This window comes from Scomber scombrus, chromosome 7, assembly GCF_963691925.1.
Source record: "Scomber scombrus chromosome 7, fScoSco1.1, whole genome shotgun sequence".
Classification (NCBI taxonomy): Eukaryota; Metazoa; Chordata; class Actinopteri; order Scombriformes; family Scombridae; genus Scomber; species Scomber scombrus.
The window spans coordinates 12,180,940-12,325,118 of record NC_084976.1 but is presented as its reverse complement, the minus strand read 5'-3'; the positions used below and the strand labels follow the sequence as shown (position 1 = coordinate 12,325,118).

Below are 144,179 nucleotides of genomic sequence, written 5' to 3'. Positions count from 1 at the left end.
GGTGCTGTGTGCAGTTGAAGGTCCAATGGGACAGAAAGGAATGTACAGTTGGCTTTGGATATACAGTGGGGCCTCTGTGCTGCTCAACTCTCCCCAGCCCTGTAGTGTGCAGATGGAAATACCTATGTTTGTGTGTGTGTGTGTGTGTGTGTGTGTGTGTGTGTGTGTGTGTGTGTGTGTGTGTGTGTGTGTGTGTGTGTGTGTGTGTGTGTGTGTGTGTGTGTGTGTGTGTGTGTGTGTGTGTGAACTGTAGGTGCATGTATATGATTACTTGCATGCATACACAGGCAGACAAACCTTCTCTTTCATGTATACACACAAGCACACACATATGCTCCTGCATATGACCCTTAGTGACCTGTGAAGGGATTAAAGCACAGCATGGTTCTATGCTATGGCTGTCAACCTGTCCTCAGTCCCTAATATGCACACACACACACACACACACACACACACACACACACACACACACACACACACACACACACACACACACACACACACACACACACACACACACACACACACACACATACAGGTTTCATCCTGTCCTCCACCTCTGTAACCTCTTCCACAGCCTTGCAGATGTTTCCTGAGTACAACAACTATGGGAACTAAGGTTGCACCTTGTTTTCTGAATTTTAATGCCCAGTTCACTGCTAAAATGTACCTTAAAAGAAAAGAAAGTCTGCATCAAAACCTTGTAGGTCCTTTCCTCCTGTATTTAAACACATTTGCCGTCTGCACAAAGTTTATTCAGATTATGCTTGAATGATTACTGCAGCAAATCTGTTGTAATTCTGCATCACAGCAATAGCTCCATTCAGCTTCACACATGATGACGGTGCCACCTAGAGGTACATTTGCATGCTTTTGATATTGCATTCTATCATGCTGTGTTGTTTCCATAATAGTATTCAGCATCCAAGAATCAGACTTTGTTCAATTTATGGGATATATATATATATATATATATATATATATATATATATATATATATATATATGTACATAAACATGTTTAAGTGCTTAATAAAATGCTGCAACCTAATGGTAAATCTTTCTCCAACATTAGCACTTGAAATTCAAATTTATATGAAAGTGAAAGTGCATGAAAGCATGTTCTTATTAAACATGTCTTGTGATGATTTCTGCTGTTTTACTCAGTACCGTGAAAAACATACCACATACCGGGTTGACAAATTAAATGCTGTTGTCAGTTTTAATTTTAATTTTAATTTTAGTGAATGACTTTTAGTGAATGACTCTTGCTCTGTCTTTCTCTCAAATGTACGCATGCAGACGCGCACACACACACACACACACACCTTGTCTGCCTTCACTGTGTCTCTGGGCTCCAGAGATAGGATGACCCTCCTAGTGTGTAACAATGTGTGTTAGCACTAACAGCACCTCTGGGGTAATAGAAAAGTTGCTCTTGTGTGTCTGTGTATGTGATGTATAATGGAATATATTCATCTGTGTGTGTGTGTGTGTGTGTTTTCATGCATCTCTTGGGGTACCCCAGCTGAAGCCAGCTGTATATCACAGCGGTCTCCCATGTGTAACTTCAAAGTCGCAGCACGTTCGGTTCAGGCTATTTATGACACAGTCACAGGAAGGACACATGTGTTTATGCTGGGCTTTGTGTAACAAAACCTGGACATATATAGAAATACTGCTCACCTTCCTACTGTCTCTATGTTCTTCCTTCAAGGATATCATGTCAGTAAGTTTTCTCAGAAAGTTTCAGATCTAAGAGGACTGCAGAGAAATCTCTCCGGCCCTGGACAGGAGACGCATGCATGCTTGCCATGTGTCCTTCACACACACACAAAAAAAGGCATGCTTTGAAAAGTGTCTTGCCACAGAGAATATGACTCTTCATTGTGTTTTGATTCTGTTTTTCATTACTGCTTGAAAACTTTTGTGGACCGGCCTGACTTGGGAGAGGATGGGATGAACGAAAGAGAGGACACAGAAAACTGGGGGGATTTTGTAAATAAACATTTCAGTGATTCGCATCTCTACAGACTACATTTCCAAAAAAACACAGGAACCCTTTTTCTCTCCATACACAATAACAGGAGCTTTGGACCTCTGCTGCTTGTGTCTTCATCGTCCTGTGTTTTGTTTCCTTTGGTCATGCTGGGTTTATGTGAACTTAGCCCACTGTTTCTACCTTAGACCTTACATTCCTGTGACTGTACTGCAATTTCATGTTCAGAGCCAATAGCTAAGAAAAGAGTGTCACTCAGTGGCAAAAGGGGGGTGTGACGTGTCAAGACGAATTCAGCCTTTTTTTCTTTTCTTTTCTTTTTTTTAAGGATATAAGGTATGCGTGGAGTGATCAGGTTTGTGGCTGAACGAAGGCCTACACATTCAGGGTTTTCAATTAATGTATGTTCAAAATGTTAATTGATAATGTGATTGTGATGTGATTTCCTATAAAATACAATTAGCAATACAGTATGTGCTTATGCAACTAGAGCATGTTCACACACTGAAAGATGGTGGTCTTGGTAATATTTTTTACCCAGAAAATGTCAACAAAAAGAGAATGCATTTACTTTTTCAATACTTAATGAAAATCATGACCTTCCCATTGCTTAAACAAAGCTTTTTTAGTAGCCTAAACCTAAGTACATGTGGGAGTTGGATGCAATGTCTGAATGAAGCCCTTACTTGATTAAGTGTACATAATTTGAGCAGGCAGTAAAGGTATTGCCTTCAAAACATATGTGGCTATAGTATACACTTAAACAGCATTAAAAGCTCCTACAGACACCAGTGGAATGGGAGGAACAGGAGCTGGCTGACACTGAAGATTTTGCTATGCGAAAAAACAAAGAGTCACAGGTTAAAGTGGTCACAACAGTGAAAAAAGATTTATAAAACTATATTACTTCAATATAACTTATAAGAGAAAATGCCACAGGTTTTGTTTTTTTCTTCAAAAAGAGCCTTTTACATAAGCTGCAGCACATTTATTCTTCAAGCATTTGCAAACTCTACAGTCTTACACACTATTCTCAAGCTCTCACATTCTCTCCCCCTCCCTCCCTCTGTCTCTCCTTCTGTCTGTTCCTGTGTGACAGAGTCAGTAACACCACAGCAGGAGGTGAAAGAAGGAGAGCTGGAGGCAGGAAGAGAGAGGTGGAGGGAGGGAGAGGTGCAAAAGTGCAGCACAGAATCGCACTTGACAGTAGAAGAGAGCAATGCAAAAATGTGTGACACCGCAAAAGAGAAGAAGGGAAAGATATTTTTTCTGCATGTGTCTGTATATGTGTGACAGAATGTGAGTCTGTTCCAATAACTAGATGCATGTTTGTGAGTCATTGTGCGAACATGTGTGTCTGTGTTTATTTGTGTGTGTGTGTGTGTGTGTGTGTGTGTGTGTGTGTGTGTGTGTGTGTGTGTGTGTGTGTGTGTGTGTGTGTGTGTGTGTGTGTGTGTGTGTGTGTGTGTGTGTGTGTGTGTGTGTGTGCACACACTGAGTGGGGTGCCAGGCAGCAGCAGCTGGGTAGACCTTCCTCTGTTCTCCTGTCATCAATAAATGATCAGAGTGGGCCATCTGGAGAGAGGGAACCACCAACCACCAGGACCTGGCACTGAACGAAAGACAGAGAGAAAGACAGAGAACGTGAGGATAGATGGAGGGAGATGTAGTGTTGGAGGGACATGGGACAGAAGGAGAAATAGAAGGGTGAGGATGAGAGTTAATTCAAAAGGACGCAGCAGGGTGATTAAGAAGAAAGGTGAGTAAAGAAGAGGTGAATGTATGAGATGGGTGAAGAGGAGCGAAGAATGGAGGAAAGGGGAAAAGAGGACAAACCAAATATGGAGAATGGAGATTGGATGAAAACATACAGAGAGAAACTGATACAGTACAGAGATAAAACAAATAAGGAAAGAGGTTTGAGTAATGAAGGTGCACAATGGACATTACGGGAATGAAAATGAAGTGTTTTAGTGTTTGACTGAGGCCCCAAGAATAGCCATCACATACACTTTTGTATGAGTAATCACAATGCAATTGTATTTTGAGCCCCTTTTCCTCTCACTCTAACATTATGCTGATCTGCTGAAGCATTGTTCATTTTTAATCTTTCATTCTCTATTTGTACCTATGCATTGTCAGAAATTTAAAATCAAAGTTGCTTGCTGCACTGTGGACAAATATGCGACTAATGAAAAAATTGGGCTAATACTGGCTTTAATTATCACTTACCTATTTTATACTTACCTCACTTAAAATTGCTTGCAGTTGTGTTTTTCACTCAGCTAGCAGTGTCCAGTAAAGCTGTGAAAAATCAGTTTGAAACAAATAATTACTTAGTGACCAGAATGTAGAAATTAAAAATAACTACTTGAAAATACCTTTCATGAGTAAAACAACAACAACAACAACAAAAACAACATTACTACAACATGCTGAAATGACAACAACAATAAAAACAATACCCATGTTGTAAAAAAACAGAAGAATTTCCTTTTACATGCCCCGTAGTGTTTTCTGTAAGATGTACACAGTTTGTTTTTAGGTTTACTAGTGTAGTAGAGATACTTGCAGTTTGTCTAAAACTGTTTTTGTCCACCCAAGTAGTGGACAAACTACTACAGATGACACTTAATATCTGGGCAACAATACTCAAAAACTTGAGAAACCAAAATGCCATCTGTGGATGTGTGTTGAAAACTTGTTCTCAGGAAGGCTGAAATTGTCTGTATATGCAGCATGTCCCTGTTTATGTCGTTTTACAGTGATAAAGTGGCCCTCAAGTCAAAACTCTTTAGGACTGAAAATCCCACAAAGGGGCAACGAGAGCATCAAAGGATAAAGAGCAGGAGGCATAAGACTGAAAAAAGAGAGGAAGACAGGAAACACAGAGAAGAAAACAGGCAGAATAGGATGCTGTAAGATATCAGGAAGCACTTAGGGCAAACCTCCTGATGTTGAACCTATAGGCATACACACATGCTTACACTTACATACACACACAAGGACAATAGAGTTATTTTGATGTTTATCTTTTCTGATCTAAAATAGAACAAAATATTATACAGTCTGAAGTGTTTTCACTTAAATAACAATTAATCAGTGTGTTTGAATTCCTCTCTAGTGCTTTTTCTTTATTTCACTAATGAATGTAACTAGTTATTCTATTCATTAAATTGTACTTAACACGACTTCCACCAGTCATTTGTTCCTTGTTCAAAGCAAAGGGATATATATTTAGCAGGGGACAGTTTCTAGATTAATCCGGTTTCTCTGGCCTCATAATGGCTAAATATGTACAATTTAATTTTCACCAAACCAAAGGCCCTAATCAAATTTTATGGAGCAGCAGAGCATATGTTTGATTTTTAATGCCAACACATTTTTATTCAGTCTTGATATTATTCAATCTTAAATTTTCCATATTAACGTATTCCTACTCAGGTTCCTGGGAGGGCTGCTGGCTAGCCCAGTGTACACTGAGCAGGATGCAAAGAAACACATTCATATCAGTGAGTAATTTGAAATCTCCAGTTCACCTGACCTGCATCTTTTCGGTTGTGGGAGCACCTGAAGAAAACCAATGCAAGTGTTTCTGTCTGCCCAGTGTCATATCCTGTGAACCCTTTAGTGTTTTACAGATAATCTGGATCACCTCCAACTATCAGAAGATGATTTCTAGCACCTGTTGAAAACACTCTGGGCTGACTTCCTCTGTTTAACCGCAGCCAGCAGTCTAACTGCAGTCATTTCAGCCTGCACTTTCTTTTCTCTTCAACTTTTATTGTCAGAAATCTTGTTTTGCGAGTGCATGTTTATTTTCCAATGTTACTCTCCCAACAAACTTTTATACTTCTCTTTCACTGGAAATGAAGAATTGTCATATCCCAAAGAGTAATGACCCTGATAAGTCCTAAGAAATCAGAACAAACATATTCATTATTACAATGTCAGTTTAAAAAAGACACTCCATCCTGCAGAGTAACATTTCTTTTTGATAATGAGGCCTCTGGATATTATGTTAATATGTTAAAAAAAAGAAAGAAAAAAAAGCGTTTTTCTGTCCAGTTTATTAAGCCATTCCACTAATCTCCTAAGCAAGATCTGACACAGTGACAGTTCCTAAGCTACATACTTCTTTCTTTGCTGTGTGTGAATATGTGTGGCACACATAAATGTGTCCTTGAATTTGTTATGTGTCTGTGTGTGTGTGTGGTGCTTCAGAGGCACTTTCCCTTGAGAGAATTCATTATACATATATATAAAGTAATTGAACGTGGTTGTTTAGATTTAATAACCATAGTTAACTTACTTTTTTGTCCATGTATCTTTTTTTTCTTGGTAACTGGCTAGGTGAAGGGTTACAGGTTCTTATTGCAGTTGGGATGAACATACAATCTCCAATGTGCCTTTTTCACATAATGTCACAGTGGGAAAAGCAGATACAAATAAAAAAAATACTGATTGCTGAATTCCATTTACAACTGCTTTGGTTACAGGATCCTCGTATTGTGCATGCTGGCTCTGTCACACATGGCTTACTGGGACACTTAAATAGACCCTTTTCACAGCAGACATTTTGACAAGTCAGAGCAGGAAAATCACAGGCCCAATAAATAACATTAAAGAACCCATCCAGACATGTTTAAGACATACAAAAATACTCTGCTTTGAATAATTATTTGTGTCTGATGTTATTTTTTTTCACAAAAGAGGTTGAATTGCCTCGTTAAAATCCTTAAAATTACATTAACTCATTCTCCCTCACTGAAAAATCCAGAATCTATGAATATGCTTCTTTTTTTATTTTTAAGGTGAGCACAGAAAAACTTTGAGCCCTAAAGCTGCGTTCAGACCAAAAGCGTCTGACGCGAAAAAATCGATTGAATCGCTTCTATCGCACTGCTTGATTATAAATATACATTTTTGGATCATCGCTTCATTCGCGCTTGTGACGTCGGGAGAAACTCGCTGCTGATTGGATGTCGCGCGCAATGTCGCCTGAAAAGTTCAATTTTTACAACTTTATTCGCGCCGCTTCAGACGCTTGATTCATTCATTCATTCGCTTCAGACGCTTCATACGCGCCGCCTGATATGAAATCACATGTGATCGCGCCATTTACAATCATTTTCTATGTAGACTTACTGCTCAATTCGCGTCAGACGCTTTTGGTCTGAACGCAGCTTTAAGCAGATAAATGTGAAATAAGACTTCCAATGTCAAACACTAAACATTGTCACAACCAGAAATAATAGGACCCCAGAGCAGATCAGAGACGAGCAAACACACAGGAGGTAACTTAAAAGCAGGGTTTTAATGACAGGGTGAGTGGGGCAGTGAGGGAGCAGTGGCTGGGTCTGGGGTAGGGTTCCAGGAAAGGTTGGTGAGGTAAGGTCCACGATGGGAAGGCATTGCAAGGGGAGAGGGATCCAGGAGACAGAGGCAGGGCACCAGCAGGCAGGGAAGGCAAAGACTGTAGAGGGAACAGGAGAGAGCAGTTACAAAAGCAATAATCTTCACCAAGCAAAAGACACAAGAACACACTAGCGGTTCGGCCCAGCGTTACCACATGAGTAGCGGAACTATCTGGCAGGGGATGGAAGGGTGAACCAGGTCTTTATGCTGCAGCTGTTGATTGAGATGACTTTCAGGTGTGCCAAACCTCCACCACTGAACCCTGCCTCTGCCAATGGAAACACAGACAAACAGGGGAGGAGCACAAGGGGAGGAGACAAGACAGACCAACAAAGAAACTCAGGAGGTCACAGCTGGGGCTGTGACAAAACATATCATCATTTTGCACTTTGAACGGGAGGAGAAAGGCCACTTTCTTTACATGCAACTCAAAGTTCATGTGTTGGTCAAAGAGGACTCCTAGGTTTTTGGAGGCGTGCTAACATTTGCTGCTAAAGGACCAATACACTGTTGTATCACGAAATGCTATCAGGTCCTATAATAAGGACTTCTACTTTGTCAGGGTTAAATTGGAAGAAGTTAGGTCATCCAGTCCTCTTGTAAGGTAGAGTCATTCGGTTTGAAAGAGAGGTACAGCTGTATATCCGCAAAATAATGACAAGAAGTCAAAACTTACTAATTAGGAAACCAAGGGGAAGCATGAACAGGAAGATCAGAATAGGACCAAGTGTTAGTATTGGACCCCTTGTGTACACAACAGATCAGTGGAGCCGATGAGGGTACATAATCTTCAATAGCCACAGTAAGGAGGCAAACCAGTCGAGGCCATTGCTACCCATGGCTGAAGTCTACCAAGGGGAATAGAGTGGTTAACAAAGTAAAGGGCTTCAGTCAGGTCAAGCAGCAACAGAACAACTGAACACCCCCCAGCATCAGCATGCATTAGAATGTCATTTGAAACCCTAAGAAGAGCAGTTTCAGTACTGTGGCTCAAATGAAAACCGGGTTTGAACTTATCAAAGTTGTCATTAAAGGAGTATGTAGGAGTTGCTTACACTCTAACTACTAAATTACTTTTTCCAAGACTTTTGGAATGAAAGAAAGTTTTGATATAGGTACACGGTTATTTGTAAGTGATAAGTCAAGACTGGAGGGTTGTTTTTTTTTAAAGAGTGGCTGAATAATAGCATGCAGGCAGGCAACATTTTAGACCTTTGTTAGTGACCGTATCCACAAAGAATGATAAAAACATTTCAATTTTGTCATGTGAAAAGATGGGTACGAGGGGAGGGGAGGGTTTACCAATCTCTCAATCGTGCTAAACAAAGCTCTAGCATTTTTCTTGTCACAGTCACAGTCAGGTTGGAGAAAAAGGCAGTTCTCACCTGTTTGAGGGTAGTCCCTTCATATAAGTAAAGTCTACCTCCTGCTGAGTGTTACAGTCAATGAGATACAGTTCAGTTAAAGCCATGTTGTCTCCACAGTTCAGCCATGCCTCAGCTATAAACAATAAGTCAAAATTATAAGGCACACAGTCCCTTAGGATAAAACTAACTTGTTACACACTGACCTCATATTGAATAAAATCCATCTTGAACAGAGGTTTTGTGATGGTACTGCCCAGTGCTGCCAAAGCCATGGGTAGCATGTTCCTGTTGTCTACAGTACACCATCAGACTTGAGTGATTATCTTGCTGGATTGGATGAAATATGGAACTGATTGGCAACATTGGAAACCGTGGTTTGGCTGTACGGGGTAAAATATTTAAAAAAAAACATTATTTCCATTGGTTATTTGTATGGTATACTGGCATGCGTAGATGGAGTGGGGCTTGTAGAAAAACGCCCAGACCCTTTGGAGAACGTAGTGTATGAAGTGGAACCAAGGCAGTGACTAGGCCAAGCAATGCAAGGATACTAGGTGGGATGCCATTCAATGAAATGTTTTGACAGTTACCATAGGATTTACTCTACATTTGCATAAATGCTTCACTTAGTTTCCATGGCAACAGAACCACGTTTATCGGTAGCCTTACATTTTTGGGGTTCAATGTATGCTGGAGGAAAACACACTGCATCAAGTACTATAGATTTGCATCAGACTCACATATCTTTCTCACCCTACTATTTTTCTAGTTTCCGCGCTTAATAGTTTGTAGATCACGTGTTAGCAAAATGTAATATAGGGAACATATTGTATGTAATTTGGACACAGTATTTTTCTCAATTATGACTGTAGTCAAAACTATTAGTTCTCATAATTAGGCCTTATCAACCAATTTTAAGTCACAAAACACAATGACAATGCCACAAAACTACCCCACTTGACCATCCACTTGACACCATCTAATACAAGAAAACATTTTGAAACTAACCATAAATATGTTATTATACATTAAAGGGTCTATATTTAAAAATTTAAGCAATGTATATTTATTAATTGTTTGTTTATTGTTGCCAATGAATGAACGGGTTGTAACGGAACACATAGTGATTACTATGTGAAGCCATATTTTACGATGGATTTGATATTTTTGCACACTCCTGTGTGCCATGCTGCTCTCCTGCTAAAGTCAACAAGTGACTGGCATCTACCAAAACAAGAACACATTTCACAATACAAGTGCAGGGTGTTGCTCCCCAGCTAGTGTGTTGTGCCCTGACCACATTAAATTGCTTCCCGGCCATAGTTCGTTGCTACCCCGGCCACAGTGAATGGGGGCTGACAGACTGGGAGTGAGATGCTTACACATAGTGTAAAATACAATGGTAAAGATTTCTAACGTTTCATGAGAAGTGTAAGGGGGGAAAGACACAACACCTTCAATAGTCTCTCACTGCTGCTTGCCCTGCAAGTGAGCATGAGCAATGGGATGCTGACTGCAGCTAACTTAATTGCCACCGGTGTCACTAATAAGAGGGAATTTCTGATTCCTACATATAGAACCTTAAATACCACAATAAATATTTTTTTTAGTTGCCCATTACATTATTTTATCTCTTTTATTTTCATATCATTTTATTTAATTTCATATAAATGCACATGGTCAGGTAAATCATGTTACACTTTGCTATTGAAATATGGATATTTGCTCCTGACATTGTCATTTTAACATAATAATTTTACAGTGGGCTACCTCTTACCCTGAAGTGAAAACTGAAGTGAAAAACCTAAATTAGGAATTCATATAAAACATCCTCCAGCTATACTTACCAATGAACCACTCTCTCTGAATGTGTGTCTTCATGCTTGTGTGTGTACATGTATGCCTAAATGCAGCCCTAATTTGAATATGTACGGTCATTTCAGATTTAATTTGCCTTGCTGTGTGACTAATTTGTAATAAGTAGCATATGCCCTGGGCGATATACCCTAACATTCCTTAGGTTATAAATAAGCTTTTAGAATTATTTGAATATAAAAATGTATGCAATGATTAGCCATTTTAATTCAATTAACCTATTAGAGGTCAGTACAGAAAAGCCAATGATAGGTGAGCCACACAGCATGCAACAAGCAATTGCTGCAAGATCATGTGATTTAAGAGATAAAAAGCAGCATTCTTCTAAAGTCTGATGATCCTATTTTTTATTTTTAAAATATAATACAGAAACTGAAGGCTGGACATAGTGGCAGTAGCCACTAAAATATGTACAAACATACCAGCATTAGGTAGGGCCACCTTTCTCTTACAAAGCCAGGATTCTCTGAATTTAGACTACTTAAAATATCCCTTAGAGGTTTTAGTTCATACTTAGTTAAAAGAATCATGAAGTTGTCTCAGTTTAAAAAGAACAACATTAATTCTGCTAAACTTATGGCAAAGGTTAGGAAGAACAGACTCCAACCAATAGGAAAACTGTGAGTCTTTTAAATGTTTTGAAATGAAATATCAGCATCAGCCCAAAATGGACATTTCTTCTGATATGATCACCTCAGCCACCCGGTTGTGCCTCCTGTCCTAGACTGTTTCACCCTGACGGTCCCAGTACTTCCTCTATAGGCTCCACTTGCCTGACAGACTTGGTGGGTCCAACTAGAGTCAGCTGAGTCAAGTGGAGCCTGCAGACGATGATGATTGCACACATATTAGACTACTTGGCCAGGTTGGAAAAAAATGTCTGCATATGTTGGTGTTGGTATCGGCAATCAGCCAAAATGAAACATTTTTATACTATTATTACAATAATCAATCATCTAATTTTGCATGCACAGTATACAGATGCTACAATAGTTTGTACAATTGCAGACACATTAAACTCTTAAAGCGATGGTCCGGCGTAATTTTGACATAGCGTCATATGCACCATTACGTCTATCTAAACACCACCTCAGCCCTTTTTTTTCATTTGGTCGCAAATTAAGGGAGTTAGAGCCATCAGCAGAATGGCTTAGTACAGGCGCTAATGGACCCAAAAGTGTATCTCGTACATTACTCCACTAATAATGCCTGGATTGTTATGAAACCTCTACAGTACTACAAATAGGGTCTTTACTCATAAATCGATGCATTGGAAAGTTTTTAAGTACACCAAGAGTTTATTAAAATAACACTTACCTGATGGATTTTACTCTGCTGCTACTGCTAAAGCTGTAAACTCGCGCGATCACTGAAATCCTGTGTGGTCGCGCGAGATCCCGCACAGAGCACATCTATTGCCGGAAGAGACCAGTAGTAGTAGTGAAAGAGCAAGAAGCAGAGTACAGCAGAAGACATCAACGTGAGTAGAAGGATAGGACAACATGCCATACAGTCATATCTATATATATATATATATATAGATGTGCTCTGCAGCTGACTGAGATAGCCACAAGATAGCCACAAGACCCCATATTTTACATTGTCATTTGGGATGTACCCAGTAATTATTGATTGATTTATTATAGACTTCCTTGTCATTTCATGGTAGATCTGCACTACAATTAAAATAAAGCCAATTCAATGCACCACCCTATTTCACAGCAGTCTAATTGCGGCCATACAGATGTGTACATAAGTATAATGAATTTGAGTAATTTACTTTCATAAGTTAAGATCTTTCAACAGTGGAATAATTCTGTGTCTTTCTAGTACATATACATCCTCTTTCTCACCCTCTTTCTCTCTCTTTCACTCACAGATACAGACACACACACACAATAGTCTGTCACTCATGTACTAGCAATGACATGATGAATTGTCTTCATCTCTTAGTCTCCAGATTGGGTTATACAAAGACACCTCATTTCTATCCACTCGGGATGAGCTTCACATAATTTTATCCTCTGTGGCTACTTAACCTGTCATTGTTGCCTTGTACTGTGTGGGTGGAACAGTGTAATGCATTTTAGCCTTGTATTCAGCTACGAAGGCCCATCACAGAGAAGGTGTCTTGTAGAATTTCTTTAAACCCAATACTGGACACAGAGGTACATCTGGGGCACAATATCACAAAGTTTATTCAGTATGGTTAAGCTCTCTTTGAACTAGATTGAAATTTAAACTAACATAACATTACTAATTTAAGTCAACCTGTCTTGTTAAACTTATAATCAGTTTGTCCAAACTAGGGATTTGTCATGAAAAAGGTTTGTAAAAAGTAAACGATGACATGTAAATGTTAAAATGTATAAAGAGCACTGAATTCAATTTAAGATTAAATTAAATTATGGGAAATCTTGTCTTGGTTTGGAATTTTGTTGCTGTGTTGATGTTTTGTTCTACTGGGCACAGAAAAGAAAGATAATTAAAAGGGTAAGGAGTGGGGTGGGGTTATGCATGTCATGCATATTACATAATACTATTATATAACTACTAATGCTACTTGGATAATTCTATATTTACTTAACATACTGTGCTACTCAAACATTTCCATGTGCACCACTTGGATAATCCATTATCAGTGTAGTTTTTTATAATAGAAGTTTTGTGGTCTTTCTGCTGACTGATATTTGTATGGGAAGTTTACCCTGTGATTTATACATTTACAAGTTATGTCATGTAGCAATAACCAATATGTAAAGGAAAGCATAATATGTATTGTTCTCACTATACTCTGAGTTCAACATCTCCCTCACCATTCATCTCTCTTTGCATTCATCTCCCCATCCTCCTCTTCATTCTTTTTTTCATGAACACACTTGAGAAACACACCATATGCACAAGCAGAAGATGCTTCCATAGTGTATACAGTCATAAATCTCCCCACAGCAGGAGGGCCAACTGTACTGCATGCTTATTAGTGGGTGCATATCACCTCCATAATAAATTCATTAACTTAAACCCAGTGCCTCACAAACTATTTGTTAACTCTTGCAGCAGTGTCACTTATAATGTTTTGAGAAAGTCTTTGTACAATGCTGTGGTTTTTCATTTTCTTTTCAAGAGTGTTTTTTCCCCCCCTTCTGTCACCTTGCTGGTTGTGATCACTGATAGAAAGCGTCAGGTTTTTGGGTATTCACATGTGCTGGAGACCGCCTGCTGAGAGAGCTGCTGCTGACAGCTTCACACACACGCATGCACACACATTTGTCTTTATATCTTTATGAGGACACACGTTGACATGCATGCAGGCACACACACATACATACATAGAGGTGCACATCCACACATCTTAGAACACCTGTGATGTAACCTTTACTCCTCCTTGTCAAGGAAAAGCATTTTATATAAATGGTTATGCAGGGTAGTGAGGGTTGCAACCATCTCCTGTTTTAACTTCTCTTTCAACAGAAAACAAAATCCAGGACATTTAGAGCAAATCAGACTACTTCATTCAGCTTTAGATGTTTATTTCAGTCTTCTGTGCTTTTGGGGGTACTTTGTAGACTTTCAAAATGCAGTCTTAAATTAAATATGTTGAAACCAAAGTCTGATAATGTGCTTCCATTAAAAAAGGCTAAACTTGTCACAATACACTGATTAGCATATTATTTAAAACTGTAACCTAATTACTTCAGAAATCTTAGCCTCATAGGAGAGTATTTGCTTGAAATACAACCATAGAGGACACTCTGCGCGTGAGACTCTTTCTTCCTCTTACAGTCCTCTTGCAATATTTGCTTATTCTTCAAATAAACATTAATGAATAGAAAATAATAATAATTACATTCAAAGTCTCTGTTTATAGAAATAGATAGCAAGAGAAAAAAAATGAATGATTACAAACCAGGACTATTAGCCAGTAGTAGTTGTACAACAAATCAGCATGTCATTAATGATTTTGTAACAGTTTCTTTAACAGTTTATCCCATGAGGTTGTGCCATAGTTATCCATCAAGGCTATCATAAACTACTACATGTTGTGTGGTGTAAAACATGTTGTGGCAAGCTTACAATTGCTAACATTGCAGATCACTGCACTTTTTGGACACTTCTAACTATCTTCCATCATTGTGCACATGGCCTATGAGTGACATACACAATCAACAGCACCATCTTAGGAGGTTCACTCTTTGGGGCTGTTTTGATAAAAGGATTGTGGGAGCCAAACTACTCTATAATCTTTGAAAAAAAGAAGTTAGGTTGATGTCCACATCTCAGTTCAACACAGTATAGTCAATTAAAAAATGTAACCAATTTAACTCAGCCTCATTCAGTAGAGTATTAGAAATCCAACAATCAATCCAACCATTTACATTGTCTCCATTAGCCTTACCACTTCTCACTATTGCTGTCCTTATCCCTTAGCAATGCAGTACACACTGTAAATGTAAAGAAGTTTTGTTCATCCTCTTCCAAACAACTATCATAAGCCTACAGCTATAGAGAGTAACTGGCAATTGTGTTTTGTCTTTTTTTTCTCATGAAATGAAAAACTATTGTTGTAGTAAACATTTTTTCTCTCAAGCCATAGTTCTGCCATATTATTTCCAGCACACAATAATTACTGAAGAATTATAGCTCGTGATGTAAATGAGACAAAATAATAATAATAAATATAACATATCTGTTTTTTCTATGGGCTTATTTTTTAATAACTAATCCTTAATTGTGTACAGAACGTGTCTTTCATTTTCTTGATATTTAGCCAACCGTCTCAGGCTTGATGGTGCATGAAGACAAAGTAACAAGCACAATAATTTCCCCATTTTTTTCCTCCCCCTCCTACCCATCTCCCTCCTTTCTCTTTCTTTCTCATTCTTTATTTGCCTCGTACATTTTCACTGTTAAATGGAATTATGATCAAAGAGTTTGTGGCTGCATATTGTGTGTCCTAACGTTAGTCACACATCAGTGAGTTGAATTTTGATCTGCCTGGAGCACCGCAGACTAAAAAGCAAGGCAGACGGAGGGAGCAGGGAGGAAGCGGAGGAGGAGGAGGAGGAGGAGGAGGAGGAGGAGGAGGAGGAGGAAGGGGACAACGAAAGCGAAAATAGGAAACATGGCAAAGAGCGAAAACAATGTACTGGTGCCAGGATCTTTCTTTCTTTCTTTCTTTCTTTCTTTCTTTCTTTCTTTCTTTCTTTCTTTCTTTCTTTCTTTCTTTCTTTCTTTCTTTCTTTCTTTCTTTCTTTCTTTCTTTCTTTCTTTCTTTCTTTATTAATTTATTTATTTACTTGTATATCACTGCCTTTCTCTCTCTCTCTCTCTCTCTCTCTCTCTCTCTCTCTCTCTCTCTCTCTCTCTCTCTCTCTCTCTCTCTCTCTCTCTCTCTCTTTCCTGTCATCTTCTTTTCTCTCACTTTCCCTTGAAGCATTTCAGTTAGAGCCTTGGCTGCCACGAAGGGAATTGAGGATGTGTGTGGAGTAGTGGAGGGAGGACAGACAGAGAGAAAGTGTGATGAGAGAGAGAGAGAGAGAGAGAGAGAGAGAGAGAGAGAGAGAGAGAGAGAGAGAGAGAGAGAGAGTCACGGGTGAGTTGAATAATGAGGTAATGTAATAATGCTTGTCTTCTCTTTGTGATGACACCACAAATGCACAAATGTGCAAATTCCCGACTGTCACAAGTAAAAAAAAAAAAATACTATTTTGTCACCACTAAAAAAAATCATATATTTTTTTTTATAATGTATATGTATATGCAGCTTCACTTGAAGGTGCAGTCCGTAAAATTTAACATAACCTTTGGACTTACAGTGTCAGCAATTATAATTTGTGTTTTACTATATTGTTATTATCTGTTTATTCACAAGCCTCCACTATGGCAAATAAGGGGACTGTTACCTATTACACCTCTTCTCACTTTGTTTAAGCTAAGCAATCAATATAATGTACCATAAGCACCTGGTGTGTAAGATTTGTCTTTTTATCATTAAATTAGATATATTACATAGCTTCCCACACGAGTGATACAGAGATGATGAGAAACCAGCCTCTAAATGCAGACATGGGAAACTAAAGCAGTTGTTTTTTTCTGAATTTCTGTCTAGTGCACTCTATTGAAGGCATGAGATTTCTGTGAGGCACTGACGATATTCAAATCAACAGTGTCTATGTGTGTTTCATGAAGAAAAAAACAAAAAACACACCCCATGGCACAGTTGTCTGTAGGCCCAAGTTACACTTTTAGTTGAGTCACAAATGATCGTGTCACTGGCCCTTAGCCCTCTAGTCTAATTATTATTAGCCTTGCCTCTGGTTTCACATCGCTGCTGCTCAGCCTTCAGTTGTAGTGAAACAGGGGTTGGTATGATGTATCCATTAAACTCTCTACTGTTAGTATTACTACAGCATTGAATATGAAGTGTGTCTCCGTGCAGGCAACCTTTTGTGATTTGTTTCTGTTATCCTTATTCTTGACAAGTTGCCTTAGTCACTGACATAGCAGCTACTTGAAGTGCTCAGTTCCTCTCAAGCTTTTGTCTTTTGAGGCATTCAAGAGCTGATACATTACATCACCGAACCTAATGCTGTCAGAGAGCTACTGCTTAAAATGAAGGTTTGCGAAAAAAGAGTTCTTTGCAGTAACTGTGATGAGTAACAGTAGCTATCTTTTCATATCAGACTACTACAACCAATTTCAAAATGTACATATCATGCACAAATGTATGTATACATGCATATCCACCACTTCACCTCTGCTTAACTCCCCTGACATTCTTTAGTCCTGAGAGGTTTGACGTTGAACCCCTTGTGAACTCATTAGTGTGTAAATGTGTGTACAGTAGGCCTGTGTTTGTGCGTGCATGTATTTGCATGTGTGCATGTGCATACATGAATTTATTGCTGTCTACTGGCATTCCACAACTCTGCTGAGTGATGGAAATATATTTTAGGGATGGGGAAATGGTGTGCTGCATGTGCTTGTGTGTGTGTGTGTGTGTGTGTGTGTGTGTGTGTGTGTGTGTGTGTGTGTGTGTGTGTGTGTGTGTGTGTGTGTGTGTGTGTGTGTGTTGTCTCAGAGTAAATGTATTTTGCCATTACTAGTACATCTTACAAAGACCATGACCCTCCCCAGGACCACTCCTCCATCTCTCTTCTCCAGAGGGGCTGGAGGTCTTGGCCTTGGAAAGGATAATTGGGAGCCATAACGCAGGCTAGGAAAGACAGAAATGCCAAGGAAATCGTAGTTTACCACTGCTAACAGGGGCCACTTCAAACATTGACAGCAACCCCAAACTAAACAAAAGCAAAGCCATGGATGAAATCATTTCACTAAATCAATCAATCAATCAATCAATCAATCAATCAATCAATCAATCAATCAATCAGATAACTCAAAATGAAATAAAATAAACAAATAAATATTTTGAACATTATAGTCACTCTTTTTTCTCTTCTAGTCTGGGCAAAATTGCTTCCTTGAGAGTTCTTTCAGATTGTTTTATCCTCAGATTTGGACAGGTGGACAGGTAACAAGTATAGGCCTAAATGCATCTTCATCTGCAATCAGTCATTATTATGATCATCAAAAGTATGCTATTTTGACCACATTGGAAAACATTAACATTAGCTGATGTCCTTGGTATTTTTACTAACCTTTGAGAAGCACAACACATCCACAAGCTGGCACTTATCCACTGCCTCATTGAAGCAGTACTGACCGGGCCAACCTTCAGTGACACAACTACAGTGCAGCACACATGGGATCGTGAACGTCTGTCCTAGAAGAAGTGAGTTCAGGGGTCTTAACTTGGGGAAAATAATTGGGCAGTAGACAGACAAGACATAGTCAAGCCAGGCCAAATTTATCCAAGTTGTAGACAGACAGACATAAACTAGGCAGTTAGTAAGTCCAGTGAGGCCAGAGCAGCACTGACCAGGCCAACCAGTATGTTGACATGTTTTCACACCCAGAACACACCAGGGGATACTGTGTAAGGGCTCTGCTGTGAGATACAGATGTGAAACTGCTCCAAGGACAGCTGGCCTTTCTATCAAAGGACTTTGATTACTCTGTTTTGCAAAAAGAAAAATCCTGTACATCTAAAAAAAAAAAAGAAGAAGCTTTTAATGGATCAAAATAAAGAATAGTTTGAATGTTTGACTTAAACTAGTACTTAATATGACAGCTTGCAGCTCAGTTAAATAAAACATCAACATGTAAAAATAAAGGAAAGCCTCTGTGATCTTCTTTCTCATGGAGCAGCCTGAGGAAAATAACTGGATGTAAAATATATTTATATATCCTAAAATTGGAATGTTTAACACAGCCTTAAATTAAATGTTCAGGCAGGTAATGTTTTGCCAAGGCAGCCAGTCTTTATTCTGTGTCCTGTGCACCAAACTGATTTTTACTGCCCTTTTAGCACAGAGGAGAAATATATATATGAAAGTGCAACGTTACTTATTGCCCTTCTAAAAACATGTAGTATATTCATATACAGTAGAGGATTAATGAAAGCCAGAGTCTCCTTCTTTAGATTATGTGTCCCAAAGCCAGTGTGTAAGCATCCCAGCCAAACTCAGCCAAAAAAAAACAACTAACTGACCAAGCCATGCTGCCAGATGACATGCCCTCACCATGCCTTCACATCCAGAACACGCTGGGGATCTATGGGGACAGCTGGGGCAGACAAGGTGAGAGCCTCAGTTCTCAGTACTGAGAAAGATACAGTAATTGGTGAATAGACATAGACAGCTGCATCACCTGCTCAACACAGTTGCAATTGGGGTACTATTACTGTTAAATAAAGCCCTCACCATACATTTATAGTGCTGCATTGATCCTGCATTTAACGTTATAGACACACTGAGATTCCTGCACAGAAATATATAGTAACTAGAAGTCAATATAAGTTGACTAAAGTCAGATCATTTTAAATGTTGTGAGAAGATGTGTTTATTATCTTTTAGAATCTTTTTTGATTTGGACCTCCTGCAAGAACACTTGCATGTGGCTCTTCTTAATTATAAAAGCATGGGGATTTGGGCCAGGTTTGAGACAGTGCATGTGCACATAAGTGCGTACAGGAGTAAGTGTGCATGTGCTTGTGTGTCTGTTGGGTTAGTGTATGTGTGTTGTTGGCCCCAGGGAGCCAGGCTCAGACCAAATTACCTGTCAGGGGTTGACATCACCTACCCCCCAGCCAACCTTACACAGAGGACAACTGGGCCCTGCTCTAAGGCTCCTGTGGACTGTCAGCTCAACTAGCCCCCCCCCCCCCCCCCCCCCCCCCCTTCTGACTATCTGCTTTCTTTCTCTCTCTCTTTCTTTCTTGAAAGTCAGGACAGTCTCTGACAAAAAAGGTACCCAATGTCTCCCTCTGGTGCTAGTTACTATTGCAGCCTGCTGACACAATACCTTACACATATGCCTACACATACACATCACACAGGGAGGCTAGACACATATAAATGTGGAGGTCTCTCATATACACACACCTGAAGGCACATGTATCAGGGGTCTTTGTATCCTTGGGTCCTAAGGCCCCTAGCTGTCTCTCGTCATGCCACTATCAGCAGTTGGAAATGGATGCCCCCAACACAGGGATACTCATTTAGACACTGAGACACACCACAAATTGCCCCCAAACAACCCCCCACTCACCCATGTCATCCATAAGCATAATAGTACCCACACAGGATCATACACAGTTTCCCCAACACATTTCTCTCTGCCTCCTTCAGTCTGTGTGTGTTACTCTCTCACACACACCCTGTGACCCCCACGGTCACCAGAGAGTGAGAAAATGGAGCCTGAACCTACATGTCTGATTGGGCTGCACTTGTCAAAACAGCAGTAGTAGGCATCGAATGAAGCAGAATGTTCTTAAGACTGTTCTCTCAAGGTCGCTGATTTTTCAACTAGACGTCCTACAGGGGAAAGACTTGACTGACTACTGACTGCACATACAATATGTGATGTGTATAATGTATTTTTAACACTGCGGGTCAGTGCTAGATACAGTTACTGCTGCTTGTTGTGGGTGCAACAACGTTCTGCAGTAGATGCAACCACCTGCCATGGAAGTGTTTCATGTTTTCACCCTAAGAACTACAGAAACTAATTTGACTTACTACTTGTAAAATCAATTAGTGTATTAACGGTTGCAGTAACAGCACTGTAGTCATGATTAAGGTGGTTCTCAGCCACCTTAAAAATTAGTTGAGAACATTCAAACTCATATCCAGTGAACAGTGAAGAACCATTAAACAAAATACACCAAATATGGAGCTTTGCTTATTCCAAAAGATTAAGTTTAGACTATTTTGACACCTTTCTGTCTGAAGTGGTGTGTCATAAATGGGCAACAATACAGGGATAGGGTGTATTCAATTTTAGAACGCCACTCACCATATCCATCACATGGATTTCTCTTGTGAATTAATTAATTCATAGATCGCTTCTGTAGTTCCTTAAGAAAAGAAATATTTTGACTGTGTAAATAACATACAGACACAATGAATGTTGATGATCCTTCTGGCCTGTTGGTCTAAAGAAACACTCAAAATGTCCCAGTCTATATCACATCCTTCTTTATGTCTTTTTATATTTTCAGTCACTCTCTACTGTGAAATAAATGCAAAATATCTTCAAAATGAAAGTACGACATTGCATGTTTCAAATCAGGACAATGGTAGGGACTGGAAGTGCCTTTCAGTCAGTGAAAAGTAATGTGACAGTAAATACACCTACTGTAAAAAATATGATACCAGGATTCCTGCATTCGTAGTTATTTTATTTATGCTATGATATGAGACATTGACTTAGCTCCAAGGTGAGCAGATGTGCATTTTTAAATTGTAGAGCATGTGTGAACTGCTGAAATCCAGTTTGGTTCATTCCTTGCATATTACATACATAGACTAATATAGGCAGGATAAAGCATTTTTGGAAAGCTCAGTGCTTCTTGCTGTTGCCTCACAAAAAAAGTTTAAGTTGCAAGTTGCATTTTAACTGTCTGTTTGTGTGAATGTCTTTGTCTATCTTTATATGTTAGTCCTATAATACAAGCTGTCCATGGTATAAACCCAGTGCATGCTTTAATTGACTGAAGCTGTAGTTTACATGGGGTCAGAACAAGATGGGTGGATAGCTGTAAATTAGATGTGGTAACTGTACAGTCTGAGAAAAGAAAATGTATGAAGCCTACATGGGAGTGCATTATATGGTATTTTCTGATAATATAACTTTTTTTTGGTAACAACTTTTTAGATAAAGTCTCAAAAAGTTGCAACATATGAAACATGTTATACTGTATGAAACAGCCACACAAAGAGGGTGATACTTTTTCAAGGCAGTAGACCAAAGGATAACAAACACCTAAGCTTAATAGGGGATTTTTTGCAACACCACTGATATTGCCTGATAAATCAACTCCTGCATGCACACGGAAATGCATCATCTGATTTATCCAAGTACCGTGAAAGACTGGAATTGCTTTTTTCCTGTGTGTCAACACTCCCGCTCCATGCTGAAGGGCTTCTTTTAAGACCTACAAGCTTCAGCCAGTTTTTTTGATGTGTCAGGATTTCTATTCATTTGGAGTCCAGGCATGTAAAACCACCACAGGCTCACCCACATGTAAATGTTCTCAGTACAAGTCGACATAAACCCATTTCCAGCCAGGGACAGCTGGACTTAAAGTTATTTAGTGATGCTGTCAGGCGATTTATTCCTACTTGGTCCAATTTACATGGAGCTTTCTCCGTCTTGAGCTGCGCAGCTTCCTCGTTGAGATTGAATGTATGTGAGGAAGATCTGTCCTTTTAAGCAGACTGGAGTTGCAGCATTGAGTCTAAGATTGACTAGCTGTCACCAGATATTGACTTCCTCTCGCCTACTTAGTTCATAGCAATAAGCCAAGGGTAAATCCCAGGGTACCAAACAGTTCCTGCATGGACAAGAGACTGCAGTCCACTAATACGGTGTTTTGGTCTTATTTTTATCTTGTGATGTAAAATCCATGGTGCACTGAGTAACTGGGAAATATTATCCCAGTACTCATAATGCTCGTGACACCATCATTCATTGTTAAACTTCACAGGTATCTCCCAAGAATAAACAAACATGAAACAGAGACATAAAGAGGCTTTATGACCCAAAGCAGGTAATACATTAACAATTAAGGTTTAATTTAAATGCCATCAAGACAAACACATCTTACAAGTCCCTGAATTATGATGTTGTGGTACTCATCAGCTGATTAGTGATCATGATTGTTAGGATCCCAGTGGTTAATCGGCTCTCTAAAAGAATAATGAGAAGATGCTTGTAAGCAAGCCAAACACCTGCAAGGGCAGACGCTATGTGTGTGTGTGTGTGTGTGTGTGACGTGTGTATGATGTGTGTGTGGTTGGACATAGTCCAAGAGGAGTAATAATACCTGCTCTTGTTGTCACTATATAAGAGAATATGGCACAGACACTCCACTCATCATCCACAGCATATAATTACATATCTCTACCGCAGCCATTGTCTCTTTTTTCTAACACCACTATAAATTATCTCACTCTTTCTTTTCCTCTGTTTTTTAAGCTTTTCAGTTTCATTCTGCACTTTCTGTCTTTCTAAACTTTCTTCATTAAATCCTACAGAACAGATCATGGGTAAAGCAAGAGTGAGATTGCACATTGTATCTAACAGACACATTCTTGATCATTGTTTTCACAGGCAAACACACAAACATACTTGTTTATTAGGGAAAACTTAACTTAAGTGAATTAAATCCAACACCTCAACCAGTCTGGAAGTAAATATTTATGAAGCCTTTAATAATCATCATTTAGTTTGTGGTGCCATTATTAAAAGGTATAGAATCACAGAGAAATAGGGAGATAGATATAGTAGATAGCGAGAAATATTATAAGTGCTTTCACTGTTGTGGCAGCTCAGCAGGACAACTTTTTTTTCTCCATGCAAATTAGGGCACAGATAAACTAATTAATGTTACATACAGTAGTTTGATGTATGCAATGGAGGGTGGGGTTGATTCGTGTCTTTGTGGACAACTAAGTCATATCAAATTGGTATCTATTATATATACTCTAGGTCTTAGCTGAAGAGCCTCTGTCTATGGAGACCAGCAATTGCCTAGACCTAGAGTATATACATTGCCCTAGGAGAGACACACACACAACTGCTTCAGTTACAATTACATCTGGGCAACCAGGCATTCAGCAGATTTGACACAACACTGAGTCCATCTCTGTTTTTATTTATTCTTCTCAAATACATAAGAGGAGTTGTAAGGGAGCACTCAAACAAAAGGGAACATTAGTAAAAAAAATAAAATAAATAAAAGTGTGTGAAATTGATGACAAATTACAAAAGGTGTATATCTCTCTTCAGACTTAGATAGGTGGTTTGAAAGAATGGAAAATAATCCAGTATAATTGTCAGATAAATTGTCCAGTCTTTTACGTTTACTGATTATTTAAGTTATTTGCAAGAGTATGATTTAAAATAAATCTACAAAAAAAGAGTTACCAACAAAAAATGTAATTAAAGATAAATACATTTAGTCAAGTTTAGTCATATAAAATACCAACCTCCAATTTCCTATTTGCTTTGTTTTTCAGTGCTGGTCATTGGATTGGAGCATTGTTGGCACATAGTTTCCTAAGGAAAGTCCCTTTTCTGCATTGTTTCCCAGTGAATGTCATGCCAGATTAGGGGCAATGCAGAGGGACAGTGGTGGGTGAAGGGGTGCATTTGACGTGAATCATGGGTCGAGGCAGGCGGACCCCCTGCCGGGTGGCATTGGCTGTCGTAACCTTTAATTACAGCTACATTGACAGGGTTGCAGATAGTCCAGCTGAAGAGGGATTAAAGACACAGGATACTACACATACTCTGCAAATTTATCTCTGTACTTTTCCAAGCTTGTCTGTCTCTTTCTCTCGCCCTCTCCCTCAATCCCTTAGCCTGTATTTACTTTGTAGTGACTTTTGTTCTGTGATTGCCCCTTACTGAAGTGGTTTCAGGACAGCTTGATCATATGACATCCATAGTCTCACAGGTTTCATTTTTAAGTGATTGTATGATCTCTTTATGTTACACACCTTATTTCTAACAAATTTTACTGAATAAGGGCTTATAGCTTTAAGCAACCTCCATTTTTCATTAGCAATTGTATTTTCATGGAAACATGTTTTTCAGCATAAAACAGGCCAGAGCATAAAGTGGTGATATCAGAAGAAGTGTGACATTCACAGAGCGATTTAAAAAAATATGCCCTCTTTAAAATATGTCTCTTCTCTTCTATCTCATACAAAACATTTAGTCATGCCTAATGGTCCCAAAACAATAGTTCCACGTAATAAATTAAGGTTTTAAAAATCACATACGAGATGAAGAAACAAATACATAAAATGTATGGATGTATCTTTTTTTTAATTCTACTTTTCTTTGTCAAGTATTAATATAAAGCCTAGCATTCATACTCCTGAAAACCTCTCTTCACTCATTCATACAAACATAACTTGTGCATTTACTTTTGTGTGATGTTCTAAGAAAAAGCTCTTGGTAATTGATGTCATTACCATGCATCACCTGTCATTGCCTTCCTAAATGCACAAGGACAGAGGTATACCTAAATGGCAGTAGGGAACAGAAAGGTGGAACTAGACAATCAAGTGCACTTGGATAATGGTATGCATTTGTGCCTCTGAGTCACATACAGATGTGAATAAGGACACAGAGAGAATGAAGTAAAGATGGAAAAAACAGGAGAAAGAGAGACACAGGAGAGAAACAGAGAGGAAACGCTAATGAGAGAGTAGAGAGCAATCATTTCTTCAAGTGATTGCATTGACGAGGGATAATTTATTATGAATGTGTGCCTAGCTTCCTTTGACTTAGATGCATTAGCTTTGCCCTACAACTATTTCTCAATAGATTGCTGGAATCGCAATTTAGTCCCCCAGTATTATGCAAATGGAACTGTTGGCCACCTTCTAATTCATGGATTGCACTCAGTGGCTTCACGCCAAACCATTGTCCCATAATTAATGACTCATTCCCATTTCTTACCTCCAGTAAGGTTAGTGCTATTTACAGTTTAAACCTCTGAGGGGGAAAAAGAGCAAAGACAAACACAGTAGATTTACAAGTTCAATAATACATCCAAAACAAATTCAAACTTAAAAAAATAAATAAAAATGCTACTACTGTTGTTACTACTACTACTACTACTGTTACTACTACTACTGTAACCAATAATAATAATAATAATAATAATAATAATAATAATAATAATAAGAAGAAGAATGTCAATAATAAATTGAACATACCGTATAATGTATAGATTTTATAACAGTTAGCATGAGGAAAATGTTGTCTATAATATGTACATAATAAGCAAACTAATGCAATTAACACAGCATTAATTTAACACAAACAAATGAACTGATAGTTTATGAAATGATCCATCCAAGCAAATAGAATTAGACCATCTGTGGTTCATGTGTTTTTAAGGCTCAGGGGACAACTAAGAATTGCTATTGACATGTTACCATTATGGTAGCTACAGTATGTCTGTATTGCTTTGTTCTCCATATGTCAAAACCCTTTAACACATGCACAAACAGACATTACTCCAATTTTAAATGCGGAAAACATGAAGAATTTAGGGATTTGGTTTTATCAGTTATTCAACTTTATATAAACACAGATACAATCACACATGGAGTCCAGGTCTATGGAAAAATGTAGTAAGTAAAGTTCACGCCCACACACATTGGTTGGCATATTGGTAACGTCAATATGCCACAACAGGAGTGGCATGCTGATATAAATTGTCCCTTGATTTCTCTTTACGTTTCCCCTCCAAAAACATGCCTGCTATGCTAAAAGTACAGTATGTGCATGAGGGATGAGCCAACAGCCAGTGCTGTCTCACATATTTGCAGAATTCCACGGGATTAAACAGGATGGAGCCTACAGTAGGAAATGGTCCAAACAGAAATCAAATCTGCCCCTCCGAATAAATATCATCTTGCCATCGGGGGCACATCCCTCCAAGATAACCTGTCTGCTGAACACAGCTGCTTGACACACATACACACACACACACACACACACACACACACACACACACACACACACACACACACACACACACACACACACACACACACACACACACACACACACACACAACACACACACACACAAACACAAAAACAAAAGTTGTCATATGCTCTCACACATGTACACACACACACACGCACGCACGCACACACATACACACACACATATACACAAACATTTGGGCTGGGTGAAAGCCTTGGACATGACAGGAATGCAGACAGACAGCCATGTGTAAAAATGCCTATCCATCCATCCATTCACCCATCCACTTATCCAACCATCCATTTGTTCATCCGTCCATCTGTCTGCCAATTCGTTTATCAGTCCATCGATCCCCCCATCCATCTGTCTGCTCATCCATCCATCAAAGTTTGTTTTGAATTAAGGTCTGAGACAGCAGCTCCAACCTAGAGGTCAGGATGATGTTTAAGAGATGTGAAAAAAGGTACAGTATTTACAATTTACAAGTAAACTGTCAACAATTATGTTGTTGATGATCATTATAGGGAAATAAAGAATTACATATGCAGACACATTCACACTGTTACCGTTTGAAATGACAGACAGTTGCAGCTGAAGAAAGTTGAGCAATCACATTTATGACCAGAGGCCACCTTTAATATGATGGCAAAACATATTGTTTCATATTTATTTTTTCTAATAATTTGAAAAAAAATACAAATAAAATAAAAAAAACTATTTCCACTGAAGTTTCAGCACATGTCCAAGTGTGTGTGACAGCCAACAGCTAAAACAAAAAAAAACACAGTTATAGTGTTGTAATAGATGTACTGTGATTGGACATTACCATCTTGTTTATGCCACATGTTTACATAGCAAACACCCTGAGGATAGTGGCTCAGCCCCAGTAGTCTAGTCACAGGTAAACACCCAAGCATCATTAAGTTGGAGGATGCCTTGTATATCTACTGTCAATGTGACATTGATTTTGTCAATGAATATCTATAACTATGGAAGCCAAGAACCGCCATGCTTGCATTTCTTTTTTTTAATGCTGTTATCTTGAGATCAAAAGGTAATTGTTTCATTATGTCAAGTTAGCAAAGCTTCCTATGATGACAGGTTAATTTATCTTGTTAACCGAAGAAAAACAAAAGGCAGATTTCTCAAAATAATGAAATAATTTATCATTAGAAACTTATTTCTTTTCTCGCGATCACTGGATAATTATGGAGAACTCAAAAGGTGAGTGTCTGGATCATTTAATCACAGCTGATTTCAGCCTTCAAGATCACCATCATTACTGTCAGAGGGGATTCATAACTTACTGAGGACTATCTATTTTTAAAATGTGTTTAAAGTTCTATTTACAACCACAAAAAGCAAGAAATATAACGCTGACAGCAAGCATTTAAAATAGGTGCTGTAGTCCAAATTCAAAATATTGGAGAGAGTTGTCTCCCTCCATCTTTGCTCCCCAGACTCATGTAGGTTGTTAGGTCCAGTGGAATCTGCCTTAGTGGATACAATTTGTATGCTTGCTTCCATGGCTGCAGTATGCTGTGGTTGTGCATTATGTGGTGGTGGCACATTGGTGGCACGTAATGTGTTAAAAATGACGTGCCAGCACCATGATCAGGTTGAATAGTCAGTGGGTGGAATCACACAAGCCAAAACAAAAGCACACGCTCTTTACAGACTGTAGTATTATAGTCGCAAAGCCAGTATCTCAACTTAACATGTCTCCTTAATCTCTGAGAACATATCATGCTCCTTTTATGAGTTAGTTCAGTAAATATATTACATTTTGGTCCTTTAGGAGCATAACAAGTGTTGCCAACAACTACCATGGTAACCAAGAGTAACCATGATGGATTGTTATGTTATGTTATTGATTAAAGTTTTTGAATTTTAATAGCCTGTTTGAAACTAATTTTATTTTGACTCTGATGTCCCCTACTCAGTTTGTAGTGTGGTGACAATTTATAAGACTATTTATACTGAGATCAACTATGTATGTGGTTTACACATTTGTGTTTATATGTGCTTATGTGACATATTTGTACACTTGAACATCTTGTTTCCACACACATCACACACACAAGCACAGTAACTAGCTTGCCCACAACCAAGGTCAGAGGGCTGCAATATAGATAAGCATATTTGATCAAACTAGGAGAGGTTATGCAAATAGGATCCGTGCAATTAAACCAAATTCATGCATAATACATCAAGCCCCTGCACCGGTCTGTGCATGTGTGTGTGCATCTGTGAATATCTGCCTGCCTGTAGCTTTATATCCTTGGGACAAAAAGGGGTGTGGCAACTTTTCATTCCTCCAAGTGTGTTATTAACATGTTGGATAAATCATTTGCAAACCTGCCCTGAACAACATGCAGTGTGTTGGAGGCTTTGGATTCCAGCAGAGTCTATGCACTTCAGGAACCTAAATTCTTATGTAAACCAACAGAGCTGATGCGTCATGCTAATGAACACCAGAGGGGTGAGAGGCACAGATGATTTTGTTTTCAATTTTATATTATTTTCTGTAAGCAAGGAGTATTCACGCCCAACATCAGAATTGATCCTCTACAAATAATTCTTAATGCCTGAGATTTCCATTTACAGCAAAAAGGACATAGACCATTGCAGCACCACTTTATGTTGGGGCTGAGAAGATGGGATTATTCTCACATGAATACTTTATTGTTGCACTATTTTCATCAGTTTCTCCACTTCTCTTTTCATGTTTGGCTCAAATTCTTGATCATCATGTACTCTATACATTAGTTTTTGCAATTTTTTTTTTTTTCATGGATTTTGTAGTGTAAAAGTCAATTTGTCTATAAATCCCCCTGTCTAGATTGCGTCTAATACATCAATTTTTTGGCCCCTTTTAAAAAAAATGTCAAACAGCAACCATAGACCATGTCATAAATCAACCTAGAAGTGTGCATCTAAAAGGTGCCATCTAATCTTGTTTTATCACACTACACTGTCAACCCCTAAAGTGTTATAACAGAACCTCTTCTGCAACCTGAAAAAAGGTCAATTACATAAGTTGGTTTCTCCTGTGAAACATGAACTCCAAGTAGGTAAAGCTGAGATTTTGTATTTGGAATGATTTCAAAGTATACCAAATAACTAGATGTCTTCTTGATACTGGGGGTAATTGAGCATTGAGGTGGACATGACTGGCTCAGATGATTTGTGTGTGTGTGTCTGTATACACACACATAATGTCAGACTTTCATATTATGTGGCCAATGATTCAAATATTGAGGTAAAAACATGTAGAAGTAATCATTGTAAGCAAAAAGCTAATGCTTCAGAATGCTCTGAATGCTAGGTTCCCAATGTTTTTTTTCTACTTTTGAGACTAGATGATGTCAATCATGATCCATTTCTTTATAGTCATCTGGTCCAGGCACAGTGTGCATGGTGCAGAGAGATATTATAGGCATTTGGCAAGTGCAGCATAACTTTTTACTAGCTACCTTACCTCCGTAATAGCAGATGTTTTCCACTTCACTCTGCGATTCCCATACATCATTTATACCAGTATTTCACAAAATGAAGTTGGTAATAAGCATAACATTTACCAAACAGAGGTGTCCCCCTCTCTTTGGTGTAATATTTGTTGCTGTTGATATCCATGCTGATGTAAACATTTGGAGTAAAGCAGAAAAGAAATCCTGTCACTATAGTGTATCTACGTACCCTGCAGAGCCAGGAGAAGTCGGCAGTGATGCAGCTTGTAAACTAACCAATCAGAACAAAGTGGGCTCATTAGGAAGGGGGCCTTAAAGCAATGGTTCGGCGTAATTTCGACCTAGCGTCATATGCACCATGAGGTCTACTCATAAAGCTGTAAACATCTCGCACAATCACTGAAATCCCGTGTGGTCGTGCGAGACCCCGCACAGATCTCTAGATGTGCTGTGTGGGGTCTCGCCGCGACCACACAGGATTTCAGTGGTCGCGCGAGATTTCGACGATGTTAACAGCTTTAGCAGTAGCAGCAGAGTAAAAGCCATCAGGTAAGTGTTTATTTGAATAAACTCCTGGTGTAATTACAAACTTTCCAATGCACCGATTTATGAGTAAAGACCCTATTTGTACTACTGTAGAAGTCTGATAACAATCCAGGCATTATTAGTGGAGTAATTTACGAAATACACTGGTGGGTCCGTCAGCGCCTGTACTAAGCCATTCGGCTGATGGCTCTAACTCCACTATTTTGCTAGGTTGAAATTACGCCGAACCATCGCTTTAAAGAGACAGGACCTAGAACAGTCTATTTCAGATAGAGGCTGAAATATAGAGCTGGAAATGAGCATAATAGGTCTCCTTTAAATAATTATGCCAATGCAGTAAGGTCAGTATCCTATATTCTTTAAATGTAGTGATATATAAATGCCAGCATACCATGTAAAATAATTGACTCTGCCAATATAACGATACACATTGATTCAATAATTATAGGCTATCAACGTAGAAGTGTTATTTAAATATTGAATGTATTTATAACTATATCACTTACTATATTAATTCTTTCAATATAGCACTATTTTTGATTATTTCATAAACAAATAGTCTATAGCTCATCCAACAAACACTACTTATGGCTTAAAGCCCCTCTTCCCCTCTCACAGACACACATGCACTGTTCTACGATGTCTGAGTCCCAATTTGTCTTTTCAGAAAGATTTAAAATTTAATTCATCAGGTGAATTTAAAATAAAAAAACAGCCTATTTGATCAGACTGATTTTGGCTTTATTTACAACTTTACTGCTTACTGACTCTATGTATTGATATATAGGAAATCTTCCAAAAAGAATCTTCTACTTCACTTCTACTATCTATCTATTCTACAATAAATCTTTGCTTAATGTATGTGAAGTTAACCCAATGTGCTAACATGAGTCACTGTTGGCATAATAGATAGCCCACTAGATAACAACTGATAGTTAAGTTGATATAGTTACATTTTTTTAGTTTAGTTTAGCACACCTAGTACAGAGCAAAACTTTCAGACTATATTTTAGATTACGCAAATTTGCCCATCACTGTTGTTTAGAGGACACTACAAATAATGACCAATAAGATGATGTTCAAACTAAACTCAACAATATGCTGCAGTTTTACAGAAAAAAAAGTAAACAATGGACTGAATAAATACCATTAACAAGTTTCCTTTAATTACATTTCTGTAATTACTTTAACTGTAAAGATTTAAGTTAAAGGTACCATGTGTGTGACCGAAGACAGAGGCAGAGTTAATGCTGAGCTTTATTAGCACATAGAGCACAACTCACAACAACTATATGTTATACTATATTTGTTTAACATTTTTTTGATATAGCTGTTATTGAAATAAGTAAACATGAATTGCTTTATTTAAAAACAAACAAACAAAACAAACGCAGTTTGACCTTGCAGCCAGACCCTGGTGGGCAGGTGATGAATGGCAGGTCTGGCATGACAACAGTTATGTTCACCGATACATCCGATATTAGTCACCTCCATTGGAGTCATGGCAAAAGATCTTCCTCAGGGCATGTAATAACTGTTAAATGTTGTTAAACAACAGGTGACTGTTATAATGTTCATAACCCAAACACCTGACAAAAATGTCAGTTCTGCAAAACCCCAGATTACTCCCCGTTGCATTTTTTAATGTTGAATGCCAATGATTTTTTTTCCCAAACTACAGTATGGTTAAAGTTAAGGGAAGATCATGGCTATGGCAAATATACTACCATATGTTTAGGATATGTCAGGCCTGAGACATTGACATAAGGTTAGGGAAAGATTGTGTAACGTTTAATAAAAATGTGAATGCTATTGCAGGTCTTTCATCTAAATGAAAGTCTGATGCACCACATGCCCATCAACCACCCAGACAACCACCCTTACTGTACAGCTAACTACATACAGGAAAGATCATAGTACTTCATGCTTTGGTACTTAGCATTGACAGTGTACTTAAATTGCGTCCTGCAGACCATACAGTTTGGTCAAAATTCCTGGAGATACTGGGTTGATAAGACAAACAACACAATAACCTGATTCCACACACACACAAATACTAGTGTAGACTACCAGATTGCCTTAAGGAGCAAATAAAAAGGACAAAGAAGAAAACACAATTTAATTTGCAGTAGGCTCATGCCAACTCTAACAATGAACATGAGGTGGATGGATAAAACCTGTAACCTGCTGGGGTTAGATGTCACCTCCTCTAATGAGACATACTGTTTATAAAAACATAAAGAGGATAGTGTACCAGTTACATGTTTTTGTTTTGTGAGAAATTAGTCAAAAAACCAAAAGAAAAAAAACAAATAAACAACAGATGTAGATAATGGCATATTTTTTTCCAATACATAAAGGGACAGATGATTGAGGAACAGCTTTTTAATTGAATGTCCAGTTTAAATGTTTTATTCTTGGTTTTATTTCCTTTCAACTTTTGTTTACATAGACAAACATATGAAGCTGTCGTGCGTACTACTTTACCTTTGACCACGCCTGTGTGTTTTATCTGTGTAATTAAGATAGGAGTGTGTCTGTTGTGTACCTTTCTCACACGCGAACACATTCCAAACCAAACAGATGGGACAGACATATGATGCCTATTTCAGCAGAAATCTATCTACAAATCAATTATCATTGTTTAATGTGCATATACAGTAGTTTTAAAAATATTTGAGCATATATTCTACCTCGGATGAGTGCTCACAACAGGCCATATGCTGTGTTTAATCAACTGCAAATTCATTTCAATGCACCACATACATGCCAAGTAAAGAAGAAGAGAATAGTCATTTGTATCTTTTTTAGCTCTGTGTAGTTCTCTTCTGAACAGACCACACAGATAAAAGGATAAATCATATGCATTCAAGTAGTGGAGTGAGTCTGTAGCACTGTGTTGCTGAAAAACAAACAGCATGAGGTTTTATGCACAAATAAAGAACATTTTCTGATATTCATGAAAACAGCTCTGAGAAAGTAACCAACTGATATACTGTATTAAAATGCTCTTAAATAAAATGAGCCAACGCATTTTTTCTTGTTTATACATTACATTTCTACATAACACATAACAAAAACAGATTTACAGTGTGTACAGAAGATCTTTCAGCTGTATTCAGTATCTTTCTGGTTGGGACACTTGCTTACAGACCTCACCATTCCCTGACTGGCTGTCTATCTCACTGTAATTATGCTTATCCTCTTTTGGGGTGACCCCCACCCTCCCAGCCCCATTTGCCCTGAAATCTTTATGGATCCTGAGCCGGTTGTCATGGAAACAAGGAGTACGCCAGGCACATGGTCCCCCCTTTGAATACAATTAATATGCAGCCTGATTTATCCCTCTTTCTTAGGAGGGGGTGCAGGGAGGGGTAGATGGGAGTAGGGGGTGGGGGTGTCTGGTAATTGGGGTAAGAAAAAAAAGGAGGGGTAGGGGAAATGAAATTAGTAGTTTTTCAAATGCATTTACATTTTAGAATGTGGCGGTTTGTGGACAGCTAAAGAATGGGTGGATGGATGTACTGATGGGTAGGGATAAAAGAGGATAAAGAAGTGGAATGAGATGATTTTAAATCAATCCTTATCTCTCTGCAAAACAGTTCATTTTGGAATTGTGACAGTTGTGACACTGTAAAGATGGGCAGGTCGATGGATGAGTGTGAGGATGGTGAAAGGACAGACTGAACAAGGAATTATGTATAACTTTTTATGAATGTATGTATTTAAATCTGTGTCCATGGAAATAACTGGGCAGAATTTACATGATAGATGACAAAATACTAATAAAAAGTGATTTTTTCAAGAAGACAAAAAGAGAAAATGAGAGACAAGAGGCATATTTGCATATTTCAGGAAATTAAAATTTTAAATGTATTTTTATGAAGAATGTGTATGTATCTAATAAAACCTACAAGTGTCAATAGGGGTTCTCTTAACAGTTTTTGATATTTGTCATGTGATATCTCCAGTGTAGACATTATTAGGGCGCAGCATTAAGGTTAGTGAGTGTGGTGCCCACATCACATGCATTTTTTAACAGCTCTTCTACAAAATGAATGGTCACATTAAAACTTCCAAGACTGAATTGGTCATGTGTTTTTAGTACAGTGTATTCAGGAAGTATTTAGACCCCTTGAAATTGTATTGATACAGACTGGGAGGGAAAACATTTAAAACTTTCCTGAATACTTATTGTACTCTCTTTACTTATTATACTTTTCATATGCTTGTGTTATGTAGGATACAAAACAGTAGGAAACGTGAAGTTGGAATACTAAGAGTTGTTGAAGATGACGGAGGTCCCAAAAGTAATCTGATTATTTGTAATCTGATTACTCTGATTAACTTGATTACTGTCTCAAAAGTTATCTAATTACAAGTAATCTGATAATTTGTAATCTGATCACTCTCCCAAAAGTAAAGCTGTTATTTTGATTGGCTGAGTTGATATATTGCTTTGGTTGATTTATGATAACTAACCTGAACCACCATCTGTTTTTGCACTGTTATCATCATCATCAGCATCAGCATCATCACCACATACTTTTAACACCTTCAACTTTGTGAAAAAAAAAACAACAGACCAGGGTCACAATGTTCCCTCTGGAATGAGTTTGCTAATTAGCTTGAAACAGTACTGACAACATAGATCCTCTGTCTGCTATTTTTGTGTCTGGTGTCTGCCAGATAGCTTCTTGTAAACGTCTGCGACCATTTGACATCAGTACCCAGAATGCATTGCGACAATGGCAACCTACAAGTGAAAGGAATTTTCTTCAGTTTTATGAAAAATTAAGACACCGCAAATGTTGTCATATCACATTTGTATAGTTGATGACTATAACATATGTATGTCTGCTCAATTTCTGTTTCTGTCTTTTGTCAGCCTTCTTCTTTTATGTTCTGTCCATCAACTTATATGCACTGTATCTCCTCTTATATATCCATCAACTACAACAGCACACATTATCCTCCCTCATTAGACACAATGTGATAGTCCTTCAGCTGCAACAGGGGGCTTGATCGTACAAGGGGGCCACGGCATAGAGAGAGCATAGTGGGAGAAAGAGAAGAGCGGTAGATAAAGAAGAAAAGGGTAACATAAGGAGGGGTGAGAATGAACAGAAAGGAGAGATGGGAAGAGAGAGAGGAGGGAGTGGTGAGAGAAGGAGAGGAGAGAAAGACAGAGAAGCGAGCCAGAGCCAGGTGACAGCCACACAGAAGCAGTCGGGTGAAAAGAGCCAAATGCTGGAGCCAATTAATTCCCTCCACATGTTTTGAGACAAAAGCCTGTGCACTTGACCCTCCTGTGAGCTACAGGAAGAGAGGGATGGGTGTAGGCACTGGGGGAAGAGAGGGTGACATACTGTATAAGGAATAAGAGGATCAAGAGAAAGATGGAAGAGGGAGACAAATAGGCGAGAGAGTGAAAAAGAGGCAGTATGGGGAGGAGATGGGGATGAGAGAATAAAAAAACACATGAAGATAGATACAGACAGAGGATAGGGAGAGGGTGAAAGACAGAACAAGAGCAATAGACAAAGTGAGGAAATCAGGTGCAACTTGTGCAAGGATTTATAGAAGGTCCCTGCACAAGGTTTCCTTTGGGCTTTTTTTTTGTTGCCAAATGTGTAAGGCTGGTGTGGCCTTTGGCACACTTAATGGGATGTCCTCATATGACAGTGTGCATGCATCACAGCACACATGGCAATGTGACCATAAAATATTTGTATTTAGACATGGTTTTATTTTCTCGCTGCCAGACATCAAGAGACACCTCCTAAAATCAGCTTGCCTTCAGGCAGACAAGGGAAACTTCCAGTATCTTGTAAATACTTTACAAAATATATGTTTGGAATGTACAGAAACATGTACAGTGTAGTACAACACAGTTTGCAATTGGTGTGGCTATGTTGCTACATATGCCAGTAACAACATAAAACATTAACAATGACAGGCAAGGCAGAACAGTTTAAACTTTTCTAAAACAACTTTGCTTCTTGGCTTTGATGCCTGTGAGTTAAACAGACAAAAGTACAGTATAATGTTACAAGCTCAACACTCAACAAGGTGTGTACCGTTTTAATTGGCCAGTGCCAGATCCAGTTTTACAACTTGTGTGTTGTACAACTATATATTTACTTTTTGAAATGTCATAGATTAATCTCCTAAACTGCTGTTCCAGAGTAAGTGCTATACTTTCTTACACACTATATCGTTTCTTTTGTCAAGTCACATAGTCAATAATTTGATGTCGAAGAGTGTTTTTAGTCCAAAATAAGCAAAAATACTATAATCACACTGAAACTCCAATATAGCTTAAAGGCCAGGCTCACAGTTGTTTTAAGTCTATCCTAAAGCAATACCCAGTATTCTGGTGCCCATGTTAACATCAGCATCTGTTTTTCTTGCTGTAATCATCCCTCTTGTTAATACTGGTCATAAGAGATCCCTTCAGGATGTACTTTCAATGTAAGTAACTTTGAATGGGGGACGAAAGTCACAGCCCTCCTCTGCGCAAAAATGTATGCAACAGTGTTTTGTATGGAGGAAATGTATTTAAAAAGTTTATCTTTAGAAGCTTCAGCAGTCCAAATCAGTCAAATCAAGTCAATATATTTTACAGTTATTGTCTTTTTAGTGCCATTGCAGCTGAGAAGGGAAACACTATCTGTCACAAAGAGGGACTTACTAACTATGGATAATATTCACTGTATTTGACCAATGCAGACAGAGGAAGCCTCATATTATCTTCAGGGGCTCCAAACGAGGACTTTGGATTTTGTCCTACATTTTCAGCACATTTGGAGGGAATGTTTTAATGGTCAGTCTGAACAGGAGGGCAGGTAATAGCAAGGAAAACCAGTCTTAATGGTCATATGAGATGCGTTCTTAAATTATGCGTTCAAGAGATTTACAAGAACTTCACATCTGCATTCACCACTTTTCTCGTATTTAGGATTTTTTCTTAGGTACTAACAACATTTACGAGTGGTGCAGTCCTGTCTTACCAGTCATGTACAATCAACCTGCCATTCTCCAAAGCAATAAAACTTGTTGACTAATGGGTTGTGTCCAGTTATTATTTTGATGACATTTTGAGTTATAATATATAAATTACACTTCGGAATCCATAATCACAGTGACATTACTCTGTTTGCAGAAGTATTACTTTAGCAGTAGAGTAGTATCTGACAATTTAGCCATATTATCAGTCATTTAGAATGGCAACTGAAATATTCTATTTGTTAAATACTTTTATTTGGGGCTGTCAAACGATTGAATTGAATTTAATTTACTTTATTGTCCACCTTAGTGGAAATTTGTCTTTGGCTTCCTCTAATACATTAAAAATACAAACAATGCACACCATATCATAAGGACATTACAAACAAACATACAACACCAACACCACACAACATGAAAAAACTAGACAAAAAAACAACAACTGACAATTGTGCAAAAGGGCAGGAAAACAGCAGCAGATGTTGTGATAATAATAATAATAAAATAAATACTTGAGTTCATAATTACTTTACATTCAGTGCCATATATATATATATATATATATATATATATGTGTGTGTGTATACATATATGCATGTATTCTAATAAAGAAATGGAGAAATAATTATCTATGGTCATCATAGCATTGCTAAAACAACACCTCAAAGTCCCTCATCACTGTGCTTATAGTCCACAGATGTACAGTACTGTGCAAATGTCTTAGGCCACCATTAGACTTGTTGTTTTAGAAATGCTATAATGACCATATATAATTATTTCTCAGTCTATTTAATAGAATACAACCAGAAAATACAGGAAATATGTATGCAGTATTAAAAGAAAAGAAAGAAAACAGCTTCTATAGGCTAAAGTGGCAGATATTTAGTGTGACCTCCCCTTACACTTGAGCAACAGCAGGAACCTGGCTCTCTTAAACCTAAATGGAATGGAACCTTAATTAATAATAATAATTTATGATTAATGTTAAATTTTGTGTACATAGTTCCTGTATTTTCTGTTTGTATGATGGTGGTGGCCTAAGACTTTTGCACAGTACTGTATATATATATAATCTTATACTGTTGAAAAGCCTGTTTATTTCCCTTTTAAATGGTGCCACATTTGTAAAGAACATGCATTTGTGGGATGAGCAGCAGATGCGGGTTGCACCCATGAAAGATTTGGCAAATCTTCTCTGCCTTCTTTGGTGGAGGCAGTGTGATGGTGTGGGGCGGGTATAATATTCATTGCCAAGAGGCATTGTTACAACAAAGAAATAATCTACCAAACTCAAATTTCCTTACTTTTTGTGCTATGTTTATATATTTATATTGCAAGCACTTTACTCAGCTGAACCATCAGGTTTTTTTTTTCTTTTTTGAATATTTCATTTTTGATTTTTTCACGAACAAAGTTACACTTACAAACTGACAAGACAAAACAAAATCAACTCAAGGAAAAAGTCAATATCCACAAGGTGGAAACGTAAAAATGAAATGAACTCACAATGACAGGACAATAAACAGTGGAAAAATAAAAAATAAATTTAAAAAAAGTAATAAATGAATAAATCAAATACATTATGCAATAATCGAAAATACAGAGAGAGACAAAGGGTATCATCACTGCTCAAAGATCATGCCAAGCAAAGCTCAAATACAGGGAAATTAGTCAACCTGGTGTGCTGGTAGATTTTCCATAATTAAAAATGGTTAACATATTTTGTACAAAGTCTTACTTCTTTTCTGCATCCAATAAGTCATTTTCTTCTAGGGGCACACAGCTATTGATTTCACAAAGCCACATTTTAATTGCAATACATTTCTTAGCAATTGTCAAAAGTATTTCTGTAAGTTTATTTGCATAACTTGTCTCAAGATTAGAATTAGTAAAGTTCCCTAGTAGACAAATTTCAGGGTCCAGTGGAAACGTAACCCTGTGGATGTTTGATAGAGTTTCACATACCCCCTGCCAAAACCCCTGCAGTTTAGAACACTGCCAGGTAGAATGAAGGAAAGTTTCTTCCTCCGTGCCACATCTAAAACAAAGAGGTGATATGTTGGAGTTGTATTTGTGTAATTTATGTGGGGTAATATAAAGCTGATGTAGGAAGTTGAATTGTATCAGCCTATACCTAGCATTTAAAGTAGAGGTGACCCCATCTCTGCACAATTTCCTCCATAACTGCTCCTCAATAGTTATTCCCAGGTCCTTCTACCATTTAACCCTTGATCTATCCATATCTGGTATTGATAAAGTCGACAAAAGAGCTGTATACACCCTTGAGATAGTTCTAAATAATGGTTGGCCAGCATGACACAGGTGCTCAACTGGAGACATGGGAGGTAAATTCCAATCCCCTTTTTGATTGGCTCTAATAAAGTCACATAACTGGAGATAACTAAGGAAATCTTTATTTGTCAAACTGTACTTTTCTTTAAGCTGTTCTAGAGACATAAATAAATACTCTTTCTTTATAGCAGTGTTCTAGGTGGCAAATACCTTTTCTCCTGCCAAGATCTAAAGTTGCCACTCTGAAGGATCATTGGTAGTAATCTCTTTCCCCATAATGGGGTTTTAGGAGAAAGAAATCCTTCTATCTTAAAAAGTTCACGGAATTTATACCAAACTTGGATTGAAAAAATGATTAAAGGATTATCGGTTGCAGTTTTTATTGTTTTTTTTAATCCCATTTATACAATACATTTGTTGGTGTCTCCTCTTTCATCTCTATCCTTTCAATATTGAGCCATGAAGGAGAAGGGCCCGTGTTAAACATCTGTGCCAAGAATCTGGATTGAGCAGCATAATAATACATCTGAAAATTAGGGAATTTCAGACCTCCATCCTCATAATCCAGGGTTAATCTATCCATGCTGAGTCTTGGCGTTTTACCATGCCAAATAAACTGTCTGATTAACTTTTTGAGGGAGGAAAAGAATGCTATTGGGACATGAATCGGAAGTGACTGAAACATATATAAGAATCTAGGCAGGATATTCATCTTTATAACATTGATTCTACCAAGTAATGTAAGAGGCAAATCCACCCATTTTTCAAATCTCCTCCCACCTGAAGCAAACTAACTAAATTGAGTTTATAGAGATTTTTAAGGTTACTTTCAACAAACACACCTAAATATTTAAAACCCATAGAGACCATTTAAAAGGAAACTTATGCTTAGCTCTACTGAAATCAAATACAGACAGCGGCAACATTTCACTTTTCTCAAGATTAACCTTGTACCCAGAAAATGAACTGTATGTACCCAGTAGTTCCTGGAGGTAAGAAAGAGAGTGTTCAGGGTTGGTCAAAAATAAAATGATGTCATCAGCAAAAAAGTGAAATCTTGTGTGTATCAGTGCCAATCTCAAAGCCACATATATTAGGATTGCTTCTAATGGGCTCTGCCAGGGGCTCAATGGCAATCGCAAAGAGAGCGGGGCTAGCTGGATCTCCCTGTCTGTTGCCTTTATAGAGCTGGAATGAGCCAGAAATGATCCCGTTTGAAATAACCCTAGCCTGGGGGGATCTGTAAAGAGATTTTATCAAATCAATAAACCCAGCACCAAAACCAAATTTCTTCAGAACACAAAATAGATATGACCATTCAACCATATCAAAAGCCTTTTCGGCACTGAGTGAGACATCGATACTTGGTATTTTATTTTTGTTAGCAAGATGTATTATGTTAAACAAACTCCCCAAGTTCATAGAAGTGTTGTTTTCACCTAGTTATTGCCCTCTCTGCTTGATATGTATTTATAGTGTTGTATTTTAATTTCAGATTCACCAATTCTCTGTATAAGTCCTTAGTTGGGGCATTTTGGTATGTTTTCTCAAGTGCATGAATTTGTAGTTCCAGAGTATTAAGCTCAGTGCTGTGTTTCTTCTTTAACCCTTTTGTATAGGATATAATTTGGCCCCTCAGAAAGGCTTTTAATGTGTCCCAATAAATACAAATATTAGGAGCAGATGATCTATTTGTTGAAGTGAAAAAGTCAATCTGTTCTCTGATGAAAGTACAGAATTCTGGTTGTTTTAAAAGTGTAGGGTTAAGCCTCCATCTGTACCTTTCAGTTACCTTGTCGGGAATGGATACAGGCAGCACCAAAGGAGAGTGATCACTAAGCAGTCTCAGAAGGTAATCAATGTCTAACACTCTATGAAATATTTGACTAGAAATAAAAAATTATCTATACGGGTATGACAGTTGTGAACATTTAACAATACAGAACAAAATTGATTTAAATTTAAAAAAAAAAACAAACCAAGAATCAACATTAGAAAGTTCATTTGTAGTTCTAAACATATTTAGATTTTTTTTAACTCACTTTTTGTCTCTCCCAAGATGTTATTCCTCTCTCCTACAGCGTCCATTACAGTTACATGCAAATGGAAAAAAATATGCAAATTAGGTGATGAAGTCATTTAGCGACTTCTAGCGACTTTTAGGACAGCCAATAGCTACTTTCCTGAGGAGTTGGCAACACTGGGGGTGGAATTGCGCAATTTATTTGCAGTCTGGACGCGGAGAGGTGTGGGTCTCCTCTCTGCTCTGACTGCAGCTGGGTCTGCTGCGCGAGGCTACTGTGAACCTGACTGCCTGTGGGTGCTTTGGGACGGGGGAGGGGCTCACGGCAGCACCCGCTGCTCGTTGAGGACAGTAACTGCAGAGCTATACGTCCTTTCACTTCAGTCTCAAAAACACCAGAAAAGCCTCCAATAACACCAGAAAAAGTTGCTAGATTTGTCGCTAGTCGCTTTTGAGGAAAAAAGTCGCTAAGAGGGTTTGGAAAGTCGCCAGATTTAGCGAGAAAGTCGCCAAGTTGGCAACACTGTCCACCCCGCATAACAGTCTTTTGATTAAATGTAATATTCTGACATTTAACAATACAGAACAAAATTGATTTAAATAAATAAAAAAAAAAAAAACAATAATCAACATAAGAATATTAATTTGTAGTTCTAAACATATTTAGGTTTTTTTGATGTTATTCCTCTCTCCTACAGCGTCCATTATAATTACACGCAAATCGACAATTATGCAAATTAGGTGATGACGTCATTTAGCGACTTTTAGGACAGCCAATAGCTACTTTCCTTACTGAGGAGTTGGCAACACTGCTAGTCTGGGCTGTTTTGCTCACACGCTGCAGCTCGTGCACGAGGAGCTAATGTCACAACGCAGCGTTAGTGGTGCATTAACAAACAGCAGAAAGATCGTGGCACAATTCAAGCATTTACATCTCGCTTGGAAGACCTGCAGCGTGAAATGCAAGGTGCTGGAACCACAACCACCCCAACTCGTCTTGTTCAAGATGTTCAAAAAAGATGGAACAGCTCCTTCTACATGATCAAGAACCTTCTGAAAGAGAAGCGACCCCTCTGCCGACTAAAATTTGCAATTGTTGGCAACACTGTCAGCCAACGAGTGGAGTTTGCTGGAAAAAACAGTGACGGTGCTGGAACCCTTCGTGGAGTTAACCAGGAAAATCAGCTCAGCGACCTCCTCTGCAGCCGACGTAATCCCAGCCGTCACCGTTTTAAAAGTACAGTACTGACAGCGGCATCAAAACAATGAAGAGCACGCTCCTTCAAGCTGTCAGCAAGTGATTCAGCTGCATCGGAAGTGAACCCCTCTACGCTGTTGCCACTTTAGTGGACGCTCGATACAAGGACAGGTGAGGCATATTTTTTATTAATGTTGGTTTAGTTTTAAACTGACAAAGTTAAATCCTGCTAAACCAAAACTACATGTTGATTGCTTCCTAGCTTTAAAGTGGATATTTGTTTATGTAGCCTACAATAGGGATGTCCCGATCCGATATTTGGATCGGAACGGCCGTCGATATTAGCAAAAAATGCATATCAATATCGGATCGGCCTGCACGGGAAAATCCCGATCCGGACTCCCGATCCAGTTTGTTTTCAAAACTCTGGTCCGTGTTTTCCAGCGCACCGCTGTAGGTAATCCATTCCAGTTTTTTTCAGCTTTCCCCCCCAAATCCGGTCCGCGTTTTTCAGCACACCTAGCGACCTGTCCAGCATCCCACTATTTATTTTCTACTCAGCTTTTTTGTGTGTTTTGCTTTTTTAATACAGTTTACAATATTGTTTGCACTGATGGCTTTTTAAGCCTTGGTTTACACTCTTGTTGTTCAAGAGCAGAGCACTCATGCCAATTCAGTTTGTGTGGCTAATTGACTATTTATTATTTTGTCTATTTTGTGTTTATTTAACCCTGTTAAGAATAAACAGGTCAGCTTCTCATTACCAACCATTGTGGATTATTCAAACTAACCTAATTAAATTGGCTAGTTGTTCTTAAGAGTAAAACCCTTTTCAACATGAGTATAACAACAAAATAAGTAAATATCTTTAATCTTTAATACATGCTTGGATCGGCCGGTATCGGTATCGGCCTATGCTAAAAGCTACAATATCGGTATCGGATCAGAAGTGCAAAAAGCTGGATCGGGACATCCCTAGCCTACAATGAATTGGATAAGGGGGGAGGTGTGTGTGTGTGTGCAGGCCGGGTTCTTGCAGCAGCAACAAATAAGTTGTACTCAGCCTATTTTATTTTTGTGTCAGATTCTTTACAGGTGGAGAAACTGCCAGGAATGCGAAGGCTCCCATGACACAAGAGCTTGAGAAGATGGAGGAAGCACTGCTCAGGGCATCAGCTGATGAATCAGGGGCAACAGAGGCAGAGCCAGCAGAAAAGGTCGCTCGCATAGAAGCTGGTCCAAGCCCTGGTTCTCCTCCAAGCAGAAGTAGGAGCAGCTTCAGCAGTCTGTACGACAGAATTCTGAAAAAGCACGATGAACCTGCAGGGGGTACCCAGGCAGCGGTTATCCAAATGCAAATGTGTTCAAAAAGGACCAACGATGGGTGAGAAAGACAGCCCTTTCCAATACTAGGCAAACAACCATGCTCACTTTCTTCTCCTTGCTGCTGTTGAAGTAAAGTTCCTGATTGCCCCTTCAACCAGTGTGGAAAGCGAAAGACTGTTTAGTACGGCATCCAATATCGTAGATGAAAAGAGGAATCATCTGACAGCAGAGAGAGCAGAAATGCTCATATTCCTCAAAAATAACCTGCCAATGTTTAAGTGAGATTTGTTAAACACTAGATCACTCCCTCAGTGTTAACTTTTTGGAGAGTCATTTACTTTGTATTGTTTTCTTTTGAAGAATAGTTACACAGACTCTGGTGTTGCCAAATGCCAAACCTCCTACTGTACTTGATTTGAGCTCTTCAGGTGCATTGTTTTATTGATAGTGGTGTGTGTAAGATGTTTACACTTATTGCACTTTTCTTTTATTTCAAATATTTGACATTTGAAAACCTTGATTTGTTGCTACTACACGAGCAAGAATGTACTTAATTTATCCTGATCAGATGCACATTGTTTTATGGGAAAGGCTATTTGCACCCCAGTACAATAAGAAGTGGATGCTATTTGTACCCTGGTATATATATCAAAGTTTTCTAATTGCACCTGTCTTGGTGCAAATATCAATGTATGCTATTTGCACCCCAGTACAGGAGTGCATGCTGCAGGACTGAGTGTCGGAGGGGAGCATCTGGAGAAGCGGAAGACTCCCGTTTCCCACCGGGACAACGGGATAAATATACATCGCTGTTCTCTTCTGTATATCATATAATAATTTCTGTCCGGTGAGATTTATCACTTCCCGGCGTGAAAAAATGTCAGGTGTGGCGTGTGAGCAGCTTGAAATGCGTGTCTCACGGCCAATGCCTGAGACTTCAGAGGTCTGAAATGTATTTGGTATCCATAGCAACCATAGACTTATCTGTGAAGATTTGATTTCCATCATATAACAACATGAAGGTTGTAAATTCAGATATTTTTGGGTTGTATGAATTTACTTAATAAAGTTATGAAAATGTAGCAGAGTTTTCCGCTGAAAACATTATCAATAAGTAACTGCTGCTGCAAAGACTCAAACCCAGGTCTCCTGCACTAATGACGGACACGCTGCCCATTACGCAACCGCTTCAGTGCTATGTAATGATGTGACAGCCCAATATGTTTGCTAATACGGACAAACTGACGCTTGTATGCATTCACTGAGAAAAGATTATGAAAAAAATAATACAACTTTCCTGCCAGAAATGTCTTTAGAACAAACATTAGAGATGAAACCTTTCTAAATTCGCCATTTTCTGTTGGTGTGGAAGATGAATGTCCGCCATGTTTTCACGTTGTTATACGTCTAGGGTGCAAATAGCTCAGCTGTGTGGCCGAGGCTATTTGTACCAGGGGTGCAAATAGACACTCCGTTATTTTATTCATAATGTGAATATTTACACTTATTGCACTTTTCTTTTCTTTTAAATATTTGACATTTTAAAACCTTGATTTGTTGATGGTACAAGAGCTAGCCCAGTGTACTTAAATTTGTGCTGATCAGATGAAGCAGCCCTTTGTATTTTATTTGGAGAGGGGCCGTGTAGAGAAGTTTACCCTTTATTTCATATTTGACATGATATAAAAACCGTGTTGCTGCATAGTAGTGTCTACTTGATTTGTATCTGTGCTGTTCAGATTAATATGACAGGTATTTTTTATTTTTTTTTAATAGTGTATATTGCACTAGTAGTTTAACACTGTCTTGGAATTTAATAAATATTGACAATCAATTTGAAACCCTTACAGTTGCATTTTTTTTTCAGGATGGGATTTTTCCTGTTAACAGGATTTCGTGCATTTCTGATCTCCTTTTCTGACCTTATACTTATCTCAAGTTATCTTTTGGGACATACATGCATACTTACAACAATAATGGTAATAATAATATTAAAGCAAACAGAGCTCTGGTATCGGAATCGGCAGATAACCAAATTCAGGTATCAGGATCGGATCGGAAGTGAAAGAAATGTGGATCGGTGCATCCCTAGTTCTAAGCATAGGTAAGATAGGTAAAAAAAGAAGATACATTTGACAAAATAAAAAAAATTACCAAACAAAACCAAAAATAACATCTCGATTGCCAGTCTACCAACCTGACAACCAAACGTGAACCAATGTGAAGAATCTAAGGTGCTCGCCTTTCCTTCTTCCTAAACTCAGACATGAACTGAACCTGCAAGCTCTCATAACATTTCTAAAAGTGTAAAAACAAATGCTATTATATCCCACTTGGGGAAGACATTTCAGCCCATTGAGATACATTCCCTGACGATCCAGATGGATGGATGATTATAGATTATAATAAAATGAACTGTAAGTAATAACATGCTCAGTTATTAACTAATCAATTACCTTTATATGTATAGTTGTACTCACCGGCACCCTGGTACAAAACCAAAATAAAAGAGACAAATCAAATATGAAAATGAAATCATAGTCAGTTAGAAGGACCAGTCCAGTTCATTCTAATGTCAGGTGGCTAGAGACTAATGTCAATCCAATTCACTTGTCTCTGGGGCAGTGGCCCTGAGCAGGTGACATCAATAGTCATGTCAGTCACTTAAATAATCAGCTCTTCTCCAGTATACACCATCAAAAATGGGCCAGTGTAACGATTTCATAAGCAATATGGACGGGTATTCTTCATTTATCCGGATTCGGTGTTGATGCTCCACGTTTATCAGTCCTGGGAGATAGCTGCCCATCTCACGTCAGGTTATTGACTAATGTAAAGACATCCCATGCAGTGTCGAAAAAGCAGGTTCCTCCGGCGTCTGGCTGGACCTTCAGGCGTGCAGGATAGATGAAGTAGCAGGCGATGTTTCTCGCTTTAATCGCTTGTAGTGCAGGGACGAGCTGCTTACGGCGTATGGCTAATTCTGGGCTCATATCAGGGAAGAAGCTGATTTTCATGTTGTTGTAGCAGATATTCCCCCTCTTCTTGGCTAGGGCCAGTATTTTTTCTCGATCTTGAAACCGAAGTAGACAGATCAAAACAGGTCTGGGGCTGAGACGAGGAGACTCACCTGGTCTGGGCTCCGTAGTCCCGGTCCTGTGTGCTCGTTCGATCTCAACCTCCAGCCGCGGCACTGCTGCGTCTGAGCCGTCGGCCCCCCGAACCTTCGGTACCCAGTCTGTGAAGAATTTCATTGGGTCCGTGCCCTCGTACCTTCTTTTTGTCCTGCAATGCCCAGCTCGTTTGAGAGCATAACAAAACTGGGAGGACCACACACAAGAGCTCAAATTAAAGAAGTAATTTATTAAAGTTAACAAATGTAATCAAACAAGAGTTTTAACGTCAAAAATAACATGAACCAAGGCTACTTCTTAACACAATCAAAAACCAAAACCAAAAATAAAGTGCCTAAAAGGCACCAGCCTTCCAGGAGGGCCAGAGAGTGAGAGAGAGACATCTTGGACTTCCATGGTTTAAAAAGGCTCCCAACAGGTGACCTCAATCACTTGATGAGGAGGGAGGGACCAGACCATCTAGGGAAAAGAGAAAACAGGAGTAGAAGGCAAGGCAGACCATCCCCTTTACTATGGAGGCCTAGGGCCGTCACAGTCCCACAACACAAACATTATTCCTTCTGCTGTGATTTTCGAGCTGGTCGCTTTTTCTTTTGAGGAATTTGTTGTCGCTTTTTAGTTGCTTCGTCAGCTGTTGAATCTCACTTACAGCGTCCTCGGTGTCACTGATACGATTCTCAGCCTCCGTTACCATTGTTAGCATGTTATCCAAAGTAGCCTTCACTCCATTGATGGAAGTTTGGAGTTGTGCTGAATTCAAGTCAATTTTCTCCGAGAGAGACTTGTTTAACTCACAAATTTCCCTGAGCACAACGGGAAGCACCCCCATGGATTGAGAATCCTTAGATTCGCAGTTTTGAGTTCACATTGACCTTGGCCATGCCTGTCTTGTTTCGGCTAATGTTAGCTTTAGCCACAACTCCATCTTTGCTAGCAAACAGTTTTGTTGTCTTTCTTATCTGTATTTCGGTCTTTGTTTCGAAGTCAAGCCTCCACTCCACATCAGCTGTCTTTTACGTTATATTTACCCACTCCAAGGTTTAATTTAGCGTTGTTTTGTGTTAAATGAAGGATGAGATAGATAGCTCAGTTCGGGCACGTCTGCTCAGCTACGAGGCATCCCAGTCTCCCAACCATCAGGTTTTTAAGGTTGTGGATGAGAGGAAGCAGGGAGCCTTGATTGTCAGATCTGTGGAAAGGAGAGACAAACAACTTGAAAATTACTTACCCCTCCAAAAAGGACAAATAATTTTTGTTGACCTCATGGCAAAGGAGAGAAGGACATTTTCTTTTTAAAAAATCTCTGCCCTATCCTTCTCTTCTTCTCTCTTCTCTTTGACACATCATGCTATCAAAAATGATTGGAAGAGAAAATCCTATCATTTGATTGTCTGATAGACTGCCTCCCCCACCTTCACATGCTCAACACCCCATGTTAGGAACATCTCTCTGGGACAATAGACTGAAAAAAGTACTCTAGCAGGGAGGCAATCTGGTGCTGGAGATGTCATTATGAGAGACCTAAGAGCAAGCGATTGAGGAGAGAGTGCTTCCCTGGAGAGCCAGTATAAAGTCTGTTCTTTCACTGAGATTCTCTCTTAACACCCCTCTTTATCCTTCTTTTTTTCTTGCTTGCTTGTTTCTTTCAGATATGTGATGTCTTCATAGATTTAACAGAATTAATGCACATTGTAGGTCTATATATTTTTTGAAAACAGCTCTTTTGTGCGGGGGAATCATGTTTTCTATACTTCTGAAACACTGAAAATTCTGTTAATCAAACTTGTGGAATAGTCTGCACTTAAATAGCGATTTGGTACCTAATCTTTTGAAAAACAAACTGATTGAAACACACAAAAAACAAGTTGATCATGTAAATACTGACATAAATTAAGGCTATTGCTTTGAACATGATGTTCTATGGCGATTACATGAAAGGAGATGAGTGAATATAAATGTTTTCTGAGCATTACCACTCCACAAATATAATTAAAAAGAATATAGGACACTGTACAACAAATGCCTGTGGGGATTCTCAGAGTTAGGGTTAGGAATAGAGTTTGTTTCAAACATCTTATATGGGGTGGATATTCTTTGATACAAAATAATAATTTAATCTTCCTGTTAATAAATACTTATAATCCAATGGCCTGAATTAGCACAACAATGCAAATAATTCCTGAGCACAGTTATTCACACAGTTGCATGTAGCTCTTTCATGACTGCAACTTGTTGAAGACAGAACTTGTTAACAGAACTTATTAAATAGGTGTGCAGACACAGTTGTTTCTTAACTTAAGCCTGGTAAAGTGAAGCTCTGTCACTGTCATGCAAGTTTAAAATAATTTTCATGTGGCACTCTTTAAAAACTTAAAGGACAGGTTTGGGTGTTTTCAAGTCTGTCAATACAATACTGACACACCCATATGTACTGTATATGAAACTGGGTCTTAGTCACCATGACAATTCCTCATGCCCTGAAGCTATTCCCCTGAAATGTGACTACATTTTGAGAGATGTGGGACAAAAGGAACTTCATTCCACGGACACACAAAAAAAGAAGCACTTAACTGGCTAACCTCGGAAGATATTGACTCAGTTTAGCTAATTTAGCAGGATTTAGCAAATCCACAAAAGGGTTGCACAGCTTTTGTGACTGCTTAACCAGTGCAAATGACTTCACCGCAAACTGCTCTGCCATGCAAATAGCATCATGGTGTGCCTGTGTCATTTGCATGTATGTAAATTAGGTAATACTCATACATTCTGCACAATATTGGCCCCTTTATATGCAAATAAGTATCACTGCAAAAAACATCTAACTCACAAAGACTAATTGCCACATGTAGTTAGTCATAGTGGTGCTATTACCGCCTTCAGAGAGTTGGTGTTAACTGCACGCACACTCACTCCTCACTCACTCTCTGTCTCTCTTCAAATCTTCAAACTTGAGGCTTGAATGATATTGAATTGATATAATGATCGTAATCATGGAAGAAATATTCGGTCAGACATTAGGGCGTAGCTCTGACAGCTCTAATGGAGCTCAGGATTCATCCATAAGTTCTGCTTTATTACAAACAATCCTACATATAAACCTGAATTTGTGTGTAACAGCTGACCTGTGTTGATTTGTAACAGAACACAGAACATTAATTATTGTCAGATCCTTACTGATCCAGTGTCAATGAAGTTACCCCTGCTGTGCTGTCCAGAATCATCTGTAGATGTATGATCACAGTTCTTTCTCTGAGTTATTAGTGACAGCCAGGAAAGACTGGATGACAACCAGTGTGGTGGCTACTGGAGAGGCAGTGACAGCTCGGAGAGACAGCAACCAGAGCAGAACGGGCTGGCAACCCAATCTGTGAGGACTCCCAACAAAGCTACTATGAACCTAATGGAAAGACACCCCCAGGGGTGCCCGAGAGGGGGAGAGGATGAGCACCCCAGTAGGATGGAAAGGATGAAGTCCCTGGTGGGAGCAGGAGCAGCACAACACACAGGTTTCCAACCTGGTGAGAAACAGGAGTAGCCAGGCCCAGAGTCACCCAATAGTGCCCAGAGACTCCAAGGGCCCTATTTTAACGATCTATAGCACATGGTGTGAAGTGCTTTTGGGGCGTGTCCAAATCCACTTTTGCTATTTTAACAGCGGAAAAATGGCCACTGCGCCAGGCCCATTCCCATTAATATCCAGGTGCGCTGCCACCTTGGCGGAGTGTTAGTTTGATGGCGGATTTACCAGGATTGGTCACATGAATACATTGACAGTTTCATTGATCATTACTGCGATTGACTGATTCTGATACATAGTGGCACGTCATTGACTTTTTTTTAATATGTTGATGTACATCATAATACAAATTCACATTGTGGTCCTTTTATTTGTGATGTTTTGCATGTTTGTGTGCTGCTGCGCGCCCGTGTGTGCGTAACAGACACAGTGTATGCGCGCTGCGCACCCGCCTATCTAGGAGCATATTGGACACCCTGATGATGCGCCCTTTAATAACAGTGACATATGCGCCAGTAGTGATGTGTCGTTCGCGAACGAGCCGGCTCTAAGAGCCGATGCTTTGTAGTGAACGAGAAGAGCCGATGCCCGTCGGAGAGAGCCGAATCTTCAGCCTCCTGTTCAGCAGTCCGTTTGGCTGAGAATCCATGCAGGCAGGGGTGGGAGTTTATTTTGATGGGCACACCATTCGGCCAATCACATGCGAGGACAGACTAGGATCATACCATTATGTGAAAGAAGGAAGGGGGGCAGACGCTCCAAAGACAGTGAGTGTAGTGGTACAGGCCAGATACACACAGCAGAGACAGAGGAGGATATAAGTGCAAGCATGTCAATGTGTTCAGTTGTTCTGTGTTCAGTTCAAGGATTTTCAGGTGTTTAACAGTTTGATTAAAATGTTAAACAAAAGTTACTGTATTTTTTTTGTAATGGAAAAAATGCATACAAATAACGCTTTTATGAAAACACTGAATGAAAACTTGCTTACCAATACACAAACCATTCATAATTGCTAAATCAGGCTAAAATAGAACGCTCAGAGTGGTACTAAATGAAGAGCCGTTTGGGAGCCGTAAGAGCTGGCTCTTCTAAGGGAGCCAAGCCAAAAGAGCCAAATCTTTGAAAAGAGCCGGTTTGCCCATCACTATGCGCCAGTGACTTTAGACCTGGGTTTTTTTGGTCAGTAGTGCAATCGCTTTCCTTTCCCTCAAAATAGCAACGCGCCACCAATGCACCTGACCACACCTCATTTTGAGACCAACACGCCCATAGGCGCACAGACTGGTGCAAGTGCATTTGCTATTTAGACAACGTGGGCGCAGGGCAGATTCTAGAAGTGCTAGTTTTGTTTTCCATTTCCAACATTGTATCCTTGTGTAAAACATCAAGGTAGCTGTTACCAGAACAACCAACAAATCACCACCCACTCCAGCCACGCCGATGTTAAAATAAATGCACTCTGTGCTGAAGCTTGCTTTCATGGGACAGATGAATTAATAAGAATTAAGAGAATCATATGATGATATTAACTGACGTGAGCGTTATTAAATAGTAATCTGTCAGCAAGCAAAAACCCTTCAGTGGAGCCAAAGTTTTTTGAATTGACATTGTGTTGTTTTAGCAGTCCAGTTTAGCTGATGTTGTTGCTTCTTTACATAACAGTAAGGTTAATGTAAAGGTATAGCTTGATGATTTGAATGGTTCGACTGCTTATGCATTCCTCCTGTGTTGTTTGTCCTCAGTTGTTGTAATTAACACCATAAAATAGAAAGTTTTGCTTCATGCTCTGTCAGATATTTTAAAAGGAAGGCTTTTCACATTTCCAAAGAGTGAGTATATTAATTGAGAGACAGAGATGAGACAGAAGCGAGAAAGGATGCAGGATGTAATGATGTTGCAAGAAAAACACAGTAAATAAATGATTCAAGATTGAAAGAGAAAAAAAAGTTTAAGGATGAAAGAGAAACACATAAAGGCAGCCCAAGCAATAACAACTCTATTAGCATAATGTTTTCTTAAATTTGTTGTATTTGTCCGTTTGCACATTCATATTTGCATTTAATAAACATATATTGAGACTGGTGTTACTGTGTTACTGTTTACTGTTGGATCTTTACTACACCATCTTGAAACAACCATTGGATACTGTTGCTCAATTGTTGATTTTTTACTCTGTACAAAACTGAAGTCAACCAGATCTTTACATTTTAATTTATTAAAAAAGTGGGTTTGTTGGTTCTCTATAAGTATTTTAATTAAGATTCTGATGGCTCTTCTTTGTTGGAAGAAGATTGGAGAAAGGACGAGCATAAGGTGTATAACAAAGCCTGATATAGAAGATCATTGGCTCTATATAGTGTTGCAATTAATTTTAATATTTCAACTTTAATATAAAAATATATGGCTTCCAACATCATTTATTACCTATTATCAACCTAAAAAAATATTCAGGCACTTAATCATTTCAGTCACTCTTTCTATTTCTACATCATTTATCATGAATTCCTTATTTTAGTATTTTGAGCCATTACCAAAGATTAGCTTTTTCAATTATTTTTCCATTGTATCCAGAAATGAGTAATTTTGTATAGTCGGCAAATAAAATAGTTTTCAATGTTTTGAACATTTCATATATATTATTTATGTACAAAATAAATGACAATTGTCCTAACACTGAGTCCTGGGGAGGCCAAAAAGGTACCTTCAGATTTTGTGATTTGAAATTTTGTATCTGAACATCTTGATATCTATTCTGTAGGTGGTCTATCTGTGTATTTTTTTAATATTAAGTCAATAAGGACACAAATAACATAAGCCTACAAATAAATACATAAATAAATAATTAAATACAGAAATGCATTCAAAATTCATTTTTTGATATGAAAAAGGCTACTTCTTTATTTTTTACGTGAATTTAGGCATTTCTCCATTTATTTATGTATGTATTTTTTATATTTCTTTATTTTTATATTTATTTCTTTACATATTTCTAAATTTAGTCAATATTTTAATAAGGTTATTCCTACCTCAGTCTTACTCTGGATTGGTTATCCTGTCTTTAAGTCTGCTGTATCACCCTTTCAAGTTATTTGTGTGTGTGTGTGTGTGTGTGTGTGTGTGTGTGTGTGTGTGTGTGTGTGTGTGTGTGTGTGTGTGTGTGTGTGTGTGTGTGTGTGTCTGTGTGTGTGTGTGTGTGTGTGTGTGTGTGTGCATGTGTGGTTGCACTTGTTTGGCTTCCCCAGAGATAGGTGGAATACTACAGCTAAGGTTCACAGCCATTATAAAAAATAAACAAACAAACACAAAAAAATCAAAGAGATCATTGCAAATATGCAGTAACTCTTTGTATAATTGCATTTTTGCATTTCCTCTAAAAAATTACTTCCTTAATATCCATGTTATAGTTGTGTGAAGGAAGTTGGTTGGCTAGGTCAAGACCTACGCTGATGTTTGAAGATTTCGCTGTGTGACGAGCAACACTGAAATTAATTCAGTGTACATGGAACACAATATTGTCTTAATACATCCATCGTTCATCTCAACCTGGTATAATATGATTTTTGTACTCATGTGTTGCACTAGGATTTTAGCTTACCTATACAAAACTTGTTTATTACAAAAAGCAATTTTTTTGACAAGAATGTCCAGTGTGTACTTTTTAAATATCATCAAAACATTAATTACAGTTACCACATGAGCAGTAAAACCTCTGTCAATATGTGCAATATGTAAATTACACTGTTTTGTCAGTCACTCGTGTTTCCTAAGCTTGACAATTAAATTAAACCAAAGTCCCTACCTTAATAATCATACTTATCCTTAACCAAAGTTTACACCATCAACTTCAAACAGCATATGATACGTCCTGTATTATAACGTCTGCAAATGATAGCCGAGTTTTTGACTAGGGACCATATGGCGTGTACATTACCCATACCACACACCATTTTATTACTGTCCCCTCTTCTAACAAGAGGTTAAGTACTCAGAGAGAGCAGTGCTTTGAGGCATGTCCCTCATGGCAGACTGTCAGGCAGTCTGCAGACACTATAATGTCTGCTGATTTGACTGCTCTCAACAAGGCACTTTGTCAATATGGCCGTAGCATCATTAGAAATACAGTCCTGACCTACTTCAACGCCCCACGCCCCCACCGTTAGTGTTATGCAAGGAAAAGGGAAGAGGAAAGTGGGCAAAGTCAAGTTAGAGAAAGTATACATGTTAGGGATTGAATATAGAAGGAAGGAGTGGTGGGAGAGAAGTGTGTAAAGACACAGCATAAAGGAGAATGATGTTGAGGTGACAGGCTATAGGCACTAGTTGACAAGAACAGGTAGTAATTAGGAATGAGTGAGCAGATGAGTTGGCACAGAGTAAAAGCAAGGGAGGTAGAGATGTAGAGGAAAAAGAGAAGGAAAGAATAATGTTAGAAGAGTAGAAAGGTAGGAAAGGAGAAAGACAGGTAGTGGAACAGGGCCAAATAAAGAGCAGAGGCATTGATTGGCCTCTGCTATGGCAACTTTTCTGATGCTTTTTTTTAACCCCTTTACATATTGGCATACTATATATTCCATTACTAAAAAAGATTCACTCAACATATAACTAAATCTTAATTTGTATTAGTCTTGACTACTATCCATAACAGCGAAAATGTTTTTGAGTATTAACTAAAATGACTGTATCAATGAGGTTTTAGAGACTACATACTGTATATTAGCCAAAAAAAATGTCAATAGCTTAACCCCTCGTTATGGTCAGTGAGAATTATTAAACTATGCAATTTTATATTAGCATTGCATTTCAAAGGTCACTTATGTGGACAACAGAGAGAAAGAGTAACGTTTCACCTAGGCGCTTGCACATACCTCAAAGAGAGGACTGACATGATAGTCAATTAATGACCACATAAAACCTCCACGCAGGTATCAAAACCACACAGGGCATAGTATACTCCGCAGAGTGAGGTTTGAGGCACTGGCAGACTGCACATCGGGAGCACTGTTCTGGCCTGACTTGAACAGTCAACTTCACCAGCAACAATATAGCGAGCAAGCTTATTGATAAGCAAAGACAGTTAGTTTAGTTATTTAAAGAAACACAATGCAAACTTGAAACAATGTGTAAAAAGATATTTACTGAAAAATGTCCAAATCTAACAGTACTTAGATGCACTTGGATTATCACTGCTGCTTTCTTTGTTTCAGAGCTAAATATGGACATTAGTTTGTTTGGAACATTTATTAACTGGTAAAACTTCTTTCCTGTGCTTTGTGGGTGTGTCATTATCATTCATACCTATAAAGCAAGCAGTTAAATACTAAAGCACAAATATTTTTTATAGATATAACCTCTCAATGTTGCTCTCAGTGTACCAGATGATGCATTTGACGTAAAAATGTACAAAATGTCCTTCCCCCTACAGGGTTGGACTGAGGTCCAGCTACAATAGTCTCTCAAAATTATTGCAATTTACTTTTATTTTATTGGCAATATGTTATAAATCATAATAATTAAAATAACTTTATCATAATATATATGATATCTGCATGAAAAGAGTGGCCTGGAATGGAGTCAAATTCCTGAATTACTGTCCCAGTCCGCCATTTTGAACTATATTCTATAATTTTTAAGACACAAATAGGTTGAGCTGTTGAGCGGTTACCCCATCTACAGCTTTTTCTGTCAGCTTGTGTTTTGTGTTGTCAACCCAGGTTTTTGGTGGGTTTGTGCTGACACTAGTCCCGGCAGCAGGTGTACGCATCAATGTCAGTGGTCATCAAGCTAACATTAGCAGTAGAAGAAGCCGCTGGCTCCGGTCACTCTTCTATCATTACCGGACCATTAACCGTCCGACACACTGTTTCAGGTCTAATATATGTGTTTTAATTGTGTTTCAAATAAAATACATTGAGAAAGTTTTGAAGTATGAATATGTTTTTAGAAATGAATATATACTGGTGCATTCACATAAACCAGTGTTACATGATGGCCTGTAGCCACTGTCACATCTGTATTACACTATAATTGAATGGCACCTATTAACACTATACTGTATTTAATAGCAATATTGAACAAGAAAAACTCAGGGGTAAAGTTTGGTGGTTAGCTACATTTAGCAAGAAAGGCTCACAAACATGTAAAGTAGATACGATTTTTACTCACACTATTTAGCTCCTGGCTCTTAATAGGGCTTATATTCTATAATATTCTATTATCACACTTTTTATAAAAATAGAATTTAGCAATTTTTAAGGCTATCCAATCCTAAATATTTGAGGACACACATGTAATACATGTAACACATAACATTTAGCATAGCATTTGTTTGTTGTGTATTGTGTTATTTTGTTTTTCTTTCTATATAGTATTATCCTGTGCAGTATTTGGGAAATACTTTGTGATCTTGTGAACTCACCACATGCTCTTTTTCTCCCTCTATTTTTTGTGCTGTTGCACTCTTTTTCTTATCAATATAACTTTTTTCTTCCTTTTGCAGTGTGACTGTGTGTGTAGGGCACCACTCCTCTTTTTCTGATCATAATTGACAGTCAAGTGCATATATTATTAAATGTTATTGGACCATGCCTCGGAACAGAACGTTTATAAGCATCACTACAAGTGTCAATAGTATGGGCGACAGTCTACAAAAACACTTGTTATTTGACCAGGATGTTGATTAATAAAACAACTGTCACTCATTCTCTCTACAAAAGTATAAAACATTAACTTCTATGCACACACATGTAGATCACAGCTTCCAGGGTGCTTGAGAGCCTCCAGGTATGTATGTTATACATATTGAGTGTCATAGGGTAATGATGAAGCTATTAATGTGACTATTTTTTAGAAAGATCTGAAAGTGCAACAAAACTAGGATGAGAAGTTTATGCAATACTTTTGACATGAATTAAGTCATAATGATGAAATCATACTCTTTTTTAATGAGGTTACTGGGGTTTGGTTAGGCTAAGGCTAGGCAAACGCTATAATGGTTTAAAGAAACAAATGTTTGTGTTTGTGTCTAATCTATTCTGAGTAGATTACTTAGAGATTTAGTATTGTACACATTTCCACATTCTCTTAAATGGGAATGAGTATGTTTTGACTGGTACTGTATATGTGTGTGTGTGTGTGTGTGTGTGTGTGATCACCATTTTGTGCACATTTTTGTGGAGTATGACGATGCACATTTGAATTTTGTACAGCAATTGTGAACCACAACAACTAAAGAAAACAGCATATAGACAAGCATGCAATTAAATCGTAATTATTGAGACAACTGAATAAGAAAAATAACACTCCCACCAACAGCTCAGTTTAGCTACTTACTAATCTTTTCATCACAAAGCAGAGAAATCCTCCTGATTTACAGTAAATTAATGTTTTTCATGAAGATGATATCAATGTGTTCTTGATTTGGTTGTCATATTCTGTTTTTCTGCTTAATGCATTGAGCCCCACAACTTCTGTGATAGTTATAGCAATGCAAAAATGCAATAGTGCATATAAAAAGACATCTTACAGTTTAACCTATGATGATATATATTTGCCTCAGCTTCTTTGTTGCATTGCTGCTATCTGCTGATCAGCTTCAGTGGAGCTGGCAATGGCTAATATTGTGGTAAAGGCTATATGCAGGCATGTGTCATATGAGGTTGTTGTATTACAGCAAATAGGAAGATGTTGAGCACAGTCGAGGCTAACACAACTCTGTCTCCTCTTGTATTGATGACAGACATGTTAGACCTAACAAAGTTAGAGTTATTGATTGCATAAGAAATAAGAAAACAAAGAAGGACAGCCTAGTTACTGCACTTTTCTGACTGGAGATGAAAAGTGTTGGCTGTATCTGGCTTGTGCAAATCTACAAGTGCAATGAAGTCATTTGGATTCAACCTATGTGTTTGGAGTTTAAGGGTGGTGCCTGCTCAGACCTGAGGGAGTTGACCAATCAGAGCAGAGTGGGCTCGGCTCTGATTGGGACTCCAACTATTGGTCAACTCTGGAAGGTTTTCTTTGAAGAGACATACAATAAAAAAAAAAAAAGTTTTCAGTTTGAGTGTGAGTAGAGGCCCTGCAGCAATAGACACTATAAGAGAAGTTTTGTTTAACATCAAAGCATGTAAACATTTTCTAAGAGCAGGGATAGCTATCACATGTAGCAGGGAGGCCTCTGTGATACTTGCCCACTTTATTCTGATTTAGAGTAATTTCATTTAGGCCAAAGACATGAATTGGCTACTTGATGTTTGGACCCTTTTATAAAATAGATATTGTGGTGTGGGAGTACAAATACGCAGATTTGTGCATGTGTATACATATGGAGATGGTATGTATAGGGGAAATTCAGTTGTGGCTTAAATGTTTTAGATAAAGAAAATAGTGCCAAGTTCTTAGTGCTTAGATAATCAAATTAATTTTTCATATATCATCAATAGCAATGTTTTGAGAAACGTTTAATGTTTTCCACAGGATGATGATACCAGCTGTGGTCCTCACCTTGTTGGCTGTTCTAGGACAGACAAACAGCTATCACAGTAAGACTGATCTTTTAATTTCAATCAAATTGTTGATATTTTCTCAGTAGATTAATTTTTAAGTTTTATCTTTACTTGTTGATAAATGAACACACAGATCACTGACGATGGTCATATTGTCTGTAAACTAAATATAAGATGTACCGTAATAACCAGTGTATAAGACGCACATTTAACCAGGGGCGATTCTAGGATCAGACCTTTAGAGGGGCTCAGCTCTTAAATGAGAATTTGACATACAATGCCCTGTTAGTGTTCAAATCCCCTACTAAATTACTAATTTCCTTGGATAACGTAAATTGCAACAATAAATATTAATACATAGTTGAGTGGTCTACTATAGTGTATAATAATAAAGGTTCAGAATAAAACAATCACAGATTTCTACAGAGAGGACACTGAGATAGTTAATGAACCCTGAGAGAAAGACAATATTAATGACAGAACTATCCAAAGTACATTTAACCTGTTAAAATAAAACCATTTGAACCCGTAGCGTAAGTGTTTGTCCCATCTCTAACAGACAGGCTCACAAAATAATTAAAGCCTTATCAAATCATTTTTAGGAAAAATAATACAATCTTTATTTAATTATTTTTAGGGGTAAAAAAATACAATAATTATTTTTAGGGGTGCTGCTTGAGCACCCTTAAAAAGGGTCTAAAATCGCCACTGCCTTTAACGCAATATTTTTTCATTTAAACCGGTGTCTTATACACCGGTGTGTGTCCTATTCACCTTTAAAATACAGAGGGGGTTGGATCTGGATATGATCATAGGTATGCAGGCCTGGACTGGGACAAAAATACGGCCCTGGACTTTTTGGTCCAGACCGGCCCACTACAATCCGTGCGCATATACTGTGCCAACTCGCCCCGTTGATGTACATATAAACACACAAGCCCTTAATAACAGTAGTATACTGAACAATATCCCTTATATTCTGGAGCCTTGAATAAAATAAATGATGACTACACAGTATGTTGCTCACTTGCTCTTAAGAAGGATACTGGAGAAAGGATTTAATATTCAAGAGTGTATAATAATACAATACAAAGTGCAACTATTGGCTTTAACTCTGGTGACCTGATTTGGGGGATGTCATTATAGGTAGAAATGATCAAAAATTGTGAAAATAGCGGATCTACATGCTCAAACCACAACACATTGCAACATGTGAATTGTAAGCTTGCAGATTTGCAAGTGTGTGTCATCCTTTGATGAAAATAGTGGTTAAGTGGTTAATAAAAGCAACTAATCAATTAATCAGGATAGTATATGAATATGGTTATTGTTTTCCAATGTTGAAGCCAAAATGCTTATTCTGTATGAAGAGGAGATAAAGAACTTACAAACTCACTAATAACACTGAGAGCAATCTCAGATTTAAGGCATTTATTAGTGAATATCAGAATCAAATTATGCATACAACCCAAAACAGCTTTCATGCAATACAGACAGACTACTCGGCCGAAGTAGGGTGCAGCTCTCATAGTCTCAAGACTCATGAGAAGACTGGACCCCGTTGAGTAGAAATCTCTGACTTTAATAGTAGATTGATGACATAAGGATCCGGCATCTGGTCACATACACAGTCCAATGTTCGTTTGCACAGACAGTTCAACTCGTTAACTGTCTGGGTTTCAGCTTGCTGACTGGGTTCAAGATATTTACTTAACCAGTTCATTCAAACATACTTTGTACTAGCTGTCTCAATTACACAGTTGATCAGAAAAACATGTACACAGTAATACAGATATAAAGTAATTAATTTTCCTTCACATCCAATACTTTAGATAACTAGATTTAGGCCTAGTTGTAACACACCACACTATGCAGAGTTTGCTATTTATTATGTCAAGTAAAGTTCATAGACAGTTAAGTAATCGTTTTGAACATTTAATGAGTGTTTATCCACACCATGCTGGCAGGCACACACCTGCTTAAGACTATATCACCACTTCCACATGGTGGAGAGTCTTCCTCAACCTGCTCCTGCACCACCATTGCAGCGGGAGCCTGCTGAGAGGGACCCACTGCTGAAGCAGCAGCAAAACTGCAGCAAACATTGCTCACATTGTTTTGCTCTTAGCAGCGTCGTCGCGAGAGCTTTTCTTTTCTTTTCTCTCTGTTTTTCAGCTCCGCCTTTTCGTTTTTTACCCGCATTCTCCATTTTGTAATTATCGCTTTGTTTTTCGTGTGCTGTTGTTTCTCTCACTCTCTCTCTCTCATCATGACTGCTTGTCATTAAAGAGGATTGGACGAGGGGAGGGGGTCTAGAACACGCGTGGGTGGGACTCTGTAGCCTATCATAGGGCAATAGGGCCAGGTATTCTTTAGACAGACAAGCCAATGGGCCTCTGCTGTGTGTGCAGGCTGCAGCGGAGCTCTGTGGGCCGGTGCATGTTTTTTGCCCCTGGGCCGGGAGAGTTACCAAGGCAAGGCGCAGCAAAAAATAAATGAATAAATAAAAAATAAAAAACGGGCAGCCATCGGCCCATTATTGATCGGCCCACCCAGTACTCCCAATGGCCAATCCACCCCTGACTTAATGTTATTGACTGACTAAATAACTTAATATCAACTATGACACACTTTTATTTCTTAAATTATAAATGAGTTCACTCCAAAACAAGAACAAGACACAAAACAAAAAAAAATCAAGGAATAAAATGGGGACTAACTGAAATAGGTATAATTGTAAAGGCCCCTCAGAGTTCTTCCATGTTATGTTTCTGAATGATGCAAGTGCAAAATGACACTTGATCATCTTTTGGGAGTCTATCTCTGCCCAAAAGACATTCTTTGACACACAGCAAAATTAAACTTGACACCTAGTTCTGTATTATAAGTTGTGTTGGTTACTGAGCAGAAATGTATGTAAGCCACAGTAATGGAACTAAACTCACACTTAACCTTCATGTCGTCCTCCCGGGTCAAATTGACCTTGTCTGTTTTGACTGTTCCTTCTTTCCTCCCTTCCTTCCTTCCGTCTGTCCTTCTTCCCTCCCTCCTTCTCTCTGTCTTTCCTTCCTCTCTCTTTCCTCCCTCCCTCCTTCTTTCCTTCCTTCCTTCCTTTCCTCTCTTCCTTCTTTCCTCCCTCCCTCCTTCTCTCTTTCTTTCCTCCCTCATTTCTTCCTTCCTTCCTTCCTCTCTCTCTCCTTTCCTTCCTTCCTCCCTCCTTTCTTCCTTTCCTTCCTCCTTTCCTTCCTCCCTCCTTTCCTTCCTTCTTCCTCCCTTCCTTCTTTCCTCCCTCTTTTCCTTCCTTCTTCCTCCCTTTCTTCCTTCCTTCCTCCCTCTTTTCCTTCATTCGTCCTCCCTTCTTTCCTTCCTCCCTTCTTTCCTTCCTTACTCCCTCTTTTCCTTCCTTCTTCCTCCCTTCCTTCCTTCATCCCTCTTTTCTTTCCTTCTTCCTTTCTTCCATCCTTCCTTCCTCCCTCCCTTCCTTCCTTCTTCCTCCCTTCCTTCCTTGACTCGAGGACAACAGGAGGGTTAAATGAGCTAGGCTTATTGGTATAAGCCAGGCTTTTCTTTTTTTTTTTTAAGATTTATTTTTTGGGGCTTGTCATGCCTTTATTCAGACGGTAGCTGGCAGAGAGACCGACAGGAAACAGGAGAGAGAGAGAGGGGAATGACCTGCAGCATTGGTCCCTGGCCGAAATCGAACCAAGGACGCTGCGATTATGTGGCATGCGCTCTTACCATTCAACCACCAGGGTGCAGCCAGGCTTTTCTTTTATACTTTATTTGATGGAATACCCCTCAGGCCAAGTAACAGCTAACATTTCACAGGGATAAATTCAATCCAAAAAATGTTCTTGTTCTTCAAGCCTATTTGATTCAATTTTATGTGCTTAACTACCATGATTGTGTATTTGGATAACGGTTTGAAAATACAGGGGAAATTAGCTCAATACTATGCATGCATGCATCCTTATGAGACAAAGAATGAGGACTGAGCCTGCTACTGCTCTAATAACATGCTGCTTTAGCTACACAGACTGTGTACACTGTGTTAAGTCACACAGATAAACACACAAACACAGATTTTCTCAATTCTTGTAGTATCGATATATCCAAATAGTTACTGGACTGATTTTTTCTGTAGAACGTGGGTTCAATAAACACATTTTTCAAATTGTAAATACTGTATACACAAAATTGTGCTCTCAATAAACCTTTAATTTCAAAATGTTGATTCAACTATGTCCAGGTAACATTGCAAGAAGAGGAAGAGCAACTCAGTCTTCCATATTTGAGATTGCTGTCGCTGGAAGGGCCATTGATGGAAATGGTGCTAGCAACTGGAGACAGGGATCCTGTACCCACACACGCAAAGATTTCAATCCATGGTGGAGACTGGACCTCCTAAAGTCGTATAAAGTCAGTACAGTCACCATCACCAACAGACAAGATTGTTGTCCAGAAAGGCTTAATGGAGCTGAGATCCGCATTGGAAATTCTCTCAATGCCAATGGCAATGCTAATCCCAGGTAGCAACACTGTGCATCTGACATTAGGTTTGAGCATTTGATGTCTGATTTGATTTTCAACTCAGTAATATCATTAGTATAAAATTAAAATAATGTTCAGACCTATGCATAATGTTTGTTATTTAACAGTGTTTAAAGACAATACTCTTTTCCCCCCCAGATGCGCTATGGTCAGATCTATCAAAGGTGGTGCCTCCAAAACATTTCAGTGTTATGGAATGGTAGGGCGTTATGTGAACATTGTGATTCCAGGAAGACAAGAATATCTGACACTGTGTGAGGTGGAAGTTTACGGTGTACCTTCAACTGGTGAGTTGTACATTATAAATTGTTGTGTAGATGAATTTGACACATAATCACACAAAAGTTTCAATGAAATATGCTTATAGTTTTCCTTAATTCTATCAACCCATGTAATATCTTCCTCTCTCAAACTAGTATATATAGTAGTACTATATAGTAGAATAGTAGTATAATAGTATAGAATTAGAAATACTGTTGAGACCTATGAATATTTTTTTTTCATCCAACATTATTTTAAGTATAACACATTTTTGCCCTCTTGTTTATCAGGTTGTAAACCTCCAACTAACATTGGTGAGTTGTACCGTATAAAATGTTGTGTAGATGACTTTGAACAGATGATCAAACAAAAATGTAAATCAAATATGCTGACTGCTTGTTCTATGTTGTACTTGGTATAAGCAAGCCATTTTATGTTTCTGTGCCTTTTTCAAACTACCTTATATTTCAAAAAAATGAACTTTGTCCAGGTACGAATATTGCCAGGGGTGGAAAAGTGACTCAGTCTACACTGTATGGGAAAGCTGTGCCTGAAAGGGCCATTGATGGAAATCGTGCTAGCAACTGGGGACAAGGATCCTGTACCCACACACAGAAGAATCTCAAACCATGGTGGAGACTGGACCTCCAGAAGTCGTATACAATCCACACTGTCACCATCACCAATAGAAAGGATTGTTGCCAAAATAGGATTAATGGAGCTGAGATCCGCATTGGAAATTCTCTCAGCGACAACGGCAACGCAAATCCCAGGTATCAACCCTGTCCGTCTTATATAAGGTTTAAACATTTGATACCTGTCGGGTGAGCTACAATCAGTTACTGGACTGGTTATCGCCATCATTTAAAACAGACAGCATTATGTTTCCTCTCAGTAACATCATCAGTATAAAATAACCAATAATGTTGAAACCAATGCATAGTTTTATCACCCAACAGTATTTTAACCACAACACATGTGTCCTATCGTTTTCTTCAGATGCACTGTGATCTCATCTATCCCAGCTGGTAACACCAAAACATTTCAGTGTAACGGAATGGTAGGCCGTTATGTGAACATTGTGATTCCAGGAAGAAAAGAGTATCTGACACTGTGTGAGGTGGAAGTTTATGGCGAACCTTCAGCTGGTGAGTTGTATAATACAAATTGTTGCTTGGATGAATTTGAGCAGATAATCACACAAAAGTTTCAATCAAATATGCTGACTGCTTGTTCTATGTTTTCCATGGTTATATCAACCCATGTAATGATTATGTGCCTCTCTCAAACTACTATATATAGTAGTACTATAGTATAGTAGTATAGTGATATACTAGTATAGAATTAGAAAATAATGTTGAGACCTATGAATATTTTTTTTCATCCAACATTATTTTAAGTATAACACATTTTTGCCCTCTTGTTTATCAGGTGGTAAACCTCCAACTAACACTGGTGAGTTGAACCGTATAAAATGTTGTGTAAAAAAGATTTGAAAAAAAAAAAAAAAAAATGTTGTGTAGATGACTTTGAACAGATGATCGAACAAAAATGTAAATCAAATATGATGACTGCTTGTTCTATGTTCTACTTGGTCAAAACAAGCCATTTTATGTTTCTGTGCCTTCTTCAAACTACCTTATATTTCAAAAGAATGAACTTTGTCCAGGTACGAATATTGCCAGAGGTGGAAAAGTGACTCAGTCTACACTGTATGGGAAAGCTGTGCCTGAAAGGGCCATTGATGGAAATCGTGCTAGCAACTGGGGACAGGCATCCTGTTCCGCCACAATGAATAATCCCAAACCATGGTGGAGACTGGACCTCCTGAGGTCGTATAAAATCAACACTATCACAATCACCAACAGAAGAGATTGTTGCCCCAATAGAATCAATGGTGCTGAGATCCGCATTGGAAATTCTCTCAGCGACAACGGCAACGCAAATCCCAGGTAGCAACCCTGTCCGTCTTATATAAGGTTTAAACATTTTTATACCTGTCGGGTGAGCTACAATCAGTTACTGGACTGGTTATCGCCATCATTTAAAACAGACAGCATTATGTTTCCTCTCGGTAACATCATCAGTATAAAATAACCAATAATGTTGAAACTAATGCATAGTTTTATCACCCAACAGTATTTTAACCACAACACATGTGTCCTATCGTTTTCTTCAGATGCACTGTGATCTCATCTATCCCAGCTGGTAACACCAAAACATTTCAGTGTAACGGAATGGTAGGCCGTTATGTGAACATTGTGATTCCAGGAAGAAAAGAGTATCTGACACTGTGTGAGGTGGAAGTTTATGGCGAACCTTCAGCTGGTGAGTTGTATAATATAAATTGTTGCTTGGATGAATTTGAGCAGATAATCACACAAATGTTTCAATCAAATATGCTGACTGCTTGTTCTATGTTTTCCATGGTTATATCAACCCATGTAATGATTATGTGACTCTCTCAAACTACTATATGTAGTAGTACTATAGTATAGTAGTATAGTGATATACTAGTATAGAATTAGAAAATGATGTTGAGACCTATGAATATTTTTTTTCATCCAACATTATTTTAAGTATAACACATTTTTGCCCTCTTGTTTATCAGGTGGTAAACCTCCAACTAACATTGGTGAGTTGTACCATATAAAATGTTGTGTAGATGACTTTGAACAGATGATCAAACAAAAATGTAAATCAAATATGCTGACTGCTTGTTCTATGTTGTACTTGGTATAAGCAAGCCATTTTATGTTTCTGTGCCTTCTTCAAACTACCTTATATTTCAAAAAAATGAACTTTGTCCAGGTACGAATATTGCCAGGGGTGGAAAAGTGACTCAGTCTACACTGTATGGGAAAGCTGTGCCTGAAAGGGCCATTGATGGAAATCGTGCTAGCAACTGGGGACAAGGATCCTGTACCCACACACAGAAGAATCTCAAACCATGGTGGAGACTGGACCTCCAGAAGTCGTATAAAATCCACACTGTCACCATCACCAATAGAAAGGATTGTTGCCAAAATAGGATTAATGGAGCTGAGATCCGCATTGGAAATTCTCTCAGCGACAACGGCAATGCAAATCCCAGGTAGCAACCCTGTCCGTCTTATATAAGGTTTAAACATTTGATACCTGTCGGGTGAGCTACAATCAGTTACTGGACTGGTTATCGCCATCATTTAAAACAGACAGCATTATGTTTCCTCTCAGTAACATCATCAGTATAAAATAACCAATAATGTTGAAACCAATGCATAGTTTTATCACCCAACAGTATTTTAACCACAACACATGTGTCCTATCGTTTTCTTCAGATGCACTGTGATCTCATCTATCCCAGCTGGTAACACCAAAACATTTCAGTGTAACGGAATGGTAGGCCGTTATGTGAACATTGTGATTCCAGGAAGAAAAGAGTATCTGACACTGTGTGAGGTGGAAGTTTATGGCGAACCTTCAGCTGGTGAGTTGTATAATATAAATTGTTGCTTGGATGAATTTGAGCAGATAATCACACAAAAGTTTCAATCAAATATGCTGACTGCTTGTTCTATGTTTTCCATGGTTATATCAACCCATGTAATGATTATGTGCCTCTCTCAAACTACTATATGTAGTAGTACTATAATATAGTAGTATAGTGATATACTAGTATAGAATTAGAAAATGATGTTGAGACCTATGAATATTTTTTTTCATCCAACATTATTTTAAGTATAACACATTTTTGCCCTCTTGTTTATCAGGTGGTAAACCTCCAACTAACATTGGTGAGTTGTACCATATAAAATGTTGTGTAGATGACTTTGAACAGATGATCAAACAAAAATGTAAATCAAATATGCTGACTGCTTGTTCTATGTTGTACTTGGTATAAGCAAGCCATTTTATGTTTCTGTGCCTTCTTCAAACTACCTTATATTTCAAAAAAATGAACTTTGTCCAGGTACGAATATTGCCAGGGGTGGAAAAGTGACTCAGTCTACACTGTATGGGAAAGCTGTGCCTGAAAGGGCCATTGATGGAAATCGTGCTAGCAACTGGGGACAAGGATCCTGTACCCACACACAGAAGAATCTCAAACCATGGTGGAGACTGGACCTCCAGAAGTCGTATAAAATCCACACTGTCACCATCACCAATAGAAAGGATTGTTGCCAAAATAGGATTAATGGAGCTGAGATCCGCATTGGAAATTCTCTCAGCGACAACGGCAACGCAAATCCCAGGTAGCAACCCTGTCCGTCTTATATAAGGTTTAAACATTTGATACCTGTCGGGTGAGCTACAATCAGTTACTGGACTGGTTATCGCCATCATTTAAAACAGACAGCATTATGTTTCCTCTCAGTAACATCATCAGTATAAAATAACCAATAATGTTGAAACCAATGCATAGTTTTATCACCCAACAGTATTTTAACCACAACACATGTGTCCTATCGTTTTCTTCAGATGCACTGTGATCTCATCTATCCCAGCTGGTAACACCAAAACATTTCAGTGTAACGGAATGGTAGGCCGTTATGTGAACATTGTGATTCCAGGAAGAAAAGAGTATCTGACACTGTGTGAGGTGGAAGTTTATGGCGAACCTTCAGCTGGTGAGTTGTATAATATAAATTGTTGCTTGGATGAATTTGAGCAGATAATCACACAAAAGTTTCAATCAAATATGCTGACTGCTTGTTCTATGTTTTCCATGGTTATATCAACCCATGTAATGATTATGTGCCTCTCTCAAACTACTATATGTAGTAGTACTATAGTATAGTAGTATAGTGATATACTAGTATAGAATTAGAAAATAATGTTGAGACCTATGAATATTTTTTTTCATCCAACATTATTTTAAGTATAACACATTTTTGCCCTCTTGTTTATCAGGTGGTAAACCTCCAACTAACACTGGTGAGTTGAACCGTATAAAATGTTGTGTAGATGACTTTGAACAGATGATCGAACAAAAATGTAAATCAAATATGCTGACTGCTTGTTCTATGTTCTACTTGGTCAAAACAAGCCATTTTATGTTTCTGTGCCTTCTTCAAACTACCTTATATTTCAAAAGAATGAAATTTGTCCAGGTACGAATATTGCCAGAGGTGGAAAAGTGACTCAGTCTACACTGTATGGGAAAGCTGTGCCTGAAAGGGCCATTGATGGAAATCGTGCTAGCAACTGGGGACAGGCATCCTGTTCCGCCACAATGAATAATCCCAAACCATGGTGGAGACTGGACCTCTTGAGGTCGTATAAAATCAACACTATCACAATCACCAACAGAAGAGATTGTTGCCCCAATAGAATCAATGGTGCTGAGATCCGCATTGGAAATTCTCTCAGCGACAACGGCAACGCAAATCCCAGGTAGCAACCCTGTCCGTCTTATATAAGGTTTAAACATTTTTATACCTGTCGGGTGAGCTACAATCAGTTACTGGACTGGTTATCGCCATCATTTAAAACAGACAGCATTATGTTTCCTCTCAGTAACATCATCAGTATAAAATAACCAATAATGTTGAAACCAATGCATAGTTTTATCACCCAACAGTATTTTAACCACAACACATGTGTCCTATCGTTTTCTTCAGATGCACTGTGATCTCATCTATCCCAGCTGGTAACACCAAAACATTTCAGTGTAACGGAATGGTAGGCCGTTATGTGAACATTGTGATTCCAGGAAGAAAAGAGTATCTGACACTGTGTGAGGTGGAAGTTTATGGCGAACCTTCAGCTGGTGAGTTGTATAATATAAATTGTTGCTTGGATGAATTTGAGCAGATAATCACACAAAAGTTTCAATCAAATATGCTGACTGCTTGTTCTATGTTTTCCATGGTTATATCAACCCATGTAATGATTATGTGCCTCTCTCAAACTACTATATGTAGTAGTACTATAATATAGTAGTATAGTGATATACTAGTATAGAATTAGAAAATGATGTTGAGACCTATGAATATTTTTTTTCATCCAACATTATTTTAAGTATAACACATTTTTGCCCTCTTGTTTATCAGGTGGTAAACCTCCAACTAACATTGGTGAGTTGTACCATATAAAATGTTGTGTAGATGACTTTGAACAGATGATCAAACAAAAATGTAAATCAAATATGCTGACTGCTTGTTCTATGTTGTACTTGGTATAAGCAAGCCATTTTATGTTTCTGTGCCTTCTTCAAACTACCTTATATTTCAAAAAAATGAACTTTGTCCAGGTACGAATATTGCCAGGGGTGGAAAAGTGACTCAGTCTACACTGTATGGGAAAGCTGTGCCTGAAAGGGCCATTGATGGAAATCGTGCTAGCAACTGGGGACAAGGATCCTGTACCCACACACAGAAGAATCTCAAACCATGGTGGAGACTGGACCTCCAGAAGTCGTATAAAATCCACACTGTCACCATCACCAATAGAAAGGATTGTTGCCAAAATAGGATTAATGGAGCTGAGATCCGCATTGGAAATTCTCTCAGCGACAACGGCAACGCAAATCCCAGGTAGCAACCCTGTCCGTCTTATATAAGGTTTAAACATTTGATACCTGTCGGGTGAGCTACAATCAGTTACTGGACTGGTTATCGCCATCATTTAAAACAGACAGCATTATGTTTCCTCTCAGTAACATCATCAGTATAAAATAACCAATAATGTTGAAACCAATGCATAGTTTTATCACCCAACAGTATTTTAACCACAACACATGTGTCCTATCGTTTTCTTCAGATGCACTGTGATCTCATCTATCCCAGCTGGTAACACCAAAACATTTCAGTGTAACGGAATGGTAGGCCGTTATGTGAACATTGTGATTCCAGGAAGAAAAGAGTATCTGACACTGTGTGAGGTGGAAGTTTATGGCGAACCTTCAGCTGGTGAGTTGTATAATATAAATTGTTGCTTGGATGAATTTGAGCAGATAATCACACAAATGTTTCAATCAAATATGCTGACTGCTTGTTCTATGTTTTCCATGGTTATATCAACCCATGTAATGATTATGTGCCTCTCTCAAACTACTATATATAGTAGTACTATAGTATAGTAGTATAGTGATATACTAGTATAGAATTAGAAAATAATGTTGAGACCTATGAATATTTTTTTTCATCCAACATTATTTTAAGTATAACACATTTTTGCCCTCTTGTTTATCAGGTGGTAAACCTCCAACTAACATTGGTGAGTTGTACCATATAAAATGTTGTGTAGATGACTTTGAACAGATGATCAAACAAAAATGTAAATCAAATATGCTGACTGCTTGTTCTATGTTGTACTTGGTATAAGCAAGCCATTTTATGTTTCTGTGCCTTCTTCAAACTACCTTATATTTCAAAAAAATGAACTTTGTCCAGGTACGAATATTGCCAGAGGTGGAAAAGTGACTCAGTCTACACTGTATGGGAAAGCTGTGCCTGAAAGGGCCATTGATGGAAATCGTGCTAGCAACTGGGGACAGGCATCCTGTTCCGCCACAATGAATAATCCCAAACCATGGTGGAGACTGGACCTCCTGAAGTCGTATAAAATCAACACTATCACAATCACCAACAGAAGAGATTGTTGCCCCAATAGAATCAATGGTGCTGAGATCCGCATTGGAAATTCTCTCAGCGACAACGGCAACGCAAATCCCAGGTAGCAACCCTGTCCGTCTTATATAAGGTTTAAACATTTTTATACCTGTTGGGTGAGCTACAATCAGTTACTGGACTGGTTATCGCCATCATTTAAAACAGACAGCATTATGTTTCCTCTCAGTAACATCATCAGTATAAAATAACCAATAATGTTGAAACCAATGCATAGTTTTATCACCCAACAGTATTTTAACCACAACACATGTGTCCTATCGTTTTCTTCAGATGCACTGTGATCTCATCTATCCCAGCTGGTAACACCAAAACATTTCAGTGTAACGGAATGGTAGGCCGTTATGTGAACATTGTGATTCCAGGAAGAAAAGAGTATCTGACACTGTGTGAGGTGGAAGTTTATGGCGAACCTTCAGCTGGTGAGTTGTATAATATAAATTGTTGCTTGGATGAATTTGAGCAGATAATCACACAAAAGTTTCAATCAAATATGCTGACTGCTTGTTCTATGTTTTCCATGGTTATATCAACCCATGTAATGATTATGTGCCTCTCTCAAACTACTATATATAGTAGTACTATAGTATAGTAGTATAGTGATATACTAGTATAGAATTAGAAAATAATGTTGAGACCTATGAATATTTTTTTTCATCCAACATTATTTTAAGTATAACACATTTTTGCCCTCTTGTTTATCAGGTGGTAAACCTCCAACTAACATTGGTGAGTTGTACCATATAAAATGTTGTGTAGATGACTTTGAACAGATGATCAAACAAAAATGTAAATCAAATATGCTGACTGCTTGTTCTATGTTGTACTTGGTATAAGCAAGCCATTTTATGTTTCTGTGCCTTCTTCAAACTACCTTATATTTCAAAAAAATGAACTTTGTCCAGGTACGAATATTGCCAGGGGTGGAAAAGTGACTCAGTCTACACTGTATGGGAAAGCTGTGCCTGAAAGGGCCATTGATGGAAATCGTGCTAGCAACTGGGGACAAGGATCCTGTACCCACACACAGAAGAATCTCAAACCATGGTGGAGACTGGACCTCCAGAAGTCGTATAAAATCCACACTGTCACCATCACCAATAGAAAGGATTGTTGCCAAAATAGGATTAATGGAGCTGAGATCCGCATTGGAAATTCTCTCAGCGACAACGGCAACGCAAATCCCAGGTAGCAACCCTGTCCGTCTTATATAAGGTTTAAACATTTGATACCTGTCGGGTGAGCTACAATCAGTTACTGGACTGGTTATCGCCATCATTTAAAACAGACAGCATTATGTTTCCTCTCAGTAACATCATCAGTATAAAATAACCAATAATGTTGAAACCAATGCATAGTTTTATCACCCAACAGTATTTTAACCACAACACATGTGTCCTATCGTTTTCTTCAGATGCACTGTGATCTCATCTATCCCAGCTGGTAACACCAAAACATTTCAGTGTAACGGAATGGTAGGCCGTTATGTGAACATTGTGATTCCAGGAAGAAAAGAGTATCTGACACTGTGTGAGGTGGAAGTTTATGGCGAACCTTCAGCTGGTGAGTTGTATAATATAAATTGTTGCTTGGATGAATTTGAGCAGATAATCACACAAAAGTTTCAATCAAATATGCTGACTGCTTGTTCTATGTTTTCCATGGTTATATCAACCCATGTAATGATTATGTGCCTCTCTCAAACTACTATATGTAGTAGTACTATAGTATAGTAGTATAGTGATATACTAGTATAGAATTAGAAAATAATGTTGAGACCTATGAATATTTTTTTTCATCCAACATTATTTTAAGTATAACACATTTTTGCCCTCTTGTTTATCAGGTGGTAAACCTCCAACTAACATTGGTGAGTTGTACCATATAAAATGTTGTGTAGATGACTTTGAACAGATGATCAAACAAAAATGTAAATCAAATATGCTGACTGCTTGTTCTATGTTGTACTTGGTATAAGCAAGCCATTTTATGTTTCTGTGCCTTCTTCAAACTACCTTATATTTCAAAAAAATGAACTTTGTCCAGGTACGAATATTGCCAGAGGTGGAAAAGTGACTCAGTCTACACTGTATGGGAAAGCTGTGCCTGAAAGGGCCATTGATGGAAATCGTGCTAGCAACTGGGGACAGGCATCCTGTTCCGCCACAATGAATAATCCCAAACCATGGTGGAGACTGGACCTCCTGAAGTCGTATAAAATCAACACTATCACAATCACCAACAGAAGAGATTGTTGCCCCAATAGAATCAATGGTGCTGAGATCCGCATTGGAAATTCTCTCAGCGACAACGGCAACGCAAATCCCAGGTAGCAACCCTGTCCGTCTTATATAAGGTTTAAACATTTTTATACCTGTTGGGTGAGCTACAATCAGTTACTGGACTGGTTATCGCCATCATTTAAAACAGACAGCATTATGTTTCCTCTCAGTAACATCATCAGTATAAAATAACCAATAATGTTGAAACCAATGCATAGTTTTATCACCCAACAGTATTTTAACCACAACACATGTGTCCTATCGTTTTCTTCAGATGCACTGTGATCTCATCTATCCCAGCTGGTAACACCAAAACATTTCAGTGTAACGGAATGGTAGGCCGTTATGTGAACATTGTGATTCCAGGAAGAAAAGAGTATCTGACACTGTGTGAGGTGGAAGTTTATGGCGAACCTTCAGCTGGTGAGTTGTATAATATAAATTGTTGCTTGGATGAATTTGAGCAGATAATCACACAAAAGTTTCAATCAAATATGCTGACTGCTTGTTCTATGTTTTCCATGGTTATATCAACCCATGTAATGATTATGTGCCTCTCTCAAACTACTATATATAGTAGTACTATAGTATAGTAGTATAGTGATATACTAGTATAGAATTAGAAAATAATGTTGAGACCTATGAATATTTTTTTTCATCCAACATTATTTTAAGTATAACACATTTTTGCCCTCTTGTTTATCAGGTGGTAAACCTCCAACTAACATTGGTGAGTTGTACCATATAAAATGTTGTGTAGATGACTTTGAACAGATGATCAAACAAAAATGTAAATCAAATATGCTGACTGCTTGTTCTATGTTGTACTTGGTATAAGCAAGCCATTTTATGTTTCTGTGCCTTCTTCAAACTACCTTATATTTCAAAAAAATGAACTTTGTCCAGGTACGAATATTGCCAGGGGTGGAAAAGTGACTCAGTCTACACTGTATGGGAAAGCTGTGCCTGAAAGGGCCATTGATGGAAATCGTGCTAGCAACTGGGGACAAGGATCCTGTACCCACACACAGAAGAATCTCAAACCATGGTGGAGACTGGACCTCCAGAAGTCGTATAAAATCCACACTGTCACCATCACCAATAGAAAGGATTGTTGCCAAAATAGGATTAATGGAGCTGAGATCCGCATTGGAAATTCTCTCAGCGACAACGGCAACGCAAATCCCAGGTAGCAACCCTGTCCGTCTTATATAAGGTTTAAACATTTGATACCTGTCGGGTGAGCTACAATCAGTTACTGGACTGGTTATCGCCATCATTTAAAACAGACAGCATTATGTTTCCTCTCAGTAACATCATCAGTATAAAATAACCAATAATGTTGAAACCAATGCATAGTTTTATCACCCAACAGTATTTTAACCACAACACATGTGTCCTATCGTTTTCTTCAGATGCACTGTGATCTCATCTATCCCAGCTGGTAACACCAAAACATTTCAGTGTAACGGAATGGTAGGCCGTTATGTGAACATTGTGATTCCAGGAAGAAAAGAGTATCTGACACTGTGTGAGGTGGAAGTTTATGGCGAACCTTCAGCTGGTGAGTTGTATAATATAAATTGTTGCTTGGATGAATTTGAGCAGATAATCACACAAAAGTTTCAATCAAATATGCTGACTGCTTGTTCTATGTTTTCCATGGTTATATCAACCCATGTAATGATTATGTGCCTCTCTCAAACTACTATATGTAGTAGTACTATAGTATAGTAGTATAGTGATATACTAGTATAGAATTAGAAAATAATGTTGAGACCTATGAATATTTTTTTTCATCCAACATTATTTTAAGTATAACACATTTTTGCCCTCTTGTTTATCAGGTGGTAAACCTCCAACTAACACTGGTGAGTTGAACCGTATAAAATGTTGTGTAGATGACTTTGAACAGATGATCGAACAAAAATGTAAATCAAATATGCTGACTGCTTGTTCTATGTTCTACTTGGTCAAAACAAGCTATTTTATGTTTCTGTGCCTTCTTCAAACTACCTTATATTTCAAAAGAATGAACTTTGTCCAGGTACGAATATTGCCAGAGGTGGAAAAGTGACTCAGTCTACACTGTATGGGAAAGCTGTGCCTGAAAGGGCCATTGATGGAAATCGTGCTAGCAACTGGGGACAGGCATCCTGTTCCGCCACAATGAATAATCCCAAGCCATGGTGGAGACTGGACCTCCTGAGGTCGTATAAAATCAACACTATCACAATCACCAACAGAAGAGATTGTTGCCCCAATAGAATCAATGGTGCTGAGATCCGCATTGGAAATTCTCTCAGCGACAACGGCAACGCAAATCCCAGGTAGCAACCCTGTCCGTCTTATATAAGGTTTAAACATTTTTATACCTGTCGGGTGAGCTACAATCAGTTACTGGACTGGTTATCGCCATCATTTAAAACAGACAGCATTATGTTTCCTCTCAGTAACATCATCAGTATAAAATAACCAATAATGTTGAAACCAATGCATAGTTTTATCACCCAACAGTATTTTAACCACAACACATGTGTCCTATCGTTTTCTTCAGATGCACTGTGATCTCATCTATCCCAGCTGGTAACACCAAAACATTTCAGTGTAACGGAATGGTAGGCCGTTATGTGAACATTGTGATTCCAGGAAGAAAAGAGTATCTGACACTGTGTGAGGTGGAAGTTTATGGCGAACCTTCAGCTGGTGAGTTGTATAATATAAATTGTTGCTTGGATGAATTTGAGCAGATAATCACACAAAAGTTTCAATCAAATATGCTGACTGCTTGTTCTATGTTTTCCATGGTTATATCAACCCATGTAATGATTATGTGCCTCTCTCAAACTACTATATATAGTAGTACTATAGTATAGTAGTATAGTGATATACTAGTATAGAATTAGAAAATAATGTTGAGACCTATGAATATTTTTTTTCATCCAACATTATTTTAAGTATAACACATTTTTGCCCTCTTGTTTATCAGGTGGTAAACCTCCAACTAACATTGGTGAGTTGTACCATATAAAATGTTGTGTAGATGACTTTGAACAGATGATCAAACAAAAATGTAAATCAAATATGCTGACTGCTTGTTCTATGTTGTACTTGGTATAAGCAAGCCATTTTAAGTTTCTGTGCCTTCTTCAAACTACCTTATATTTCAAAAAAATGAACTTTGTCCAGGTACGAATATTGCCAGGGGTGGAAAAGTGACTCAGTCTACACTGTATGGGAAAGCTGTGCCTGAAAGGGCCATTGATGGAAATCGTGCTAGCAACTGGGGACAAGGATCCTGTACCCACACACAGAAGAATCTCAAACCATGGTGGAGACTGGACCTCCAGAAGTCGTATAAAATCCACACTGTCACCATCACCAATAGAAAGGATTGTTGCCAAAATAGGATTAATGGAGCTGAGATCCGCATTGGAAATTCTCTCAGCGACAACGGCAACGCAAATCCCAGGTAGCAACCCTGTCCGTCTTATATAAGGTTTAAACATTTGATACCTGTCGGGTGAGCTACAATCAGTTACTGGACTGGTTATCGCCATCATTTAAAACAGACAGCATTATGTTTCCTCTCAGTAACATCATCAGTATAAAATAACCAATAATGTTGAAACCAATGCATAGTTTTATCACCCAACAGTATTTTAACCACAACACATGTGTCCTATCGTTTTCTTCAGATGCACTGTGATCTCATCTATCCCAGCTGGTAACACCAAAACATTTCAGTGTAACGGAATGGTAGGCCGTTATGTGAACATTGTGATTCCAGGAAGAAAAGAGTATCTGACACTGTGTGAGGTGGAAGTTTATGGCGAACCTTCAGCTGGTGAGTTGTATAATATAAATTGTTGCTTGGATGAATTTGAGCAGATAATCACACAAAAGTTTCAATCAAATATGCTGACTGCTTGTTCTATGTTTTCCATGGTTATATCAACCCATGTAATGATTATGTGCCTCTCTCAAACTACTATATGTAGTAGTACTATAGTATAGTAGTATAGTGATATACTAGTATAGAATTAGAAAATAATGTTGAGACCTATGAATATTTTTTTTCATCCAACATTATTTTAAGTATAACACATTTTTGCCCTCTTGTTTATCAGGTGGTAAACCTCCAACTAACACTGGTGAGTTGAACCGTATAAAATGTTGTGTAGATGACTTTGAACAGATGATCGAACAAAAATGTAAATCAAATATGCTGACTGCTTGTTCTATGTTCTACTTGGTCAAAACAAGCTATTTTATGTTTCTGTGCCTTCTTCAAACTACCTTATATTTCAAAAGAATGAACTTTGTCCAGGTACGAATATTGCCAGAGGTGGAAAAGTGACTCAGTCTACACTGTATGGGAAAGCTGTGCCTGAAAGGGCCATTGATGGAAATCGTGCTAGCAACTGGGGACAGGCATCCTGTTCCGCCACAATGAATAATCCCAAGCCATGGTGGAGACTGGACCTCCTGAGGTCGTATAAAATCAACACTATCACAATCACCAACAGAAGAGATTGTTGCCCCAATAGAATCAATGGTGCTGAGATCCGCATTGGAAATTCTCTCAGCGACAACGGCAACGCAAATCCCAGGTAGCAACCCTGTCCGTCTTATATAAGGTTTAAACATTTTTATACCTGTCGGGTGAGCTACAATCAGTTACTGGACTGGTTATCGCCATCATTTAAAACAGACAGCATTATGTTTCCTCTCAGTAACATCATCAGTATAAAATAACCAATAATGTTGAAACCAATGCATAGTTTTATCACCCAACAGTATTTTAACCACAACACATGTGTCCTATCGTTTTCTTCAGATGCACTGTGATCTCATCTATCCCAGCTGGTAACACCAAAACATTTCAGTGTAACGGAATGGTAGGCCGTTATGTGAACATTGTGATTCCAGGAAGAAAAGAGTATCTGACACTGTGTGAGGTGGAAGTTTATGGCGAACCTTCAGCTGGTGAGTTGTATAATATAAATTGTTGCTTGGATGAATTTGAGCAGATAATCACACAAAAGTTTCAATCAAATATGCTGACTGCTTGTTCTATGTTTTCCATGGTTATATCAACCCATGTAATGATTATGTGCCTCTCTCAAACTACTATATATAGTAGTACTATAGTATAGTAGTATAGTGATATACTAGTATAGAATTAGAAAATAATGTTGAGACCTATGAATATTTTTTTTCATCCAACATTATTTTAAGTATAACACATTTTTGCCCTCTTGTTTATCAGGTGGTAAACCTCCAACTAACATTGGTGAGTTGTACCATATAAAATGTTGTGTAGATGACTTTGAACAGATGATCAAACAAAAATGTAAATCAAATATGCTGACTGCTTGTTCTATGTTGTACTTGGTATAAGCAAGCCATTTTAAGTTTCTGTGCCTTCTTCAAACTACCTTATATTTCAAAAAAATGAACTTTGTCCAGGTACGAATATTGCCAGGGGTGGAAAAGTGACTCAGTCTACACTGTATGGGAAAGCTGTGCCTGAAAGGGCCATTGATGGAAATCGTGCTAGCAACTGGGGACAAGGATCCTGTACCCACACACAGAAGAATCTCAAACCATGGTGGAGACTGGACCTCCAGAAGTCGTATAAAATCCACACTGTCACCATCACCAATAGAAAGGATTGTTGCCAAAATAGGATTAATGGAGCTGAGATCCGCATTGGAAATTCTCTCAGCGACAACGGCAACGCAAATCCCAGGTAGCAACCCTGTCCGTCTTATATAAGGTTTAAACATTTGATACCTGTCGGGTGAGCTACAATCAGTTACTGGACTGGTTATCGCCATCATTTAAAACAGACAGCATTATGTTTCCTCTCAGTAACATCATCAGTATAAAATAACCAATAATGTTGAAACCAATGCATAGTTTTATCACCCAACAGTATTTTAACCACAACACATGTGTCCTATCGTTTTCTTCAGATGCACTGTGATCTCATCTATCCCAGCTGGTAACACCAAAACATTTCAGTGTAACGGAATGGTAGGCCGTTATGTGAACATTGTGATTCCAGGAAGAAAAGAGTATCTGACACTGTGTGAGGTGGAAGTTTATGGCGAACCTTCAGCTGGTGAGTTGTATAATATAAATTGTTGCTTGGATGAATTTGAGCAGATAATCACACAAAAGTTTCAATCAAATATGCTGACTGCTTGTTCTATGTTTTCCATGGTTATATCAACCCATGTAATGATTATGTGCCTCTCTCAAACTACTATATATAGTAGTACTATAGTATAGTAGTATAGTGATATACTAGTATAGAATTAGAAAATAATGTTGAGACCTATGAATATTTTTTTTCATCCAACATTATTTTAAGTATAACACATTTTTGCCCTCTTGTTTATCAGGTGGTAAACCTCCAACTAACATTGGTGAGTTGTACCATATAAAATGTTGTGTAGATGACTTTGAACAGATGATCAAACAAAAATGTAAATCAAATATGCTGACTGCTTGTTCTATGTTGTACTTGGTATAAGCAAGCCATTTTATGTTTCTGTGCCTTCTTCAAACTACCTTATATTTCAAAAAAATGAACTTTGTCCAGGTACGAATATTGCCAGGGGTGGAAAAGTGACTCAGTCTACACTGTATGGGAAAGCTGTGCCTGAAAGGGCCATTGATGGAAATCGTGCTAGCAACTGGGGACAAGGATCCTGTACCCACACACAGAAGAATCTCAAACCATGGTGGAGACTGGACCTCCAGAAGTCGTATAAAATCCACACTGTCACCATCACCAATAGAAAGGATTGTTGCCAAAATAGGATTAATGGAGCTGAGATCCGCATTGGAAATTCTCTCAGCGACAACGGCAACGCAAATCCCAGGTAGCAACCCTGTCCGTCTTATATAAGGTTTAAACATTTGATACCTGTCGGGTGAGCTACAATCAGTTACTGGACTGGTTATCGCCATCATTTAAAACAGACAGCATTATGTTTCCTCTCAGTAACATCATCAGTATAAAATAACCAATAATGTTGAAACCAATGCATAGTTTTATCACCCAACAGTATTTTAACCACAACACATGTGTCCTATCGTTTTCTTCAGATGCACTGTGATCTCATCTATCCCAGCTGGTAACACCAAAACATTTCAGTGTAACGGAATGGTAGGCCGTTATGTGAACATTGTGATTCCAGGAAGAAAAGAGTATCTGACACTGTGTGAGGTGGAAGTTTATGGCGAACCTTCAGCTGGTGAGTTGTATAATATAAATTGTTGCTTGGATGAATTTGAGCAGATAATCACACAAAAGTTTCAATCAAATATGCTGACTGCTTGTTCTATGTTTTCCATGGTTATATCAACCCATGTAATGATTATGTGCCTCTCTCAAACTACTATATATAGTAGTACTATAGTATAGTAGTATAGTGATATACTAGTATAGAATTAGAAAATAATGTTGAGACCTATGAATATTTTTTTTCATCCAACATTATTTTAAGTATAACACATTTTTGCCCTCTTGTTTATCAGGTGGTAAACCTCCAACTAACATTGGTGAGTTGTACCATATAAAATGTTGTGTAGATGACTTTGAACAGATGATCAAACAAAAATGTAAATCAAATATGCTGACTGCTTGTTCTATGTTGTACTTGGTATAAGCAAGCCATTTTATGTTTCTGTGCCTTCTTCAAACTACCTTATATTTCAAAAAAATGAACTTTGTCCAGGTACGAATATTGCCAGGGGTGGAAAAGTGACTCAGTCTACACTGTATGGGAAAGCTGTGCCTGAAAGGGCCATTGATGGAAATCGTGCTAGCAACTGGGGACAAGGATCCTGTACCCACACACAGAAGAATCTCAAACCATGGTGGAGACTGGACCTCCAGAAGTCGTATAAAATCCACACTGTCACCATCACCAATAGAAAGGATTGTTGCCAAAATAGGATTAATGGAGCTGAGATCCGCATTGGAAATTCTCTCAGCGACAACGGCAACGCAAATCCCAGGTAGCAACCCTGTCCGTCTTATATAAGGTTTAAACATTTGATACCTGTCGGGTGAGCTACAATCAGTTACTGGACTGGTTATCGCCATCATTTAAAACAGACAGCATTATGTTTCCTCTCAGTAACATCATCAGTATAAAATAACCAATAATGTTGAAACCAATGCATAGTTTTATCACCCAACAGTATTTTAACCACAACACATGTGTCCTATCGTTTTCTTCAGATGCACTGTGATCTCATCTATCCCAGCTGGTAACACCAAAACATTTCAGTGTAACGGAATGGTAGGCCGTTATGTGAACATTGTGATTCCAGGAAGAAAAGAGTATCTGACACTGTGTGAGGTGGAAGTTTATGGCGAACCTTCAGCTGGTGAGTTGTATAATATAAATTGTTGCTTGGATGAATTTGAGCAGATAATCACACAAAAGTTTCAATCAAATATGCTGACTGCTTGTTCTATGTTTTCCATGGTTATATCAACCCATGTAATGATTATGTGCCTCTCTCAAACTACTATATATAGTAGTACTATAGTATAGTAGTATAGTGATATACTAGTATAGAATTAGAAAATAATGTTGAGACCTATGAATATTTTTTTTCATCCAACATTATTTTAAGTATAACACATTTTTGCCCTCTTGTTTATCAGGTGGTAAACCTCCAACTAACATTGGTGAGTTGTACCATATAAAATGTTGTGTAGATGACTTTGAACAGATGATCAAACAAAAATGTAAATCAAATATGCTGACTGCTTGTTCTATGTTGTACTTGGTATAAGCAAGCCATTTTATGTTTCTGTGCCTTCTTCAAACTACCTTATATTTCAAAAAAATGAACTTTGTCCAGGTACGAATATTGCCAGGGGTGGAAAAGTGACTCAGTCTACACTGTATGGGAAAGCTGTGCCTGAAAGGGCCATTGATGGAAATCGTGCTAGCAACTGGGGACAAGGATCCTGTACCCACACACAGAAGAATCTCAAACCATGGTGGAGACTGGACCTCCAGAAGTCGTATAAAATCCACACTGTCACCATCACCAATAGAAAGGATTGTTGCCAAAATAGGATTAATGGAGCTGAGATCCGCATTGGAAATTCTCTCAGCGACAACGGCAACGCAAATCCCAGGTAGCAACCCTGTCCGTCTTATATAAGGTTTAAACATTTGATACCTGTCGGGTGAGCTACAATCAGTTACTGGACTGGTTATCGCCATCATTTAAAACAGACAGCATTATGTTTCCTCTCAGTAACATCATCAGTATAAAATAACCAATAATGTTGAAACCAATGCATAGTTTTATCACCCAACAGTATTTTAACCACAACACATGTGTCCTATCGTTTTCTTCAGATGCACTGTGATCTCATCTATCCCAGCTGGTAACACCAAAACATTTCAGTGTAACGGAATGGTAGGCCGTTATGTGAACATTGTGATTCCAGGAAGAAAAGAGTATCTGACACTGTGTGAGGTGGAAGTTTATGGCGAACCTTCAGCTGGTGAGTTGTATAATATAAATTGTTGCTTGGATGAATTTGAGCAGATAATCACACAAAAGTTTCAATCAAATATGCTGACTGCTTGTTCTATGTTTTCCATGGTTATATCAACCCATGTAATGATTATGTGCCTCTCTCAAACTACTATATATAGTAGTACTATAGTATAGTAGTATAGTGATATACTAGTATAGAATTAGAAAATAATGTTGAGACCTATGAATATTTTTTTTCATCCAACATTATTTTAAGTATAACACATTTTTGCCCTCTTGTTTATCAGGTGGTAAACCTCCAACTAACATTGGTGAGTTGTACCATATAAAATGTTGTGTAGATGACTTTGAACAGATGATCAAACAAAAATGTAAATCAAATATGCTGACTGCTTGTTCTATGTTGTACTTGGTATAAGCAAGCCATTTTATGTTTCTGTGCCTTCTTCAAACTACCTTATATTTCAAAAAAATGAACTTTGTCCAGGTACGAATATTGCCAGGGGTGGAAAAGTGACTCAGTCTACACTGTATGGGAAAGCTGTGCCTGAAAGGGCCATTGATGGAAATCGTGCTAGCAACTGGGGACAAGGATCCTGTACCCACACACAGAAGAATCTCAAACCATGGTGGAGACTGGACCTCCAGAAGTCGTATAAAATCCACACTGTCACCATCACCAATAGAAAGGATTGTTGCCAAAATAGGATTAATGGAGCTGAGATCCGCATTGGAAATTCTCTCAGCGACAACGGCAACGCAAATCCCAGGTAGCAACCCTGTCCGTCTTATATAAGGTTTAAACATTTGATACCTGTCGGGTGAGCTACAATCAGTTACTGGACTGGTTATCGCCATCATTTAAAACAGACAGCATTATGTTTCCTCTCAGTAACATCATCAGTATAAAATAACCAATAATGTTGAAACCAATGCATAGTTTTATCACCCAACAGTATTTTAACCACAACACATGTGTCCTATCGTTTTCTTCAGATGCACTGTGATCTCATCTATCCCAGCTGGTAACACCAAAACATTTCAGTGTAACGGAATGGTAGGCCGTTATGTGAACATTGTGATTCCAGGAAGAAAAGAGTATCTGACACTGTGTGAGGTGGAAGTTTATGGCGAACCTTCAGCTGGTGAGTTGTATAATATAAATTGTTGCTTGGGTGAATTTGAGCAGATAATCACACAAAAGTTTCAATCAAATATGCTGACTGCTTGTTCTATGTTTTCCATGGTTATATCAACCTATGTAATGATTATGTGCCTCTCTCAAACTACTATATGTAGTAGTACTATAGTATAGTAGTATAGTGATATACTAGTATAGAATTAGAAAATAATGTTGAGACCTATGAATATTTTTTTTCATCCAACATTATTTTAAGTATAACACATTTTTGCCCTCTTGTTTATCAGGTGGTAAACCTCCAACTAACATTGGTGAGTTGAACCGTATAAAATGTTGTGTAGATGACTTTGAACAGATGATCGAACAAAAATGTAAATCAAATATGCTGACTGCTTGTTCTATGTTCTACTTGGTCAAAACAAGCCATTTTATGTTTCTGTGCCTTCTTCAAACTACCTTATATTTCAAAAGAATGAAATTTGTCCAGGTACGAATATTGCCAGAGGTGGAAAAGTGACTCAGTCTACACTGTATGGGAAAGCTGTGCCTGAAAGGGCCATTGATGGAAATCGTGCTAGCAACTGGGGACAGGCATCCTGTTCCGCCACAATGAATAATCCCAAACCATGGTGGAGACTGGACCTCCTGAGGTCGTATAAAATCAACACTATCACAATCACCAACAGAAGAGATTGTTGCCCCAATAGAATCAATGGTGCTGAGATCCGCATTGGAAATTCTCTCAGCGACAACGGCAACGCAAATCCCAGGTAGCAACCCTGTCCGTCTTATATAAGGTTTAAACATTTTTATACCTGTCGGGTGAGCTACAATCAGTTACTGGACTGGTTATCGCCATCATTTAAAACAGACAGCATTATGTTTCCTCTCAGTAACATCATCAGTATAAAATAACCAATAATGTTGAAACCAATGCATAGTTTTATCACCCAACAGTATTTTAACCACAACACATGTGTCCTATCGTTTTCTTCAGATGCACTGTGATCTCATCTATCCCAGCTGGTAACACCAAAACATTTCAGTGTAACGGAATGGTAGGCCGTTATGTGAACATTGTGATTCCAGGAAGAAAAGAGTATCTGACACTGTGTGAGGTGGAAGTTTATGGCGAACCTTCAGCTGGTGAGTTGTATAATATAAATTGTTGCTTGGATGAATTTGAGCAGATAATCACACAAAAGTTTCAATCAAATATGCTGACTGCTTGTTCTATGTTTTCCATGGTTATATCAACCCATGTAATGATTATGTGCCTCTCTCAAACTACTATATATAGTAGTACTATAGTATAGTAGTATAGTGATATACTAGTATAGAATTAGAAAATAATGTTGAGACCTATGAATATTTTTTTTCATCCAACATTATTTTAAGTATAACACATTTTTGCCCTCTTGTTTATCAGGTGGTAAACCTCCAACTAACATTGGTGAGTTGTACCATATAAAATGTTGTGTAGATGACTTTGAACAGATGATCAAACAAAAATGTAAATCAAATATGCTGACTGCTTGTTCTATGTTGTACTTGGTATAAGCAAGCCATTTTATGTTTCTGTGCCTTCTTCAAACTACCTTATATTTCAAAAAAATGAACTTTGTCCAGGTACGAATATTGCCAGAGGTGGAAAAGTGACTCAGTCTACACTGTATGGGAAAGCTGTGCCTGAAAGGGCCATTGATGGAAATCGTGCTAGCAACTGGGGACAAGGATCCTGTACCCACACACAGAAGAATCTCAAACCATGGTGGAGACTGGACCTCCAGAAGTTGTATAAAATCAACACTGTCACCATCACCAATAGAAAGGATTGTTGCCAAAATAGGATTAATGGAGCTGAGATCCGCATTGGAAATTCTCTCAGTGACAACGGCAACGCAAATCCCAGGTAACAACACTTTTCTACATTATATAAGGTTTAAACATTTGATACCTGTCGGGTGAGCTACAATCAGTTACTGGACTGGTTATCGCCATCATTTAAAACAGACAGCATTATGTTTCCTCTCAGTAACATCATCAGTATAAAATAACAAACTATGTTGAAACCAATGCATAGTTTTATCACCCAACAGTATTTTAACCACAAGACATTTTCCTTTGTTTTTCTTCAGATGCACTGTGATCTCATCTATCCCAGCTGGTACCTCCAAAACATTTCAGTGTAATGGAATGGTAGGCCGTTACGTTAACATTGTGATTCCAGGAAGAAAAGAATATCTGACACTGTGTGAGGTGGAAGTTTATGGGGAAGAGTCAGAGTATTACTATCAATATGGTTGTGCCTATGGTTGAAATTATGTGGCTGAATTTGGATTTCTTCATATAATTCATATTACCAGTTGTTTTTAAAGCTATTATATACATGTTTCCTCTTCTTTTCTTTTAAAGATTAACACATTGGTGATGGACTTAATATTTTTATAGTTCACAAATATATCCTAAGCTTTTCATCTGATTTATCATAATGACAGGATTTTATTAGACCCTTCCACCACCAAATCCATGGTATCATCACCTCAATGAATGATAAATAAACCTGCATACATACAGTATATTGCTTGTATTACTGGTATCACTTCATTCAGAATACTTTTCAGCAATCTGTCATCTATGGAAATGATTACACTTAAAATATATGGTGATCTCTGCTGCCAGCATATAGTTGTACAGCACATTCTGTGGTAATTTAAACCCTATTTTATCCCTGGTATCATAGTCCATATTGTATTTGTTTGTATACTTTAAGCAACTAATATAAAAAAAGGTGTTGTAGAGTACAGTCCTTTTCAGTCGTAAAATGGTAAATGGACTGTACTTACATAGTGCTTTTCTCATCCTTTGACCACTCAGAGTGCTTTTACACTACATGTCACATTCACCCATTCACACACACATTCATATACCGATGGCAGGGGTTGCTACGTAGGGTGCCAACCTGCTCATCAAAGGGCAGTGAATGTTCACACACATCAACAAACTTTTGGCACAGCCATCAGGAGCAATTCAGGCTTCAGTACTTTGACATGCAGACTGAAGGAGTCTGGAATCGAATTAATCGATCAATCAATTTTTATTTATATAGTGCCAAACCTCAACAAAAGTTATCTCAAGGCACTTTTCACATAGAGCAGATCTAGACCATACTCTTTAAAGAGACCCAATATTCCTCCATCAGCAGGCACTTGGCAACAGCTACAAGGAAAAACTCCCCTTTAACGGGATGAAGCAGACCTCAAGCAAAACCGCTAATCTTCTTCGACCCGCTCTGCCTCTTGAACCACAACGACCCACAATCACAATAATCATAATAATAACATCAATAACTCAATATAATGAAAAATAATTTTACAAATTGACATACTGAAGTCGATTTGCTTTCTTTTTTTAATGAGATTTAAGTTGAATTGGTCAATAAGAGATACCTATTGTAATATTCCCTTTTGTCCAAGCATCCAAATTTTTGTTCACTTTTTCTGACTGGTCATACTGATTGTATGTTTTGCAATCTGGGATTTTTTTGTTTTCATCCTTTCCTTTTAGTGCCACATAAGAAAGGGCCCTCCATTGAGCAGATGGTTTTGGTGATTGTGTAATTCCTCTGCAATGTACTGTAAATACAGCGCACTTAGTCCATAATGTCAAACTGTAAAAGTTAGAATCCTAGTTTTGTGAACACAGTCTTCACCGTCTAACAGAGTTCAACCTTTCATCCTCACACATAATATGAAACCCTATCAAAAGGGGGAAAATTAACTCAACATCCACTAAGCATTATTTCCCTTATTAGCATTATTATCTTCTTATTATAATTATATTTTTTAAAACATTGCTAAGAACAAAAAAGCAGCTTTTATAAGAATTCTTACCAGGGCGTGTAAAGCAGTGTAGGATCTTCAAGACACTACCCAGAGTCCTGCACAGGTTTGGGTACCTGCGGGTACCCAACGGGTGACGCGCAAATTTTGATGAAAATATCCTACTGTGCAATGCTGAAGCTTTTTAATTTATAATGATGCTGTCGGATAACAGGTCAGGTGCGATTTTAAGCACAGCAGGTATGGGCGGTTTACAAAACAGGACCCGTGCAGGATTCTGTGGTCTACTGACTTCATCAGACCTGCATCTTCAGTAATTTCTCAGGTGGAATTGTCTTGTTAGTCAAATTACTCTCACACACTATCTTTAAGATACTACTATCCTGTTTTTGTTCTTGTAATCCCAATCAAATGCCAACGTTCACCTTTTGTATTATTTTACTTTTCTTTAAATCTCTTCACCCATAACGCCCCATCTCTTTTGTCTGTCACTCCAGTGTATTCCTGTTGTACATCCATATATTAGACCTATTTCTTTGGACATTTTCACCAACAGATATGACACATCATCCATCAGTGTCATAGGCTGCTGTACTTCCAATATGGACGCTCCATCACTGTGCCACTGTCAGAGGGGGGTCCGTAGAAGTCCACCCCAACCCTACCCGCATTTTACACACACACGCACTTTTTTGCCTGCAGAGGTGTCTTTCTTGGATATAGCAACTTTCTGTGGAAAACTTGCTCCAGCATTGATCAAGGCTTCATTGGGGCCAAATAAATCATCCAGTCAACGGGGGGTAGAAGAGATGGGCTGACAGCCCAACATCCATGCAGCGTTTGCTTCTTAAAAAGTTAGTGTCTGCCTGCAAGAACAAAAGGAAGTGCAAGAGGGGGTCATAACATGTCTTTTCAAGATCGTGAATTTCAAATAAACCCAGAGCTGTTCCTGCTGGACTGATGCCATATGGACAGATTCACTGTTGCATGTTTCATACCAAAAAAAAAAGAAAAGAAAAAGAAACAAAAAACAAAAAACACAACAGAAAACAAACAGGTCTCTAAAACTGTGGTCTGTCATCAATGTGGAAGTAAACTAATACCGTAATATGTAATGCAATATAATAACATATTACTTTGCATATAACCTTATACCTTAATTATACATTATATATATGTCTCTCCCAGTTAGTCTTGTCTTTTCTATATTTCCCATATCTGTTTAATACAGTCTGCTGTGAATTCATCATCAACAAAGGTATTATATCAGTGCGGAACATCTCTTCAATTTCACTTGCACAATTCCACTGTCGAGGATGGTCAGTTTTTAAACTGCGTTAAGTGTACAGAGTAATGCCAGATTTGGATCATTTATAAATTTAATGGACATACTGGACACCACTTTAATTGAAAATTAAGGATTTCAGATGAATTAATCACAAGAGTACCACTTGTTTTTTGGGCAACTTGCTACACTTGAAAAACAGGTGATGTTGTATTTACTCACCATAACACCACAAAATAGATATTATACATCATAAATGCATGGTTGTCTTCTGTGAGACTATTGATGCATGTTAGTTTATGTGACAAAATGACTCATAATCTAATTCAAGACCTTTTTTAAACTGATATACTGTACTAAGTTATGTTTTATGTGCTTTGTCATAGAAGAAATACCATACAGCTCCTCACATGTAAAAGGTGGTGCGTACTGCACGTGGCTGACTGACTAGAAAATGTATTTGGTAAATGTTACATAGTATTTGGTTGATACAACCTTCCATCACTTGTCTCTCTTTTTGATGCATTGCATGAGGGGATGAGGCACCAGGGGAAATCTCCCCTCTAACCATTAGTGCTTCGTGCTCCACCTAGCATTTAATCATGCCATAATCAACAAGAGGCTGTCCTTCCAAGAAAAATGACAGAGCCAGTCATTTCGGCAAGTACTCCAAACTACATATGTTTACGTTCAAATGACAAAGCCCTCTAGCAGTCATAGTCATATAAGGGGATGACATCAGTCACTGTCCAGCAACAAAATCTCCCTATGTAGGTTGGGGTGGATGGATGGGTGAGGAAACACTTTAACATAGGTGACCACTGTTTGCTTACTATATCCATAAGTAAATCTGCATGGATTTTTTAAAACCACAACCACATAGTAATTATTGTAATGTCGTGACAATGAAGGTCTCCTAACCTTAAGGTGGTAGTAAGATTAACATTTCCTATGTTTCTCTAACCCTTACTTATTTGAACCCAAGCCATTATCTTTTCTAAAACCAAATCAAGTCGTGTTTTTGCCTAAAGCCAACCAAACCTATCATAAAACATATTTATTTTTACATATTGATTTGTACAACAATGATTTGTGAAGGCAATAACAAACAGTGTCCTGCTGATAACTGCTAATGGGCATGAGATCAGAAAATGCTTCCTTGTGTTGTTCTGGAGTACATGAGCCAACAGCATTTTCTTTTTCATTTGTACTTGCTGCCTGATACACAAACAAACAAACACTATACAATTTTAATCTATGCTCCCAAGCACGTGTCAACATACCGAAAGAAAAGTCTTATATTGACACAATAAAGCACACAAACACAATTTCACTACACACAAAAAATAGAGAGCAAACATGAACTCACATATACACACATGCACACACATTTACCATCAGAGCAAGGTCAAGCCTGACAGCAGGCAGATGAAGAGCCACTTAGGAGACCTGTCTCTTGTCTTTATCCTATGCCTCCCCTTTGAGAATTCTACACTCAAAGAGCATATTGATAGGGAATAAACGATGAGGTCATAGTTGCACTTAGTGTCAGGTGGATGAGAAATGAACAGTATAAGTGTTAAGGTAGAGGAGAAAAGTAGAACATAATTGTGTAAAATTACAATCCATCAGATAATTAGTGGGCAATTAATCATGCAGGGGTTGCTTTCTCATCAAAGTGCCATAAACTTTCTTGAAGACTTTAGTAATGCAAGTATGAAGACATGTAATCACATCTAATGTATCCATTACATTGTATGGTAATAAATACAGTGCTCAAAATACAGCACACTGGAGCACAAAAATCCATATTAAGTTTGATTTAGAGAATACAACAGAAAACTGAAACATGTTTAACAAAACAAAACCCTTACCAACCTACCACCACACCCAAGATACACAATGCCCAGACAAACAAGGGTTGGATATGGATGCTTTATATCATCAGAGCTTAGAAGGGGGATTGGAGATTCTGTGTGTGTTCAATATTGTTGATTCTGCTCCACAAAGCAGGGCTATCACCTCTGAAAACACAGGATACCCAGTGATTCAGCACAGATTATAAATATGCATGGAAATCAATACATATTTGGCAGTAGGGGAGAGAAAAATTGAGAAAAACACAGGAAGAGAGCAGAGGCCCGTAAATGTTCATCTCCATTTATTACAGTCATTCATTCTCTTTCTCTCTACCCTCTGGTGCACATGTACACATGGTCACTTCCTATGCATGTACACACACACACACACACACACACACACACACACACACACACACACACACACACAGCAAGAGAGAGGGAGAGAAAGAAAATGTCCAGATCAGCAAAGTATCCATTTTCTCTCCGACCGTCCCTGTGGGGCTGTGCAATGTGTAATAGCAAGTGCACAGTGCTGACGATTAGCCAGACTATATATTTGTCATTTCAGGTCCATAAGGGAGACCAGGGAACAGTCTAAGACATAGGTTCATTCATCCACTGACTTGTATCCTTGGCAAAATAATCTCTTCAACATAATTCTGATTATTTGTTAGATCAGTAACAATGCATACTATTGTGCATAATTATGATAACAAAGATTAAAGAATAATAAATAGGGATACTAACTGTAGAACTACACAATTTTCAGATGGAATGCAACATTTTCAACACATCTAGCTCAAGTGTTATATCCCGTTATTATGCACTAGTATACTTCAGATGTTTTGAAATTAAATATGTGCTGGTGGTGCTAAAATAGTTATAAAATGTGTTACATAATAACACATTATTTTTAAGAGTGCAGTATTGTCCTCTCGATAATTTCATTAAGCATTGGTGAGTAACATCAACCTGCCCTCAAATAGCATGTTGTTGCCCAAAAGCTTCTCAATATTTGACAACGGATTTTTAATACATTTTTAATGCATAATATTACTCTCCCATATGTGTGTATGTTGTGTATGTTTCTGGGGGGGTTTTTATGCTCACAACGTTTGAGCACAACTTGGCATATGTGCGTCTACCTGTGTACCTGTATAAGTGCAAAATACTACAGATTGTGCATAGAGAAAACAACTGCTTTTTATAAGTGGACAGACTAAAGGTTGACTTCAGCATGAAAGATTGCAGCAGTAGTCTTGGGCCAAAATGATACATCTTGGCTTCTTATACTTGTGTTATGACTAATAATAATTATCCTACTTGTCTTACTTGAACACCTTTACACCATTCATTTCGTGTGCAATTTGCTGTGTTTCAGTCTGTCAAATGCCTCAATACAGACTCAAAGTGTGCCCAAATGACCTCTATGCAACATTACCATTTGACAACAGACAATATAAATGCATGTTCACGATATTACAACTTATCTTTGTTTAGTAATTGGTGACAGTGGGTGGTGGTAATATAGCCCAAGGGGTCATTTGATACTGTAATGATAGCAGGTTGTCATAGTGGCCAGATCATTGTCATGCTTTACTATCAGTCATTTCTTAATAGTCTGGAGAGAGGTCCTTTCCTTCATGGTAGGGAACTTCAGTGAACTTCAGTCAGACTGTGTCTGGTGGACTGAATATTGTACTGTATATTTTTCATAATTGCATGAATGATAGCTAAAATAAAATAAAAAAGGAAGTCATTATGATCCCAGATTATACTACTTAGGATAACATTTCTGCAGTACATAATACTAAGAGAGAAAGATTTGAGGTGATTAAGAGATTCACTCATTTAGTATCCTGTTACATCTGTATAAGTACTAGTTAACAAGGAAAACTTGTACTGTACTGTATGTGTGTGCGATGACAATAGCTGTCATTATTCAAAATGAATGCCCGGGTAATGGTTCTTTATTGTGTACATTGTGAACACTGCTCTGTAATGGACATTAATTTATAGTAAACCCAAGACAATGGTGTCTGTGATAATAACATATGCATTGTGGCATCTATGTTTAGATATCTGATTCATTTAGTGTGCTTTCTGGGAGCACTTTGGTGTATTCCATTGTCTAATGAACTATTCACTGTCTGTCTTTCATGCATTTCTTCCTCCCACTGCCTTACTCTCTCTAGCTTTTTCTGTCCTTTTTTACACTTGACACACAAATCATTTTCTACTTTTCTCTTTCTCGTGTCCTTTTATACTCTCTTTTGATTTTTCTCTCCCTCTGACCACCTCTCCCTCTCTTTGCCTCGGGCCTCTTAATAAGCTCTAATACATGCACACAATTGGCTTTTAACGTGTACTCCATATAGACCAAACAAGTGCATCATTAATCTAAAGCCTTTGCAGTGCAAGCTGCGTGTAATGGTAACTGGATAACACATTGTTTCCTGTGTGAGCCAGGGCATCCATATTATCTACCATCACTCCCTAATAAATTATACCTGGAGATGTGGCATTTTGTCTATGTGTGCCTTAGCATTGTTTTGCTGGACTTCCCTTGTGGATAAATGGGTATAATACAAGTGTATTCTCTAATTACCTCCTTTTCTCTCTTGCTAACACCCACACATACTCCTGCTCTATCTATCCAATTGGGGATGAAAGCCATATCCCCAATTAGGAAACAGCAGATCTTTGGGTCAGTGGTTAAGGTTAAAGTTAGGTTGACGTTAGGGTTAGGTAGTATTGGTGATGGTTAGGGTTATGGAAGTAAATGTAAGTCTATGTAATGTCCCCAAAAGTGACCACTGTTTTATGTGTGTGTGTGTGTGTTTGTGTGTGTGTGTGTGTGTGTGTGTGTGTGTGTGTGTGTGTGTGTGTGTGTGTGTGTGTGTGTGTGTGTGTGTGTGTGTGTGTGTGTGTGTGTGTGTGTGTGTGCGCACCCTCTCGTTCAAACAGACACACAGAAAGATAATCGAGGAGAGAGACAGAGGCCAGGATTTAACCTGTTTACTATGTTTGCAGTTATTAGCTGGGGGCTACACACCGACTGCCTAAATATTCCCAGAAATGTCCTGTACACAGCAAAATATCAAGAAAATAAGAAAATACAGGCAGAGAGCAGGGTGTCTTTAGATAAATACACTGCGATACACTGGGTAACAAGTGATGATTGAAATGTGTTTAGTAAAATAGTGCAGAGTATGACTTTAAACATGTTGAGCTGGACAGGCTTTTATATACAGCATTTAGTTAGGGCAGAATGCATTCAATTTGTACATCACTATCCAGATCACTGAAAGTATTATGTAGACAATACATTTCATAGTCTTTGTTGAAATGCATACCCTTACATTTTGAGAAATACACATATTTGATGCCCTTCCTAGCATAGAATAAGATTTAGCATTAAATAAGGTTTGTAAGTTTGGGACCTAATAGCTGATTCAAACTGCTGCTACAATCCAATGCTAACTATTCTGTTACCAAACTTTTTATATCTTCTCTCTTCATTAGTAGCAAAAAAGCAATCCAGAAAATATTACAGTAACATTAGCAACTTCTAATTTTTAGGCAGGAGCTCACTGCTAGTTTTGCTGGTTAATTGATATACTCTGCTCAAATTAAACGTTTTGTGTTGACTTTTCTCAAGAAAAAAACATCAAATGAATGACTCAAATCAATTTCAGGAGCCTCTCCCAAAATCTTATGACATGATATGTGCAAAATCTTTTGCACATATCATGTTATTTGTATTATGATCAGTGATGCAGGCATTGAACTACACCATTACGGTGAAAGGCCTGAAGTTAAAACCTGAAGTTGAAGCCTTCAATGTATAGGTCGATTTATTTTTAAACCCTCAACAATGGTCACAGGCCAGACCACAGATTCTCTTTTTTATTGCATGCATCCTTGTCAAAACCTGGTGACTATAAATGACCCCAACAGTTCGGTTGGAGATTTTGGTTGTCTTATGCTAGTAGTGGGTAATGTAGCCTTGAGCCACTAGCCTCAAACAGAGAGGAGCAGCGGATTGCAAACGTCTGGTGCAGAGCTTTGATAACCTCATTTCTTCCTAACTCCACACCCAGTTATTTTATCATTTAAAAATAAAAATAAAAACATACGCAGTCTCCAGCCACGACTGAAGTGACATCACTTGAGGCAATTTATCAGACTTCATGCAGCTCCCTCTGGAGTCACAACATGATTCACATACACAGTAGTGCTGTAAACAGACTTTGATGTGTAAAATCGATATAGTTAAGTGTATGTTTTTCACACGTTAAAAGCAGTTGTTTTGAGTTGTTGTAAAGCTTCTTTGATGGAGCTAGCAGTTTAACCCTGGTCTCAGTCTTTCTAAGTTTGACTAGACAAGCCTTGATCTGCTCTGTCTTCTGAACACACAAGGATGAAGTTGTTGTTGATGTCATCAAACACCAAGTCTGTATTACAGCAATTTCCAAAATGAGAATTACTTTAAAAGTCCTTGAGAGGGGCAGTATGTCAAAATGTGCACTTCTAAGTGTGGTCTAGCAGATTGTGTAATAGGCTATTTAACCTTGCGCTCTTTACAGCATTTCATTTGTCCCAGGGTGCATCACAGAAATACTCTAATCAAACATGCCACCTAACTACATCACTCCCTAGAAATAAATAAAAATGTATAAAACACCATCTGGAAGAATTTGGTTCTCAAAGTGACCCCAGTGCAATTGGAAATCAGCTTTTTACTTTTGTCTCTTTCTGTCTTTGTTTCTGACAAAAAAAAGTCTGTCCTTGTCACCTACCCACCAGTGCTTAATTCCCAGTATGCTAACAGTATGTAAAGAACCTTTTGTCTTTATGAGCAAATGGCACCCTGTGGCTTTATTTATGTGGGGTTTCATACAATATAGGGTCTATAGCCCCATGGTAGTTCCAAGATGAGGTAACTACTTATTAATCTCTGTCAAATGCACAGTTAGACGTCTGGAGTACATACACACACACACACACACACACACACACACACACACACACACACACACACACACACACACACACACACACATGCTTGCATGCCTGATTTAAGACATGCATACATACACACACACACACACACAGACACACACACACACACAATTTTTTTGTAAACGTAAGTTTTATTAAAAAGAAGAAGAAAAAAGTTTGTTCGTTTTCTGTTTTTTTTCAGCATTTTCTTTTTTTCCTGCCCTGACAGTGAGACTTAAAACTGGTCCACTTGCAACCATAGGCCTAAACATATTCAGACACTTGAGCCATGTCATCTCTCTACACAGACAAGCACATTCTCAAATTAATTACTTTAGGCTAGTCTATACAAATACACTACCTCACATACCCACTGTTGTCTGTCTGTCTCTGCAGTTCCTCTAGAATATACACAAAGACCAACACACACGCACACCACAGTGATACAATTTGTTGTACTCGGGCCAAGTCCAGAGATCGCCTGAGGATGGGGAACAGTTGGCTCCCACATTTGGCTGGTTCCACACTGTTAGTCAGATATGGGCTCAAGTGTACAGGGGGAATCGTCTTTTAAATGATACCTACCCCACTGCCTGTGTCTGTGTCCTCACATGTGCACCGTAGACAAATGTGTAAGAGAAACACACATACTGTACATGCATATGTTCATACATATGCATATGTAAATGATTGTATGTGTGTGTGTGTGTGTGTGTGTGTGTGTGTGTGTGTGTATGTGTGTGCGTGTGTGTGTGTGTGTGTGTGTGTACTTGCATTTGCTTCTGTCACTATTTGACAAGTTTTTTTCCTGAACATAAGCAAGCTGTCCTGTCCAACTGGTCCATTACGCCTGCTTGTGAAAATATGTGTGTGTACTCATGCAAGCTTAATTTCCTTACTCTCACATCCACTTATTCAAATGTCTTATTGTAGTAGATCTGTTTCTGCATTTCAAATAAAAAGGAAATGTGTGTTCGTGTTTGCTGCTTTGCGACTACTGCTATCATTGGTGATTAAAACCTTCTTTGGCCCACAGTGTGCTCCCATTGCAACATTATTACCTTCCTTCATTTGAATATTTTGTTAATAATTGTGTGTTGGTGCAGTTAGACCACTGTTTTTCCCATTCAAAGTAGAAACAAAAAAACAAACAAACAAAAAGATTTTAGCTGTTATAACATGACAAACCATATATTTTACTTCTATTTTAAATAGTTTGTAGTTCCCTATTAATTAGCCTACATGCTGTGATCCATGGGTAGGAACCTGCTGACTGCTCAGCAGAGACAAGATTGATATTAAGTCATATTATATAATATATTTCATGTAATTACATTTTTAAACAATTTCTCAAACATGTATAGTTGGCAGCCTCCTCAGTCAAATTGGGGACATTGATGCTCCTCAGCAGAGGATAACACCACAAATACATTTTACTTGGTGAGTGAAATGGTTGAAACAATTTACCTTTTTTTTGTTAAAGTATAAACCTCCATCCAATCTTTTAAGGCTTTGTTAGGCTCTACTGTGCAGTACCATAAAAGGAAGGTGCTTAATTGTCCCATTTAGAAAGCTTGACCTTGCTGGAATCTAATTAATTAGTGTGCTATGAAGGTTAATTAGTAACGAAGGATGTCCATGCATCATAAAGCCCCTTGTCTTAACCCACTGTGGCAGTCGGGCAGAAAAACAGTCATTAGTCATCCCCTCAGTAAGAAAGATCTTGAGTGATACTCACACATTTACATCAGAGTTAATTTCTGTCCAGTTCTTGTTCACTGACCCCTTCTGCCATGAAAGGAAAAGGATCTACTAGGTAGAATTCTGTACTTTTATAATCAATGAGTTAATGGGTTGTCCCATGGTAATTTACAAATGAGGTTTGTGACGCAGAAGTTGCAGGCATCCCCACTGCATTAATAACATATAATGTTCAATATCAGTAAGAATTTGTAAATTGTTTCTGAATTAGTAGAAAAGATTGTTTGTAATCTGGACTCAAACTGCATTTATTGAAATAATTGGGAGGTCATAAATGGACCTGATTAACCCAAAAACACTCTGGGCCTTCAGGGTATTCACTGAAGGCCTAAGAAAAAATATGGAAATAATTTTTCTACTGCTAGTATAAAAAAACTTTCTTTTTAAAAAGATTATTTTTTCCACTGAATAAATACAACAAACTTGGACCAATATTTTTGGCAAACAGTATATTATAGTTGAAGTGATGCATTGAGGAATCTGAAAACTGGGTGGTGATGGGCAGGTGATGGGTCGTGCAAAACAGCATCAAGAAAGCACCTGAGCAGAGAGGGAGAACATTTAAAAAGACAGCTGCAATATAATAGGCTGACAATGAAGGTGTGTCACCATGCTATTGGTTAGGCTTGACCAGGTGATGTGAACAGCTGATGTATCAATTGACGCTCCAGAAATAACAGCAAGGAAAATATGAGCTTTGACAGAGATCAGTATGAGCTGTGAGAAGGATCAGGATGACTAAAGAATGAGAAATAAAACTATGACGTGAGCATACAAAAAGGTGGTCTTCCTGTCTGAACTTTCGCTAAGCTTCATTTGTTTTATCATTTGATAATCACAGTTTTCTGTAATTATCACATGATACAACAGAGTTGTATTACGTGTCATATCCTGCTAGCATTCTGTGTTCAGACTTTTAGTTTAGTTCCTGTTTTATTTTGAAATGTCTTCTTTTTTGTTTACTTTTTTTTTTTTTTGGCTGAAATCACTCCCATATTCACTTATTCACTACTCCCTATATAATAAACACCAAATAGTTAACTCAATAGTGAGCAGCAAATCAAGGTTACGGACACCAACTAATCCTCATAATTTCGTGACATCACCATCCGCTGTAGAGTCACATGACAGTAGTTTTCACATCCTTCAAATTTGGAGCATTGCATTGCAGGATTGTTGGCAGAAAGTAGTGTCCATGCCATGGACACTCCTTTTTTCGTTCCATGGTGGAATGTGTGAGGCCACTATGTCGTGGAGATACTACAAACCCAGCATTCGGACACAAATTAAATGGTGGAGAATAAATGTAGTGGATTATATAGTAAATAGGGGGTGATTTCAGACACAGCCCCTATATTTTCTCACCTTTCTTGATTGCTGAACTTCCATGTGACAGAGCTATGGTTATTGTTTTTATTGATATTTTTTTATTTGCCACATGTTGTTCTATTGAAGGCTCTGGGTCCAGGGCCACAGTACACCACTGCAATTAGAAGACGACCATGTGGTGGAACAATATTTTAACATATAACAATCCAAGACATTACTTCTAAATCTGAGGAAAAAAGTAAAAAAAAAAAAAAAAAAAAATCTCATGACAGGGTCTTGGCCATTGAGTTCTGTTGTCATTCATTGTCATGCATGCTTAAATAAGGCAAACAAGGTGGTTTATTTGTGACACCATGCCAGTGTATGTTTTGAGTGCTTTATTTGGTGGAGTGAAGCTAGCAAGGTAATGGAAATCAGTTGGGGCTCTTTTAATATTTATAACCCTGACGAGCCAGAGTGGTACATCGCAGACATTTCTTGTTACTTCCATCTGTCATGATGTGAAGATAAGGTCCTAAACTGAAAAGGTTATTATGACAAAAGGGGAGATTTCATGGCAAGCTACCCATGGAAATCATAAGTGAACTTCATGGGTGGTGGCAGTGGTTGTGGTTATGATGGTGGAGGGGTTTGATAGATGCTAACCACACAGGTCTATTCATAAAACTGTAATTGACTGTCAAGTAGGGATGAAGCAACTGTGTTATGGGCAGGGCTCCAACCTCTGGAATCAGTGTCAATTAGATTTAAATAAACAGACCCAGCAAGAAATGTAAATGGGGACAAACAAAAAGATAGCAAAGTAATTGACATGATAATGAATCCTCAGTTTAAGTCAAACTTGAGACACTCGAGAGAATGCTATGCTAATGCTTCATGTGGACAATGAAGTCATACCTATTTTTAATACCATATAGAAATATAAAGTCAACAGTGTTTAGAGGATAAGGACATGTTCATAAATATTGTTTACATTGTACAACGCACAACTGGATGTATTTACATTGGCAGCAGGCTGTTCATAAAGCTGCTACTGCTCAATTTGGTATTTTAACATTTGTTAATACACTAAATTACTATATTATTGAAGCTGTTTTTAAAGATGATTAAGTCAAAATAACTTTACTTCTCATGTGTATACCCTAAGTGGCAGGTAATGTACTAGAGAAGGCTAAGCCTTCCCTGAATTTAGCGCTGGCTACACTGAAAAAAATGTCCACACTTTTACAATTCTTTGTACATTTTATTCAGGATATTCTCAATTAAACTGTACTAGCAGTTACGAATTGCTGCTATGAAAATACTCAAGTAACCTTTACTTGGAAGTATCTGTTGTTCACTAAATTTCACTCAGTAATCAACAGTAATCTTTACTTGGAATTATCTGTCTGGCACAAAATTTGACTCACTAAACAACAGTAACCTTTACTTGGAAGTATCTGTTGTTCACTAAATTTGACTCACTAATCAACAGTAACCTTTACTTGGAATTATCTGTTGTTCACAAAATTTTACTCAATAATCAACAATGACCTTTACTTGGAATTATCTGTTGTTCATTAAATTTTACTCAATAATCAATAATATTTTTTACATGGACTACCTTTTCATCTAATTAAAAATCTCCGCTAAAAGTGCATTGCTTTTCATGTTTTTCTAACTTGCTTTCCTGTATTTTTTTTTTGATCACATTTTGAAAGACAATATACAATGATAACCAGTATAACACAGCGATAGACATACAGAAGGAGAAGAAAAATAAAAGTAGACACAATAAAAAAATAAAAAAATACAACAGGGAAAAATAAGGGCAGAAAAATGGAGAAAAACAAACAAAAATTAAACAGCACAAAATAAAACCCCAATCCCTCCCACCACCCCAAGGCCCCCCAGAACCAATTGGTACAAGCAGGCTAGCTTTCCTGTACTTTTATTTGAGAAATAGTAAGTAATATTTACATATTTCATCTAATTAAACACCACTGTTCTAATATGCATTGTTTTAATTATGTGCTTTTTTAATTCAATAAAATTGTATTAAAGTAAGGCTACTACAAAACAAAACAACATACTTTTAACAACAGCACCTTTATTATGTTGTCCATGATACAATACAGTTGGTCCAGTACAGTCTGGTGCTTCCCATAGAAAACTCTGCATCTTGGTGCTGCCAAAAATACTTTCCTACAAACATATAATTGATCAACCTTAGTACATCTCACAACATAAATTGTCTAATCACATTTTCAAGAATATCATTGTAAGTGCAATACATTTCCAGGAAAGTGCATTTTCTTTTAGGTTTTACAGAATGATTACTCAACATGTACAAGTTCAAAAGTAGCACTTGAACTTTACAAAACTAGAGAAAACACAAGCAAATGAATAAAACATCTCCGCCAACTTGACACCACATGCACATGGTTTAACATAAATTCTGCAACTAGTAACAAAGCAAAGAGGGCACTTCAAGTTAATCAAAAACAAACTACTAAAACTACTAGGAGAAACACAGGTGCACACACTCACGCAAGAAGTTTGTTGCACAAACACTGGACTTTAGGAGACAACTTCAGGAGATCAAGTATGATGTACAATCAACAAGAATCTCAGATCCCTCGATGATGATGGACACATTGGTAGGGGTGGAGTCTTCATCTGCTGCGCTTCCATGAAGGATGCAGATCTTCATTCCATACTCAGCAGAGTCTTCTTTCATGGTTTCTTTGCCGACATTCTGTCAAAACACATGAATTGATATTCAGATGCAATCTACTGTACATGTTTTCTTTACAGCTCCAGAATATGCAATAGACTGTTCACTTTAAAGTGGCCACTACAGGTGTAGTCTGTACATAAAATGATGTAACAGAATTAAAAAAAACCAACTCAGAACAGGGCATTGGTTAAATATTAAGTAAGCCTCTATTGATATGACCATTTCCTTTCACGCAGACAAAGACATGGCAAATTATTATGGAGGGAATTTGTACTCACTTTTCTTGGGCAAAGTGAGATTTTTGATCTTATTTTTTCAATCAATTTTGAATCCGTTTGATTTAACAGACAAGTATACTGGATTCAGTGTAGGGGTTTTACAGGGTTTTCACACGCTCACACACACACCTTCAAAGCTCAAAAACTTATACAGTAAATGCGCAGCACATTTGAAGTGTTATACATTATATCTTATTGAGTTTGATGACCTGTGCATGTGTGTGTGTGTGTGTGAGAGAGAGATTGTTAGTTTATAATTTCAAAAATACAATCCATTTTAACAAAGAGAGCATTTTAAAAACCTTCATCACATCACTCCTGGATTATTGTAACAGCTTACTTGCCTGAAACAAAAATCTATCGATCGACTCCAAGAGACGTGATCATATCACTCCTGCTTTAACATCTATACAGGCTTCCAGTATGTTTAAGAATACATTTTAGATTTAACTGATTACTTTTAAGGCTCTTCATTGCTTCTCTCCCTGCTATATCTCTGACTTCTTATAACCGTAAATGCCGGTATGTACTTTAAAATGATCAGTCAAAGATCTTTTGTCTATTCCTGAGAAAAATTAAGAGGTCAGAACATTTGCAGTCCGGGCCTCGAGGCTTTGGAACAATTTGCCTGAGGAAATCTTGTCGGCTGAGTCAGTGATCTCTTTTTAAGTCCCTTGTTAAAATATATTCTTATCAGAGATTTATTTTCTTTTAACTGTCTTTCATTTCCTTGAAAGATGTTTTTCCTAGTCTTGCTTTTTCCTACATTTTATGGGTTTTTGTACACCAAATTGGGTTTATTTGTTTCTTTTAAAATCTGATGATTTTATGACTTGTTTTATTTGCTGCCTCTTCAACAGATTGGAAAGTATTCTATAAATAAAGATTATTATTAATGTATTGTTTCAGTTTAGTATTTATATCAACTTCAGTGAAATTAATTCATCCCGTGGGTTTTCTAACAAAGCTGTGTTAGAAAATGTGTTTTTCTTCTTTTTGAGACCTTCTTCATTAAGGAAAACTCTTACTCATTTGAATGTGATAGTCTTTCTTAAATGGTGTCAGTTCCTTTGTAAAAAATGAAGCACACTTTTTTGTCAAATAAATTGTTTTTTTCATTTGAGAAATACTATGGTGGGAAAATTCATTTTTTAGTCATGGTTTTTCCAATATAAATGCTTTTCCTTCTCTTTCTCAACTCCATTCAATCTTTCCCAGGGCTTTCTTAACTCCAGGGCCTTGTTATGTTCAGTTAGGACTTAAAGACAACCATTTGTACGCCCTTACATTCCACAGGGAATCATCCTCAAAAGCCACTACCACAAGCTTTTCTTATGGTTTGCAATCAAAACGTTTGGAAATGCTCAAGTAGAGGTGACTCTCAAACTGCTGAGTTGTGCAGTTTCCCATCTATCTAGCGATAATTGACAGGAAAGGTAGGTGAGAGGAAAGCAGAAGGGAGGGAGCCATTTTATTACTGTCACAGGTGTAGGGTTACATGCCTGTCGCTGAGTCTGCATAGTGGGTCTGTGATTGGGGCAATTCAGCTCAGGGAACTGGAGATTTCAGGGCATATGAATGGATTGCCTGTCTGTCATCTGTACTGTACATAGTGAAACCCTGATTGGTGCATTTTACATAACACAAAGGATTTAAAGTGGTGTGACAAAGACAATATATCAAGTCACACAACTAGCTATAAATGTGTTGCTTTAGTGCAGTTTTTACATTTTAGGTATTGACAGAGATACAACACTGTGTATGCATTAAACACTTTTACAGCTGATCAAAGTGGTTTCTAGAGGCTGATTAAAAAACAATTTAGTCAGCACTTTTTACCTGAGCTGCTCTTGCCGTTTTTATGCCACTGAGCATCGATATAGCTTAAGATACCTCTGAGTTATTACCATAATTATGTATAAAATGGAGCATTGCACGCAAATTATTGTTTCTATTTCTGTTACTATCCCACAGAAAGAACAACCACCATGTTTTTTTTAAAGCTGGGGACAAGTTACAGGATTATTTGGCCACTATTTCGGTTTCTAATGCTGCAACATCCTTACGCATCTTCCCCTTTTATAATAAATACATACTTGTTGACACTGGCCAAAAACCACTCTATTGTCCTCCTCCTCCTCTACAAACAACATCTCCTTCCATCTCTGTGAAGTAAAATTATAGCAATAAAAACTCTCCAAACTGAATGTTGTCACATCTACCTTTTTGACCATTAAATGTTAGACAAAGTGAAAATAACTTCACAATACCATTAATATATAAATTCTAAAATTCAGTTTTGCTCACTGTTACTTCTGTTAATCCTGTGCAGAATTTGACAGTAGAAGGCTACTCTTATTCATCTGCTGAAGGGGTCAAGTTTATCTGGGCTCAGGGGCCAATAGTGGTGAAGTATTTAGATTAGATTAGATTATTTTATTTCGAATGTGTGAAAGAAGAAAAAACAAAACAAAAACAAAAACAATATATAAAAAAAAGAAAGCACAATGGTCTCACTGAAAACAGTGAATTTACACCTAACAGAAAACATGATGAAATGCACTGTCAACCACATCCGAAAGGGAGTGGGAAGAAGTCAACACTTATTGAATCCCACCCCTACTTCTTAAATCAATGCTTGCTAACTCCTAATTTAATTACTAATTCATAACATCATACAATTTCTTACTAATATATATTATATGTAATGTCAATAGATACATCTGTATTTACTGTTATCAATATATAAATCATTGCTACATTTTTCCATCAAAAATAGCTATATACATATACATACATACATACATACACATATATACATACATATATACATATTTTCATGTATACACATCCCCATATATACATCCACATCCACATATGTACACATACATACATAGATAGATATACTTACGTACATACAACATACATACCCACACATATAAACAACGGGCACCTGAGTCAGTTAAACACCTCTGTATTATGTTTGGACATTCCTTGAGCTTTAGATTCAGACTGTTCCATAATCTCACCCCACAGACAGAAATACAAAAACTCGTCGTACGCACCTTAACACAGTTGAATTTAAACAATCCCCTTAAGTTATAGCAACCCTCTCTTTCAGTGAACAATCTTTGAATATTTCCTGGTAGTTGATTATTTTTTGCCCGAAACATAATTTGTACAGTTTGTAATGCTACCTGGTCTGCAAGTTTTAGTATTTTTGACTGTAAGAATAGTGTGTTTGTATGATCCTGAAAACCAGCGTTGTGAATTATTCGAATTGCTCTCTTCTGTAGAATAAATAATGGATGTAATGTACTCTTGAAGTTATTACCCCAAACCTCTGCACAGTAACTTAAATAAGGAGAGACTAATGAACCGTAGAGAATGCGCAGTGATTTATTATCTAGGAACTGCTTTGCTTTGTTTAATACCGCAATGCTTCTTGATACTTTATAATGTATATGGTTTATATGTGATTTCCAGCTGAGTGTTTCGTCTATTATAACCCCAAGAAATGTATTTACGGCAACTCTTTCAATAATAACTCCATCAATCTGTATCTAAACTTGTGAATTCATTCTGCAATTACCAAATATCATTATTTTACAATAGTGTGAAGTGGAAAATATTTGCATATTATAGATATGTTGGGAGACTGAGAGGATGTTAATTTAATGATTTCAAGTGTTTTAACTTTTTTTTAAATGGAAAAACATATCAAAAATAAATGATTTTTTAATGTTTTCCCAAACTATGTTGTTGTGCAGTTGTAACAAAATAGTTAGTAATATTGACAATTAACACTTGTTGTAGGTCTAGATTTATAGTGCAGTTGTAACAAGATAGTTAGTAATATTGACAATTAACACTTGTTGTAGGTCTAGATTTATAGTGCAGTTGTAACAAGATAGTTAGTAATATTGACAATTAGCACTTGTTGTAGGTCTAGATTTATAGTGGACGCCATGTCACACAAATTCTCAGTTGATACTAATGATCCTTAAAGCAGTTACAGGTTAAAGTCTATGCATCATCTACATCAGTCAGTTTTTAATATTTTAAATGTTATATATTCTAAATTGAAATACATTAAAAACATTTCTGAAGAGTACAGAATAGAATATGATTGTGCATACAGATGCCCACTAATAGGTGTCAGCCAATGTGCAATGTCAATGTAATAACATACTGTATGTGCGTGCCCCTTAATGTCTCTGTCTCTTTTTGTGTATTGTCTGTAGCTTTGTTAAATGGCTTGTGTACCTGTGCATGTCCATGTGTATGTGTGTGTATGAAGGTGTAAAGCAGAGGTAAGCCAAAAAATGGCAGAGGACCTGCAAGTGTTGCATGGTGATGAGAAAAAGGGACACTAATTCTTTCATTTGATGTACTGTAATTATGGTGTCCACAGCTCAGTCTGGCACACTAGCCAGATTTATGTTCTCCTATGCTATGAGTGGGTGTATGTGTGTGCAAGAGAGAGAGAAAGAAGAAGTGATATAGAGAGCAGGGAACGGAGAGCTAACAGGCAAGCGGATGAAGGGGTAGGAGGGAGAGCAAGCATGAGAGCAAGACATTTAAAGAGTGTTATAAAACAGAGTCTCCTGTCTTAAATCACAGGCCTTTCCCTAGAGGAGGTAGGCTGTGATTACTATGATATAAGGTGTTGGCTGAATACATTTACATGTTCTCAATGACAAATTCACCTTGTTGGAGCTCGAACTATTGAGATTTTAGTGTTAGGAGGCATCGTACACATGGTGCATCTGTTTTCATTCTATTCATTTCCTCCTTATATTTTTTCCCCTTTAGTGTTCTTACCTGCACATGTTGACACATTTGCTTGTGAAGTTTATCAGAGAGGGTTGTACTGAATCACCACAAACATTAACCAATTACACCAAACTATTCATCTCAATCTTTTATCAACTATATATCCACAAGGCTGGATGATGGCCACTTAGTTGCTTTAATCATCAGTGGGGTTTTGTTATTTTGAAGACCATCATTCAGAAAGCACATGGGATCTCAAACCTGTAATGTCACTTTGCTAATGGCATTTAACTGTATTGATTTCCTATACAAACATGATATATCAGTTTGACAGAGGTATTGGCCATCTTTGCTATGCTGACAAAATCAATACATTTCTATTCACACAGGCTTCATATCAACTTCTGAATAAAAAAAGTTTGCTGAACCTGGTTTTTGTTGTTTAGTTAATGGGGCTGTAATGCCCAAATGTCTGGGTAATGTAGTTGACTAAAGCGTTAGAGTCAATTTCGTGAACTGTGAACATCTCTGTTAACACATGGCTTTGAGCATAAAGGGGAGCAGCGGTGTGCCTCTGTTGAGCCCCAGGTAAAAAAGCTCAACAAGCTCAAGGTGTGCGGACTCGAAGCTGACATCATGTTACGTTAAGCATGCATGAGTGGGAGTTAACCCAAAGGAATAAGGCAGCCCTTGATCTCAACATCTCTTATCCCTATATGTCTCATAATATTATATTCATTAATAGTTTTCTGTATTTTGGGATTTTGTATGACAATACTTTGGGTTTACCACATAAAAGACCTGTAAAAAGACACTAGAAAAAATGTCAGTAAAAACAGCACAAAGTGTGCATTCTCCATGACCTTTAGTCGCTTGTATTTTTCACTGATTTAATCAGTAACCTTCGAACAATACATCGGTTCTAAGTTTCTTTTTCTGTGATGATTTAGTTTCCTCCTCAGTAATTCGTGACATCCATTAAGCTCACTTTGGTTGATGTTACTAGGGTATAAAAAAGAAAAAAACAATCGTAAAAGCTGTCCTTAGTGTCCTTAATGACTGGGGGATATTACAGCCTGTTTGTTGATATTGTAACCTACCTCTCTGATGACCCGGAGACTTTTAACCCTTTTAAAGATGATTTATTGCAAATACGCATTCTTTTTAATTATCCCTGCGGCTAGGTGTCCAACAGATTTGTAAAGCCATTACTGAAAATCAATACTCAGCTTTTAGGTGATGAATTAATTAATGAAGTGTGAAGTTTACCCTGAGTGAGAGCCCATTGATGAAGAGAGAAAGAGAGACAGAGAAGGAGTGGGAGAAAGAAAGAAGCCGACGTGGTTGAGGTGACTCCTAATGATTCCATATCAGTTGGTTTGGAGCATTTTAGCACTCCGTTAATTGCACTTAATTTGTGTTTTGATTGAAATAATTTGAGGGCAGGGCTGGGAAACAAACATTTCTCTACTGGAGTCGGGTGAGTAATTTCCCCCCTCATGCCTTTGGCAGCCAATCTCCCAGACTGACTAAATGGATCATTATCCTAGAACCAATTCTGCTGAAAGAATTTAGTCTTTGAAGCTTGACTGTTTTTTTTCTCTACCCTTTGTTTTCCTCATTTTGATCTACAAGCGTTACTTGTGCTGTTTCTCCAAACCTTTAGCCCCAGTCTTAACAGTCATTTGGTAATGTGGGGATGGATACCAAAGATTGTTGTACACTCTTTAACCATTGTAACCTTAAATTAGCATCTGAGCCATAGTTACTGATCCCCAACAATGGCTGTTTGGTTTAGAATTACGTGATTCATTCATGAAAAACCTACCTGTCTACAGAGGGGTGCTTAAATGTTGTAGTCAATAGTTCACATTGTATCTGGCATGAAAGATGAACTCCATCATTACTATGAAAGAAAAACTTAATATTGACTTTATTTTGTGCATGGGTGAACATGTTTGAACAGTATGGATGTAGAGAGAAAAACAAGATGAACGCCTATTAAATTCAAAGGTACCTGTGGGACAGAGCAAAGGACCAAGTGAGATACAGTACATGTGTGTGACCTGCAGCATGTTCTACATACATGCAGATATATGTATTTTTATCATATGCAAAATATTTAGCAAAATGTCTGATTCTATTTCATGTCTAAATTAAAGACCCTGCGGCTGAAATGACTACTTTTCTCAAAGTGCACTACCTTGCAACTAATAGTCCCCATTATTCATGGCCCTACAGCAGAGGTCACGGCCATGGGGTTTACTTTTTTTTTTACCTCTCTAAATTGGAATTCAAGAGAAAATGAATAGAGACACCCACACATGGAATGAGCTATAGGTTTGACTTTGACTTGTCCTCAAACTGCAAAGTGAAAAAATAGTTTCATATGTCATGTGGACTGTTGGAGATTGTGCTGGAGGTCAGTATGGGTGTTGATGTCACTTGGAATTTTGGCTGAAATATTAGGATGTTGGTGTTTGTTTATTTATTTTTTTACTTGCTATGTTTCTCACAGGTTGTTTTTCTCTCCTTGACAAAGGAGATGTGTCATACTGTCATATTTAATTTGAATGGACAACCATGCTTCATGATCATTTTCTCCAGTACTCTTTAAGTAATATTCATATGACTTTTCTGTGCATCAGACTGAAAAAGTTTAAAACAGATTTACTCTTATTTTACTGCAGTATGCTGCTGTATCAATTTGTGCACTCTGGTATCTGATCAGGTTTGAAAATGAAAATAATGCATCATTGCATAGATACTCATTAATTAACACTTAACTAGCAGATTATCTTTGTATGATGTGATCAGGATATATTCATCATGCAATTAACAGTGTTTAATTTAATATTACTTATATTACAGAACCACGTTTAATAAGTTTACATTTAACAGTATTACATAATGTGAAAACAAATTTGGAATATTTAACCTAAACTTCTTATAAAACAGCTGAACTCCAGAACATAAAAAGGATAGTGCTCTTAAACTATAAAGTGGATCAGCAGAGTGCTCTGCTCTCCAGCTTTCACTTAGTCTTAAAATCTGATATTTCTGATGTCCCCAGGAAAAGCTTGACGCCTGAAGAAATGAAAAGCATGAAGAAATTATTCACCTAAAGCAATATACTGACCATCCAATCCAGAGTGACTCTTCAATTTTCCACATCTGCCAAGAGCAAGTTATTTCTGATAACACAGACATCTGATAAATTGGTGATTTTAACGACCAGCAGTTGAATTAAGGTGATGGGTTGGAGCCTGGAACTGTTTGTCACCTTGCAAGTTCAAGGTCTGGCTTTTGAAAATGGAGACATTTTGCCATAAGATTGAAAAATCCTCTTTAGCTCATGTTCACTTTGTGGAATTTGACCTTTTCATCTTCAAGGCAGGGATATTATATTATCAGAGAGAAGGACAGAGTCATTCAGTCTCTGGTACATGTCAACACAGCTGTGAGATTATGGTTTTCATGAAAAGCTGAAGTTACATTTCTGTTTTTCTATGTTTTATGATATATCGCCTTTTCTTGTCAAAGCTGCTTATTCTGGATAAATATAATTTGAATAAAAATGTCTGTGGGTTATTATATATATATATGTGTGTGTAAGCATCTATAGCAACTTCACACTATACTGTAGGGTCCCTCATACCTTACATGCACACCGCTAATAAACGTGGCATGCTTGTATTTAAAAAAGAAAAAAAAAATCACACAGATATATCCAGATGCAAAACACATTGCTTATAACATACTATCTAACATCATTTAGTATCCCATCCACATTTCCTGTCCTCAATAATATGCACCTTCGCCTGTTTCATTATTTTTCTAATTACAGGCAAATGGTGGAGTCTGATAGGATTTTATGTCTTCCAGTAGCTCCATTGTCAGTCAAGCAAGATAGATTCCCCCTTGGGGTGAGCAATATATCAGCCTTGGAAGTCCATATATTGTCTTAAGCATGAGGTAATGTAGCACTGATCCATCCAGGTACTCTCTAATATCAGCATGTTAATTTATGGGGCATTCAGAAATTGCAGCATGGTGTTTCCTGTTTATAGGCCTCGAGTCCACTCAGTATTTTTTATGTTTCCTCTTTTAAGTAGTTACGGTTCAGGGTTTACACATTTCAATTCATAGTAGAATTATTTCTGTGTCTGTGGTGATGTGTGCAGTGGTTATATACTGATGATTTGTTTTGCATGCAAGACAACAAAACCACTACTAATTAAAATATAATTTTATATTGTTAATGATAATCTGCATATATATTTTTTAATGTCATATGTTTATTTATTTATTACATACATTAACCATGTAAACAACCCTTAACATGACAAGATTAGACAACATAAAGCCAATTATAGAGAATGAGATTTCAAAAAGAACATATATCTTCAGCTCTAATGTAATAGGCCACAGTGTGAAAGGGTCTCTTTAGGTTCAACCACTGTGTTTTTTAGGCTTATATACCTGCAGCACCTTTATTTGACAATATCTTGCCACTGCTCAGCAAAGATGGATTTGAAGACTTGAATGAATAACTTAAGGAAGGGAATGTGCTCTCAAAAAAAAATCTGTCACAAATCAAATTAGAAAGATTAATGCTCAGAGGTGTGAAATGTACCATAAAATGTCAGAAAGTGAAAAACCTACATTTAAAGTGGGATGTCTTTCAGTAAAATACATTTTTTTAGGGATTTTGTGGCAAGATACTGTAATTTCAAGGTACTTTAAGCCAGCAGAGGCAAGGGGGGCATTAAAGTTTATGAAGCAAAGGATCGCTGAGAGTGGGGTTTAACTGTAAAGTTGCAAAACTGTAAAGTATTTATATTTTTTCCCTAAAACATATTAAATGTAGTTTAATGGTACTTTAAAAACAAACAAAAACAACAACATATATTTCTTGTCACATATTTTATAAGGTCTAGCTCAGTTTTTCTCACTCAGTTAGAGGGGCTCAAGTAAAATTCAATTAACAGTGAAACAAATAATGAAATACACATGCATTAACACGGCATTCACCCTTATAACATTTGAGAGTAGAGTTTAGAGCAAGCATAAAGCTGCTTTTGAATAGTCTGACTTGTGCTCTTGGTCAGAGTCCAGATGTCACACTGAAGTAACTTAGTGTTATTTGGGTATCCAGTCTAAGGTGGCTTAGTAGTGCCGTGGTTAGCACTCTCATAGCAAGAGGGTTCTAGGCTCCAACCCACTGGCCAGTTGGGGCCCTTGAGCGTGGAGTTTGCCTGTGTGGGTTCTCTCTCTTGGCACTCTGGCTTCCTCCACAGAACAAAAAATGTGATAGTGAGTGTGAATCGTTGTCTGTCTCTATGTTAGCCTTGTGACTGACTGGCGACCTGTCCAGGGTGTACACTGCTTCTCACCCAATGTCAGCTGAGATTGGCTCCAGCTCCCTTGTGACCCTCTAGAGGATACGTGGTAAAGAAAATGAATGAGTGGACACCCAAACTAATAAAATAATCACTTTGTCATTTAAGGACTCACCGGAAAAAAGATTGAATAATTATTTTAGTTCTGGCATGTTGTATCAAACAATATTTTTTCCATAACAATCCGTTTCATTTTATGGTTTATTGTTTGACTTAAAGTCAAGAATATGTTATGGATATTCACCATGTTTGATGTATTTATGCCAACCAAAATCTCTATCTAGTGTTTTAATTTTGTTCAAAGCCTCCTCTACATTTGAAAACAGAAAGAGGCAAATATTTTGCTGTACCCTGTTCCTTTCAACCCCCCCTTTGCCCCTTTTTTATTTCTTCTGCTCATCTTATTTTTATTATCCCTACTGTTGCCACCTTTGATATGTTTAAATCCTACTTAACAAGGTTTATACATTTAGATATCTTCTGGGTATAAAAAGGTTACTCTTCAGCTAACCAGTATACTCCATCAGAAGTGCTTGTTGGATGATTGCATAGCACACATCCTTATGACATAGTAATTGAGAGGGGGGAGGGGTTGGCCATTTATTTATTTAACTTTCTGAAACTGGCTATTTGAATTTAACACCCAATTCAACCACTTCAAGCAGTGATTGCGGATTGACAGCTGTACAGAGGAGAGAAAGGGGGGCAGGGTTTGAACTTCTCTCTGACTCTCCTTTTTCTTTCTTTACACTCCTATTTCTCTCACTTTTAATGTGTACAGCCAAGTGCACAAATGTCTTCTAGGAGAGAAAATGTGCACCGTTATCTCCATATTTAAATACCAGGTCTCCCTCCCTCCCTCCCTCCCTCCGATGGATGTCATTTTACCTCACCTTCAGGTGTGGACATTTGGAAAAGCTATTAACACCTTTGCCTTCTGATGAGGTTAGACAATATGTTGTATTGATTCCATTTCTCCAAGATCCATTGATTGATCAGTAGATAGATAGACAGACAACACAGAGACTTACAATATGGTTGGGGGTGAGAAAGATAGGAAGACACAAGAGGAAGAAAGGGTGAGATAGGGGGAGAGATGAAGCCAGATCAGACTGACCTAGCAAGATCATTCCCTGGGTTATTCCCTAGTTTAATATCAGCTCTGATTCTAATATATATTTATGAAGCTCTCCTCTGCACACTGACATCCTAGTTATCACAGCAGCAGGTGTTCGGTCGATGTAGTATAGAGCATTGGTTTCAGACAAACACACACACAATGGAACATTGGGATGAAGCACAGCATATTACTTCAGGACACACACACACTTGTATCTCAAGCAGGCATTTCCTGGAGGTTGACAGGCTTCAGTTTTGGTGCTTCCAAGGTTAAAAAGAACTCCATGTCTCATTACAATCTACAGGTGCTTGTGGAATCCGAATGCCAGTGTGTTTATGTTTGTGTGAATGTGTGTTTGTTCCTCTGTGCAGTATGCTTTGTGTGTGTTTATATGTGTGTGTCTGTGTGTGCTGGAATGGAAATGAGCCCTCTGAGTATGGCTAAAGGGCTCTCACCATCTCTCACAAGATAGATAGGATCTTAACAAGCATGAGAGCAGAAAGGATGTGTGTGAGTCTGTGTGTGTGTGTGTGTGTTTTTGTCCTCTGGCAACAACATTTTCCAGATTTATATTGCATCAAATCACAAAGGATTCCCTTGATTCTCTGACTTGTGGCATGGCCGGTGGTGAGCAGAGTAAGCTCCTCGATCAATTTTTTACCAGTACATAATTTGGCTTGCTGTACATTACAGCAGCTGTTGTTTATGTTCATGGCAAAAGTACAGAAGTTGCATTTCACACAGGCGGCGTGACGTTAATCACGATAAAGGATGCTGATATTTTGTTTTTACTGTTTTCAACAAATCCCCTGAAAATACCAAGAAAAAGAACAGCATACAGTACCAGGTAAAAGTTTGGACAAACCATTCACTTGACTGATAAAATGTGTACTTCACATTATTCCATTAATAACTGTTCTAAACACAATTGTAATGACCTGGATAATAATTTTATTTACTTAACAATTACATATATATATGCTATAATACTATAAGTGTGAGGGAGATTTATACAAGATGTAGGTGGTTGAAATGGAATGGATATTATCACACACTGTATGTTTCATTTCTAATATTGATGAAAATAATGAGGCACCCATGTGAAGGAATGATTAAACTTCAGCAAAGCAGACACCAGAAAGTACTTGTTGTCTAAAGTACCTGTTGGCATATGTATACACTGTATGTAGTGTAATATTATATCATTACTTCAGGAGCAGGACAACAAAATACTGGCTATTGCTCTCTGGAAACATGGAAGGGATCCAATATTTGGTCCTAGAAATGTGGGATAGGCCACTAAATGCAACAAGTTTACAATGTTGTACATTTACCCATAAAAAAACTACAGAAACTACACTGGCACATCTCTGGTTTTGAAATGGAACCACACAACAGGATAGTAATCCCACATTCAATTTTGTCTACTAAAGTGAATTTGCAAGAGGGATACAGCCAAAACAACTGACTGCACCCTGATGTTCACTGAAGTGGCACATTACAATGTGGATGGATGAAATGATGGAGAGGGGGAAGAATAGTTGGAGAAGGGTGTAGAGGGGGAAGGAGAGGAGAGCCCATATCCAGGATGTATTCACCCTTCATTTAACAGGAAAACTCTCACCACCTTACAAGAAAGTATGAACATACTATATCATTTGACTTGCATGAAGTGATTTCTACATACACAGAAAAAGAGGACTGTATTTTAGCTATTCTGTCTGCTCCACAAATGTCTTGCTACAGTGCTTGTTGAAATTGTGTTATATTTCCCTAGTGCATTAGCTCCATTTCACATTTTTGAAAATTCCACTCGCTGTGTATGTGAGAGAAAATCCTCGCTGGTGCTGAAGTGTGGTGTGATGGCATAACATTGGTGGTTCATTGCACAGTGAAATAGCAGAGCCAAATGACAGCCTGGATTCCAGTTGGGTTGAAATGTGCAGCTCCTGATGCATTCTCGCAATCTATTGCAGATGTATAGCCCTTCAATTTCATTGGCTGGCTTCTGGAATTTGGGATTTTTGTTTTGTCCTTTTAAGTGTGTTACATGTACTTTTGGTGCTAGTACACATGGTGAAAATGATGTCTCTGTTTCTGTGTCTTTCTTACATACACATAGACAGTAATGGCAGAATAAACTCCTGTGCACTGGATACTATATTACAGTGTATTTTGCTCATAAATATACATATTGTTCCTAATAATAATAATAATGATGATAATAATAATACAACGTTTTTTTAAAGAGCACCTTTCATACAAGTGATATAGTTCAAAGTGCTTTACAGAGAAAAATAAAAATACAATACAATACAAATTAGAAGTGTAGTAAAAACAAGTTACAATTACACAACTTAAATAGTTAAATAAATTAGGTTAAATAAATATGTTTTATGTTTTTCTTTAAATGTTCTCAGAGCCCACATCTCTTATAGATTTAGGAAGAGTATTCTATACATTTGGAAACATAATTAAAGAATGCTGCACTACCTATTTTCTTGTGCACATGGTTACCAAAACCCAGTGAAATAGAAACATATATAATTTTATTATAGGATGAATCTATGTGGACATGATTTTGAATATTGATTAAAAAAAAATAATTCATGATTAACTTTTTTGATATAATAATACTTAAACCAGCTCCCCTGAGTAAAAAAGACTGTGAGACACAGTACGTTCTGATTTCCCCTCTTTGCCAAAGGAAGCCTTGGTGAGTTAATTGTCAACCACAGTTTGCTTTCATATAAATCTGATCTTATCAACCGGAGAAATAAAAGAGAAAAGTTAGCAATTACCAAATGTTGACACTAGCTGCGCTGGCAATCGTTAGCGGCACTAACGTTAGCAACCATTGGCCACCTTAGCCGAGTTAGCGGTCGTTAGCTGCACTAGCTGCCAATCAATCAATTAATCACACCAAAATAGATGTAATATTAAGTATTACATTAATTTAGTACTAGTATTAATTAATACTAGTACTAAATGACTAACACTTAGGTACTTACCTCACAGGTGGATTCATAATTAAATCTGAAAAAGAATATGGAATTGTTGTTATATGTGGTGAATGTTGAAAGGAAAAAAATGTAAGAAAAAAAGAACTGAACAGAAAACTTTTTTTCTTACCTTTTCAATCATAACAGTGAAGTCTTGTGTCTTGTTTCCCCTTTGCCGCCCAACACCCATTTCTCCCAAGCAAATCTAATCTTCAGAGACACTGGTCCAAATTGAGTTTTTTAGTCCTCTCTTAATTTGTTCTACAGAGAGGCTATATAATTAATAACTATGTTTTCTCATGATAGCAGGAGCATGTACAGTGAGAAAAGGAGAGGACCAAGACAGCTTCCCTGAGCAACACCAAAAGGCATATCATATTTTCCTGATACGTGACAAAAGTGACAAACAATTTTCATTGGGAAAGATAAGATCTGAACCAGGTTGTTTCAGAGAGCCCGACCCAGTTCTCAAGGCAATCCATGAGAGTATCATGGTCGATTGTGTCAAACGCTGAGCTTAGGTCCAAAAGAATCAACACAGAACCTTATTAGCATCAGCATAAATTCTGAGGTTACTGAGAACTATAAAAAAAGGGCAGTTTCTGTGCTGTGGTTAGTCTTGAAGCTTGATTGGAATGTTTCAAGAATGTTGTTTTAGGTCAGAAAGCTTTTAATTTGCTTAAATACAACTTTTGCCAGTAGCTTGCTTGACAAAAAAAAAGATTTGATATGGGTGTTAGTTACTTAAAACTTCACTGTCAAAGTAGGGGCTTTACAGCTGCAGTTTTGAAGGCGTAAGGAAAAATACCAGTTGCAAGTGATGTGTTAATGATATCGCTCTAAAAACACATGCCTTTTCAGGGGACTGTTGAGATAATGGCAAATATTAATATCAATATTACACCCAAGTTTGTTTATAGTACACACAAAGTGGTGACTATAATCCAACAAACATTTTTTTATTATATGCAGTATATGTGATATATAAAGAGCCATGTAGATGCTTACAAATTGTTAACATTTCTGTCAGATACTGATATCTGATATCCTTTGTTTCCTTGCATTTTATTCAGCCTCACTGACTGTACTCCAGCACTTCATTTCTCACATGTGGAAAGTCTAATCTACTACTGATCTACTGCAAATTGCAAACAACATATGAAAAAAAACTCAGCAGCCAAATATACAATTTTCATAGATTTCCCATCTCTCTGTCTGCCTCTGTCTTTCTTATTCTGTCTTTCTTTCTGAAACACTCATAAGGAACTACAATACACATTCCTATTTTCAATTATTCTGGCTGAGGGCAATATGTTTTAATGATGAGCTGATTCTCTGAGTGCAGTCTTCAGCTTTGCCAGCCCGAGCAGTAATGCCTTTTGCACATGTCAGGGTCGGGGCCTAGTTGTAATCTGAGGCTCATTACAGCTGGTGAGGCCAAGAGCAGAAACGGAACACAACTTCTCCCTGCAGCGCTGAATTACTTTTCCACCATCAGGTTCCCCTCTCCCTTGTTCAATGTTTCTCTCCTTGTCTCAGCTGCTTCACTGTTTGTCTTTGATCTCTCTCTTTCCTGTCTTATTTTCTCCCTCCCCATCACTTTCAATCTCAATATCTTGTTCTCCCCCCATCTGCTTCTCCATTTATTCCTTGGTCTGTGTTTCTTGCGCTCTTTTTCTTGCTGCCTCTCTCCCTTCGTTCTGTCTCGACACTCCTTGGGGGACCACGCAGAGGTTTGGAGTTGGAGGCTAGTTTTATTGAGTTTGCTCAGGGTCCTGGAAAGGCCTATTTACCAATAAGGTCATGATGAGGTGCATCAAGTCTATGAGCAAATCCTCAAATCCCCCTCAAACCAGTGTGTGCTTATGTGTGTGTTTGTCTCTTGCATGTTCTCACATTTCACAAGCACTGTATATTAGATTCCTAGATCCCTCATAGAAGAGGGCTTATCTTGCATATTGAAAGGTACTGTAAGCGTAGTATTGACAGAACTGTGAATAACCTTGTTAAACTGATCTGGCTCTGCATCTGAAGTACTGTATACTATAACCTTTTTCATACATAAATTGAAAGCTTAAAAAATTCACCACATAGACTGTGGTGAAATCCTACCTTAACAGCTCAAATGATGTACCTATTTGAAATAAAGGCATACTGTACATAGCATAGATAGTACTGTTGTAGTCTGGTTCATACAAGGTTTCTGATGCCATAATATCTGTATCACTCATCGAGCATAAAATGTAGATCATAAATTATTTAGTGTATATTAGTGATTTAATGTGACTAGTAAAATAACACCTAATGTTTACATTATCTACCTAAAGTAGTCATTGCAAAGCTAAATTCTATTGACATCATCAGCTCCATTAATGACTTTGATGTAGAATACAAATACATAATACAAACTTTTTACTTTTGAAGAATGGTTTTATGGACAAATCACCTTAAGTTCACCTTCAGTCAAAAGATAAAAGGATTCTGCCATAAACACTCAAGAAATTACTTGATTAAATGACCTCATTACCTCAACTCAAAAAGGTAAATAGTCCCACTTCTCTCTCTCACTAGGACTTTTACTGAATCACAAATTCTTTATATTTATTCAGTGACATTTCATTTGGTTGATAGGCGGTAGCCACCGCTTGAAAGCTCAACATTGGCAAATAGCAGCTTACAACTTAAAGGTACCATGTTTACATGTATTTTTATAAAATGGTAATGCACCAACAAATGTTGTAATGCTCCAGCAAAGGCAGTGGAGAAGAAGACTTGTTGCAAGCAAATGTAGATGTAAACAAACCACAATAAAAAAAAAAAGAAGCAGATTTTGTGAGAAAAAGAAAATGCAATTGGTTAGATGTCAAAGATACACACATGATTTTTTTGAGAGAATATAAAAAATGAAATAAAAAAAAGGTTTATTTACAAGAACACTCCAAAGGGAATTTAAAACTTGAATTGAATATATATTTTTAAGATTGCAAGACAATGCAGAGAGCGCAATTGTCAGGTGTCAACAAACATATTGTTTTAATCCTGAATTTAAAACTGCAAATGTAACTGTATCACATAAAATTCAAGTGCTTTTTAGTCAATTGTCAATGTGCTGCCCATAATAATGATGCACACACTGCGCAAACTGTCCATCTCTAAACACAACATACAAACTAATCCAAAAATGCATAATGCTCAAGAAGTATAAGGCAAGGCAAATGGAAGCCGTTTTTAATAAATCTACTAATGCCTAATATCGGTATCAGGTTTTTATAACCAATGTTTTTTGTTCTGTGGGCTTCAGCATTTCCGAGCCTGTATGAACACACCATGGGACGTTTACCGGCGCGCACTTGATGACGTATAACAACAACAACACGCTAGACTCGTTGGTTGCTAACAGTGGCTAACCGTGGCTAAAAAGTTCATAGCGTCCACCGCCATGTACACGAACAAACAAAACAGAAACGAGGTTTACCTCCTCGTTGTCATTTTCTGTTATGTTTTCAGCGAGTCGCCTCTGTGACGTCACCGTCAGAGTCCGGTGGGTCCTATCTGGGTCCTACTCTGCTATGAGTCCCGTTTCCACTGCAGGAGAGACACAACAGCGGAGAGGACCGAGTGAAAGACGTTCCTGTAAAGGTCCCACCTCCAGAAACGGAGCTTATGTCTGTAGTTTGGAACTATTTCCAAGTGTGTCCTACAGATAGTAAATTTGCTATTTGCAATGACTGCAAAGCAGCATCATAAATGTGGCAGTGCCATATTGGCACTTTTTTCCATAACTTAAGTTGAAGTTCTCTTATTTGCACAGACAGTGTTTACATTTGGAAAGCCATGTTGCATTTATGTATGCATTCAGTGGGGCATCACAATACAATTAGGCATAATGTGTTAATTCCACAATAGGAGATATGTTATGTTGTTACCTAACAGTTTTGGTGTAAAAAGCCTGCATATATCGGTATCGGAAATTAAGAGTTGGACAATATCGGAATATTGGATATCGGCAGAAAAGTCAATATTGAGCATCCCTACTAATAATTACAGGGGCTAATTTAAGCTAATTTCAATTTCTTACACAGTGGTTTAAAACAATGGTCCTCATGGTTTTCCTTTTTTGTCTTTTTAAAAATACTTATCATACAGACTCCACAATCAGGTGATTATATTGCAGCAGTCTATATCAATGATGACTTAACTATTTTCAGCAACTGACAAAAACTAATAAATACAATTTTTAAAAAACCTAGTCTCACCCATTAGTGATCATTTAGCTAGGCTAGCATATGCTCAATGAACGTGCTTGGCTCACTGACACCAGCCAAACTTTAGAATAGCTAAAAGTAGGATTGTAATGTCACCAAAATGCAAAACTGATTTGTGAGTCAACGTTAGCTAACTTTCCTAGCCCACCCACCTACTGTTTCCTTGCTGATTGGAAAGGATTTGGCTGTGGAGATAGGATGTTTGCAAAGGAGTCGAATCAGAGTCGGCCCGATTTAAGTGTAACATGGCTATTAACAGTGCTGCCAACTCTCAAGCATTGACTGTAAAACTCACGAAATTGACACGTTTCACACATGCAGCACCATGCAGCAACAAGTTATTCAGATCATCAGGGGGAAAGCGAGAAATATACACAAATCTATTATATTGTAATGTATTCCCCTTCATGCTGCTCAGAGTAATCTCAGTCAGCAGCTCTTCTGCCAGCAGCATAGCATCTCTCTCTATCCTCTCGCACCATAAATATGAAATAGCCATTCCCCTAATAATAATTTCCTGTTATATACTGTTCTTGATGCATTTTTGGTTTTCATAGCATCCTCAATCTAGACTAATCAAAACTAATCTAGGCTAGTGCAGGTAGCTGGTTCTTGACTTAATCCAAGAGGTTAGGTTGTATAGAAATGCAGTAAATTTTGTTTTTTTGTGTGTTTTTCTGTCTGGGTTAGGACCTCCAGACACACCTTCTAATTATGTATCCCTCCCTTTTTAAAAACACACCCACTCCCCGAAGGTTGAAGCCCAGAAACATCCTGAACAAATCAAGAAACAAGAACATACAGGCAGAGGGCAAGGCCCTACAATTTATACAGTTCAGAAGTTACTAATCTCTCATTCCAGCAGCTGCCTCGAAGCTCCACGATGCAAAACATGTTATGAATGAAACTTAAAGCAGAGCAGAACAGGTAGCCTCTTGTGACAATATTATGGTGTTTGTTATGTCATTCATGAATTCTCACAATTTTCCCCTCCTTAAGAACAGGTGGTATTTATCTTATACTTATATATTAAGTTGGAATAAGTGATTTTGGACAGTTTGTCCAGTGAGGAGGGCTTGTTGAAGCATATATGACCAGATAACTAAGAAAAAAAAGTAAAAGCGATTTAGGATAAGAAAATGAAAATATTGAGTCTCAGTATTTCCAGAACAATAAGGATTAGCTTTTGGTATGACTTCCTCCAAATAACTTTATTTTAGGAGGTCTGTCCTTTTTTGCTCCTTCATTTTTCTCAACGAACATTTAAATAAAACTTTACTCTGTGTCTGACAGATTGAAATGTGGGATTATGTTAAGAGAGGAAACTTTTCTTGACTCCTTAGGATATATACGGATAATTTATCCTTTACGGGGATTTGTGTCTATCAAACAAGAGTGAAATGTTATATAAGAAAAGTATATCTGGGAGGAATTTATTCAGCTGTAACTAATCCGTTCCCTTTCTCAGTCAGTTTTGACATTCTTTGATATAATAAAAGAGCTGAAGAATTGACTGGCATGGACAGCTTTTGAATGTTTGAATGCATGAGCCACTGTGTCAGAATAAAGATGTAGACTTGTTTTCAATATTCATGGACTACAGACATGATGGACTATTTGGAAAGGAGAAGCTAGCCATATAATGAAAAGAGCAGAAAGAAAAACCGTTTCACCTTTTAAATCTGAAAGGTGAGCACGTACACCTTAAATGAACAAGACATTACAAAGGCTTTTTGAGAAATATCTCATGTTTTATATTCTAAGTTTTCATTTTTAGTTACAGTATTTTTATACTTCCATGAAATTAATCTTTTAGAATAAATACATCATAATAAACATACAATCTCAATTGTGTAAATTGGAACCTTCCCTCTGTGCATTGTGCCATAGTTTGATGCAATAGGCTCTCAAGGGGACCTAGTATGCTCTTTTCCAGTCCCATCATTTTATTTTGGAGTCTACTAAAGTATTGTTGCATGATTTAAGTTAAACAAACAAAACAAAACCAAAATTCTATATTATGCTGGCTTTTTATTCAGCCCCTCAGGTCAGCCTCTGCCTTTTAACAGGCAGTTTAAGCTTCTTCCGATTGGCCAACTTTCAGAAATCTGTTGAGAGGTATCAGAGTTGTGTTAATTTACATTTCCTGCTTCAATTTTAAAGTTTTCAATTTTTAAATAAATGATCATCATCATCATTACTTTGCCCTGCTGTATAATGGAAAAACTCAAGTTCAAGCTCAAGTTGTGGCTTGGTGTGACTACCCCAAAACAATGGAAAAATGCCATAATGTTAGCGGAACTGTGAACTTGTGCACTGTGTGGAGTAAATGTCCATATGAAGAAATCTGTCACAAGCTGATGTCTGCTTGGATTAAAAATAGAAAAAAACCTTGAAAACAGCGTTCAGAGCAGTCTGAAGCCAATGCTTTTTACTCACAGGGATTACCTCTAATGAAAAGCGTAATAGTTCCCCTTTTCATATCGCTCTTTTCAGTGTAAATGACAATCAAATTAGAAATGTTTCTAAACAAACTTGCCTTCCAAACATGATCAAGATGCATTAATCTTGTTGAGTGTTTCAAGAATATTGCTCTCTGTGAGGGGTTACTGAAATTCTTGTCATGGCCATTTTGTGATACGTTCATGACCTGGACTCCAGCAAGGTATGGTCAATTTGTGGGCTGCGAGACTGATTCAAGGCTGGGAAAATGAATGCTCAGAGATCATAAGGTAAGACCTTGTAGGAGCATGAGCCCAGAGAGGTTATGTGGAGGCATGAGGGGGAAAGGGAGGGGGATAGGGAAAGATAAGCAGGCAAAGCAGAACATCAAGAGCAAAGGACAATCGATCAAGAGAGCAACTACTGTAGTGTATTGTGGACATAACATCAGCTCATTAATTGTAAAGTGATGGCACCGTTCTCCTACCTGACATATATTAATGTTTGTTCATCTGAGGAAAAAAAGGGGGGAAAGTAAGGGGAAATTGATATATACAATAAAAAAATAAAAGATGTACAAACATCAGCAGCACTAAAGGACAGTAAAGGTACCTGCCAACACATATTTTTGCTTGCCACTTGAATACTTGAATGTACTGCATATGAATGCATTACTCAGATATGTATAGATAATTTGCTCTGAGCAGAATTTTTTGCAGTAATACTACTGATGCTTGGGTTTTTTGTTTTCCAATATTTTAGATATTTTTCTCTGGCCTTCAAACTAACGTTATTTTCATCTGGACCTCCACAACATGCATAACCTTCCTTTGAAATTATGCAGTATGATCTAGTGAGCTATCATGGTCCATTTTTGTCATCTGTTCACTTTTGTATCACAGCCACTTGTCAAACTATACATTAGACACACAACCAACAGTTTTTGGGGGTTTTTTTGTTTTGTTTTTTTAATGTCATGCCATATGGACCAATTCATTCATTACTTGTACTTTCCCACTAAAGTCCAGTTCTAATTACATTGATAATTTCCAACCAGACCTTTCACAGTCTTTATTTAAACTCAGTTTGGACTGGGTGGGGTTTAAATACATGCTTTATTATTTGATGTATACAAGTCGTAGTTAATATATTTTGTTACTAGGCAGGCAGCTAAACTCATGGAAATTTGTATAGGCACCATTAATGGGAGGAAATGCTATGCCCACTTACAGTATAAATCCAAAGAGATATTTTTGTTACAACAGATACACATACAAATAGTGGCTTTGCATTACATACCTGTGTTTATGTGCATGTGACCTGTGCCTATATGTGCCACATATTCTTTTCTTCTCACACACCCTTAACCATTAACCTCATCTCTCCAGTTCTCTGTCATTATTGCTGAGGCTGCGCTTTGTCCAAAATTTGTCCTAATCTGACACTCAAACTGACATCCTTATGGTTCTGCTAGCACATAGGATGCATGGAAGCAGTCAGGGCTATATGTCAACTAAACAATAATGGTTTTATTATACAATGCTGCCCAAGTCCAGAAGACGAGAGAAGGGATATATACCACTAAGAGTGCAGGGGGAGATGAGAATCCTGCTTGTATGATGTATTTTGTGGTTTTGTGTTGTTGGCATGTTTTCAGTTTCACTGTGCTTCTATTATGCACCCTTACCACAGGCAGATATGAGGATTAGAGACAAGACGACACTGGATACTCCAAGGCGACATGGAGTAATACTACTTATATTAAAGCAGGACGTGACACAGGACAAAATATACATACAAAAAAACAACAAATAAGAGAATGTGAGTCTAATGATATACAATACAGAGCAAGGTAAATACTGTTTGTCCTTGTATATATTTAAGTGAGGATAGGTGAGTGAAATAAGTGAGTGTATTTATATATTAAATGATCACTAGGGATGTAAATATTCATAACTTGGCTCAAACTCAATTCAAACAGCTTGAATAATGGCAAATTCTGGAGGGAATCACAGCTGAAGAGCTGTTTGTTTCTCAATGTTCAAAAAGCCTGGTATTATTTCATTTTGTGATTTTTATTTCAGTGCCGGATTATGTATTTTACCCTGTGTGTGTTCCTCTGCCTCTGGTTTCATAAGCTCATTTCTGCCTGTAAAGGTTACAATCTTACCCTGTCTCTCAATCAACAAAGTTGTCCTTTATTAAGTTTTCATTGAAATATGTTAAACAAGTAAGTGAAGACCCAGTTATGAGTTGAAAAAAGTATAAAGAAGCCATATAATAACAGTCATAAACCTCCAGAAACATTATTCTGCCTCATTAATACCATATACATTATTTGACAATCTTTATAAAGGGCAGGGATATTGATAGCTTTTCGTTGTAATGAGTTTCCGTGACCCACTTTGATCCTAACTTTACCATCCTCCTGGAAATGTCTCAAATTTAAAATCTTTGTTTTTGTATATTTTCATCACTTAATATCATTCAAGGTAACCTTTAACATCAAAACACATACAAATGATTACATGTTAAATCATCAATCGTTTAATTTAAATTCATGTGAAAAGATAAGAATTAAATTAGAATTGAAAAAAAAAATGTAATGGTCTTCTCTGAAGAGTACGGTTTAGACCTGCTCTATGTGTGAAGTGCCTTGAGATGACTTTGTTGTGATTTGGCGCTATACAAATAAAGATTGATTGATTGATTGATTCTCTGTCTAATGAGTACAAACGTCCATCTCCTTAGTTACTTTAATAAACCCATATCTCATGTACTGTTTCACCATACTGATGTAGCTTGAACTTTCTTAACTGACTTAATATTTAGTTCATTAGACACTTTTTCCAGTGAGTGATGAGTTGTTGAAGAAGCTACCTCAGTCTTTAAAAGGTGAAGGAACTGCAAGGAGGGAGCAACAATTCATATTTCCCTGAAATCTTGATGATTGGAATATTGAACAATCATTTATGATTGTTCAGAAGTCTTAAAAAGTCAGATGGTCAGTTTACCCACACATGGCTCAACTTATTTACTCAGTCAGATCAACTTACCCTAACCTGGGGCAGGTTGAGCCACAGGAACTGTTTTTTTTTTCTTTTTTGAGAAGTAATATTTTCAGGGCCCCATTGTCATAGATGTATTCTCACAATTTCATATGATATGAGACATCCTGATAAAAGGTATTTGTTTTCATTTTACTACTGTCTCATTTCTCCTTACCTAGAGGACAACATCTATGTAAAAATTGGCTCATCCTACCCACCTTCCCCTAATGTTGGGTGCCCCCATTGATCTTAGAAGAGCTATACTCCTGTTGCTAACATGCTAACGCACTTAACGTGATCAGCATCATAACTTGTACAAACCGCATAGAATTTTATAGTGTTAAAATGCACACATGTTTACCTTCTGTATATTGCAGCTGTGGGAGTTTTTCATGCTGGACACTAACAGCAGACCCTCATGGTGATCTTGCAGTTAAGACTGAAGCAGCAGTTGGGGGACATGCAGTTCAGTCTCGGGTGTGGCTGATGTTACTTAGTTACATTTGTCTGTGTGTGTTTGTTGTCAGTCAGTGAGGTTTCCTATGTATATTTGTATGATTTCAACACAGATTTGTTGTCTACAATATTAGCATTGTCATTGAAAAAGATGTCCACTGGGTGTGTCAATAGTTTACTGCGTCTTTTAAGATTTGAACATGTCGGAGACGCAGTACACAAACCTATTAACATGACTGCAGGGTAAACTAGAATTGAAGACCTGTTGTTAATGATAACTTTTCTCAAAAAAGGCCTGTTGGGCCCTTGACTTGAGAATTTACATAAATCTTAACGCTGTAGATATAATTGGATTGAAGATTACTCCGTAAGTAGAATATCAATTAAATCAATTGCACTGAAATTTTAATTGAATCACACTCTAAAGCCTCCCAATATTTGGCCTCATATTGTATTGCATTGTTATTGGGCAACTTGTATGGTATCTTCTATCCACCCTGCAGTGAATTTCCAGGTCCAAAACAAAATGTGCATTGAATCAGTGTGTACAGTACACTATACTTTACAGGGCCTTAAAATAATATAATGCAATATAATATCTGGTACAGAAGAGGAGAAAGAAGGCATTCATCTACATGCTAACTACGCTACACATGCTTTGTGTGTAAGCAGTTGTTACATGGGTGTGTGCGTGTGAGAGATAGAGAGAGCAGAACTCTTAACTGGTGGGTAAAAGTCTAGATTTATGCATCTTATGCATCTGTATGTGTGTTCATGTGAGAAAAAAAAGATGAAAAAACCCCCCCAGAAAATTCACAAATTCACGGCTGCCAAGATACAATGCACAAAACATTCTGTACACAAGTAAATTTTTATGGAGCGGACATTGTGTATGCTATTGATGTTTTGTATATCATTATAGCATAGCATTTGTTATAAGAAATCAATGATTTACCCTTAATAAAGGAGACTGGATTCGAAATATCAAAATTTAAGTTGAATTTATTTAGCTTGTACAAGCGGAGCGTTTACCAATGCAACAGACAGAGGTTACAAAAGAAAAGGCTCCCCGTCTAGTGTTGTCAGAGAGGTTATATGCTGTTCTGATGACCACAAGCCTACAGTTAATATGTAATTAGACATTTTATTTCACACAACTGCCTATCCTCTAATACAGGATAGAGACTGTGTTAAGGCTTTGGGGAAATGTCCAGTGAGTATACACTCTTACTGTCACACAGACACAAATTTTACATGTAACAGGTCAGCCAGCCATGATCAATCTATTCTGCCAAACAGAAGAAAGCAGATCATCCAATATCACAATGTATCAATGCCTGATTGACTGAAATTACTTACTTATTCTTTTATATTTGTACTTCTACAATTTCATGATAATATATAATGAGTTATTTGAATGTTTAAGTGCTCTTGTTTGCTCTTTTTCCCTACCGTTTTTCTAAGTGTATTGCTCTCCACTTCTCTCTCTCCTTTCCATTTCTGTAGATCACACTCCCTGTTGCTTGGAGAAATGAACAAATCAAATTACTTGTTCCTCCATGCTGTTAATGTCATTAGATTTTGAAGGACAACCACATAATACACCACGTTTGTAGCTGTACCTCCAAAAAAGTAATAGGAATTGGTGTAATTGTTTATATAATGCAGGTTTGTCCCCACATTGCTAGCTCCATCTTCATACAGCTACATGAATAAAAAAATAAGGAACTTAGCTGCAGGCTTTTTTTTTTTTTTAGCCTGTTTCTCTATTCATTAAATTGTTGGATGAAAACATGGAGTCAATTTGTTTCAATTATTTTTTTTTACCTCCTGTGAAAATATCCATGTAATAATCTTTGGTCATCTCAAAAAACACCTCCCAGGAAGTGGATGGAAGGTGTTGCATTTTATTGGTGTATTGCTGGAGGGTCCAGCAGGGCAATATCAAATGGTTGTCACCACTGAACCCTAACACAGGGCACATTTCAGCCACGTTTTTCAGTCACCTGTCTCATGGATCAGATGTGCTTCACTTTTAATCAGTGCAGTAGTCTGCACTGGCTGAATAACAGCTGGCAGGTTTTACATGCATGACCATGACCTGAAGCACCTTTTTATGCTTCTAGTCTATTTTCTTTCTACTTTGTACCTGTAAGGACTGAAATTGCATATTGGGCTGTGAGCCACAGCAGCCCTTAGGTGCAAAAAATGTGTTTTATGTAATGTTGTTGTGTTTGGTGAAATGCTGTTTCCTGAAATGTCTTTGTTTTCCTAAATGTTGTTTTTTCAGAAATGCCATAGTGTTTTGTTAAATGTAATTTTTCCGGAATGTTGTTGCGTTTTCTGTTTTTATTGTTGTTGTTTTTTGTGTTTTCTGTTATGTTGTGTTTTGTTTAATGTTGTATATTCAGTTTTGTTGTGTTTTGTAAAATGTTGTTGTGCTTCTTGAAATATTGTGTTTTGCACCTCAGTACACACTGTTAAAGGCACAAGCACCAAAAAACAAAGAATTACTATCTGCGGAAAATGGTTTGGTTTGTTAGAGGCCTCTGTATTTAATTTATTTTGTTGTCTGACATGAAGCTACTCTAATCAATATTTTTATGATAACAATACTGTATATTAAATGAGTGTGAAATGTGAAAGGGTCACTCATAATGATGGACCCACAGAGGATTATCATCCAACTGTGCATTTCCCTTCAGCTGTTGAGCATTTGTTTTTTCCAGTTAGTTTTTAGGGATGATAAACCCGTTGTACACTACCTGCCCAACAACAAACAGCAGACATGCAAAGTTAGGAATTAGCTGTGAAGGAAAGTGGAACATTTAGAAGTTTAAAAGCCAACATTTTCCCCCTCTTTTTATGCATTGGTAGCAACCAAACTTTGGACATGGATACAACTCCAAATCTGCATGATTTTCAAACCAAAACATGTCAACTTTATAAGGTGATAATATGTACATTTTGTGTTCATAGCTTGTTGTGTTGCCCCCAAGTGACCAAAAAATAATCTAATAATGCAGGTGTAAGTCAGGCTTTGTTTTTTTTATTTATGTCCTGCATATGTCTATGATATGAGCCTATTACATTCATTTTTTAGTCTCAGTTTTAGTCACAGTTTAGGGAGAGAAAGATGGTTATTATCATGTAACTAAGGTACCCTGCCAGATGTGAACCAGGAACATTGCAGTTCATGTTCAGCACCCTTAACCCTAGGCCACCAGGACACCCCAGAATATGTTTTACATGCACCTTTCAATATAATGCAGTCCAGGTGGAATCAAATCAAACAATCCTATCACATAATACTAATGCATGAAAAGAATAATCACATCAGAAAACAAGGCTGTTGGTATGGACACTTCTATAAGAAAAGCTTCTTTACGCTCTATTTCAGGTGGACCACTCCCTCTGTGGCAGAGAATGGACCAGAACAAAACAGTTGTCTGGTGCTTTGAGCTCCTACCCTGTTCCTCCACGAGCCCATATTCCACACAGCGGGCTGTGAAATCATTTTTGGTCTCCCTCGGAAGAGAGCCCCCCATGTAGAAATCCATAAATTCATGAGCATTCACCATCCACACATGAAAAGAAAGGATGTGGTCGAAGCAGAGTTTCATAGAGAGCAGAGGGAGCGAGAGAGTGTCAGAGACCAGAAGAAATGGAGAGGAAAAGCAGGTGAGGCAAAACAGAGACAGACATGTGGCTAGAGAGAGTAAGAGAAGAGAAACTGGAGAGGGAGGAGAGGACAGGAAAGCAGAGGAGACAAATGAATGCTGAACAGCAGTGTGAGTGCTTGGAGGGACGCAGCATGAGTCTGGTCTGAACCCCCAACCGATTTAGTGCCGGAAGACACAGACATAGGAATATCAAAATGCCTCGGTTGCTTGCACACGCACACATACGCACACACACGCACACACGCACACACACACACACATGTACATGCACAGGCACAAGCACACAAATACACACTTGCACATAAACATTAATGCATACACACTTATGCAAGGACTCTGCTTTTGATGCTCATACATGTTCTGATCTTCACACATACACATGCATCAACATGCACACACATTCGCATGCACGCATACACACACACACACACACACACACACACACACACACTGAGGCACTCAGAGCTGGTTTATTCCTTCCTCTGGCTCAACCCAGCTTCTCACTATCCCTTCACTCCCTAGGAGCTCTGGCCTTGTTGCAGCTCTCACATTTCTTAGCACTCCTCCTGACTTCTTCTCTTCTCATCTCCTCTCCACTTCTCAACCCTAGGATGTAGCTTTCCAAATCCTGGCACAGTATACAGTATGCAGCTCAAGTGCAGTAGGAAAGATAATGTACCCCAAGCAATGTGACAGTGCTCATTGATTCTTACATAATATGTTACAAAGCATATTGCCTAAAGCTATATCTTTGATGATGAAAGCTATTCACTTACTTTTTTTTACAACCAATAGGCTGAATTTGAATTACTTTATGATGATAGTGTTTCATTATAACACAATATATTTTGTGATATTGAAACTGGATTGTTACATCAGTAGTGTGTTTGAGGAGCATGTTTAAATAGATGCCTTTGAACATTTTTCTTTCCATATTAAGTCACATTTCACTCTTATGTTTAACTTTATGTAGTGTGTGTTAGAGCTGTGTCTGGTGGCTTCAGAAACTATTAAAACCCTGGGATGTTCCAATAAACTTGATTAAAGGATACTTGAAATGATTTTAGAATTTCCAAATAGTAAATTTGTTTAATTAGACATTACCATGTATCAGTCACATAGATCATAAGAGTCCTCTTATAGTTTGTGGCTAGACTCAGTAACCATACAAAGAGGCTTTTGGTTAGAGAGGCAACTAAAAACTCAACGTCCGCTCTGACAGAGCATTGTGTGTAGAACCTGTCATACAAGCAGCCTGTAGCACTTAATCAATCTAAACTTTATGTTGCATGGACCATGTAAGCAGTAAGGATGGTTTGTTCTGACCAAGTTCTGAAGTCTTTGGCATACATATCAAGCTGTGGATTGGTTGAACAACTAATATAATAAAATGCAGAGGTGTCCTAGAAAAAAACAAACAAACAAACAAACAAAAACTGTCTCAGAGGAGCACACCACCTCAGCCTGGAAGAAAAAAAAACAGTACCACAGTGACCAAAAGCACAACACTTGTGCTAATGCTGAGTGGCTTTAGGATGAGCCTTTGCTCTTCTGTGACCCAGCAAAACCCTGGACTCGAACCTCAGGCAAAATGTCTAAAGAGGCTTATAGATAGACAATAGCTCACCATCCAATCTGTCACTGCTTAAGAGGATTGGCTTAGAGGAATTGAAGAAGCTGCCCAAAATCCAGGTGTGTAAAGCAAGAAGAAGCATACAGAAAAAGACACAAAGTCACACAGATTTTCTAAGTACTGAATAAATTCATGGATATAAGATGTAGTTATTTAATTAACTTCCAAATGGGGTTTTTCAGGTTTATATATGCATGTATTAATCCACTGAAAATTGATTCTATAACGCAAAGTGAAATAGAGAGGACACTTTCTGAGCAAAGTTTATGAATATTTTTTCTCGTATGTTCATATAGAAAAAAATGTAATAGTCTTTAAGATATTTTAGATCTTTATTCCACATACCGTAAAAACCAATGAATAAAGATGCATCGGTGTATACAAAGTCTATTTTGGGGGGTGCCATGCTGGGAAAAATGCTTTTCTATTAAAGACTGGTTTATTTGAATGCACCAGTGGCTATTCACACATCCATTTATACAAGTTATTCAAAAACTGTTTCAATTTACTTTTATTTGAAACACAATCATAACACACATATTACACCTGAAACAGTGTGTCGAGTTAATGGTAGGCTAACTACAGGTAATGTTTTGCTTCTCCGAACCTGACCGGTAGGTAGGCTATTAATGCATAACTGTTCGGGTTAGGCTATGAGATTCAATTAAACCTTTTAAAAGAACATGGTGACTTTACATATTTGATACAGTCTGTAGCTGTATGCTCAGTCAAATCCCAAAAACTCTTTGTCAGAGCTGTCGCTGTGCGCAAACATTGCAAGCTGCTGTAAGGCTCTCCAAGCACACTGTCCTCGGACTCTGTGTCAATCAAACAAAGCATCATCCTCTCTTACAGGATGGTTTATAAGTGTGGATTCTCACATCGTTATCATGAAAGTTATTGTTATAGTTATCATTATTGGTGTGGACTGCCCTTTTCAGACCTACACCCATATCCAGATTGAACTTCTCTCTACATTTTAACGGTTTGTAAGACGCACCCCATTTTTAATGAAAACATTTTTTGTATGAAAGATACGTCTTATTTACCAGTTTTTACGGTATATCACTTTCCTGCATTGTTTTAGCATAGCAGTTATTAGTATGCAACATTGTGTACAACTGCAGGGCATATATGTAACCCTATGCACATGCACAGAAACATGAAGTATACTGTACATACCATACTGTTATCACCTTAGGGTTTGTAGTTGTTGTCATGCTGATCTCTCTGTATGTTGTGTTCCATCTATAACTTTAATTAAGACTGGGGCTTTGCTACTCAGTAGGTGCTCTGTAGATGCCACTGTGACACACAGCCACACACAATCATGTCATTGCCCAAAATACACACATGCAGACAAGGCGAGAACAAGCAACTGTGTAATAACTGTACAGTATATGCCCCACTGTGACACACACACACACACAACATGCACATACAGTACATGCAGTTTACAGTAAATGCACAGATGCACAGAAAATGGACACACAGTGACTGAGACATTCATTGACAAAAGGTTAACAGGTCTTCACAGATGCATCAGGAAGCGTAATCGCCACAATTATTCCACCACAGGTGCTTATTGGCCACTGAGGGCAGTCACAAGACATTTCCTTACAGTCTTTGTCTTCCGAGTGGTTAATATGGTTCATTATGTGACAGAAAGACATCAGATCAATAATTACAGAACAGGAAAAATGAAATGTTCCTGCTTGTGGCGGTGACAGTGGTCGAGGTAAAAGCAATGTGGCTAAAGAGGTAAAAAGAAACACAATTCCAATTCATTCAATGAAGCAGTGTGTTGACTGCCACAGGAGTATATGTAAGCCCACAGAGAGACACACTGAAAGAGAGTGTGATAGAGATATGTTATGAATAACAAATAACTTGAATTGTTATGCATATGAATGTGTTGATTGACCTGTGTCATTGGCAGACACAGAGGCAGGGTAGGGTTAGGTTTAGGATAGGGACAATTATTAAGTCTTTAATTAGCAGGGCTGTGTGAATAGAGTCTAGTCATAGAGACTGGGCAGCACACATGGAGACTCCATGCTGGAAGAAAGATATGGATAAAATAACCCATGCTGTATCAATGATAATATTGATTAATTTAAATATTTTGTATGCATATGTCCAATACAATTAAAATAAAATAAACTAACTAAACATAGCCTAAACATTAATCATATCTGGCATTATTGTCAGATGGTAAAATAAATGTTTGACAACAAATTGATGGGAATGTGTATTTTGGTGTTTTCATTTATATATTTACCTGTTAAGTCAGAGGAGAACAGAATGGGATGAATTAAACCTTTCCTCTGCTTCCAACATAAAAGTGCTGAAATGATTCTTTTACAGTATGCATGCTTGCAAAGGTCTTCACTGCCCTCCTCAGACTGTCAAGAAAATAACATCCCTGTGAAGTAAAGAAGTCAGTCCATTGTCTGGCTTCAGTGCAACCATGATGTCATGGCAAATGAGGGACAGAGGAGATTATTTCATTAATCATTATGATGCTATGGTCATTCTGCCTGGGGCTGTTGTGGTAAGTCATTGGAGGCAGAGAACTACAGGAAAGGTAAGACAGGATAAAGAAGAGGATCTCAGAACAGCCTATGTTTCAAGCTCACTTTTGACAGTGAAAGGTGAAACATAACGTTGCATGAAAACATCTGTCTCTCTTCAGATAACTAAAGACAAAATTGCAATGTTAGGGCTTGGCTTGGCAAAAGTCACATTTTGTTACAGCAACTGGCACTAAAGACCATGCTCAAATGTCTCTTTAGTCACATTGCAATTTTCTCTTCACAGATTGACGTCATTTTGAATTTCTCTTCACAACAGCTGAGGCTTGCTTTTGTATTTTTGTGTTAGCTCGTTAGTTAAAAGTTAAAAGTTTTAACTAAGCTAGTTAAAACTAATCAAAAGGTTAAGCAGACATGAAAGTTTTATTTCAGACATTGGATTTCCACGTAAGTGGTATTGAGAGTGGTATTGAGAGTAGTCTCTGTAAAAATTACATGCAAGCTTAGTTTTTACTCTGGAAAGTCTGAATTTCAACTGCAGCATGGCAAACCAGTTATATGTGTCATCTATGGATAAGTGTACAAAGATGTTATTCCCTGTAATGATCCTTGAGTGTATGAGTTAAAAGACACACAAAAAAGATACACTGATAGTTTAAAGACACATTAAATACAGTGGTTTTAATAAAGACATTCATAGACACTTGCTCTGCTTTAAAGCTGTATAATACTGAAGATACATAATGCGTTGGAGCCACCATAGAGAAAGTAGTTTGTAATATTTACCATAACACAGTTCAACTTCACAAACACATGATGGTTAATAACAAAAAAGTAAAAATACCTGAATACACAATGAGCATATAATCTTGGCCCAGTGCATTGTAATTGCCACTCTTTGGCTCCTGGGCTTTTGCCAGATCCATCTTATTTTAAAATTGGTGTTTTCATATGTTGTGGTCTTCTTAGTATTACTCAGCTTACTGAGTAATTATTATTGTTGTGAATATTGGTTATGCTTTAATGTATTATATTGCTTTGAAACTTTGTCATCTGAAAAAAAAACAACTTCTTTCCTTTAATTCTATATTGCAAGCATTGTTTCCTACGGAGCCCGTAAAGGATCATGGTAAAAAAAAAAATAAAATAAAATTGTGGCCACAATATAGCTATAACGTGCGCATGAAATACTATTTTGTGGCCACGAGATACTAATTTGTGGCCACGAAATAGGTAGGCTATAACGTGCGCACGAAATACTAATAATATTAACATTAATATTATTCCTGGGCTAGCTATCAATGGCATGGTTTACAAAGGCAACTTTTAAGAATGGCTAATCACAGAAAACAGCAATCATATAACATTCTTTATGTATACGTTAAAAATAACCACTGTCCTCTCCTTGGCCTTTTGGTATTTAAAGCTATTGAGTCATTTAAAAATAATAATAATGAGGTGCTTTTTAACGCATTTTAATGCTAAAACAAACACGCATAGGACAGATACATAACTCTAGAGTAGACAATCAGGAATGACAGAGTGAATAGCCATACAAACTCACTGTTGTTGTGCTGCCAAACTAAATGTCCTTTTGTTGAGAAGGGCCTGCAAATTGATGTCAGAGTTATCACAGATTTATAGTCTGTGCCCTGGGTAAAACCCAGGGGTGTAAAGAAACACTGGAAAATATAATGCTTGCTAATGGGAAGGGAATGTTAAATTATGCAAATCAGTCTCTGAGCCATTAATGGACATAGTATTTTTTAATAAATTGGGGGCTATCTTTCTTTTCCTTTACTTTCTTATTAAGGCCATTTGGCATGGGCCTTGAATCTATAGGGGAGGTGTGTTCAAGTTAATTGCTCCTTTCTCTCCTGTTATTCTGGCCTGTTTTGGCCGTAATGAGAGTTACATTATTGCACACTTCTTGAAATGATATTAGCATTTAATAGGGGACAATAAAGTACATTGGGGACACAGTGTGTGATGTGACAGAGCAATTAGGACTATGTTTTATGAGTGTCTTTCTGTCTTGAAGTGTGGCCTACACAGTAGAAATTTGCTAATTTGAAGCAGGGCTCAAATGTCCAGGGACATATCTAGGGTGGTGGGGCTCTGGAGAACAGTATGTGAATTGCTGGCAGTGTCCTTTTTCTGCTTCAGTTTGTTTTGGATATATTTTTTGACACATTATGACACGATAAGAATGTCACAGCAAATGTGGTCACTTCTGATGATTCAATTTCATGTTGCTTTTTCCCATTCAAAGATTAAGCAAGAAGCAAAATTGTGTTTAAATGACTGTTGTTTCCTTGCTGTGCTATAGCTTCTTTCTGAGAAAAATCTGTTTTTGTACTGTAATTTCATTTTTTATTATGTTTGCACTCTCCACACACAATACACTGTTTGAGTAACGAAATGTTATTTCAACTATTTGTGTTTAAATTGACTGTCAAGACCAAAACTGTTCTAAAGGGAAATTGTATAATAACTTTTTCACGGCTTTTTATACCAAAATGCTACATGTCAATGCTGTGAAGGCATTGCTACCTGAAACTCTGGAGAAAATACTTGAGAAACATAAATGACTCTGACAAAATTGCTAATTGTTTCCTTGTGTGTTAATGTTTTTCTGCGTGTGGAATGAAATCCATGGGGTTCTGTATGTGTCAGAAAGTGTGTGTGTCTGTGTGTGTGTGTGTGTGTGTGTGTGTGTGTGTGTGTGTGTGTGTGCGCCCATGTGTGTGTGCGTGCGTGCATCTGCATAAACATTAATGTGCCAAAGGTGCCAATACTGTATGTTGTCTTATGAATTGAGCATTAGTATCTGTGTCCTTGCATGTGTGCTGCTTACCCACTCACATCTTCTGCTGAGGTGTCATTTGGGTGCTCTTAACACACGGAAACTGTTGATGCATGATGCATTCAGACTTAGCTCCATAATCTGGCCGTGGCAGGACAAACCCAGTTGGACTATGGGAGGCAGAATAGAGGCATCTGTAATCCTCTGCCAAACAGACAATCAATCCCTCCACTGGCCCCTGGATGACTCCACAGAGTACCCCAACTCACCCCTTGTCTTTGCTGTTAGCTGCTTGTGTGCATTTTTCTTGAGAACTTTCTTTTTTTCTGGCACATGTTTTCAAGATTTGAGGGACATTTCAGAGGTGTGTGACTTAACTGGCTCTGTTATTACATGTTTTTGTCTATTTGTATTTTTGTTTCTGTGTGTTTTTTTTATTGTTTATAAGTCACCAGCACTATTCAATTAAATGGAGAATGGGACAAAAAAAAACGCAGCAAATTTAAGCCAGTTGTGCAGGATTGATTTTCTCCAGGAAGTCATCATGATATTTTATTTAAATATTGTGAATTGAAATCATACAATCCAAATTGTTCTTTGGGACATTTGCACATTTAGTGCAAGGACATTAATAGAACAGGTAAAGACAATAAAGTGGTTTATCATCATACTACTTTTGGGAAATGCTAACGGTAGCTAGCAAGTCATTGACCACAATTGCTCCATCTAATACAGAAACAGGAATCTCACAAAAAAAAAAGGTTTTGATCTCAACAGAGAACATCCTGATGAAATAAATGTCAAATTTTGCACTATAGTGTTTTTAAGTAAAGTTCACCTTATTATTTCATGTCTTCTCTGTTCACACAATATGGTTTGTGTGATGCAAATCTCTAGGCATTTTGAATAACCAACAAATAGCATGTATCTGGTGGGCCCGCCTGTTCACAAAATGATGGGCGCATAAAGGTAAATTGTATTCCAAACAAGGTACTGAGATGGTGGAGTATACTATTAAATGAGAGTGACATATGAAGGTCAGGAACAAGTAAAACCAGTATGGCAATTAGCTAAATATACTTTTTTCAGTTTTTTATGTACTTACCACTTCAAAATCTGCATCCAAGTACAGTCCAAAACCAGAAGTGCTCTTTTTCGGCCCATTTTATAGAGGACACTGTGGATAGTTGAATTGTGTGGACTTGATAGGGAAGATTTTGCATCAAATTAATCAAAAGGATATCTTCCAAAGCCTTTTTAGTTCAAATGTCCTTCTTTTTATGTTTCTATACTTCATACTGCAATGCAACAGGGAAACACTCTCCAAATTTGAAACCATTTTAATTTCTTTAAATGCAGGGCACCTCAATCATGAGGTGTGGAATCATCTGCCTATAACATCATTCATAGGATACTGGGTTGGAGTGCATCTTTAGTCATCATCTATGCAAAATATCCTATACAGAGAGCCATTAGCATTGTTCCTAGCTTTAGCTACTGCCTCCACAATAATCTGAGATGATAGACATTTGTTTGTGTTAGTATATTTCAAAGCTGTATTTTTTACCATTTCAACTTCTGAAATGTTGATTCTGTCACGTGTAGATGTATACAATCCATGTTAAACTTCTAAAAAAGGATGCAGCGATTTGCTTTTATTGCTTTCTCAAACATATCTGCTTTTCTATTGATTTCTTCCACCCTGGAAAAAGTAAATGCCTTAGCTGTGAAATTAGTAATGCATGTCGTCATGCATCCCTCACAATCATCAGGAGATTGGGATACAGGCCGGCTATACCTCCAAGCTTAACACATTTGCATGAGCCCTCATGTGAGTTTCATAAAAAGGCAAACTGCAAGATGAGCTACTCTGGAAAAGTGTATTGGTGAATTGTGTTGCAATATAACTGTTGTAAAAATAAAAAAACATTATGAGCAACAAAGTGCTGACGTGGTAGGCTCATAGACATTAGCCTCTCAGAGATGTGTGCAGCCTTCACTGACCTTTAAACAAATACTAAATGACTCAACCTCATTGGGTGTTTGGATTTGTGGGAGATTTTCATGATAAGGCTTTATCAGAATGAGTAAATAATTGGCATTTCAGTTATGATCAGGCTGGTGATACCGGAAAAGTGCATAGACAGAAGAAAAAGCACACCATGGATGTGTCCGTGATCTGGCTCATCTGACTCTGGGAGGGCAATTCCCACAGACAGACATTTCACTATATAGGTTTATTCAAAACAAACTAAATCAAAACTTCAGGTTTAGGTTTAGAGGTAATCCAGGTTCTCTGATAACACGAGTTCGGTATCTCACTACCAGGTATGTCCCTCTGCGTAGTCCTCAGAAGTCCAATACCATTATGCCAGCCCCATTGGTTGGCACCTATGACAACTGCATTGAGAGGAGGTATGCCCTCTCCTTATAAAATGAATGATAATAAGCATCATCAGCTCATTCAGAACAAGCAAACATCTTTTTTGCTTCACACATGGAGGGTCTGGTGACATGCCTTAGTTTATCAGAGAACAGGGGTTAAAGTTCTCTATTGCCAGACAAGCTTATCTTGAAGACCAACTGCCAATAATCAGGCTGATGAATTGTGGCCCTCAGAGGAGCCCATATTCAGCATTCCTATGTGCCAAAGGAAGTGCAGTTACATTCAAGGCATGAAACATAAAGGTATGAGGAAGCCCAACTGTCTGCCAAACAGCTCTAAACAGGGCCCAGGATGTTTGCCATTCTCTAAGTACTCATAGGGCCTGATTTACTACAGGTTTGCGTGTGTAAAAACGTGTGCAAACTTGACATCATCAAAATGTACAAGCTGATCTACTAACACGGCGCACTGAGGCTTGCGTCTTTCAAATGTGCAAGGAAATACGTGCTGTCCATTTAGTACATTGGCCATAATGAATATGCAATATGTCCAACAGCCTTAGCGACACAGTCTACATAGCACACTGCAAGAGCAGCCAAGTAAACCTTAACTGTGGAGAAGACTTTGCCCTAATCCCGCAAGTCATCCAGTCCTTATCTGGGGTCAAACCAATGAAAGATGTTCTCCGACTGGGAGTCAGCACACCCTTTTCTAATTCACTCAGAACTGTGCAGCTCAACTGTGCAGGTTTTGCAAGAGTAACCTTGTGTGCTCCAGCGCCTGGCCAGAAGCCATGCGTATGTCCTGCCTCCTGAGAGGTGCAATAGCTCAAGCCAGTTCCTGGGTAATCATGATGGACCTGGCTCTCCCTGCTGACTGGACAGCTCACTTTGTGAGGTGGAGCCAGTGGTCATTGATGAAACAGATCTCTTGCCACAACTCAGTCATTGTTAAGTGGTAATCTGCTCCTGTATTTCACTTGATATGCCATGAGTAGAGGAGGAGGAATTCAGAGCCATCACTGATGTGGCAAACAACTTATAGGTTCTATCAGTCATGGAGAACTGCAGGTGATCCACCTTTGCAGGCAGAGTGTGGCAGGAAGAGTGTAGGTAGGTAGGAGGCTACCAGGGGTTTCAACTGGGAGCATGTGGTAAATACTCATCCCCTTCATGGCCACACAGTCAAAGGCTGACCTTCCCTGGACAGGGTTCGGAGCAAAGAAAGAATGATCCCAACAAACATTCTGTAAAAATGATCTCCTCCAAACATTCTGTAAAAAAGGGCCCTCACAGTTGAGTGCTGAAGGCTCAGCCTGCACCCTACATTGTGGGATATGCAGCTTGCCAGCTATCCTGTTGCATGTTGTGCAAATCCAGTCCTCTGATATTTAAGGACATTTATTATTATACATTATTTTGTCACAATCCAACATTTAGACCACCAACCAGGAGTTCCCTTTAAGTGAAGTAAATGTTCCTTCGATCACTGCAGTGTGAACAAATTCAAACAGATGCTTTTGTTATTCACAGTGCATCATTGGTTAATGATTTTTTTTCTTCCTTTAGATCAAATTAGGCCAAGCACTAATTGATTGTAATGGAAATGAGTTGGCCACTATTGTCATAAGCTGCCATTGCTGTGTGACCCCAATCTTGCTGTCTTTACGCTGATGGCTAATTGTTGGTCTGATTGCTTGCCCTTCCAGTGCTGTGGTTTCCATGCTAATAAGCTAATTATTGAACAACAATGTAGTCTCAGATAATTCAATCACTGTAGACACTAATGAGCACATGGTCCAATAACAAGCGCTTGATATTTCAATTGTACTTGCTTTTGTACTTGACAGTTTCTGTGTTCTGCCTTGTTTGCTGTACATGTGAGTTTATGGCAAATGGTGAAGTAAGAGAAACATGCCCTGGAGTCAGACATGTATTCATTAATTTCAGAGAATCAGGTCAAGAACTCGACTTTTAGTCATGTATTGCAGTTCATGTATGTTTGTACACAAGTTATAATGCTAGAGCCCCTTTTTTAATGTTTAGTCTGGTCAACTGTTTATTTGTGTCTGGCAGCCAGAGAATAATCACATGTTGTGTCGTACACCTACGATTGTAAGTATTCTTAGAGTTGTGAATATTTTCTTTTCCTTAATATTTTGAATTGAAAAGAAATAGCATCCAGTAGTTATGAAGGTTAATGGGATATGGAAAGAGACAGAGAGAGAGACAGCAGGATACACAGTATACTGTATGCTGTGCAGGCAGGGCTGCATGTTTGTAATTTTGTTCATTTTTGAAAATATCTGGCTACTTGTATTGGCAGACAAGCTTAATGTGATTGTTTTTATGATGAAGATATTTGGGGACTGAATAACCACTACCAGACAGATGATGTAATAAAGTCATTTCATTTATCACTGACTATTACTGTTAGTGATCTGAGTCTTGCAAAATTCAAACAGACTGTGTGAAGGCAAGATTGAATAAATACAGTATGTTTAATGTGATTTGGCCATTGCTGATTGGGACCATATGAGAAAGATTTGAGTATTTAATTACAAAGTGATATAGAGCATTGGGACAACTGTGTTCAATCTCAAATAACACGGGAGAGATAGATCCAATAAAGGACCTAAAACTAAAACAACAACAACAAAGTAAACAATGCTAAATGTATCTTCAGTCGTTTATTTAATGACAACAGGGACTGAATTTACCTTGCAGTGAAACTGTTTAGTTCTTCCTTGCATGCTGTTTGGTACCATTGGTGCCAAATAAGATATGCAACAACTAGTTTTATTTTATACATGCCTTACACACTTTGTTGGGCTCTTTAGCCTCAGAGTCAGGTAACTGTACTCCATGCTGTGATGCAAAGACAGAAGTATAAAGAGCCCTAGGAGCTTTTTTTGTTATAGAGATTTTTTAATAATGTACTACTAAAATGCTACTGCAAGATGATACAGAATGCGATGGTGCGACTGGTGTTCAACGAGCCAAAGAGGGCACACGTCACTCCGCTGCTTATCGAGCTCCACTGGTTACCTGTAGCTGCTTGCATCAAGTTCAAGTCTCTTATGCTTGCCTACAGAGTCATTGTTGGGAATGCTCCCACCTACTTAATGCTCTTGTAAGAGCACATGTTACCCCTCGGATGCTGCGTTCATCAAATGAGCGTCGTCTGGCTCTGCCGGCCGTACAACCACGGCAATCCAGGTTATTCTCATTTGTAGTTCCACGTTGGTGGAACGAGCTGCCAAAAAACACCAGAGCAGGGGCCTCCCTCTCTGTCTTTAAGAAGCACTTGAAGACCCAGCTCTTCAGAGAGTACCTTC

The 144,179-nt window shown here is 37.8% G+C and overlaps 1 protein-coding gene across 1 annotated transcript; it reads left to right on the top strand.

Annotated features, from left to right (window-relative positions):
• Window positions 1–64,037: 64,037 nt before the first annotated feature.
• On the top strand, window positions 64,038–141,803 carry LOC133983374 (uncharacterized). The gene is made up of 42 exons (XM_062422440.1): window positions 64,038–64,339; window positions 64,500–64,648; window positions 65,113–65,395; window positions 65,622–65,770; window positions 66,292–66,574; window positions 66,802–66,950; window positions 67,434–67,716; window positions 67,943–68,091; window positions 68,575–68,857; window positions 69,084–69,232; window positions 69,716–69,998; window positions 70,226–70,374; window positions 70,858–71,140; window positions 71,367–71,515; window positions 71,999–72,281; window positions 72,509–72,657; window positions 73,141–73,423; window positions 73,650–73,798; window positions 74,282–74,564; window positions 74,792–74,940; window positions 75,424–75,706; window positions 75,933–76,081; window positions 76,565–76,847; window positions 77,075–77,223; window positions 77,707–77,989; window positions 78,216–78,364; window positions 78,848–79,130; window positions 79,358–79,506; window positions 79,990–80,272; window positions 80,499–80,647; window positions 81,131–81,413; window positions 81,640–81,788; window positions 82,272–82,554; window positions 82,781–82,929; window positions 83,413–83,695; window positions 83,922–84,070; window positions 84,554–84,836; window positions 85,063–85,211; window positions 86,837–87,119; window positions 87,346–87,492; window positions 140,785–140,871; window positions 141,590–141,803. The coding sequence occupies exons 1-42, from the start codon at window positions 64,038–64,040 to the stop codon at window positions 141,801–141,803; spliced, it is 8,958 nt and encodes a 2,985-aa protein (XP_062278424.1).
• The last annotated feature ends 2,376 nt before the right edge of the window (window positions 141,804–144,179 follow it).

Excerpts from the sequence above, each read along its gene's own strand:
- LOC133983374 (XM_062422440.1), top strand. The coding sequence starts at position 64,038 with ATGTTGATTCAACTATGTCCAGGTAACATTGCAAGAAGAGGAAGAGCA. Across the intron at positions 73,799-74,281 it reads TTATGGCGAACCTTCAGCTG|GTACGAATATTGCCAGAGGT; the intron begins GTGAGTTGTATA and ends AACTTTGTCCAG. Across the intron at positions 79,507-79,989 it reads TTATGGCGAACCTTCAGCTG|GTACGAATATTGCCAGGGGT; the intron begins GTGAGTTGTATA and ends AACTTTGTCCAG.